The 112,709-nt window shown below is 45.8% G+C and overlaps 5 protein-coding genes and 1 long non-coding RNA gene across 12 annotated transcripts; 4 read left to right on the top strand and 2 right to left on the bottom strand.

The window, feature by feature from the left end:
* Positions 1-1,949: 1,949 nt before the first annotated feature.
* On the bottom strand, positions 1,950-15,502 carry LOC125740475 (NACHT, LRR and PYD domains-containing protein 1b allele 2-like). 4 transcript variants are annotated; one of them, XM_049011682.1, is made up of 12 exons: positions 15,291-15,502; positions 13,925-14,068; positions 12,614-12,683; positions 12,337-12,470; positions 11,999-12,063; positions 11,580-11,797; positions 9,878-9,939; positions 9,713-9,799; positions 6,645-6,770; positions 5,255-5,399; positions 4,788-4,886; positions 1,950-2,577 (listed from the first exon to the last, which is right to left on the bottom strand). In XM_049011682.1, the coding sequence occupies exons 2-12, from the start codon at positions 14,021-14,023 to the stop codon at positions 2,336-2,338; spliced, it is 1,347 nt and encodes a 448-aa protein (XP_048867639.1). In that variant the 5' UTR covers positions 14,024-14,068; positions 15,291-15,502; the 3' UTR covers positions 1,950-2,335. The 4 variants fall into 4 exon arrangements, with proteins under 4 accessions (XP_048867639.1, XP_048867637.1, XP_048867636.1 ...); XM_049011680.1 differs by having other exon boundaries at positions 9,713-9,939; positions 15,220-15,502; XM_049011679.1 differs by having other exon boundaries at positions 9,713-9,939.
* An 8,713-nt stretch (positions 15,503-24,215) lies between these two features.
* Positions 24,216-93,470, top strand: LOC125740429 (NACHT, LRR and PYD domains-containing protein 12-like). Of its 3 annotated transcripts, none has more exons than XM_049011521.1 (15): positions 24,216-24,314; positions 38,480-38,558; positions 39,382-39,658; positions 46,621-46,764; positions 47,870-49,574; positions 51,571-51,744; positions 53,145-53,318; positions 66,024-66,135; positions 66,388-66,452; positions 66,669-66,886; positions 67,727-67,953; positions 68,303-68,428; positions 91,535-91,679; positions 92,028-92,063; positions 92,703-93,470. In XM_049011521.1, exons 2-15 carry the CDS (start codon positions 38,535-38,537, stop codon positions 92,945-92,947), a joined length of 3,672 nt encoding a protein of 1,223 aa, XP_048867478.1. In that variant the 5' UTR covers positions 24,216-24,314; positions 38,480-38,534; the 3' UTR covers positions 92,948-93,470. The 3 variants fall into 3 exon arrangements, 1 of the variants encoding a protein (XP_048867478.1); XR_007397626.1 differs by lacking the exons at positions 91,535-91,679; positions 92,028-92,063 and adding exons at positions 68,816-68,960; positions 69,300-69,335 and having other exon boundaries at positions 24,218-24,314; positions 92,703-92,749; XR_007397625.1 differs by lacking the exons at positions 91,535-91,679; positions 92,028-92,063; positions 92,703-93,470 and adding exons at positions 68,816-68,960; positions 69,300-69,335; positions 69,984-72,172 and having other exon boundaries at positions 24,218-24,314.
* Positions 78,450-91,536, top strand: LOC125740507 (NACHT, LRR and PYD domains-containing protein 1-like). Its single transcript, XM_049011758.1, has 6 exons — positions 78,450-78,684; positions 89,060-89,171; positions 89,456-89,520; positions 89,735-89,952; positions 90,546-90,772; positions 91,018-91,536. The coding sequence occupies exons 2-6, from the start codon at positions 89,067-89,069 to the stop codon at positions 91,198-91,200; spliced, it is 798 nt and encodes a 265-aa protein (XP_048867715.1). The 5' UTR covers positions 78,450-78,684; positions 89,060-89,066; the 3' UTR covers positions 91,201-91,536.
* LOC125740529 (uncharacterized) lies at positions 90,708-93,720 on the bottom strand. The gene is made up of 2 exons (XR_007397647.1): positions 93,526-93,720; positions 90,708-91,696 (listed from the first exon to the last, which is right to left on the bottom strand). It is a non-coding gene; the product is annotated as an uncharacterized LOC125740529 (long non-coding RNA).
* An 8,773-nt stretch (positions 93,721-102,493) lies between these two features.
* LOC125739786 (proteasome subunit beta type-11-like) lies at positions 102,494-103,847 on the top strand. Its single transcript, XM_049010241.1, has 2 exons — positions 102,494-103,051; positions 103,463-103,847. The coding sequence occupies exons 1-2, from the start codon at positions 102,494-102,496 to the stop codon at positions 103,802-103,804; spliced, it is 900 nt and encodes a 299-aa protein (XP_048866198.1). The 3' UTR covers positions 103,805-103,847.
* Positions 103,848-104,277: 430 nt separating this feature from the next.
* On the top strand, positions 104,278-112,318 carry psmb5 (proteasome 20S subunit beta 5). 2 transcript variants are annotated; one of them, XM_049011757.1, is made up of 4 exons: positions 104,278-104,548; positions 107,022-107,328; positions 111,548-111,850; positions 112,171-112,318. In XM_049011757.1, exons 1-3 carry the CDS (start codon positions 104,324-104,326, stop codon positions 111,832-111,834), a joined length of 819 nt encoding a protein of 272 aa, XP_048867714.1. In that variant the 5' UTR covers positions 104,278-104,323; the 3' UTR covers positions 111,835-111,850; positions 112,171-112,318. The 2 variants fall into 2 exon arrangements, with proteins under 2 accessions (XP_048867714.1, XP_048867713.1); XM_049011756.1 differs by having other exon boundaries at positions 111,548-112,318.
* Positions 112,319-112,709: the final 391 nt, after the last annotated feature.

Here is a 112,709-nt window from a genome sequence, read left to right as displayed (position 1 = left end):
ATTACAATTTGATTTTTAGAGTTATTTATAAATGTACAGTCCTCGGCAAAAACAAAAATGGGCGAAAACTACAAAACATTAAGCTTTTAAGCCACTCAACAGCAAATAAGTGGTCAGGACATTAACAAGAATTACATAGATAAAGTAACTTAGCCTTTCACTTTAATTTTCTTACAGTTTAAGTCTTGTGGTAATTCTACCAGTATTCATGGGTCCAAACAGCTGATGACTAATTTCCTGTTTAGTCATGTGAGACCAAATATTCTCTATACGGTTCAAATCTGGACTCTGAGTGTAGAACTAAGCAGCTCTGTGAAGTTACCTACAACTGAAAATGAAAAATAACTATTCTAAAAATTTTAACTAGATTTTAAGAGGGTTGTTTGTAAATGTTGAACTAAATGAGCTCCCTGAAGAACATGATACTAGTTCAAATGAAGCTTAAATGTACTTTTAGACAAAGGTAATAGTTTTACCAACAATGTCTTACGAATGACTTCCTGTTATCCTTTGACAATTGAGAAAAATCTGCTTGGATTTCAAGTATAAGTCAGGGTCACACCTCTCATTTTTTAGCCAGATTGATTTTGACGGGCTTTCAGGCTCATGTGACAGAAACTGTTTTTGGAGGGATCCAAGCGTATCTTTGAAATTCCACAGTGGGGGGGCGGCATGGTGGTGCAGTGGTTAGCACTGTTGCCTCACACCTCTGGACACGGGTTCAAGTCTCCGCCTTGGTCACATGTGTGCGGAGTTTGCATGTTCTCCCCATGTCGTCGTGGGGTTTTCTCCGGGTACTCCGGTTTCCCCCCACAGTCCAAAAACATACTGAGGCTAATTGCCCGTAGGAGTGCATGTGTGAGTGAATGGTGTGTGAGTGTGCCCTGCGATGGGCTGGCCCCCATCCTGGGTTATTCCCTGCCTCATGCCCATTGCTTCTGGGATAGGCTCCGGACCCCACGCAACCCAGTAGGATAAGCGGTTTGGAAAATGGATGGATGGATGTAAGACCCAGTAGGATAAGCGGTTTGGGAAATAGATGGATGGATGGATGGATAGATGGATGTAAGACAGTGGTCTTCATTGGGCAGCCCGTGGACCACTGGCAGCCAGGACTAAATTAAAAAACAAGCAAATTACCCTGACCGTCAGATTTATTATTAAGATTTATTTTTAAAATGATTTTGTATTATGTTTTAAATCTAGATGCAATAGAACTTCCCCAGTAATGTGTGCTGCCTTAATTACCAATCAAGTGAGGCAGCACCAAGATTACTTCCGGCTAGCCAGCTTTTAAAAAGGAAATGGTGCCCCCCATGCCCCGCTGTACACTGGTAAGCGTGGCCCTCATCTAAAATTCAGTGAAGATCACTGCTGTAAGAATTTAAGATATCTGAGATAGAAGAATGAGATGAGCACCAGAAAAGGCTCTAACCAGAATCTGTGTGCAGCAGCTGCTTAGTGGAACAAATTTTGCACATATGGAATCGAGTACAACAAAATGGGGTCTTTGCATGTTCCATCTTGCTTTTTCATAACAGCGTTTGTTCTGAAGACTGACGTCTCTGCTTCATTCTGCCGGGAGGGTGAGCAGATGATTCCACATGCAGGGCAGAGCGTCAGATGCTGGTATATATACGGGAAAACATTCCTTTATGAGGGGGTGTTACGGTAAGACACTGGAGGAGCTGGAAACATGTTTTGATGATGGGTGGGTTTGCATGGGTTTAACAGATTTGGATCAGTTAGGGTTTTGTTTTTGCATCCCGTTAATTCTCATTTTTATGCGGTTTCAGAAAATGGATGAGAACGTGTACTGCAATTGGTTGGCGTCCCGTCCAGGATTGTTAACTGCCTTGCATCTGTAGCCTTCAGGATAGACTCTGCACCCCTCCCCCACCCCCGCGACCCTGAATAGGACAAGCAGTTTCAGAAAATGGATGGATGGATGAGAATGTGTACACGGTTTTATTTTAATTCAGACCATCCTTCCAAAGCAGCCATATACTCAACAATAGTCTGATTAAGATTAAGAATCTCTCATTGTATTGACATTTTGGGTCTTTGTCCTCTTCGAATATTAATGTGATGATGGAGTTCTAGTTAAGATAACATTAATTAAGGAAGCATACAGTAAGCATTGTTACTCTGATGGAAATATATTTTGAAGGATAAAAGGATGTGATGAGACGTCTGTGTGGACTGACAGGGCTTTTAGCAGGTTGAGGTACAATCTGGCAGAATGTATGAACCAGTTTCACAGGGCACTGCCTGAGGAACACCCTGTAAGCTGGGAGAACTGGAATGGGGAATGGAGTTTTGCATACTGGTCCAATTAAGAGCTTTTCAATTCTGAGACAAGATGTGGTTCCTTCTTCTTCAGGGAGGCAAAAAAAAGCATTTTCAGCGTATCGCTGTTCAAGACCTCATACAGCCTCCTCATCCTGTCCTGGCTGGTACTGGCAGCACAGATGTAATTATACTTCTCCTCTGAGATGGGGATTTCATCCAGAATGGGTTTAATCAGTGTCACTTTCTGGATGATGGCTTGCTTGTGTTGGTCTACAAAAGCCGCACCTGGATGACAAGAGGCCATTGGAGAATGAGCAGAAACAAAGCAAAGATACAACAGAGCCAATATTCATTTAAACATGCAAAGTCTGTCCTGCTACAACACGACTAATGTGTTCCTGAAAAACCTTGTGTTGACTAAAATGGCGTACTAAAATACACATGGCCAATTGGAAAAATAGGGTTAGGGGAATATGACTGCAAAACACAGTAGCTTATGCCAAACCAAAGGAAGTAAATAATAAAATCAGTGATGCCAGTGGCCAGTAATTTAATTATATGCATTTAAAATAATAAAGAGTAATACATTAATAAATCATATCATAACATATCCTGTGGGTCTTATGAGTCTCATGAGAATTGCCTGGTAACCACTTCAACCAAACATGCCTTAACTTGTCAGTCAGGAGTAGCGATGACCAAATCGATGCTTCATGAACCATTTGCTGTATTTTCTGACCCCACTAGATGGTGCTCTTGGACTACTTTGGGGCATGTTTGGAGCCCTTTTTTTGAACAGAGAGCACCACCAAGTGGGATCAGAAAATACAGCAAATGAGTAGTGAGCTACAGCAACCATGCTCTCAGGCAAGCGCACAGCACAAACACAACAGATTATGGTATGCAGTGGGGCACTGACGACAACATAGTTACAGACAGTCTATGAAAAGCACATGTAAGTGAATTTTATATGACAATTTGTCAAATATTTTAGATTTTTAGAAGCTAAGTGTGCAATGCTTGGACGGATTTACTGAAAAGTTCAAAAGAACAGGTGGTAACATTTTACTTGATGGGGCGCTAATAATATAGTATTATGCTATTACTTATGTATAAATTACCACAAATAAGTCATAGTTACATACTGATCTCATGTTAATTCATCATTAATCTATCAAGACATGTTTTATCTCAAGCAGTTACTATATTTGCTACTATAGTTGTTAATTCTATAAACTTTTGTTACTGAAGAAACTATTGAAGGAACAAGTCATGAACAAAAGTGAAATACTGATCTCATGTTTGTTCATCATAAATAAATCGTAACACACATTTCAAGCGGCAACTATGTTTGCTCATGATCTGTTCATACTTTGTACTTCAGTAGTAACTGAGTTATTACCAAGTATTTGTGCCGCGTCAAGTAAAGCATTATCACACAATCGATTCACAAATCGGACATCACTATCATTCACTTGGATAGCTGTTTTGTGTGCAGATAGTTTCTTGCTAAGACCATATTGCATTATAGTTCACACAGTGCTTTTGTCTTTGATTGAATATCGCACAAATAAAAATGTGATTCCATGTTGTATTGCACTTGGGAACTAATATGTCATTTGCATTACATTTGCGCTGTGATATCACTTGTTGTGGCAGGACTGACTGTAATCGATTGGTTAATAGACCATGATATTGGTCTACGGATTGGGACAAGTTGCAATTTGGAACTATCATTTTAAAACAAGAACAAATTGCTGGTGATTAAGGTGTGATTATCTTATAATTGGCATTGATAGGGTACCCTTGAAATAAACCAAACATTTCTAAAGTCAAGTGAATCATTTTCCTGAAATAAATTTATTAAAGATAATTAGTATTTATGATGACCCATATAACATTGAGGGCCTGTTAACCAAAATGAAATGTTTCCTCTATTTTCTGTGGATTTCAACAGTAAGGACAATCCATGTGCGGCCTTTGACTGAATTGGAGGAGTTTTATTAAGGAACTAAATACACACAAGCAAAAACAAGGACTGCAAGGGGTCAAAACAAAAGGCCAGGAAAAACAATCAGGAAGGTCCAAGCCTAACCTGACACAGGGACAAGATTCAGGGCAACCGGGTAGAGGGAAGACTAACTAAGAAGGGAGATAGACAAGCAGCACCTACACTAATCTCTACAACACTAAAATAACCAATACCAGCATTTACAATGACTGAACTAAGGGATAAGGCACAGGCAGGAACACACATACACTAATAAAGAGGGCTATATGCGGGACAGATGTGGACCATGACAAAGCATTTTCAGCATATTTAAACACTGGGGGGCGCATGAAAATGGGGAATAGGTGAGGGTAATGAGAAACAAGAAAGGAGGACACAGGATGACCAGCAGAGACCTCTGCTGGCCAAATAGGAACAGGGCAGGACAGATGGAGATAGATCAGGACAGCTGACAATTAACAACTGTTTGAGTTCAAATAATTACCTAGTTTAAGATTTTTGTCTGAGTGCTCATGAAGGAGGTCATGAGCTGGTGGGCAGCAGGCCACTAATGGAGGGTTGGAGACTTGATTGCAGCCGTGACCTGTAGAGGGTGCAGACAATGATGGAGAAACAGCACCATGTAAAGTTTAGGATTTATTTGAGGGCTTTTTAGTTAGTAACTCTGAAATGGCGTCAGGTATTACTCTAGCTGATTGAACGGGTTTGTGTGAATTCCTGTTAAATGGGGCCTTTACTGTTTACCCTGCCCTTCACAGTACAGTGCACTGTGGATGTGAAGCATTTTTCTTAGATAAGTCAGATACACGTGAAGCATTAAGCAGTTAGAATCAGGGGTGCACACTGCCCACACTGGAATCTCTGCCCAGTGGTTAATCATGTCTGCTTCTCCTGATGGTCTCACACAGCCCCTTCTGTTTTTTATTTGGTATAGAAATTGTATGTTATCACCTGTGAGATCGATGAAGCGCCGCCACACGTCTTTACCGCTCCTGTCTTGCAAGACACTCAGATCCACTTCCACCACGTCACGGTTCAGAAATACCTCAAAAGTTGGGTGGATTGTTTGGTCAAAACTGTATTCAAACTCTTCATTCTAGAGGTGAAGAGGAGAAATTGCTGGTGATGTTCTGAGCCCTGTTTAAAAGTGGGAACTGTTCCTCACAAAGAGCGGGGGTGGGATTCACACCCCCAACCCTGGAGGTTTGAGCCACCCTGGGTGCATTAATTGCTACATTTATTTCACAGTGCATTTTGTACTTCTGTATGTGAAATATCTACCAAATGCAGGTTGAACCAATCAAAAGTTTGAGTACACTTGCTGGAAACAAGGTTTTTATCATGTTTTAAATCACATTTTCCTGTAAGCAACAAAATACACTGTAATGCCCAAAACATGGGGCACCAAAGCTCTATCTAAAAAGCTTCCTGAATTCCCCAAAACAGCCACCATTTGTCCTGATAACAGCCCCAAAACCATGAGGCATTTGGTTCAGCAGGAGATCACCTGAGGTCTTCCTAGCCCTTCTGCAGCCGTTTCTAGAGACACAGGGCACTTGTTGGTTGCTTTGAATCTTCTGTCCAGTTTGCCCCATACAATTTTAATGGGATTGATGCTTGTAAACTGGGCAGACCCTGTCATTAGTGTAAGTTTTACTTTTGTTCCTTTTTCCCCAGATAGTTTTTGCACAATTCTGAGGTGAATTTTAGGTTGTTATGTTGCTGTAATCCTGATAGAATAGCGATTTTCTGAAGTAAGGCTCAACCGATACATTAGCTGGCCAATAAAACTTATTTATACTTTCATGAATTCATCAGTGTTGGTGGAAAACCCAGCAATAAAGATCAGATCATGCCTTTTTAAACATTTAGGATGAGAAAATGAGCTCTACTACAGGGGAATATGTAGAGAAACCGCATGTAACATACCAGTCTAAGCCTCTGACTACTGGTTGGTTTGGCAAACGATGTGTCGAATGGGAATCGGAATTTTGTATTATAACACACAAAAATGTTGGTACCGAAAGCAGGTTTTTGTGGGTAAATACAACTAATTCATCACCAACTCAGTCACCAGCGAAGCAACTGACACCCTCATACCTGACAGTGGTAATTACAAATGCACTCATCCCCTTATGTGCTACAAACACATGGTAGTTGGAGCCAATTCTGAATTATTTGGTTATAAAAACCAACCTCCACTGCTGTTAATACACAAGCGTATATAGCTCCAATCACAGAGAACTGTGGTTTCAAGCTGGTATACTCAAACTTTTGACTGGTACTGTATAGCACTTGGATATAACAACACGTGTTCTTTGGTCATGGTTTGGGTCGTCACCTCTGGCTGGATCCTCCGTATTGCCTCGTGGTCACTGGACATCCTGTATAGCTCTTTATGAATGAGCGTGCACATGGAGCTGGTAGGAATGAAGAGGTTTTGTCTCTGCTGCATCTGCTGGTGCACCTACGTTGGGTAACATCGATGACGAGCATCATAACCTGCCAACTGTCTCATCCATCTCCCTCATTTCCTTGAAGTGACCCATGTGGATAACGACAGAGAGCAAGACCATGTTTCTACAAAACAATGTAACTCAGTATTTTATAACCCTTGTAACAGCGCATTATGTAATAACACCGTATTATGTAATAACTAGACAAAAAGGAACAAATTTATAGCCTACATCATAATTTTATACTGAACACTAACCCATCCATTCATTAATTTTCCGTAACCGTTTGTAATATTCAGGGTCACAGGGGTCCTGGAGGCTACGGCTACAACGCAGAGAATAATTCAGAATGGGGCGCCGTTTCCTGTCATGTTTTCTGTGAACACAGCATTAGCCTCAAGTAGCTTAAAGCAGCCCGTAACCCTGCAAGGCAAAGTAGGCAGGTAAAAATCCATCCATCCATTTTCCAAACCGCTTATCCTACTGGGTCGCGGGGGGTCCGGAGCCTATCCCAGAAGCAATGGGCATGAGGCAGGGAACAACCCAGGATGGGGGGGCAGCCCATCGCAGGGCACACTCACACACCATTCACTCACACATACCCACTTAGGGGCAATTTAACAACTCCAATTAGCCTCAGCATGTTTTTGTGGACTGTGGGGGGAAACCGGAGTACCTGGAGGAAACCCCACGACGACATGGGGAGAACATGCAAACTCCACACACATGTGACCCAGGTGGAGACTCGAACCTGGGTCCCAGAGGTATGAGGCAACAGTGCTAACCACAAGGTTGAGCCCAGACACCCTGAGAAGGAAACGCATTCTTGCCACTTGTATCCATGACTTCATTCTTTCAGTCACTACCCAAAGCTTGTGACCATAGGTGAGGGCAGGAATATAGATCCACTGGTAAATCAAAAGCATTGCTGACGCTGCACCAATCCACCTGTCAATCTCCCGCTCCCTTCTTCCATCACTCGTAAACAAGACCCAAAAATACTTAAACTCCTCTGCTTGAGGCAGTAACTCATCCCACTCCAAGAGAGAGCAATCTACCCTTTTCCAGTTTTGAACCATGGCCTCAGAATTGGAGGTGCTGATCCACATCCTGACCACCTCACACACACCGCTGCAGCCCCCCGCAGTGAATACTGCAGGTCATCATCTGCAAAAAGTAGACTCGATCCTGAGGTCACCGATCAGGACCCCCTCAACCCCTTGCCTAGAAATTCTGTCCATAAATGTCATGAACAGAATCAGTGACAAAGGCCAGACCTAGCGGAGTCCAACACCCACTGGAAATGAGCCCAACTTACTACTGGTGATGTGAACCAAACTCCATTTATACAGGGACCTGATGGCCTACAACAGTGGACCCCATACCCCGTACTCCGGAAGAACCCCTCACAGGACCCCCTGAGGGATACGGTCGTATGCCTTTTCCAAGTACACAAAGCACATGTAGACTGGTTGAGCAAACTCCCATGAACACTCCAGAATCCTTGTGTGGGTGAAGAGCTGGTCCAGTTCAAACTTATCAAGAGCTATCTGAGATCAACAATGTCTCAGGAGAGGTTGAAAAACCTTGCTATATTGTCAACTTAAAGCAAGTTGGCTCTATTACTAGACTTCAAGCATGTAATTAGTGATTTTGCCACCAAGAAAGCCTGATGTTTGGCTTTTTGTATTTAAGCCATTGTTACATCAGCTGGGAGAAAGGTTTGAAAGCTAAAAATTTAATCAGTTTAGCTTAACTGATATTTAAAATATCTGTTTAGATAAAATAACATGCCATCAAAGTTAGAATATTGGCAGATTGAATACTGGTAGGTTATACTAAATACTCTTCTTTTATTGTCATAAGGCCATTTCCAGGCAGCATGTTACTGTATGACTAATTTGATTATGTAAAATTCACTGTTGTGTTTACTGATGTACTGCTGTATTTCTCAAATATAAATTTACACAGAACAGGATCCTTATGTGGATTTTCTTGTAGTGCATGTAATCATGTAATCATATATATTTTGTGGTTCAGAATGGCAATGGTTTGCTTCTTACCTAGAAGGTCAGATATATCAAGTGACATGGAGGGGATCCACATCTACTCCACACAGATTCTCCACTGGTGTCCCTCAGGGCTCAGTTCCTGGTCCTCTTCTGTTCTCCCTCTATACTAGATCTCTTGCTGAGATCCTCACGAGTTCTCATATCGCTGCTAAGCAGACAACACTCAACATATCCTCTCCTTTCCTCCTTCTGACACTCAAGTCTCCACTTGGATCTCTGCATGTCTGGCAGATATCTTGTTATGCATGACAGTTCATCAGCTGAAATTCATTCCCAGCAAGCCTGAACTGATGTTCATCCCAGGTGATCCATACCCACACCAGGATTTCACTATCTCCCTGGAAAACTGATTCATCCTTCGGTCACCGCTCGCATCCTAGGGGTAACTATGGACAATCACCATTCCTTTTCCTCTCACATTACCAAACTTTCCTGCTCCTGTTGACTTCTCTTCTTCAACATCAGAAGAGTTTGTCCATTTCTTTCCACACAGGCCACTCAGGTACTTGTTCAATCCCTTGTCATCTCGAGACTGGACTACTGTAACTCCTTCCTAGCTGGTCTGCCTCTGAACACCATTCGTCATTTGCAACTGATCCCGAATGCAGCTGTCCGACTTATTTTCAACCTTCCCAAGTTCTCCCACCCCATGCCATTGGCTTCCTGTAGCTGCCCACATCAGATTCAAAACACTAATGCTCATCTACAAAGCCAAAAGAACATCTCACCACGCTCTCTCCGATCCTATCAGGCTGGTTTTCGGCCATCATTGCGCTTTCAAAAATGATCAGAGTGACTGTGCTGGTTAGACAGTGTGACTGGGTGGGAGACGGTGTGTGTGGTTGAGCATTGGTGAAATAATCAGGCATAGAAATGCTCACCTGGTCAGGAGGCACATTCAGGGGCAGCAAGAATACATTCAAGATTTTATCTCCAGGCCGGAGCAGTAGTAGCACTTGCCCTCGGACCTTGGGAAATATTTTCCTCTTTAGGACACCAAAAATAGAGAGGCTGGTGAGACTGATGACCACATGTGTGTCTGTCACCTCCAGTGGCTGCAGAATCTCCACATTGTCTTCGGTTACATGTGCTACAGCCAGGTTTTCATCTGGAAGAAAAATTGATTGATTCTTATGGGAAGAAGTAAGAAGCCTTCAGTTTGATTCCTAAGTCTCCACTTAATTCATTAAGAAAATGTGATATCCCAGAAGGCTGGAAGGTTCAATTACATTTAGCTTTGGAGCAGGAAATGGCTATTTCTGACATCTCCCCCTCCTGCCCTTCCCAGCAATGTCAAACCACCACCCAGTCACTTTTCTCATGTCCTTTTCAAGACCCCGAAGTGCAGCCCCTAAATACTGACTTTACCAGCTGAGTTTTGACCATTTTTTAAATGACTGATGGTTAATTCTGGGATCTCTCCTTCAAATTTAGCTGGTCCCCATACACCACCAGCATGGCATGCACAGACACTTAAGGCATAACATAACACAGGCAATGTCGTTGAAAGCTCTTGTATTTTTTAGGGGTTTAACCGTTTTTTGTTCTTCATACAAAATATATTTGTTTTAACACTTTGAAAATAAAGTTTTTTGGTACTATACGGACAATTACTGATGCCCACAATATTACTATTCTCATAGTAGTGCACCTAAAATATTAATGATGCACATTATGATGCCCAAAAGTTAGCAATCTGTATAAATTCGGTGTATCTTTATGTGTAATAAACGTGTGGGACGCTGAAAAAAGCACCATCACACCACCGACATCTTTTTACCTTGTTAATCCACAAGATCTCCTCTTTTAAAAGACGTCATGGCTGCTGACCTGTTCCTTTCTTCACCGCCACTTCAGTGCTTATCGCGTCCATGATTTACCAAAACAGTCGCATGTGTTGTTCTCTGCTAATCGGATTTACTAAACATAATGATACGCCAAGTTTATACATATTACTAACTTCTAGGTGTCACAAAACACATCTCATTAATATTTTCTTCACTCCATAGAACATGTTTCCACTGCACAGTTTTTGTGCTGGGGTTAATGCCAGAGTTTGAACTCTGCAGTTATTGAGTCAGGGCGTTGGTGACTTTTACGCGCCTCAGCATTTGCTGACCCCGCTCTGACATTTTACGTGACATAGTCTGCCACTTCATGGTTAAGTTTCCGTTGTTCCTAAATGCTTTCGGTTTGCAATAATGCCACTCACAGTTTGCCCTGGAATATCTAGCAGGGAAGAAATTTCAAGAACTGATTTGTTGAAACCTATGACAGTACCATGCTTGAATTTACTGAGCCCGTCAGAATGACCCAATGTTTCACAAATGCTTGTAAACCTGATGGCACAGCTAAGTACTTGATTGATGCACCTGTGGCAATGAAATACCTGAATTCAATGATTAAGAGGCGTCTCCCAATACTTTTGTCCATATGTTGTACATTAGAACTACACCATTACTAATTTGCCTTTGGCACAAACTCAACACCTTCAACTTCAGTCCAAAACTAGAATAGCAGTACAGCTGCAAACCATTGTATGAGCTATGATTAAACTGAACCCTGCTTTTTCTGATTTTCAGGTTATGTTGAATGATTGTGCTCTTTGGATTTCTTCCTTGAGTTGTGTTTCGCCTTATATACAACTGTATTAAGATTGCAGTCTTACCGTAACATAGAATTTGTATATTATCCTGGGCAAGTGTAGTAAGAAGTATTTCAACTTTCACATTAACCTGTAAAATGTACCTGCAAACGTCATCTCGCAGTGAGGGAGGTGCAGCTCCTTCAGGGTCCCTTGGGGACACTCGATGTCGAAAATGGGCCCAGCTGGACTCCAGCTGCTGGGGGTCTGGGGGGCTTTTTCCCAGGAGCAGAAGCTGTAGGTCACCTCCCCGCCCGATTCCACCACAAACCCCAAGCCTGTGACGCGGCAGAAGAACCTTCCAGGATGTTTCACCTGGAACCTGTATCACAGGACCAAGGTTGGGGGAAAGACTCAGTTAATTAGTCAAGCCAGGATTGTAACATGCTCATCATGTAATCTATACTGGACAGTGTGATTTGTATTTGAAGTGGTTAAAAGTCACTGGAAAAGACAGTTGATGGATGGATGTCTTCATCATCCACTATTAGAAGTTCGGTTATATTAGACACAGCTGGATTACCTGTATTCTGTCTTATTACTTGTTTCCACCACATCTGGTGTAAATAAGTGCTCATTTCCTGACACCTGAGAAAAAAATTGTAATCATGACACAACACTTTGGACTAATCATTAAGAAAGATTGTGCTGTCATCTTCATGATTGATAACATATAACCTGACATAACCTTGATTTAATCCTGTTTGCACAGTGATTTAATCTTGTTTTCAGTGATTCTGAAATTATCACGCTGCAATAGCCCTAAATTCTGCATCTTAAATTTAAATAATTGAGTCCACTTCAGAACTGTGACCTTTTTAGGGGGCTGATTTTTCACCACTTTCATGAAATTATACTCACTAGCTCCAAAACCCAATGCATGTTAATCGTTGCAGATGTGGAGGCTCTGGCTCTGTGATGTTCAGGAGATGAAGGCTTCCCACAGATGTTTCTCGGCTTCCTTTCACTTCTCATGGGTTTTGATGCGTCGTTCACTGCATATTACAAATGATCATTAGAAAAAATGCTTAATCACACGTTCCACACCATAGTAGCCTTTCACTGTAACTCAGCAGCAGGCTGAGTAAGATTTTTGAAACATTTTACTGTATTGCAATCTCATTGCAGGAGAACTCACCAGAAGGTAAAGATTCAGACGCTTTCTTGATAAAAACTTTGGCACTTTGTGTTTCAGAAGAGATTTTTATCTGTTGTATTGAAAAGTAATCAAAATTAGCTTTAGTAACTGCTAAAACGTAGGATTTACATGTAAAGTTGCACTTATAGATAAATTAATGAGCAAAAAAATCTTTAAAAAAAAATCTTTTTAATGAAATTTGTGTTGAAAAGTAAAGCTGCAATTGCAATTGTCCTACATTTGAATACAACACTTCTATGTACATTGTAATGAACTGTAAATGGTTTTATTTGAATTACCCCCACCCCATTTCAATTTCCATCATTGGGGGTTTCCATCCGTCTAAACACTTGTCCAATTCAGGCTCACGGGGTGGGATGGATGGTCTGGAGCCTACCTGAGAGACTACAGGCACAAGGCAGGGAACAACCCAAGGTTGGGTGCCAACCAATCGCAGGGCAAGGAACAACCCCTATAGCAGGGGTCTCTAACTCCGGTCCTGGAGAGCTGCTATCCAGTAGGTTTTCTATCCTACCCAGCTTCTGATGAGCTACATTTGTTCCTGGTATTTGCCTGAGAGCAGCTGCGGCTCATCAGAAGTCGGGTATGATAAAAAACCTACTGGATAGCAGCTCTCCAGGACCGGAGTTGGAGACCCATGGCCTATAGTCTCCCCTACTTTGAGTAATTGCACATTTTATTTCCCCTAACCCTCCTGGGGGGTGCTGCCTGGAGACCTCAATTTATGAAGACGTCCAGCACACCCTGCTACATGTGATGTCGCCGCCACCAGTGACGTCCCTGCATCCAGCTCGCCGTTCTGCCCGTGTCATCTTCCATGTATGACCCCTCTGCCTTACTTCTGGTTGCCTGGCTATTGGAGGGAGTGTCGGCACTGGCTTGTCATCACCTCCCTGCTCTCCAGTTATTTCTCAAATCTCATGACTTGGACAGTGTGACTTGGCACTTAACCATCTCTCCTATTTGACTCTCCCTGCCGGCCCCTGGAGGATGGGCTCCCCCTTTGAGTCTGGTCCCTCCCAAGGTTTCTTCCTTCTAGGGAGTTTTTCCTTGCCATTGTCGCCTATGACTTACTCACTGGGGGCTTTGGGTGGGGATGCTGTAAAGTGCTTTGAGACAATGTAATGTTGTGATAACGCGCTATACAAGAATAAATTTGTTTTTGTTGGTGTTAAACGTGTCATTATTTTCGTTCCTGAACAAATTTAATGAAAACAAGCTATTCATTATCCATAAGCGAATACAGAAAGACATAACTGAATGTACAACCTGATTCTGCGGTATACCTACCCACGTGGGCTGAGCAGGTCTTTGTGTTCCTTCAGTCTTGCCCTCCATTGTCACTGAGGTCTCAGGACTTTCTTGTGTTCCTCCCGTCTTGTCTTCCATTGTCACTGTAGTCTCAGGACTGTCTTGTGTTCCTCCCGTCTTACCCTAAATCGTCATCATGGAAAAAAAACTTTAATCTCCCTCTCCATTGACTCTGTGGACTTACAACATCCTTGTATTCCTCACATTTTTTCCTCTGTTGTCCCCGCAGACCACAGATACATAGAGGCAAAAACTCTTCTAAATAAAACTGCACCCATCTGTTTTATCATGCCCTGTCCCTTTGTCCCTCCTGTTTTTTCCTTGGGCCACACCTGGTGCTTGTTCATCTTACCTCTCGTACCTGCCCTCGTATTAATCACTCCCAGCTGCCTCCTGTTTGTTCATTCGTTAGTCTTGTATTTAAGTGCTTCCCAGTCCTGTGTATTGCAGACCTGTTGTTAATGTTGTTCCTTTGTGTTGCCTGTGCCCTAGCCTTCCATTTGGTCCTCTGAGATCCAGTTTTTTCCCCCAGTTCTGTTCAGTCTGCCAAATTAATCACTTTTTGTTGCTTCACTATGCCTGCTCCCTGAGCCTTTAGTCCCAGTGCATGTGACAGAATAAACGTGAGTAACATGAGGGCAGGAATGAGACGTAACACAAACAAACACGAGATGTGGCTCGTTAGGGTCGCTAGGAAAAAAATAGGACAGTCAGATGGGCAGGCCGTGACATGCTTTTGTCGAATGACAGAATCCAAAAAAATCTGTTTTACAGTCATATTTTTTTATCCCTTATGTCTTTCACGAGGATTACACACAAAAAAATGTGTATCTGTGTATGGAAGTTACCTACAACAGACAAGAAAAAAATTCTCCTAAAAATAACAATTTAATTCTAAAAGAGTTATTTATAAATGTACACTCCTGGGCAAAAAAATGGGTCAAAACCAAAACTACAAAACAAAGACCAAATATTCTCTATAAAGTTCTGGACTCTGACCAGGCAATTTTGGCTTTGGCCCATAATTTTTGGTCAGGAGAAAAGGACTAAGCAGCTCTGTGAAGTTACGTACATCAGATAATGAAAAACAACAATTCTAAAAATTACAGTTTCATTTTAAGAGGTTTCTTTCTAAATGTTATCCAGATGAGCTCCATGATGAGCATAACAATCAAGTATTTCCACAAACAATATGTTTTTAGCATGACACTAGTTCAAATGAAGCTTAAATATACTTTTAGACAAAGGTAATAGTTTTACCAACAATGTCTTACCAACGACTTCCTCTTATCCTTTGACAAATGAGAAAAACCTGCTTGGCCACAAATATATATCAGGGTTATACCTCTCAATTTTTTGTCCAAACTGGTTTTGACAGGCTTTCAGGCTCATGTGTGAGTTCCAGCGACGGGGTTCAATTGTATCTTGGAATATCCACAAAAGTAAGAATTCCACAAAACTAAGAAAGAAATAAAAGAGATAAAGGTGGGAGACAGCCTCACGGAAAGTGTGTTGTAGTTGCTTAATGGAAGTGAAACAGAATAAACTGCCTTTTCTTAAACACAGAGACTACATGCTGTTCCTCTTTTTCTGGGGTTTACAATCTTCCCATTAAATCTGCACTCGTATGCCTCTAGCTGACAGGATGCAGCTTTTTAATGAGTTCCAGCAAAAGGACTCTGTCATATTCATGTGTCATGCAAGAATTGTATCACAAACTGCCCACAATAAGAGTGACACAGGCAATATCTCTGAATGTCCACTACTTTGAAGGAATTCAATATATATAAGGGTTAGAGGAATGAGACAGGCACCAGAAAAGGCTTCTTAGTGGAAGTGAAACACAGAACAAACCAAAACTAATTCATATAGTTTCTCATTGGATAAAATAAAATACTGTAATTGCACAGAATGAGTCATGTACCATAAAGTTCAATCTTAAATGTCCCAATTTGCAATTTGGTCAGCCATTTATTCAGCACCCAGGGAGCAGATTCTGAGATAAAGGACCTAGCTCAAGGACCCAATGTTAATTATTACAGTTATTTTACTGTACGGTTATTCTACACTTCAGAGCTATCCATACTGTATAATAGCCATGTACATGAAATTGAAAATGTGTAATTCTTTAAGACAGTAATTCAACACTATTACCACCAGTGATGGACAGTACCAAGTAAATGTAGTTCATTACTGTACATAAGAAACTTGTTCATGTATCTCTACTTTACTAAAGTTTTGCTATTTGAGGAGACTTTTTGCTTTAACTCCACTACATTTCCAAGTCAAATATCTTACTTATTACTCCACTATATTGTGCAAAATCTGTCATTCCTTTTTCCTTATGAGTGGATAAAACCGCAACAGGTCAAAACTCAAAAGCGTGCAGCAAGCACACCAATTAGGGTGCAGCGTGCACTTTGTTTCGATTTTGTTTTGCCCCTGATGGACGTAGCTACCCAGCACAACGTTCATTGTGCATGTTGTTAAAATAAATCCAACGTTATAAACATTCATAGTGGGGTACCACAGGGTTCAATTTTAGGACCACTACAATTCCTAATTTGCGTAAACTATATTGACACTAATATATAATGTAAATTGGTTAAATTTCCAGATGACACCAAAGTGGGTGGTGTAGCAGATACTGAACTAACAACACAGAGGCTACAATGAGATTTTGATTTAATTAGTGACTGGGTCAAAAACTGGCAGATGAAATTTAATGTAGACAAATGTAAGGTAATCCACGTAGGGAACAGAAATATTAAGTACAGATATTTTATGGATTCCACTGAAATAAAGGTAGCTGATTATGAGGAAGACCTTGGTGTGTATGTTGATGCTTCCATGTCACACTCTCGCCAGTGTGGGGAAGCAATAAAAAAGGCCAATAGGATGTTGTTACATCTCTAGGTGTGCGGAGTTTAAGTCAAGGGAGGTGATGTTACAATTATATACACTGAACAAAAATATAAACGCAACACTCTTGTTTCTGCTCCCATTTTTCATGAGATGGACTTAAAGATCTACAATTCATTCCAGATACACAATATTACCATTTCTCTCAAACATTTCTCACAAATCAGTCTAAATGTGTGATAGTGAGCACTTCTGCTTTGCTGAGATAATCCATCCCACCTCACAGGTGTGCCACATCAAGATGCTGATCTGACATCATGGGTAGTGCACAGGTGTACCTTATACTACCCACAATAAAAGGCCACCCTGGAATGTGCAGTTTTTTGCTTTATTGGGGGTCTGGGGACTCAGAACCGGTCAGTATCTGGTGTGACCACCATTTGCCTCATGCAATGCAACACATCTTCTTCGCATAGAGTTTATCAGATTGTCAATTGTGGCCTGTGGAATGTTGGTCCACTCCTCTTCAATGGCTGTGCGAAGTTGTTGGATATTAGTGGGAACTGGTACACGCTGTCGTATACGCCGGTCAAGCACATCCCAAACATGCTCAACGGGTGACATGTCCGGTGAGTATGCTGGCCATGCAAGAACTGGGACATTTTCAGCTTCCAAGAACTGTGTACAGATCCTTGCAACATGGGGCCGTGCATTATCTTGCTGAAACCTGAGGTGATGTTCATGGATGTATGGCACAACAATGGGCCTCAGGATCTCATCACGGTATCTCTGTGCATTCAAAATGCCATCAATAAAATGCACCCGTGTTCTTCGTCCATAACAGATGCCTGCCCATACCATAACCCCACCACCACCATGGGCCACTCGATCCACAACATTGACATCAGCAAAGCGCTCACCCACACGACGCCACACACGCTGTCTGCCATCTGCCCTGAACAATGCAAACCGAGATTCATCCGTGAAGAGAACACCTCTCCAACGTGCCAGACGCCATCGAATGTGCGCATTTGCCCACTCAAGTCTGTTACGGCGACGAGCTGGAGTCAGGTCAAGACCCCGATGAGGACGACGAGCATGCAGTTGAGCTTCCCTGAGACGGTTTCTGACAGTTTGTGCAGAAAGTGTTTGGTTATGCAAAACAATTGTTTCAGCAGCTGTCTGAGTGGCTGGTCTCAGACGATCTTGGAGGTGAACCTGCTGGATGTGGAGGTCCTGGGCTGGTGTGGTTACACGTGGTCTGCGGTTGTGAGGCCGGTTGGATGTACTGCCATATTCTCTGAAACGCCTTTGGAGACGGCTTATGGTTGAGAAATGAACATTCAATGCACGAGCAACAGATCTGGTTGACATTCCTGCTGTCCGCATGCCAATTGCACGCTCCCTCAATGCTTGTGGCATCTGTGGCATTTTGCTGTGAGACAAAACTGCACATTCCAGGGTGGCCTTTTATTGTGGGCAGTATAAGGTACACCTGTGCACTACCCATGATGTCAGATCAGCATCTTGATGTGGCACACCTGTGAGGTGGGATGGATTATCTCAGCAAAGCAGAAGTGCTCACTATCACACATTTAGACTGATTTGTGAGAAATGTTTGAGAGGAATGGTAATATTGTGTATCTGGAATGCATTTTAGATCTTTAAGTCCATCTCATGAAAAATGGGAGCAAAAACAAAAGTGTTGCGTTTATATTTTTGTTCAGTGTAATTCCTTGGTAAGACCCCACCTAGAATATTGTGTGCAGGTTTGGTCACCATACCTTAAGAAGGACATTGCTGCCTTGGAAAGGGTGCAACAAAGGGCTACGAGAATGATTCCTGGTCTTAGAGGAATGTCTTATGTGGAGAGGTTAACTGAGCTGAATCTGTTCAGCCTCGAGCAAAGGAGACTAAGGGGGGATATAATCTAGGTAGGGGCGGCATGGTGGTGCAGTGGTTAGCACTGTTGCCTCACACCTCTGGGACCCAGGTTCAAGTCTCTGCCTGGGTTACATGTGTGTGGAGTTTGCATGTTCTCCCCATGTCATCATGGGGTTTCCTCCAGTTTCCTCCCACAGTCCAAAAACATGTTGAGGCTAATTGGAGCTACTAAATTACCTGTAGGTGTGCCTGTGTGAGTGAATGGTGTGTGAGTGTGCCTTGCGGTGGGCTGGCTCCCCATCCTGGGTTGTTTCCTGCTTTGTGCCTATTGCTTCTGGGATAGGCTCCGGACCCCCCGCAACCCAGTAGGATAAGTAGTTTGGAAAATGGATGGATGATCCAGGTATATAAGATTGTAACAGGTCTGGATGCTGTTCAGCCAAATGGCTATTTCAATATTAGTTTAAATACTACAACTCATAGCCATAAGTGGAAATTAGCAGGAGAACATTCTAAAATGAATTTGAGGAAGCACTTTTTTACATGGCACGTTGGAGTAAAGAAAATTCATGTGGTCAAACAATCAGCAAGTTATTGCTATAAGCCTCACCCCAATGTTCCAGTGAAAAGTACCTACTTCATCCATCCATCCATCTTCTGTAACTGCTGGATTCCTTTAAATCAGAGCTAAATGAGATTTTAACAACTCTGAGCTATAAGTTAAGTTTGCCCCAAATGAGCTTGATGGCTATGAAGGGCTGCCACCTATCGTGGTACCCAGGAAGCTGGGGGTCAATGGCCTTGCTCAAGAATCTGCAGATATGCTGAAGCTGGGTTCAAACCAACAACATTCTGATCACAGGCACTCAGGCTTAGCCCCCTGAGCCACGTCACACCCCCAAGCCTGGGCCCCCCATGTTCCATTGGTTACAGCAGCTACTCTCTGGCCTTCGTGCGGCGAGAAACGATGTCATTCGAAACATTTGACAGACCACACACACACACACACACACGTTATATATAAAACGCTATTACTTATGTATTAATTAACCACAAACTAAGCCTGCAGGGTAGGAGAGTCAGGTTCGGGAATGGGTCTGGGAAGAGGACGAGGAAAAGGTAAGGTAAATACACAGGGTAAACGGACTTGGTACGGGAAAGCGTGTAGACGAGAGACAAGAGAATGCTTAGTAAGGCTCAAAGACATTGGCTCAATACTTCGCAGCGTCCTCCGGTCTGTCTGCGTCTTTTGACTGCTTGCTACTTAGGATTGCGGTGATGCCTCTCGTGGACTCCGCCCGTGTGGGCGTGACAATTACCATTTGTTTTTTTTTTTTGTAATTTGACAAAACTGCTTCCTTTTTCTACCACAGATGCAAATAACTCAAAAATGTTTACATGGAAAACTAAACTTCCTCCCTGTGTATGCACAAATGTTTTGCCTACGTCATCATGCATACACTATGGGGAAAGTTTATCTTGTATTTACAGAATACAAAATTGATTCAAATTACATAATCATTTTGTTACATAAGTGAAATACAAATTCCGGAATACAATGTTAAATGTTTGTAGCAGAAATACTCCCTATCCCTGTTCACAGTATTATGGATGAATTGTGGATCATTTAGTAGCATTTTGTAGTGGACAGATTTTTACTAATTGCATTAGTACTGAACAAAGTTAAAGGTTCCCCAACTCCCCCTCTTTTGGGCTTCCAGTGAGGGAACCTGAGGTCAATCCAGCTAGGATAAGGAAAGGCAAGGTACGGTACGGTAGAGAAGGGTTAGGTTGGTACGTATTTTATTGTTCTTGGAGGGAAACTATTTTTCAGTAGATAAAACATCTTTGACGTGACAATACATGCAAGGTAAACACATATGACATTGTCCTTTAACATTCCTAAAAGATAAAACAAATGTAAAGGGGCGCCGTTTGTAAAGGTACAGTACTAAACATTTTTGTACTTGCCACTTTTTCATCATTTAGTGCAATTTTCTGACATTTAGCTAGAATTCAATGCTGTTGTGGATCATCAGGTTTTTTTGCTGTGAATATTGTTTATCATATGTAAATATAAATGGCATGCCTATATATAAATGTTAAATATAAATGTTAACATATCTAAATATTAAATGTCAAATATAAATGTTAAATATAAATGTAAAACTTAGATGTTATATATAAATGCTAAATGTTAAATATAAATGTTGAGAATGTATGCGAATTAGCCACGCCCATCTGCGTAAAAATGGGCAGTACTGACGAGAGCGCGCTAAGTGGTTGCAGGTTAGCGCTGATGCGGGACAACATGGCGAATTACTCATTTAGAGGCCATAGAACGTGCAGTTTTGACAGGTGTTTGCTCTGCGTTACATGGTATTGCTACACAGCCGTGTGCAACATCATGTACACCTTCCACTGTGACATCGGGAAGCTATGAATGTATTTTGGGGCGGGAGGGGGATCAGTAGTATCGTATAAATTGGCCTTAAATATTTCCCACCATACTTTCTGTCACGGGCGCTCGCGATCGCTGGGTGAGCGTGCAGACAGGCGAGCGAGCAGGAACAGGCAAGCAGGCAAAGTAAGGGAAAAACAGGGTTTAATTGGGAGACAGGGACCAGGATACATCGGACACTGACTGACATCAATGACGGACAAGGGAAACCGGGGAGACCAGGACTTAAATACACAGGACTAATCAAAGTAACTAGACACAGCTGGGTACAATCAGGAAAAAACACGTGGGTAAGCAGGGGGGCGTGGCACACACGAGGAGTGGACGGGCCAGGCATCACAGAACCCCCCCCCCTCCCCCCAAAGACGCGCTTCACCGGGCGCGCCCAGGAGGAGGCGACGAACGGGACGAGACAGGGGAACCAGGACCTGAAAAACAAAACCCAAAACCATCAACGAGGGACCGGGAACAAGACGGACAGACAGAACAGGCACAAAGACAGGAAATGAGATGGGACCTGACACAGGATGGGGAGCGCGGACAGACAGACCAGGAAAGGGGACACAGAGGGAACAAACGGGCCAGGAGTGAAAGGAGGGAACACAGGAGGAGGAGCCGGGACGGGAAGAACAAAGGGACGAGGAACGGAGAAAGGAGGAAAGACGGGAGGAGGAGCAAACAAAGGAGGGACCAGGGCAGGAGAGCAGGGAGAGAAGGAGGGGGAACAAAGGGGTGCCCGAGGGAGCCCCAGCAGGCGACGGGAGGCGACCGGAGGGGCCGCAGGCGGCCTGGAGACCGGAGCCAGAGGGGACCTCGGAGGGGCCGAGGAGGCAGGGCGAGGGACCCGCGGAGGGGCCAGGGAGGGAGCAGAAGGGAGCACCAGGGAAGGGGACGAGGGAGCTGGAGGGGTCCCCGGTGAGGGCAAGGCGAGGGGGGGAGCCGCCGCAGGCAGCGACATCGTCCGCCGCACCCGAACAGGTGGACCCGCAGGCGACGGAGGGACCGCCGTCGGGGAGCCCGCAGGCAGCCGACCAGACACCGGAGGGGGGAGCGAGGCAGGGCGGCGAGGCACCGGAGGGGGACCCGCAGGCGACAGCTGACCCGGAGGACCAGGACCCGCGGGCACCAACCGAGCCCCAGCGCAGGCGAGGCAGGGCGAGCCAGGGGGTAGGGCGGGCGGGACCCCAGCCCTGCGTCTGTGCCCCCTCCCCTTGCGGGACACAGACATGCCGACCCCTGGTCGGGGTCGACGTCGCCGGGGTGAGGACATAGGAGTCACAAATAAGGTCCCCGAGGGGTCCCATTGAAGCTCCTCCACCTCCGGAGAGGGAGGAGCCAAGATGGAGTCTTCTGGGACCACCTCGGGGACTAGGGCAGAAGGGACTGGAGCTGCTGCAGGTGGAGGGGGCGCTTCGGGAGCTGCTGCAGGCGGAGGGGGCGCCTTGGGAGCTGCTGCAGGCGGAGGGGGCGCCTCGGGAGCTGCTGCAGGCGTGGGAGCTGCAGGCAGTGGCGGCTGCACCTGCGCTGAAGCCGCAAGTTGCGGCGGCTGCTCGAGAGCGGGGTCTGCGGGCAGCGGTGGCGGCTGCACGCGAGCGGGGTCCGCGGGCGGCGGCGGCTGCACGGAAGCGGGGACCGCAGCCCTCTGGAGCTGGAGGAGCTGCCGATAGTCCTCTGCCATTCTCTCCAGATCACCCCGGTCGGAGACGGGAGTAAACGCGGCAAAGTCCCTCTGTAGCCGCGCCGTAAGCTCCTCCACCTCCGGGCTCACTGGAGTGACCAGTCCCTCCAAGATCCTCCAGAACAGCCCCTGGAGGGCGAAGAACTGGGAGATGCAGTCTGCCGTCTTCCCTGGGTGAGGCGCGGAGGGTGCCTCCGGGGTGGCTGCTGCAGGGGGAATGAGCAGTGGGTCCGGGTAGTCAATGGACTCCTCCTCCTCGTCCTCCGGAGGGAGCCATTGTCTGGAGAGCAAGCAGGCTCTGAGACGGATCGTCTCCTGCGGGACTCTCCGTCTCCTCCGCTTTTTTTTCTGTCGGTCCGTCATTCTGTCATGGGCGCTCGCGATCGCTGGGTGAGCGTGCAGACAGGCGAGCGAGCAGGAACAGGCAAGCAGGCAAAGTAAGGGAAAAACGGGGTTTAATTGGGAGACAGGGACCAGGATACATCGGACACTGACTGACATCAATGACGGCCAAGGGAAACCGGGGAGACCAGGACTTAAATACACAGGACTAATCAAAGTAACTAGACACAGCTGGGTACAACTTTCGTTGATGGCGGCAGTTCGTAAGATGCTGCTGCTGAATGTTTTGTTCGGAAATGGCAAGAAATCGCTTGCAAAACGTCAGGTCCAATCGCAGTAACTATTAGGATCATAATCCATTGCGATTATCAGTCCGCAATACAGACACGCGAACGTGCGATTTAACATTTATATTTGACGTTTAAGTTTTACATTTAACATTTAGATATATGAACGTTTAACATTTATATTTAACATTTACATTTAAGTTTTATATGTAACATTTATATTTTCAATGGGGCGGCATGGTGGTGCAGTGGTTAGCACTGTTGCCTCACACCGCTGGGATCCGGGTTCGAGTCTCCGCCTGAGTGGAGTTTGCATGTTCTCCCCATGTCACAGTCCAAAAACATGCTGAGGCTAATTGGACTTGCTAAATTGCCCGTAGGAGTGCATGTGTGAGTGAATGTGAATGTGCCCTGCGATGGGCTGGCCCTATCTTGAACATAATCTACACGGCAAAAAAACTTGATGATCCACAACACCATTGACTTCTAGTTAAATGTCAGAAAATGTTGAAAACGTGGCAAGTACAAAAATGTTTAGTACCTTTACAAATGGCGCCCTATATCTCGGGGCTATTTTATGAATTCGGCCATTTATTTGTCCATTTGCACTGGAATCCTGCTGGTTCAGTTTTGGCTGTATGGAATACCTGGTGAGCATTGAGTGCCGCTCCGTTAAAGGTACGTCTAAACGGGGGATACCCTGTGATCTTATTTTGTGATTAGGCGTTCTAAACTTTCACTATGGGCTAGGGCGCGGTTTGGAGTGTTCTTCGGAAGCATTCAGAGACGGGCTCTGTGTCTGGGACTGGAACGCTGTCGTGAACAGCGACTGTGTGGCCTCGTTGTTATCTGCTGGTATGTTGCCTCCTAATCAATCAGAGATATTTACATTAATTGGGCCCTGCTTGACCTGGTAGTGCCTATTGTAATATGTTATATAGTGATCTTGTTCGGTCATTCCCCGTTTGAGCGGAAGAATTACTTCTTCCGGACTGTGGTACGTGGCTACCTTAACTTTGTTTTTACTTGTAGTTTAACCTCTGAAGTATTTGTGTCTTTTGCACCTTATATTTTCCACAGGTTGTAAGCTGCCTGTTACTGATTTGAACTGCTTCTTGTGCTGCTGTTTTGTTTCGAGCATTTTGACGTTTTGTACGTCGTCGCTTTCGTGCTCACTGGCTCGGGCGGCCCCGTGTTTGCAGGTCATCGGAGTGGGACTAATTTAATTGAAAATGAAGTAAAAGTGTTTTTTAGGTCACCTGCCTTTTTGACATCTCTGTTGGAGTCCGATTCATGTTGCTTGTTTTCGCTGTTTTACGGAGAGGGTGTGCATCACGTGGTGTTAGGCGCACTGAATTGTGATTTTGCCTGAGCACTCGCTAATGGATCTGGAGAGGGGGTGAAAATTGGAGTCACAATTTCTGCTGGCCGCCTATATTGGGTTATGCTCATGATTATCTGTCCAGTGACTTGTTTTTATTGTTTTGTATAATAGCAAATAATGAAATAAGATTTTGACAAGGAAATACGGACTGGCTTTCCTAAAGGATAGCAGACGAGTCAGACAGGCCTCCCTATTTAACCCCTCAGCGATTCCTTATAAAAATCGCTTAAACATTGTCAACAGAAATGAGTTGAATGGATACATACTTGGCAGCCAGCTAGACGACGCTCCATCTGAAATGAAAAGGAAGTCTTAATGGAAGTGGCGAGGATTACGGCCCTCACCACAGCGGATTAAAACAGCGGTATGTGAAATATGTTCACGTAAAATCTTTTGATGTTGCTAAGCTGTTGTTCGAAGCTGTCGCTGCTTTATTTGGAAGTGTTGCTGGTAGTTGGATTTTTGGACTATGTTGACGTTTAAGTTGCTGCCCTTTTTGGAATGCACGGAGATGGAATGTGCTTTGGGCATGCGAACTGTTTTGGATGATGACAATTGAAATGCTTCGTTGCTTTTGAACTGTTTCGCGGAAGCTTGATGTTGTTGCGATAACATTGTGCACATGAATGGCAATATGAATGGATCAAAGGCTGGTTCCATGGCAACTGAATCTGGTATCGATCTCCCAAAACGACCTGGTGCTCTTACTCAAAATGGTTTGGCATTTAAAATTGAAATGATTCAGAGGGAATGCAAACGTAAAGTGAATAAAAGCAAAGGGGTGATCCAGTCTTTAAAAGAGCTAATGAAAAGTGATGATAATGTTTCACAAGTACATTGTTAGCTGGATGGTCTGATACAATTATGGGAAGATACAGTTGCTCTGCATAAATCATTGATGCCCTTATTATCAAATGAGGAAAAGAATAAATAAGATACATGGTTTGCAAGTATCAGTAATTATGATCAAGGGTTTATTGAAGATGTGAAACAATGGCTTTTTGAAGTTGGGAGACCCATAAGAAAGGAAGATGCAAAGGGTATCCCTAATAATGAGCCTCTGGAAAATCTTCCTAATATGGAAATGCATGAGTTATTTTCTCTTCCTCTGCATCAGGAGCAGAATGTAGATTTTTTCCATAACACATGATGATATACAGCCAAATGATAATGCTTCCATTGTTGGTAGCTGTCACGATCATGGGAGAGCGGAGAGGCGATCGTGTGGGTAGGTGGCCACAGACCAGGCGAACAAGGCAAAATCGGGGTAAACTGAGGTTTATTCCGGGAACGGAACACAGGGAAAATCGACACCACACTAAACCACAGTAGATCCACAATGACGGACAAGGGGAACAGGTCAGACCAGGACTTAAATACACAAAGACTAATCAAAGGAAGCGGACAAAGCTGGAGATGATCAGGGAAGAACACGTAGGTAATCAGGGGGCATGGCACACACAAGGAGCGGACGAGCCGGGCATCACAGAACCCCCCCCCCAAAGGCGTGCTTCTCCGGGCGCGCTTAGGAGGGGCGCAGGACGGGACGAGGAAAAAACAGGATCCGAAAAATAACAGGGATTAACGCAGGACTGGGAACAGGACCGAAGAACAAAACACGGCGAGAGACAGGACGTAGGACAAGACTTGTCACAGGACCGGGAAAGTGGAGAGACAGACCAGGAAGGGAGAGACAGGAAGGACATGCGGGACACTAGGAGCGGGAGTGCAAGGAGGGAACATCGGGAAATGAGGAGCAGGAATGGGCGGAACAAGCGTGCGAGGAACAAAAGCAGGCGGGGCAAAGACAGGAGGGACAAAAGCAGAGGTATAGGGCGAGAAGGAGGGGGAGCAAAGGGACGTCCGAGGGAGCCCGTGTGGGTGACAGGAGGCAGCCGGAGGGGCCGCAGGTGGCCGGGAGGCCGGAGGGGACCCTGGAGCGGCCAAGGAGACAGGGCGAGGGACCGACACAGGGGCGGAGGAGGGAGCCGAAGGGGAAACCAGGACAGGGGACGAGGGAGCACTAAGGGAACCAGGCGAAGGCAAGGAGAGGGGGGAGCCGCAGCAGGCGGCGACGTCCTCTGCCGCGCTAGAGCGGGGGGAACCGCAGGCGACGGAGGAGTCGGGACAGGGAGACCCGCAGGCGATCGCCGCGGAGCCGGCGGAGGGAGCGAGACAGGCTGACGAGGTTGAGGAGGGGGACCCTCAGGCGATTGCCGACCCGGAGAGCCAGGACCTGTAGGCGCTGACCGAGCCATGACGCCAGCGAGGGAGGACGAGCCAGGGGGCAGGGTGGGAGGACGAGCCAGGGGGCAGGGTGGGAGGGACCCCAGTCTGCAGTCTGTGTCCCCTCCCTTTATGGGACACAGACATAACTACCCCTGATCGGGGTCGAGTTCGCTGGGGTGATGGTGCGGGAGAACTCAGGCGAGTGCCCAAGGGGTCCCACTCTAGTTCCTCCACCTCCGAAGAGGGAGGAGTTGTGATGGGGTCCCTAGTGATCTCCCTGGGGACAGACAGGGCTGACACAGGACCAGGAGTCTCTAGAAGCGCCTCGGGAGTGGGCACGGGAACTGCAGGTAGGAGGAGCGCCTGGTCGGGAGCCGGGTCCGCAGGCATAGGGAGTGCCTGTCCGGGAGCCGGGTCCTCAGGCAGGGGAAGCGCCTGCTCGGGAGCTGCAGGCGGACGTGACGACTCAACAGCGGGAGCTGCAGGCACTTGCGGTTGCTCGACCGCTGGAGTCGGTGGCTGTGATGGTTGCGCAAGCGCTTTGGACGCAGGTAGGGACGGCTGCACCAACGCTGGAACCGCAGGCAATGGCGACGGCTCAGGCATGGGGGCTGCAGGCAATGGCAGCTGCACCTGTGCTGGTGTCGCAGGCTGAGGAAGCTGCGCAGTTTCTGCGGGCAGTTGAGGGGACTGCTCCGGCTGCGCAGGTTGCAAGGGAGATGGCGCTGCTGGCTGTGCAGGCGGCAGCGGTCGCCTGGAAACGGGGTCCGCTGGCTGAGGCGGTGGTCCTGACGCGGAGTCCGCTGGCAAAGGCGGTTGCTCAGGCGCTGGTTCCGCGGGCAGAGGAGGCTGCTCCGGTGCGGGATCCGCCGGTAAGGGAGGTTGCTCCGGCGACGGCTCCGCAGGTAGAGGCGGATGCTCCGGTGCGGGGTCCACTGTTCTCCGGAGCTGGAGAAGCCTCTGTAGTCCCTCCGCGAGGTCGTGGAGGGCCGATGGCTCAGAGGCGGGGTTAAGCGCCTCAAAGCCCTTTTGAAGCCGGACCAGGAGTTGCTCTGCCTCTGGGTCCTCGGGAGTCGGGTAGCTCTCTAACACCCTCCAATATAGACCCTGGAGGGCGAAGAACTGGGTAGCCAGCCGTTCTCTGTCTTCAGACAGAGGCGAGGGGAGCGCCTTAGGGGTAGCTGCCTCTAAAGGCAAGTCCGACGAGGCAGAGACGGGCATGGCCCCTTTAAAGCGGCGGGGCACACATGGGATCGAGTCTCTTGCCGCTCGCATACCTCCCCAATTCCTTAATCTCTCGGGCCGGTAATGGTACCTCTCGAGAGGCGGTATCTGCTCTGCGGCCATCAGCTCAAGGTCCGGGACTAGGACGAGCCTTTCCTCTTCGTCGTCACTAGCAGTCCAGAGCCTGGCCAGGGAACAGGCTCCTAGACGGAGCGGCTCTGACGAGTTCCTCCTTCTTGTCCTTTGTCGGGAGCCAAGAGCTACAAAGCGAGCAGGTACCGAGGCTGACTGACTCCTTGGGAACTCTCCTCCTCCGTTGCTTCCTCTTCGTCTTTGGGTCCATCATTCTGTCACGATCGTGGGAGAGCGGACAGGCGATCGTGTGGGTAGGTGGCCACAGACCAGGCGAACAAGGCAAAATCGGGGTAAACTGAGGTTTATTCCGGGAACGGAACACAGGGAAAATCGACACCACACTAAACCACAGTAGATCCACAATGACGGACAAGGGGAACAGGTCAGACCAGGACTTAAATACACAAAGACTAATCAAAGGAAGCGGACAAAGCTGGAGACGATCAGGGAAGAACACGTGGGTAATCAGGGTGCGTGGCACACACGAGGAGCGGATGAGCCGGGCATCACAGTAGCAAAGTCCTTGGATCGAGAAGTGGAGCTTTTAGTAGAGCATCAAGTAGTTCCTCTGCGTGGATTCAAGCAGAAGCTGAAATGGCTGCATTACTGGTTCGCAAGCAGTTGTTAAAGGATAAACATGCTCTGGGGGAGAAAGAGGAGGTAATAAGGAAGTAAAAGGAGCAGCTACAACTGGAAGCAGAAATAGCAACAACGGTGGCTAAAGTGAAGGTTACCAAGCATTGTGTCTAATGGCATGGACTCATATTTTAATAAAAGGGATAAAATGGACAGTGTAAGGCCTGTTTATGGAAAGGCCAGCACACTTAATAGGAATGCAGTCCCGTTTGAACCTATACAATATGTAAAACTTGGTAAGTCAACTACAGCAAACATTTCTGACTATGATGGCTAGGGAGTTAAGCCAGAGGAGAGTCGATGTGTTGCACAGGAGCCCATTGCACAAAGCATATGCCAAAACGATTTCAATTCATCAGCTACTTGCGTTAATTATGCTTCCTTGCTGTCCATAATGGAGAAACAAAATGAAATTACATCTGTGCTGGTACAGCAGCAGCATCGTTCGTCTATTCCAAGGAGACATCTTCAAGTGTTTGATGGGGATCTTCTTCAATATCATGCCTTTTTAAGAGCTTTCAAACAAAGCGTTGAAGACGACCCATGTGATCGTTTGCCCCCAAGTGTACTGTTCCAGAAAATGCAATCGAGAGCTTGTAAGGAGTTGTCAACAAATGGCACCAAAGAGAGATTATCTAAAGGCAAAGGGCTTGTTGGAGGAATATTTTGGTGATGGGCAGAAGATAGGTGGAAGCTATTTGCAAAAGGCTCTCATAGCCACCAGTTAAGCCAGATGATGTAAAGGTATTACAGGCTTATAGCCTCTTTTTGAGAGGATGCCGTAATGCTATGGAAGACATTCAGTTTATGTCTGAGTTGGATACACCTGGCAACATGCTGATGGTTATAAAGAAGCTTCCTTATGAATTACGGGATAAATGGAGGACGACTGTATGTGAGATTCAGGAAAAACCATCGGAGAGTAGTGTTTGCTGATATAGTGAATTTTGTCGAAAGACAAGTGAAAATAATTGCTCATCCTATCTTTGGAGACATTCAAGGAGCTGGGTAATATAAGGAAAGAATTAAGCCCAAGCTCCAATGTTATGTTCAGACTAAGAGAAGTAGCTTTGCTGCTGAAGTGGATGTTTTTGATATAAGTATTCAAGAGGAGTTCAAAGGAAGGCAGAAGTCTGTACCAAATAATAAAGCTTGTCTGTATTGTAAGGGTGAACATGCACTGCGGTCATGTTCCCCTTTTGGAAGGAGAACACGTAATGAGAAAATGGAGTTTGTTTTGGTTGTTTGTGCCGAGGGCACATCAGTAAAGTTTGTCAGCGGCGTTTATCTTGTGAAGTGTGTGGTTTAAGCCGCCCAACTGTGCTTCATATCCGGCAGAAGGAAAGGAGTGTGGAAGAACAAGCTGAAGTTGGTGCCAGAACTGTGACTGGGAGTGCCCTAGTAATGGCGCAAATAAGTGGTGTTACTGGGGCCAGAGCCCAGGACTGTAAACTTTTCATTGTTCCTGTAAAGGTGAAATCTAAAAAGGGTCAGTAGATCGTAGAAACTTATGCCTTCCTTGATCAAGGTAGTTCAGCGTCATTCTGTACAGAGAGCCTGATGAGGAAATTAAATCTTACAGGGAGAGGAACACGAATTTTCCACCGTACTATGGTCCAAGAAAATATTATTCAGTGCGGCGTTGTGTCAGATTTGGAAGTGGCTGGTTTGGAAGGAGACCAGCACTATGATCTTCCTGATCTTTTTATGCAAAAGCAGATGCCCGTGAGTAAGTGCAGCATACCACAACAGGAAGATCTTTCAAGATGGCCTCATCTGTATGTTGTCAGGCTACCATATGTTGATGCAGATGTTGAACTACTGATTGGGATGAATATGCCAAGAGGGCTAGAGCCCATAGAGGTAATTCCAAGCATGAATGGAGGTCCGTATGCAGTTAAGACTAGGATGGACAGTGAATGGGCCAATAGGTGACCATGCTGGTAAGGGAGAAATGACACAATTTGAAGTCACTGTCAACAGGATCTCAGTTATGAAGTTAAATGAGTTATGGAAACGACAGTTTGAAATGGACTTTCCTGAGTGTAAACAGGATGAACAATTGGGACTGTCAAGGGAAGATCATGAGTGGTTCAGAAATCTGCAAAGCTATTGAATGGTCATTATTGTATTGACTTGCCCTTAAGGAAAGCTGGAGTGAATAAGCCTTACAACTGTGTGCTAGCGCAGCAACATGCTATTAATTTGAAATGTAGATTTCAGAAGAATGCTTTATTTTATTCTGATTATATTGCCTTTATGAATGACATTATTGATAAGGGTTATACTGAAAGGGTTCCTGTGGAAGACTTACAGGGTGACCGAGGTAGAATATGGCATATTCCACACCATGGAGTTTACCATTCTATAAAGAAAAGGATAAGGGTTGTATTTGACTATGCAGTCTCATTCAATGGAACCTCACTTGCCCAGTTGGGAATGCCCAGTTGTTGCAAGGACCTGACCTCACTAGTTTGCTGGTTGATGTGGTTACTAGATTCAGAAAAGAACCAGTTGTCTTGACAGTGGATGTTGAAGCCATGTTTCATCAGGTACGGGTACCAACTAAAGATTTTGATTTGTTGATATTCTTCTGGTGGCCTAATGGGGAAGATGGTGGCGCAGGAGGTAGTGCTATTGTTCGGCAACTGGAGGGTTGCAGGTTCGAGCCTTGGTTCCTCCTGACCCTATCAAAGTGTCCTTGAGCAAGACATTGAACCCCTAATTGCTCCCGGGCGGCAGGTTGGCACCTTGCATGGCAGACTCCGCCACCAGTGTATGAATGCGTGTATGAATGGGTGAATGTGAAGCATAAAATGTAAAGTGCTTTGAGTGCTATATAAATGCAGTCCATTTACCATTTGACTTCAGGCAGGAAATGGAAGAGTACCGGATGGTCGTCCATCTGTTTGGGGCAACATCATCCCCAAGCTGTTCCAACTTTGCCCTGCGGAAATGCACAGAGGATAATAAACAGTTCTTTAGTAAACAATCAGTGAATACAGTTCTGGATAACTTATATGTGGATGATTGTCTTGTTTCAGTTCCTTCAGAGGCCGAGGCTATAGCTCTTTATGGTGAACTTAGAGCTATTTGTTCTAAAGGGGGCTTTCAGTTAAAGAAGTGGATCAGTAATAGTTACAATGTGCTCATTGCAATACCTGAGGAAGATAGAGCAATGGAGGTTAAAGAACTGAATCTGGATTATGATGCATTGCCTGTTGAAAGGGTATTGGACATTCATTGGTGCATTCAATCAGATGAGTTTAAGTTCAAAGTTACAATCCGGCAACAACCTTTAACTCGTAGAGGGATTTTGTCCACAGTCAATTCTGTTTATGATCCGCTGGGAATTCTAGTTCCAGTTATTTTGAAGGCCAGGACGATCATACAAGAACTGTCGCAATGGCTTAGGTTGGGATGATGTTATACCAGCTTCTGTGGCTGAAGAGTGGATAAAATGGGTGCAAGATCTCTATTTGCTGGAGAATTTTGGAGTTAGAAGATGCTTTAAGGCTGCAAACTTTGGGCAGTTAGCCTTTGCTCAGTTGCACCACTTTGCAGATACTTATCTGATCTTGCGAAACGCCATCTTACAATCAAGTATCGCCTTTATTATGGGAAAGGCTAGGGTTTCCCCATTAAGGCCGACTACCATACTACGAATGGAGCTTACAGCGGTGGTAGTTGCAGCACGTATGGCTAGACTCTGGAGAAAGGAGTTGCAGATGGATCTGGTTGAATCAGTGTTTTGGACCGATAGCACTTCGGTGCTGAAGTATATTAAGAATGAGACTTCTAGGTTTCGAACTTTTGTGGCTGACAGAGTTTGAGAGATTCTTAAAATTTGTAGTCCAGATCAGTGGCGGTATGTCCTCACTTTAAATAATAATGCCGATATTGTTTTATGGGGAATTGGAGTGGATTCTTTTCTAAAAGAGTTTACCTGGATTAGCGAGCCACCATTTCTGATGTATTCCTAGAAGGATTGGCCAGAAGTTCCTAAGAATTGGGAAATAGAAAATGTGTTTTAACCAACGTGACTCATGTGGAACAACATGTGGATACAGTGACACAATTGATAAATCATTCCTCATCTTGGACCCGGTTGATAAGGGTTATAGGTTGGATCCTGAGGTTTAAAGATTTATTGTTGAGGCTCTGTAGAAAAAGAAGAGAGGTTGAAGTCAAATTTTCTTATCCTGCATCAGACAAAGGAGAACAAATGAGGGTCTTTGGAGAGAGAAACGAAGAGGATCAAGAAGTCCCTTCATATCTCACTTTCTCTGGATGAGTTCAGAGAGGCTGAGCTTCAAATGATCATTTTTGTCAGAGGAAAGGTTTCCCTGATGAACTCTCTAGACTTGAGAAGGGAGACAATGTGAAGGAGACAAGCTGTATCTACAAACTTAGTCCAATTCTCGATGAGGGGCTCTTGAGAGTGGGTGGGCGGCTTAATAAATTATTGCTGTGTGATGAAGCGAAACATTCCATCATTTTGCCAAAAGAGTGTCCTGTTGTTAAACTTATTTTATTGGTGGAAGAAATGACATGTTATCCCAATTGCATGAGAAATATTGGATTCTTGGCGCGGGGGTTGCCATAAGAAAGATTATTTCGAAATGTGTTGTCTGCCGACAAATGTATGGAGCACCTGGAAGTCAGCAGATGGCTGATTTTCCATACCACAGAGTAACTCCAGACAATCCTCCTTTCACTGTTGTTGGAGTGGACCGTTTTGTTCCTTTTGAGATAAAGCGAGGGAGAGTGTTAGTGAAAAGGTATGGAGTTATATTTACATGCCTGACAGTGAGAGCGGTACACCTTGAAGTAGCTATATCTCTAGGAACATATTCCTTTATTAATGCTGTACGACGTTTTATATCTAGGCGAGGACAAGTTAAGGAATTATATTCGGATAATGGAACAAATTTTGTTGGTGCTTATCATGAACTGAAAGGGTGTATCGAAATGTGGAATCAGGACCAGATACATGATGAACTCTTGCAGAAAGGCATTAAATGGATGTTCAATCCGCCAGGTGGATCTCATCATGGGGGAACTTGGGAGAGGTTAATCCGTTTTGTGAGGAAAATTCTTAATTCCACGTTCAAGGTACAACACTCCTCATACTAACACTGCTGGACCCCACCCACCAGAGAGAATCCTTCAGGATTCCTTTGGAGTTACACACCTTTAAGTACTTAAGCAGCTTTAAAGGCAAAGAGCCAGGCAGCATACAGCAATGAACTTAGGCAACCTGAAAGATCCTGAAAAATATCTAACAGTCAAATGTGATAGAAACTAATATTCATGGTATATCGTCTATCACTCCCCTAGCTATTCAGCCCAGGTGAATAACAAGGTACTCCCTTCATTATTCAGTACTATATGCACGTACTCCCCATATTATTCAGCACCAATTGCCGATACTCCCCTTGTCATTCAGTTCTACATGCTGGTATTCGCCTTGTTATTTAGTACCATCTGCTAGTACTTTGTTATTCAGCAGAAGGTGTTGGAACCGCCCTTGTTATTCAACGCCATGTTCCTGCATTAAAATGATGTGAGAGAGATATAGAGCTCTCGAAGGAGCCAACAAGACCGCTTAGGTTCACTCAAACACTTTAATACAAAATAACCTCACATTACCATCAGTACCAAGCTATCGTATTGAAAGGAAAGCAAAATAACCTCATACTACAAGGGATATAGAATAGTATTATATATTATATCTAATAGGGGGCGGCATGGTGGTGCGGTGGTTAGCACTGTCGCCTCACACCTCTGGGACCCGGGTTCGAGTCTCCGCCTGGGTCACATGTGTGCGGAGTTTGCATGTTCTCCCCATGTCGTCGTGGGGTTTCCTCCGGGTACTCCGGTTTCCCCCCACGGTCCAAAGACATGCTGAGGCTAATTGGAGTTGCTAAATTGCCCATAGGTGTGCATGTGTGATTGAATGGTGTGTGAGTGTGCCCTGCGATGGGCTGGCCCCCCATCCTGGGTTGTTCCCTGCCTCGTGCCCATTGCTTCCGGGATAGGCTCCGGACCCCCCGCGACCCTATAGGATAAGCGGTTTGGAAAATGGATGGATGGATGGATTATATCTAATAATTAATAACACTGGTCTACAAAAATTAATTTTTTCAGTTGCCACAGTTTTTTGAATGGATTTAAGTTATTTGGAGGGTTACTTTTGCTGAATTGGTTCTAGTTTTTGAGATAATGGACATCCATGAAAATAATTCCCATGCATTCATTCCCCCAATGCGACTTGTGTGTGATAACAAATGCAATAGCTTCTGCTCTGTCTTTTGACTCTTTAACAGTGATGAAATATATGATGAAGCTTTGAAGGAGAGTCTGAAAATAAAATTAGAGTTAAGTTCACATGTGCGTGTTTGCATATTCGTTTATTGCTGTTGTTATTGTGGTGATGAATATTTACCCAGGTCAGGTCTGCCAGGTCCTTCCAAAGGAAGGGCATCATGGGAACACCTGTCTGGTATTTAGCCAGAAATGGTTGACATGCTCGTGATTGGGCCATGAAAAAATGTAGTTTGGCCAGAAGAAGGGGATCCACTCAGGCTTCACAAATGCAGTCAAAAGAAGATGTCCCTGGGTTTTTCACCTTTTCTGACTTCACCAGGTCTACATATTTCACAACAGAGGGCCAGACTTCCAATGCTCGTTCGACAGCTGGCAAATTTCTGAGCCACCGATGGCCACAGGAAGGTAGAGGGAATCTTGAGGATGATGTTGCAGCTGTAAAGTCCTCTGTTTTGGCTGGTGCAGAGTGTAAAAGAAAATGTAGGGTTTTGAGAACTTTCTCCACCATCCACACTTCAAAACCAGTCTTGAATGGGCTGTGAAGGGTATGCAGGCCACAACGTCCTACAATTACCCACTGGGTCCCAACAAATTGCTCACCACAGTGTGAATGTCATCATTGGACGTATAGGAGTGATTGGACGGCTAACCGTTTGCAAAGCCCATAGCACTTCTGCTTTCAGTGTGTCGGTTGAGGAGAATGTACTGAAAGCATTGCTTGTCATGGGATCCGGAGACACTATGAAAGCGGGTGTAGGCCTGTCTGTAGAGGTTGTATCTGCAGGACTGGCAAACCAACTGAATAGGGACAGTTGTTGTCTGACTTTTGACAAAATGCTTGTGCTTCTCTCCCCTGATATGTAAGTCGATGGCTTTAGAGCCTATTGTTCCCAGTTTTTGACTTTTTTTACAAAGGTCAATATATATATATATATATATATATATATATATATATATATATATATATACACATCATGAATACTTTTACCCATTTCGTTGTGTGGAATGTATGAACAGCTAGATCAAACTGAGAACAAAAGTCAGCAACAGTGAGTATGGAAAAAAACTACCAATTTATTAACTATTGGTTGCATAAATGTGAACCTTTTACATAAGAATATATAAAAAAGAATTAAAGAATAAATATTAAGACCCTGAAAAATATCTTAATTAAATTAACAAAAATATATTTTTTAAAGTGCAAAATACTAATTAAAGGTCACTTCAGTTATTTATTTTTTACCATCAGCAAATGGTAGGAACAGCTGAGAGCAGGAACATAAGAAAAAAAATGTGTTAATTGACCAACTGCTAAAGGTTGAGTGTCCAAAGTTTCAATTTCAATTTGTTTGTTTAACTCAGTGGTCTTGTGAAAGTCGTCATGCAGAGTTTTGTGATGCTGCTTCAAATGCGCGATGAGGTTGGACGTATTAAACTTTCCCGGTTCTGTTCCACCACGGGAAACTTGTGCATAACAAGTGTTGCACTGAGCCACACTGTCTTTTATGGACTTTAATGAAAAATACTGCCACACGGCCGACATCGGTCTTTTTCTTTGCTACTTCGCTAGCAAGCAGTGTTGTGATCACGTGGGCTTTGCACGCTGGCTCTGGACTCTGCTGGATAGAATAGCTGTAACGGAGTTTATAGCGGAACGGACTGCTTATATCGGAGATTTTTAACGCAGTCCGATATAATCCGATAGTTTTTTTTGGGCTGATATCGGACCTATTTCCGATATCAATGTCGGATCGGGACATCCCTAGAAGTTACAAATTATTATCACAAGCGGTGATAATTACTCCCAAGAATCAATGAAAGGCATAAGCAGTCCCAAAGCTATTCACACTCGGACGTGCCATCATCACCCACCTTCACACACGGACTGGGGAGCCCTTTTCACTCCTGGAAGGAGATCAACATGTAAGTCCCGAGAAAGTGCCGGCGATGCGCACTCTATCCCACGGCTGAGCTCAGGTCAACACTGGGATCTCCCCCTTCCTTTATGCTAAATTTAGTGCTGCGTGCAGGCAGGGGATGAGCTGGCCAGGCTCACCCCTCCCCTCAGGCAATGTGTCCTCAAATTCCCACTTTTGTCTGAGTAATGTTGCTTGCGAAATGCCTCCCCATCCTCCTGAAGACAAGAAAAGCGTCCCGCATACGATCCTCCCCTTGCCCTGAAACCAATTCATAAGCAATTCATCCTAATAGAGTACCGATACTCCCCGTGTTATTCAGTATTATATGCTGGTATTCCCATTGTTATTCAGCACCAGGTACTGATACTCCCCTTGTTAATTTCTAGGTGTCAGTATACTCTGCATATATTACGAAGTGTCATTACAAAGAGGTGCAGTACTGCGTACTTGTGAGTACTGACCCATTTCAAGTACTGAATGTATCAATAGAATAATGTATAATTTCGGTTCCAAAGTGCCCACTGAATAATGAAGGAACATGTAAGTATAAATAAGGTGAGTAATGAAACCAACAGGTGCAAATAATTCAAAGAATGAGGTCATTTCAAACTCGGACAATAACTAGAGCAAGGCATTCTGGTTAATTTGAGGGCCATTTTGGGGTCAGCGTGTGGATCAGTGGGCTAAGCCTCCGTTGTGATCGGAAGGTTGCTGGTTCCAGCCTGGCCTCAGCACATCTGTCAGGCCCTTAACCCCCAGCTACTGTGCTACTGTGGGTCACTGCTCTTTGCAGCCAGCTTACTCTCACCTACAGAGAGCAAAATAGGGGGAGGTGTAAAGAGAATTTCCCCATGGGGACCAAGAAAGTATTTATTATTTTGGTCTGTTATCCCTGGTCTGTGACAAATACAGCCCTCCAGAGCATACAGTAGGAAATGTGCTTAAAAGCGCTTATGTCAATGGCTGCATGCTTTCTTTTTACTTAATCACACGGTAGAATATGGCCCATAGTTATTAATCCATATGGTCAGTGAACATCTCTATGTGATTATAAACTGCCTGTGTGACTAAAAACTGCCCAGTTTGCTGTGTTTGAAAGATACTACAGCTGGTAAACTGACTTTTGAATAGAAAGCTAATATTATCCTTGGTTTTTATTACAGAGTCAGACTGCGATACACAGGAACTGGTTTCTTTACAGCCATAATCATCTAAGCGATGGCTCATCATTCCCATGGAGAGGTTTGGCTATAACGTTTCAGCATAAGATGCATGTTGTCTGTAAAAACCTGATACTGAAAGGCAAGAGAGCTTAAGATGAGTAACTATTTTCAGCTGAAGGTTGCTGAAAACAGCAGACAAAAAGCTCACTCTCCGCAGTGCTCTTCCTCAGGCTACTTCCTTACCATACCACACTGCACCAAATGTTACAAACCTACTGTAACAGAACAGAATAACTTAGCAGACAAAAAGCTCACTCTCCACAGTGCTCTTCCTCAGGCTACTTCCTTACCATACTGCACTGCACTAAATGGTACAGACATACTGTAACAGAACAGAATAACTTAGCAGACAAAAAGCTCACTCTCCGCACTGCTCTTCCTCAGGCTACTTCCTTACCATACCACACTGCACCAAATGTTACAGACATACTGTAACAGAACAGAATAACTTAGCAGACAATCTCACTCTCTGCAGTGGTCTTCCTCAGGCAACTTCGTTACCTTACTGCACTACACCTAATGTTACAGACGTACTGTAACATTGACCATATTGATTTAATGTTATCTGTTGGGTCTTGCTATCTGTCTTGGACAGGTCTCTTAAATTAAAAAAAATTAAAATTTGTTGGACTAACCTGGTTAAATAAAGGTTTAATAATTTAGAATATAAACACACACATGTGCTTCTTATAGTAATGACAGAATCACAGCAGGTGTCTTTAGAGGCCGCTTAAGCCTGTAAGCATGAAACCTGCCTTCTGTTAACGGAAAGGTCAGTGCATGTGTGGGAGTGACATGTACGGGTTTGTGAGTCTCATGGACTCATCTCCGACATTCTGCAGACCCAGACCTCGCCTGCCGACCTCTTGCTGGATTATCTGGAGGAGCTCAGTGATGAAGAGCTGAAGGAGTTTAAATGGAAACTGAATCACACAAAATATAAAGAGTTAAAGCCCCTTTCCAGGGGTCAGCTGGAGAATTTGGATAGAACAGACCTTACCGACAAGATGATAAGTGTCTACGGTGAAGCTGATGCTCTCAATATCATGCTTGAAATGCTGAGGAATATGAACCTGAATGATCTTGATCAGAGACTGAATGCTTCTGGCCTGCAGAAGGGTAAGCATATTTTTAATCTTTAGTGGTTTTTGTTTAAATTGTAACCGTTTTATGCTCTTCACAGCTTTAAAAAAAAAAAAAATATGAACAGTTAGATACTGATCCTGGAGACAGAAATGAATTTGAAGAGCTGTATGCTGTTCTGTGTTTATACTTTGCCTTTAGCAAGCAAACCCACTCCTACTCCTTCTATACTGTTAGCATGACCTGGGGGGGGGGGGAGGCGCAGCCAGGTGACCTTGGACCCCCAGAGACTTTTTCCTCCCTATGTCACGATCTTCGCGGAACCAGGCGGTGATTGTGCGGGCAGGCGTGCAAAGAACAGGCTGACAGGTGAAGATCAGGGCAAACTAAGGTTTTAATACGGGAACAGGGAACATCTACCACCATAACCACAGCTAACCACGATGACGGACAAGGGAGACAAGCAAGACTAAGACTTAAATAGGACAAGACTGATCAAAGTAATTGGACACAGCTGGAGACGATCAGGGAAGCACATGAGGGTAATCGGGGGCGTGGCACACACGAGGAGCGGACGAGCCGGGCATGACAGAACCCCCCCCCCCCAGAAAGGCACGCTTCACCGGGCGCGCCTAGGAGGAGGCGACAGACGGGACGAGGGAAAAGAACCAAATAATTAACGAGGGACAGGGAACAGGACCGAAGTACAAAACATAGCGAGCGACGGGACATAGGATTGGAGCTGACAGAGGATCGGGAAGGCGGATAGACAGATGAGGAAGGATGAAACGGACGGAACGGGCAGAACAAATGGACTGAGAGTGCGTGGAGGGAACACCGGGGGACATGGAGCAGAGACGGGCAGAACGAAGGGACGAGGAGCAAACGGAGGGACAAAGACAGGAGCATAGGGAGACAAGGAGGGGGAACTAAGGGGAGTCCGAGGGAGCCCCAGCGGGCGACGGGAGGCAGCCGGAGGGGCCGCTGGCAGCCGGGAGGCCGGAGCCGGAGGGGACCTCGGAGGGGCCGAGGAGACAGATGGAGGGGCCAAGGAGGAAGCAGGAGGGAGCACCAGGGAAGGAGACGAGGTAGCTGGAGGGGACCTAGGCAAAGGCAAGGAGAGGGGGGGAGCCGCAGTAGGCGGCGACGTCCTCCGACGTGCAGGAGATGGGGGACCAGCAGGTGACCGAGGAGCTGCCGTTGGGGAACCCGCAGACAACCGACCAGGCACCGGAGTGGGGAGCGAGGCGGGGCGACAAGGCCGTCGAGGGGGACCCGCAGATGACCGCCGACCCAGAGGGCCAGGACCCACAGGTGCAAACCGAGACCCAGCGCAGGTGATGGAGGGCGAGACAAGGGGCAGGGCGGGTGGGACCCCAGCCCTGCATCTGTGACCTCTCCCCTTATGGGACACAAACATTTGGACCCTCAATCGGGGTCGGGTTCACCGGGGTGAGGGCGAAGGAGGCACAAGACGGGTCCCCGAGAGGTCCCATTCAAGCTCCTCCACCTCCGAAGAGGGAGGAGCGACGATGGAGTCCTCTGGGACCTCCTCGGGAACTGGGGCAGAAGGGACTGGAGTGGGGTCAGGAGCAAGAGTTTCAAGGGCCACAGGGCGGAGGGAACGCCTCGGACCTGGGCGTGGGAGCTGCAGTCAGAGGGAGCGCCTCAGACGTGGGCGCGGGAGCTGCAGGCAGAGGGAGCGCCTCGGGCCTGGGCGCGGGAGCTGCAGGCAGAGGGAGCGCCTCGGGCCTGGGCGCGGGAGCTGCAGGCAGAGGGAGCGCCTCAGACGTGGGCGCGGGAGCTGCAGGCAGAGGGAGCGCCTCGGGCCTGGGCGCGGGAGCTGCAGGCAGAGGGAGCGCCTCGGGCCTGGGCGCGGGAGCTGCAGGCAGAGGGAGCGCCTCGGGCCTGGGCGCGGGAGCTGCAGGCAGAGGGAGCGCCTCGGGCCTGGGCGCGGGAGCTGCAGGCAGAGGGAGCGCCTCAGACGTGGGCGCGGGAGCTGCAGGCAGAGGGAGCGCCTCGGGCCTGGGCGCGGGAGCTGCAGTCAGAGGGAGCGCCTCGGGCGCGGGAGCTGCAGTCAGAGGGAGCGCCTCGGGCGCGGGAGCTGCAGTCAGAGGGAGCGCCTCGGGCGCGGGAGCTGTAGTCAGAGGGAGCGCCTCGGCGCGGGAGCTGCAGTCAGAGGGAGCGCCTCGGGCGAGGGAGCTGCAGTCAGAGGGAGCGCCTCGGCGCGGGAGCTGCAGTCAGAGGGAGCGCCTCGGGCGCGGGAGCTGCAGTCAGAGGGAGCGCCTCGGGCGCGGGAGCTGCAGTCAGAGTTTGCGCCTCGGGCGAGGGAGCTGCAGTCAGAGGGAGCGCCTCGGGCGTGGGCGAGGGAGCTGCAGTCAGAGAGAGCGCCTCGGGCGTGGGCGAGGGAGCTGCAGTCAGAGAGAGCGCCTCAGACGTGGGCGCGGGAGCTGCAGGCAGAGGGAGCGCCTCGGGCCTGGGCGCGGGAGCTGCAGGCAGAGGGAGCGCCTCGGGCCTGGGCGCGGGAGCTGCAGGCAGAGGGAGCGCCTCAGACGTGGGCGCGGGAGCTGCAGGCAGAGGGAGCGCCTCGGGCCTGGGCGCGGGAGCTGCAGTCAGAGGGAGCGCCTCGGGCGCGGGAGCTGCAGTCAGAGGGAGCGCCTCGGGCGCGGGAGCTGCAGTCAGAGGGAGCGCCTCGGGCGCGGGAGCTGTAGTCAGAGGGAGCGCCTCGGCGCGGGAGCTGCAGTCAGAGGGAGCGCCTCGGGCGAGGGAGCTGCAGTCAGAGGGAGCGCCTCGGCGCGGGAGCTGCAGTCAGAGGGAGCGCCTCGGGCGCGGGAGCTGCAGTCAGAGGGAGCGCCTCGGGCGCGGGAGCTGCAGTCAGAGTTTGCGCCTCGGGCGAGGGAGCTGCAGTCAGAGGGAGCGCCTCGGGCGTGGGCGAGGGAGCTGCAGTCAGAGAGAGCGCCTCGGGCGTGGGCGAGGGAGCTGCAGTCAGAGAGAGCGCCTCAGACGTGGGCGCGGGAGCTGCAGGCAGAGGGAGCGCCTCGGGCCTGGGCGCGGGAGCTGCAGGCAGAGGGAGCGCCTCAGACGTGGGCGCGGGAGCTGCAGGCAGAGGGAGCGCCTCGGGCCTGGGCGCGGGAGCTGCAGTCAGAGGGAGCGCCTCGGGCGCGGGAGCTGCAGTCAGAGGGAGCGCCTCGGCGCGGGAGCTGCAGTCAGAGGGAGCGCCTCAGGCCTGGGCGCGGGAGCTGCAGTCAGAGGGAGCGCCTCGGGCGCGGGAGCTGCAGTCAGAGGGAGCGCCTCGGCGCGGGAGCTGCAGTCAGAGGGAGCGCCTCAGGCCTGGGCGCGGGAGCTGCAGTCAGAGGGAGCGCCTCGGGCACGGGAGCTACAGTCAGAGTGCACTTGCTGCACAGATACAGAAATAAAAAAGGCTAATAAGATGTTGGGGTATATCTCCAGGTGTGTGGAGTTTAAGTCAAGGGAGGTAATGCTAAGATTATACAATTCCTTGGTGAGACCTCACCTAGAATATTGTGTGCAGGTTTGGTCACCATATCTTAAAAAGGACATTGTGGCCTAAGAAAAGGTGCAGCGTAGGGCCACAAAAATGATTCCTGGTCTTAGAGGAATGCCATACGAGGAACGGTTACTTGAGCTAAATCTGTTCAGTCTCAAGCAAAGGAGACTGAGGGGGGACATGATCCAGGTATATAAGATTCTAACAGGCTTGGATGCTGTTCAGCCAAATAGTTACTTCAGCATTAGTTTAAATACACAAACTCGTGGCCATAGGTGGAAATTAGCGGGAGAACATTTCAAGCTGGATTTAAGGAAGCACTTCTTTACACAGCGTGTAGTCAGAGTATGGAATAGCCTTCCTGATAATGTAGTGCAAGCTGAATCCTTGGGTTCCTTTAAATCAGAGCTAGATAAGATTTTAAAGACTGAGCTATTAGTTTAGTTCTCCCCAAGCGAGCTTGATGGGCCGAATGGCCTCCTCTCGTTTCTATAGTTCTTATGTTCTTATGTTCTTATACAGCAGGCAGCGGAGGTGGCTGTGTGGGATGCGCAGGCGGCAGCGGGCAGGCGCGGTTGCTCCGGCGCGGGGTCTGCCGGCAGAGGCGGTCGTTCGCCTGTGGGAGCCCCCTCTCCAAGGCGCACGTCTCCGGGCGACAAGCAAGACTAACACTTAAATAGGACAAGACTGATCAAAGTAATTGGACACAGCTGGAGACGATCAGGGAAGCACACGCGGGTAATCAGGGGGCATGGCACACACGAGGAGCGGACGAGCCGGGCATGACACCCTACTTGTCATCTGACTTTTTTCTTTCATTTCCTTGTCTTCTCTCTTCTGTATTTTTGAATTATTCTGCATAAATAAGGCAGGAATGTACCCCAACATGCCCATGTAAAACACCTTGGACTCAGTAGTGAAAGGCGCTATATAAAAATATATTGAATTGAATTCTGTATATCGGGGCCTGTGGCATAGGTAGTGTAGGTAAAGCCTAGGGGTACCATCCAGTCAGAAGGGGGCGTCCTAGGGCCCCAAAGGATAGGAAGGGAAGGGGGAAAAATAAATTTTAACTTGTAATATATTTATTTAGTAATACTAATTTAAATTATTTCAAAATAATAAGTGTTTTAAATAAGCAACCCCCCCCCCCCCGTCATGACCTGCTCATCGGCTCCTCATGTGTGCCACGCCCCCTGCTTACCCACGTGTTCTTTCTCGATCGTACCCAGCTGTGTCTGATTATTTTCAATCAGTCCTGTGTATTTCAGTCCGTGTCTTACCTGAGTCCTTTGTCTGTCATTGTTGTTAGCTGTAGTATTGGTGATGGTTTCCTGTCTGTCGCTAGTCCTAGTTTCCCCCAATAAACCCCCGTTTTGCCCCGATACCTGCCTGTTTGCCTGCTTGGTACCAGCTAACCCGCACGATCGCCGTTCCGTCCGGTAGTGGTCGTGACACAATGACAGACCGTAAGAAAAGGAGGAAGCAGAGGAGAAGGAAGCACCTGGAGGAGCCAATCAGTCTGGGCCCCTGCTCCCTCGCCAACCCCTGGCCTCTCTCGGAGGGCGAGAGAGAGGAGCTCGTCCTGGGCTCTGACCCAGAACCGCTCTATCTGGGAGCCTACTCCCTAGCGAGGCTCTGGGCTCCCAGCGACGAGGAGGAGGATGAGCCCTTCACGTTCCCTGTGCTGGAGCCTATCCCCCCGGAGCAGTTACCGCCCTGGACCGGTACAGTTACCGGCCCGAGTGACTGGCAAATTGGGGAGGTTTTAGGGCTGTAAGGGACTCTATCCCCCGAATGCCCCAGGTCCTGAAGAGGATCGCACCCGTCTCCCCCTCCCAGGACTTGCCAGTTCTGCCTGCGCTGTCAGCGCAGCTCCCGCCTCTGCAACCTGTGCAGCCGGAGCAGCCATCACCGCTGTCCGCTACGTCTGCGCAGCTTCCTCCACCTGTGGCTTGCGAGCCCGAGCAGCCGCCGCTGCCTGCGGACCTCGCTCCCGAGCCGCCGCCGCTGCCTGCGGACCTCGCTCCCGAGCCGCCGCCGCTGCCTGCGGACCTCGCTCCCGAGCCGCCGCCGCTGCCTGCGGACCCCGCTCCTGTGCAGCCGCTGCTGCCTGCGGAGACCACGCCCACACCCGAGGCGCCCTCTCTGCCCCCCCTGCAGCAACCTGCAGCTCCCGGGCAGGCGCCCCCCCTGCAGCAACCTGCAGCTTCCGGGCAGGCGCCCCTTCCACTGCCTGCCCTAGTGACTTTGTCCCCAGTGACTCCTCTGTCCTCGCCCCGGCATCCTCGACCCCGATCGAGGGCCGTTTAGTCTGTGTCCCGCAAGGGAAGGGGACACAGACGTCGGACTAGGGTCCCACCCGCCCTGCCCCTGGCTCACCCTCCCTCGCCTGCGCTAGGGCTCAGTTGGCGCCTACGGGTCCTGGCCCTCCGGGTCGGCTGTCGCCTGCGGGTCCCCCTCCGCGGCCTCGTCGCCCTGCTTCGCTCCCACCTCCGGTGCCTGGTCGGTCGCCTGCGGACTCCCCGACGTCAGCTCCGCTGTCGCCTGCGGGTCCACCCACTCCTGCGCGGAGGAAGACGTCGCCGCCTGCCCTCCGGCTCCGGCCTCCCGGTCGGCTGCGGCCCCTCGGCCGTCTCCCATCACCCGCTGGGGCTCCCTCGGGCTTTCCCCTGTTCCCCCGCCTTCTCTCCCTTCTTCCCTGCCTCTGTCCCTCCTTCCTTTCCTCCTCCTTTCTCCGTCCCTCATCCCTTCGCTCCTCCTCCCGCTTTTGTCCCGCTGTCCTCTGTTCCCGATCCCTTTGTTCTGCCCCGCTCTGCTCCTGGTTTCCCGCTGTTCCCTCCCGTCACTCCCGCTCCTTTTGTTCCTCCTGTTCCCGCTATGTCCCCTTTCCTGGTTTGTCTTTCTGCCTTCCCAGTCCTTTGTCAGCTACTGTCTCACGTCCTGTCGCTTGCCCTGTTTTGTGCATCGGTCCTGTTTCCCGTCTCTCGTTGATGGTTCTGTTTTTTTTTGCTCCAGGTCCCGGTTCCCGTGTCCCGTCTGTCGCCTCATCCCTGGCGCGCCCGGTGAAGCGCGCCTTTGGGGGGGGGTTCTGTCATGAACTGCTCGTTGGCTCCTCATGTGTGCCACGCCCCCTGCTTACCCACATGTTCTTTCGCGATCATACCCAGCTGTGTCTGATTATTTTCAATCAGTCCTGTGTATTTCAGTCCGTGTCTTACCTGAGTCCTTTGTCTGTCATTGTTGTTAGCTGTAGTATTGGTGATGGTTTTCTGTCTGTCCCTAGTCGCTAGTCCTAGTTTCCCCCAATAAACCCCCATTTTGCCCCGATACCTGCCTGTTTGCCTGCTTCGTACCAGCTAACCCGCATGATCACCGTTCCGTCCGGTAGTGGTCGTGACACCCCCCCAGTATCACACTAGGCGTCTGTAAGTGACATTGATACGATTGATAAGTATGTGATACGATTAATGGTATCTAATTCAAACAGACCCGACTCCGGATCAAGCGGGAGATGATGGATGGATGTATGGAATTCAAACAGGCACTATCCTGTCAGGTAGACTGAAGTCCTTGGGTTCCTGGGGAACAAAAGGACGAAGAAGAGAGGAGGAAAAATTGGAAAAAGACAGAGGTAATACTCACTAATCAGAGTAATTACCGTGTTACTAACTAACTTTGGATAATTAGGCATTTGCTAATTTAATAAATGGCTAGAATTAACGTCAGTTACTCCCAGCGTAAATTCATAGGGAAAGTCATTAATACTTTTCAGGTGTTTGGGATGGGGAATAACCTACAGCATCATTGTCAGAAATACTCTTTATCTTTAACGTGTCCTGCTGCACCTGCATGAACCGTCCACTGTGTCTGTCTCAGGATAGTAAACTGTAATAGGCAAATAAAATGCTTTTCTGTTCCCATCCCTCTTTTAAACTAATAGTTTAAATCCTCTGCATTTTTATTACTGATTAGTCTTATATGCATACAAACAGCATCATCATGTGAGCGATGTGCTCATTGAATGAGGTTTTGTGCATGAATGCCAGCCAGCTGTCATTTCTCTTGCTGTTTACTTTGTGTTTAGAAAGTTATAATCTGGCTTAGGTGCTGTTATTGGCTGGGTTTAATGCCCCCCCAGTCAGGGCCGGTCAGTCCTATAGGCGACATAGGCGGCCGCCTAGGGCTCCACCTTCTGAGGGGGCGCCGACTTGCCAGCCAATTTCACTTTGCCTCAGGCAGGGGGCGCCGGTGGTGATGCTCTCCTAGGGCACCACCTTCTGAGGGGCGCCGACTTGCCAGCCAATTTCACTTTGCCTCAGGCAGGGGGCGCCGGTGGTGATGATCTCTTAGGGCTCCACATTAGCTTGGACTGGAACTGATATAACAGATATCTGGGGTTTCAGTAAAAAATATGTATAATGTGAAGCTTAATTTTAACACAATGAAATACTAAAAAGTGTTTGTGTGTTTGGGGGAGGGGGTTTATGTATACCAACAAAATTGACCTGTTATTTTTATGGTGGGGGAACTTTTCTCAGGTCCCCACAAATATCTGTGACTGCAATCAAAAACTAAAAAGTCTCATATTTTGTTTTGTTGGGGCTGGGTTAGGGTTAGGTTAGGGTTTGGGTTAGGTTTAAGGTAATCATGTTGGGATTAATGTTGTGTGTTTTAATCCTCCTACCATACTGGTCAGGATCATGTTGAGAATTAGTGCATTTTCCTCTCTTCTTCAGGGAAGCTCATGTCCAGCATGATCAAATGTAACCTGAAGCAGAAATGTGAGTGTGTATTTGAAGGGAAAGCTAAGGGAAGACAGCCAGCACTTCTCAATGAGATTTACACAGAACTCTACATAACTGAAGGTGGGACTGGAGGAGTCAATGATGAACATGAAGTGAGACAGATTGAAACAGCATCCAAGAAAAGGCAAAGAGAAGATACTACAGTCAAGTGCAATGATATATTTAAACCCTTATGTGGGCGTGAGACATCGATCAAAACTGTACTCACTAAAGGGGTGGCAGGTATCGGGAAAACAGTCTCTGTGCAGAAATTTATTCTCGACTGGGCAGAAGGAAAAGCAAACCAGGATGTTCACTTCATATTTGCTCTTCCTTTCCGGGACCTGAATATGATTAAGGGTGAATACAGTCTGATTGAACTGCTTCACCACTTTGTCCCAGAACTGAAATCACTTAAATCCACTGAGCTGCTTAGGTACAAAATCTTGTTCATCTTTGATGGTCTGGATGAGTGTCGCCTTCCTCTAGATTTTCAGAACAATGGGAGCTGGTTTGATGTAACAAAGAAAATGTCACTGGATGTGCTGTTGACTAACCTCATTAAGGGGGATCTGCTTCCATCCGCTGTCCTCTGGATAACCTCCCGGCCAGCAGCAGCCAATCAGATACCTCCTGCGTACATCGACCAGGTGACAGAGATACGAGGGTTCAGTGATGCCCAGAAGGAGGAGTATTTCAGGAGGAGATTTGGTGATGAGAGCCTGGCCAGCAGGATTATCACACATGTGAAATCATCAAGGAGCCTCTTCATCATGTGCCACATACCTGTGTTCTGCTGGATTTCAGCCACTGTGCTTGAGATGCTTTTCAGTGAGACTGACAGGGGAGAAATTCCAGGGACTCTGACTGAAATGTACACACACTTCCTGATCTTTCAGAGCGAATGTAAAACTGACAAGTATATGAACAAATTACAGCTTAAAACACACAGCAAGGAATTCCTTCTAAAACTTGGCAAACTGGCTTTTGACAACCTTGAGAAAGGCAATCTCATATTTTATGAGCAAGATCTGAAAGAGAATGACATTGATGTCGCTGAAGCTTCAGTTTACTCTGGAGTGTGCACAGAAGTCTTTAAAGAGGAATGTGGGTTCTATCAGGAGAAGGTGTACTGCTTTGTGCATCTGAGCATCCAGGAGTATCTCGCTGCTTTATACATGTTTCTGTCAAACTCATCAGCTGATCTGCTGGAGACTGAAGTGGATCAGGCACTGGAGAGCAAGAATGGACACTTGGACCTCTACCTCCGCTTCCTCCTGGGCCTCTCAACAGACTCCAGTAAGACTCTGTTGAAAAGGTTACTGGGACAGACAGGGACCAGCTCACATAACATTGAGAAAACAGCCAAATACATCAAGGAGAAAATACAGGAGAATTTATCTCCAGAAAGGACCATCAACCTGTTCCATTGTCTGACTGAACTGGGTGACAATTCTCTAGTAGAGGAAATGCAAAGATACCTGAATTCAGGAAGCCTTTCAGCAGAAGATCTCTCACCTGCACAGTACTCAGCTCTGGCCTTTGTGATGCTGATGTCAGATGAGGAGCTGGATGTGTTTGATCTGAAGAAATTCATCAGATCAGATAAAGAGCACTGGAGGCTGCTGCCTGTGGTCAAGAACTCCAGGACGGCTCTGTAAGTGACGTGGGGATGGAAATCATGTCTGGTCTGGCAGTAATAAATGGATACTGTCTGATGAATATAATGTATTTTTCCTCATGGATTAATAACTGGATTTTATTTTGATAATCTCGACTACAGCTGTTTCTATAGCAGTAGCTAATCTGCACCACAGACTTTATAATGACTTAAGGTAGTGATGTAGTAACAAATAAAAAAGTGAGATTTCTATTCCCATCCAGTCTGCCTTCTGATTACAGGCACAGCATCCTAACCTGCTATAGAAACAGTGAGGGCTCTTTATCCACAGGGTGTATAAGTGGTATGTGAGTGTTATTGTCAGCAGGTGTGTTCATGTGATGGAGCCCAGAGCTGGGAGCTTCTGTATGACTGCTGTCTCTGGCTGCTCACTGGCGGCCTCTGCTGGCCACAGCTGCTCCTGGCTGAGGAGAGAATAGAACAGAATATCTTTATTGTCACAGTACCTGTACAAAGATACTCTTTGTGCTTTCCCACCAATAACACCTCCACTCGGGCAGTTACATATTAACATTGTTTTAAGTATATAATGAAAATGCAACATTTATTTCCATTGTGGATTAAACACGATGCTCTATATTTTGTTCACCATGACAGTCTGGAAGCCAGATTTTATATCGACTGAAGTTAGTGACGTAGTAAAGTGACAGGTTTTCCATGACCGTCCTTTGTGTAACAAACAGCCAAGAGCCAGAATCTCTTGGGACTCTGTGCCTGTGAGTGGAAGGCCGCTGGTTCAGATCTGCTGGCCGGCAGAGTGATGTCATCACTGGGTCCTTGAGCAGATCCCTTAATGCCAATCACCGCAGGGGTGCTGGATGCTGGCCGTCCCTGTGCTGTGACCCCAAACTTCCTCTCACCTGTGTGTGTCTGTGTGTCTCATGGAGCAGAATGGGAGGTGAAAAGACAATTTCCACACAGGGATGAAGTATCACTGTTGAGAAATATTTCTTTTAAATGAATGTTCCTTTTAAAAGCATATCTGAAAGAAGTTCAGTTCTACAATTAGGGTTTTGGTGATTTTATACATTCCCAGGTAGAGCAACACAGAACAAAAAGGATTTCACTGACAGGATCAGGAATTCAGGTGTCATTTAAAGGACATAAACTCCTCTGGACATTATTCAAATCCCACATAAACACACACACACACATATATATCCCAGGCCTGAACTGAACCCGACACCCTAGATGGTCGGCTGTAGTGCTGATCATTGAGCCACAGCACTGCTCAGAGCTTTATGGAAATACTTATGCAGATATTAAAGTCTCAGGGTAACTGGCCCTTTAAGATCATTAAAAAGCAGGTTGGAGTTGAATCCAGAGTTTCATGGACATTGCAGCAACAAAATATCTGATGTATTTTAATTAACCTTTGACTGAATGGATTTTAGCGCATATTCACACTCATGTCCTCATGCAAACTGGCTCTGGAAGATAATGCAATATAACACATGCAGAACTTTATTGGGAATATCGTCTGTATGACATGAAAATGTACAGTTTGAATAAAACTAAAGGCTTTTAACCTATGATAGACTTACTTACCCACTGTCAATGATTATATGACTGCAAGAAATGGCCAAAATACACAGTAAATTTACAGGAGATCCTGTATTGTGCCAACAGCTGCTCATCTGAGTAGATTGATCCAGTTCCTGAATATTATGCACACAAAACCTTTCAGGATATTTGTGCTTTGAAATGAAAATGTTCACTGTATTCATCATGATAGGGAACATGATGACCATCAGAGGACTGGCCAGCATTAATAATGTGTCATGTTTAATCACTTTTCTAACTGTAGTGATTTAATGTAGTGTTGTGTTTAGCTATTAATTCTCTTTGAAGTGTATTCTGTGCATCTTGTTATGCTGAAAAAAAGTTTGATTGGATATTTTGTACCACTATGATCACCGATGTGTAGGATATATACCGGTCTGTGTGTATAACAACAGGGCTCCTTTTGCAGGCTGAACAGCTGTAATCTCACAGAGAAATGCTGTGAGGCGCTGGCTTCAGCTCTCAGATCAAACTCCTCACCCCTGAGAGAGCTGGACCTGAGTGACAATGACCTGCAGGATTCAGGAGTGAAGCTGCTCTCTGCTGGACTGGGGGATTCACACTGTAAACTGGAGATACTGAGGTCAGTATTACTGTGAATTCCACACTGTATGCTGCAGATACTGAGGTCAGTATTACAGGGTATCCCACACTGTAAACTGGGGATACTGAGGTCAGTATTACTGGGTATCCTACACTGTAAACTGGGGATACTGAGGTCAGTATTACTGGGTATCCCACACTGTAAACTGGGGATACTGAGGTCAGTATTACTGGGTATCCCACACTGTAAACTGGGGATACTGAGGTCAGTATTACTGGGTATCCCACACTGTAAACTGGGGATACTGAGGTCAGTATTACTGGGTATCCCACACTGTAAACTGGGGATACTGAGGTCAGTATTACTGGGTATCCCACACTGTAAACTGGGGATACTGAGGTCAGTATTACTGGGTATCCCACACTATAAACTGGAGACACTGTACTGAGGTCAGTATTAATGGGTATTCCACACTGTAAACTGGAGATACTGAAGACTATTTCATTGGGTATCCAGTCTTCACCAGCATCCAGCATTTTCACACCAGGAACACGGGAGACTCTGTACGCCCCTCTCCTTGAGGTGATCCTTAATAATTCTCCTAAGCAGTCAGATGAGGGTGTTTCCCAGCTCTGATCTCTTCAGGGTTCTGGATGTTAATCCTTCCCAGGCTGGTCTCGTTGCCCTTGACATCCCTACCAGGCCTCATCCTCACTGCCATCAGGGTCTCCTTGGGGCAGGACTGTGAATGAGGGAGGAAGGTGGTGGACAGGAGGAGACTGAGGCTGCTGCCTGACCTCAGATCTGGGGTCACATACCATGACACCATCAGTTTATTTGTACTTTCACTGCAATTTCAGCTTCAAAACACAGTTCTGGTTGTTTCAGAAAGTGGACAGTTGCAGCATGGTGTGAGTTTAAGGACACACAGGCAGCGATAGCTGACTGGACCGAAGCCTTAGTAAGGCAGACTTAGTAAAAAATAAAACTGACAGCGTGACGAGGAAAGTTTGGGGCGGCTGGTGGCAGTCAGCGGCGTCCTTATTCCGAATCGGCGTCTCCTGGCGTAAGAGACAGGAAATGTGAGGGAGACGCCGATGTCTGTTCCCAGCCGAGGTGGGAGGAGAGAAAATGGAACAAAAAGAGCGGAGGGCAGGTAAAGTGGAGCGGCTGGTGTCTGGGGGTCACAGGTGCATCATCGTGATGATGGTTTCATTTGGAAGTGAAATGCTGTTAATTCACAGTCACTTCAGGAGTGTCAGATTAAAAGGTGAGCTTCACTGGGTTAGTGTAGGATCGCTATGTTATATCTGTTCAGACGAGGAGCTGTTAATCCCCTGAGAGCTGAACATTGCTGCTGATCTCTCCCTCACTTTATCCAGCTAATTACATGTAAATAGATGGCTGTAGAAAACAATATTTTGATTTCCTTTCTGCAGGCTGTCAGCCTGTAGAGTCACAGAAGAAGGCTGTTCTTCCCTGGCTTCAGCCCTGAGGTCAAACCCCTCACACCTGAGAGAGCTGGATCTGAGCTACAATCACACAGGAGACTCAGGAGTGAAGCTTCTCTCTGCTGCACTGGAGGATCCCAGCTGTAAACTGCAGATACTGAGGTCAGTATTACTGGGTCAGTACATGTAGAGGGGAAAGGCAGTGATGATAAACACACCATGGCATCCAGCAGGAGATTCAGATCCATCCATCCATCCATTTTCCAAAAAGCTTATCCTGCTGGGTCGCGGGGGGTCTGGAGCCTATCCCGGAAGCAATGGGCATGAGGCAGGGAACAGGGGGGCCAGCCCATCGCAGGGCACACTCACACACCATTCACTCACACACGCACACCTACGGGCAATTTAGCAAGTCCAATTAGCCTCAGCATGTTTTTTGGACTGTGGGGGGAAACCGGAGTACCCGGAGGAAATCCCACGACGACATGGGGAGAACATGCAAACTCCACACACATGTAACCCAGGCGGAGACTCGATCACAGGTCCCAGAATTGTGAGGCAACAGTGCTAACCACTGCACCACCGTGACACCCTAGAGATTCAGATCTCAGCAGGATTATTCTGTGGACTTAAAGTGATAAGGAACCTGAATTCCTCAAACGACACATCACAGGTAGGGGTGTAACGTACCGTTTGCCCATGGTTCGGTATGTATCGCGGTTCGTTATTTTATCGAACTGTTTGGTTGTTCCATCTACTGTTGTATAATGACATTTACATTCTAGCCCTCAAAAGCGACCCCAGTTTTTTTACATAGTTTTTTTCCCCAAAAACAATATATCTTTTATATTCGCACTAGTACATATAAGGAAATGACAGGTATTACCGTGGTATCGTCACCAACAGTTCAATAAAATTGTCTGTATTGTGACACCTCTACCAGGTGAAAAACAACTACCAAACTATACAGTTATTTGGAAAAATAAAACGTTCTTTGTTTAATTAAAGTGGGAAGTGTCTGTATGCACAACCTTACTTTTACCATGGCCCCAAAACCTCGATACATACCAAATAACACCTTTATACCCTTAGTTACAGGTAATGTGTTTGTTTTGTTTTTTTAATACTTTAAAAAACGTCTTAACATTTAATGGCAGTATCAGAATTTCAGACACTGTAATTCCTGTTATGACTGAAAAAAATTTGTTGCAAAGCCACATGATCCTATTAATTTGTTGCTCCATTTGTGACCTTAATTTTTCTTTTATGAATTAATTTTTTGTTTATTTATGTAAAGTGAGGAAACACACAACATGTTGACAGTAAGTGATTCATTTGAAAAGCAAAAGAAAAATGGTAAAGAAGCCGATGGATAGAGGAAGAATCAACTCAGAAATCAACACTAAAACTGCTCAAAAATGACAGAAGTATTAGGTGTGATTATGCCGAATATATGTGAGCACTGTGCTGGTACATACTGTACTGTCCCGTTAACAATGGGCATGCCGTGTGTGTGTGTGTGTGTGTGTGTGTGTGTGTGTGTGCGTGCGTGCGTGCGTGCGTGCGTGCGTGCGTGTGTCCCATTTTGCCTTGGGGAAAGTGAAAGCGATACATTGGGAGGCAAAGATGAAAGTCTAGATCTTTTTTTATTACAAAGTCTGGGCTGAATCAGAAAATTTTTGTAAAAATTTACTACCACCCCCACTGACAGGGTCCATTGCATCCTTAATTAAACACAAGGGCTAACCCTTACCCAGCCTTAACCTTAAGTGACCAAACAAAATATGGTAAATGGACTGCATTTATGTAATGCTTTTCTACTCGTACGAGTACGGAAAACGCTTTACATTTTATGCCTCACATTCACCCATCCACACACCCATTAATACACTGGTGGTGGAGGCTGCGGAGGTGGCGGACTCCACCGGGTCCGTAGATGAGAAGAGATCACCTGGAGGCGTGGATGAGTTGTCCAATAACCTTTTATTCCATTTATTCCAACAGATCTGGGAAGGATACACCGTATCCCAACAGAGTTCGACTTCCTTACTATTCATGTGTGTCTTATACCCTTCTACAAGCAGCCCCGCCCCTGTCCGTACTTTTCCACTTTCTGGAAATTTCGCCTTATCTGGTACACCATGTTGTTTTGTACGTTATCCTAGCAGCTGCTATGTCTAGCAGCTGCCACCACAGCCTGCGTCAATAGATTAACTTTGGTACGAACAGAGCCTCCCTACGTGTCCTTGTTCCCCTGCAGATATTGCTCTCCACAATTCTCCATTTTGATCTCCGCTAGGAGATCACTACTTATTGTGGAAGTCTTCTTCCCTGAGCTCCTCCACCCCTTCTGGAAAGGGGATGAGGGGCATCATGAGTGGCAGACTTGGATCACATTTCTCTATGGTGGATGTGATCAGTCGTACGGACAGAGCTCGGAGGCAGGGGATGCAGCAGTACCCACACATGACCAATATGGCAGCAAATGTAGCCAGCAATAGCAAGAGAGAACTCATTTACCCTTTCCACTGACCGAACATCGAGACCATCCAGATCACATCCCACACTCGCTGAGCCTTGCTCCTCCTCCTGTGAGGAGTCCATGACGTTCCCGTGTACCCTTTCACCCGTCCCCAGTTGTTACACCAGTTTCCCCTAGTCCACCCTCTGGTCAGGCACTCAAAGTTTGCCAGATTGTCATAGCACACATACACGTCATATCCTCTCCATGAACTGTTTTGGCCCCTGCAGTCAATTACGTCGCATAAATCGAAGGTGAATGAGGTGGTGGAGCTCCTGGGATATTTAAGCTCCAGGCCACCATAATAGCCCAGACAGTCTGGCGAGCTAGGTGACCCCGATGTTTGGTCAGTGGAGAATCCTAGAATCATAAACAAAGCAATCATCACATACCATATAACTCCCCGCACAGTCCCCCTTTTTATCTTAGTCGTCTCCATCCTGGTCTCGGTGGCGTGATGTCGGATGGGGCCTTCTGCTTTTTCTGCCGGACAGGGGTAGACTACCCTGCCAGTCCTCTCAGGTCAGGGGATTATTCTGCCCCTTTGTGGAGACCTGAGTTGGGTCTAGTTCCTCCAAACCAGAACTCTGTGCTCTCCCGGCGAGCTCCTCCTGGATCTCAGCTACAGATCTGCCTAGTTCCTGCGTCGCGGCGCACTGGCTCCAGTGGAACCACGTGTCTCCTTTCCCTTTCAGCCGCACTGCATGAGAAGTCCTCTCGGTGACTTGGAAGGGGCCGGTCCACCGGGGCTCTGACCACTTCCTCTTGATGGCTCTCAGAGGGACCCCCTCCGCTATGTGAGGCTTGCCGGTCCCTGCTGGTGACTGCCCCTCTTGGACCTGGCGGGAGAAATCTGAAACGAGAACTTGCCATCCATCATAATATGCTTTGGCATTCCTGCCCCCCTTTTGTTCTGGCCCCCACTTCAGTTCCCTGTGGGGGGCAGGGAATTGCCTCCCTGTCTGGAGCTCAAAGGGGGTGAACCCCCTTCCCCAATTTATGGAGCATCTGATGGACATAAGGGCGAGGGGTAACGCGTCAACCCAATTCATTTTGGTCTGTGCACAGATTTTTGCCAATTTTTGTTTGACTGTTCATTCGCTCCACCTTACCCTGGGATTGTGGATGGTACACCGTATCGAAGGAATATCTAGCGCAGTCTCTACTGTGCGCAAATCCTTATTTTTGAAGTGGGAGCCATTGTCCAATCGCACCCTGTCCGGAAACCCATGTCGTGGGATGTACTGGTTTATCAGGAAATTGATGACTGATTGGCCATCCTCCTCCCGCGTGAGCCACGCTTCTGGCCATCCCGAGACTGCGTCTACACACATTAGTATATCCTGATATCCCTGCGCTGGAGTCACTATGTCTATGTAATCTATCACTATCTCCTGTCCTGGCCGAGAAGAGGCCAGAAACTTTCCCTTGTCTGGTTTCACCGTTGATCTAGGGTTGTGTAGTACACTGGCGGACATAGTCCTGAACCATGTCCTTCAGGAAGGGGTTGCACCACCCCTCCAGATTTTTTAACATCCGTCTCGTACCTACATGACCTATGCCGTGTGCCTCCTCCAGCACACCCTGCCTGATTCCTGGGGTCTTCCGTCCTCGCTCTGCCATAACCCCTGTTCCTCCTGCGCTCCATTCTGCACCCACACCGCCTTCTCCTCTGGTGATGCCTTCTCCTGCTCTTGTCCTACCCTCTCTCTCGTGAGCTCCTGTTCTCGCTTGATTTCCTCCTCTCCACTCACCATTTGCCTCACCGTTTGATAGCCTACAACCCTTTTGGCCTCCTCGTCTGCGGCCTGATTTCCTCTTGCCACCATGGTCCCTGATCCCTCATGGCCTTTGCATTTGACCACCGCCCTCATCTCGGCCTCATGCTTAATGGGCTTGTTTCCTGCAGTTAGGAATCCTGCTCTCACCCACTGGCTCAATTCCACATGCACTGCCCCTACTGCATAGGCTGAATCCGAATAAATGGTCACATCCTCACCTTTCCCTAATTTTAGGGCCTCAATCACAGCTACCACCTCAGCCTGTGGGGCAGATTGTGGTCCTTCTAGTTGCTCCGCCTTCAGGGTCACAAAGTCATCACCCTGCCTTGCCACTACCGCATATCCTGCCTGCAGACCCCCTTGGTCCCACCTCCCCTCAAGGCACAAGGAAGACACACATCTCGGTTCTTCTCTGTCCTGGCACCTAATTGGTGGAATGAACTCCCCCTAGATGTCCGAACAGCTGAATCCTTAAATGTCTTCAAGCGACGACTCAAAACATTCCTTTTTCAGAAATACCTGACGTAGTATTTCTGTATTCTTACTCTTTCTGGCTCTTTTCTGGTGTGTGTGTTTAAAAAAAAAATTTCTGCACTTTCTCAACGGAGTTTTCAGACAGATGGTATTCATAGCTTGGGTCCTTATTGAGCTAGCGTTGGAAATTCATCGCAGAGTCTCAAAGCACTTATGTAAGTCGCTCTGGCTAAGGGCGTCTGCCAAATGCTGTAAATGTAAATGTAATGTAAATGTCTCATGCCTGAAACAGCATCCATCAGTGAACCAGTCCTCCGTTCCCTCTATTTTCTCTGCCTCCAGATCTGGTCTTACTTTCTCTCCTCTGAGTACTTTATATTCGCATTCGTGAGGCTCCCCCGTTCTCCATCGATCCGCCATGTTTATCCCCTTGTGTACAAATGTCAAATGAGGTGCCTCCAATATTTTGCTGAGTCTCTGTTTCCGGAGGGATGTCATGGTGAACATCCGCGAGTTCACATATGCCACCACACTGTGTGACGTCAGGATGTGGAGTGCATGCCCCATCACTATGTGTGCTGTCTTCTGAATGATTTTTGCCACCCCGCTGCGTGCCGTGTGCATGCTGGGTGGCGTTTCTCTGTTACATCTAAGCCTATGCTGACATACATCAGTACCCCCCTTTTTTCTGAAACAGCACGCCGTTCGCCACATTCTCTGTTTCAGAAACATCAAGATAGAAGGGGAGGGAGTAGTCTGGCAGAGCAAGGTCAGCGGCCTGCGCCAGGCGCTGCTTGAGAGACATAAACGTCTCTTCTGTCGCAGTGTCCCAGTTAAGGGGGGCAGTCAGTCGTCTCAGCCCATGTTCCTTCACTAGGGCCCAAAGTGGGGATGTATGTGCGGCTGTACCCTGTGAGCCCCAGGAACGACAGCATGTCCCTGACTGTCACTGGTTTGGGGTGATGCAGGATGGCAGATCGATGGGCAGGGGAAAGCCCTGTCCCTGTCCCAGAGAGCACCCTCCCAAGTAATGAAACAACTGTGCAGGCAACCTGTGGTTTCTCCCTGCTGACCTTGAACCCCTCCTCTGCCAAACAGCACAATACCGCCCGCATGGCCTCCAGAGCCGACTCAGGGGAGGGTGCGGCAATGAGGAGGTCGTCTACGTACTGGACCAACATGACCCCATCTGGTAAGGGGCACCCTTCCAGGGCCTGTTTGAGAACCTGGTTGAAAATCCCCGGAGACAGGGCAAAGCCCTGAGGGAGACGAGTGTACCTCCACTGGCACCCCCTGTAGGTGAATGAGAAGATGTCCCGGCATTGATCAGCCAGAGGCAGGGAAAAGAAAGCATTGGCTAAGTCAATACAAGTGAACCACTTTTGTTCTGGAGCCAGATTGGTGAGAGCCACATAGGGGTTCGGGACTGGCATCCATCGAGTGAGGATGGTAGCTGAGGCCACCCCCTCAGGGCCCACATAGATGTTTTTGGAAGCAACTTGCCATTTATGGCCTTCCAGCTGCTCCGAAAAAAGCTCCTCATACCACTCAGTGCAATCCCTATCATAGAACAGAGTTACATGAAGTGGATCGGGCGGAGGGACGTAGGGCTCGAGGAGTGAATTCCAAGGCCTCCACATCGAGTAGGCCCCGAGGATGCCTGCTTAGCCAGGCTCCAGCAGGCCCCAGTAGATGTCTGCAGCACGAGGTCACACCGGCCGCATGAGCCACTGCCCGCTGCCCTGGGTATTTGTGGCCACCACGTGTCCCCTCTTAACACCTCTTAACCGGGCTGGGGGCCGGGCAATGCTTGGCCTAGTGTTCGAAGATCCCACACCGATAGCAGGCGCCTCCCCATGGCGGTCCTCTCTGCGGTGTGCCCCTTCTCCAACCTCGGCCCCTCGATCCCCGACCCGGACCACCTTGCCCTCTCCCCTAATTGGGTGCCCACCCGCTGTATTGGCAGGGTGGAGCGAGGTACGTTCCTCCCCACTGGCCTGGCATGGGTTGTGGGGGTGGGCCCCCTGTGGTCGCCTCTGCCACCATCTGCTTCCCAGCCACCCTCTTTTTATTCTCGTTGACCTTCTGCTTAGCCTCCCCCACCTGCAACTTCAGCAATTGAGTTTTTGAGTTTGGAGCTCTTTAATGTCACTCTCCTTCCCTGCCTCATCCTTGGCACCTGCAGGTGGTGTATCACATGTCTATCCCACACGTGGGAGTCCGCACCCGGTAAGTTTGGGTTATTCAGGATCGCAGGCCGCACCTCCTCTGGAACCCCCTCCATTACAGCCCGCCGGAACCATTCTCGCTGCACCCCCTCCGGTCCGGGGTGACACCCGGTTCGCCGCGTCCCATCCTCCTTACACTTATCCAGGTATTCCCTGGGGTGCATGGTTTTATCCCATGCCAACTTTGGGATGCCTGCTTCAGTTGGAGGAGGAAACATTTGTCTCATGGCGTTCCCAATGCGTAGTACTACGGCTGTCAAGCTAATGTCATCAGGATGCGTCAGTGTTCCTGCCCTCTCTTTTACCTCCAGCAATGAGTGTTTAGTCAGACATCTGGCTGCCACTGCCCGGAAATCTCCCAGTGCCAACATGGTCCCCTGAGTGAGCTGTTTACAGGTTTCACAAATACCAAAGTGCAGGAAATGCTGAGTCATGTTCCTCAAACACCAGCTGAAAATGAGTTGCTGGTGTTCTGGTTTTCCTTCTCCACCAAATCAGGTGTGAGGAGCCGCATGCGTGTAGATCCTCACATTCAGTCTTTATTGCACCAACAAAGTTACAACCAAGGCTGGACCCCCTGCAGGAGTGTGTCCCATGCTGAATTACCCTGAGTATTATACAGTCTTCATATCTCTTATCAAGATATTCCTCACAGGGAATTCCTAAGCATCATCTTTCTGGGCCAGGTGCCGTCATTGTGCCTCTCCTTCTGGGGCTCAGGTATTCTGCCCCTAAATGTTTTCACTATTATTCCCAGTCTTTTGGGGTCCAATTACTCCTCCACCCCGATATGATAAGGCTGTCACTGATTTCTGCTGGTTGTCAAATCTTCTGGAAACATAACTGAGACAATATTGTTTCTTTGTATAATTATGGCAAGAAGCCCAGGACACTACAGTGGGAAAGTGAAACTTTTCAGGTTTCACTGATAAAATGTAACACGTTTTGGCGGTTTCAGCTGGTCTTGTGATATTCAGTCACAGAATGGAATATTCTGGGCCTTCAAAAGAGTAATAAAATGTGGAGCTATTTAAAGTGCATATTCATACAATCAAGGCTAATATAAGAGAGCCAACATAAAATGCAGATACAGAAATATCTAGTTTAACGTACTTATTCATACCTATTTTTTATTTACGTTGTGCAGCAAAAGTAATTCATCGACATTCCTTAAAGGTTACAAGGTCACACTGTATGATATCTTCTTAATAGCCTCCTAATGAGAACATCCTCTATGGGTTACACAGTACTATATAATATTCCAACTGGGCTCTGTATCTTTAAAGCATTATGACGGCTTAATTGCTAAAACCCATTGCACGACACACACGCACACCTATGGGTACTTTGGTAACTCCAGTTAACCTCACCATGTTTTTTGACTATGATGAAGGGACTAGAGTAGCCAGAGGAAACCAAATGACAAGACAGGGAGAACATGCAAAATGCACATACCATGACGGAGATTCAAACCTTGGTGCTAGAGGTGTGAGACAACGGTGCTAACCACTGCACCATTAATAATGGACACATTAGCTTATATTATTATTTACAGGTTTATAGTGTGTGCTGGTGATTTTTGTGCAAGTATATCACACATTGGAATGGAGTTTCAAAGTGCTGTGTGTCTGCAGTAATGTTTGTAAAGAACTTTTAGGTGAGAGCAAGCTAAACTGTCAGCTAAATTGGGCTCAGTGGTACATACTGTATATGTATTTGTTGTTAGAATATAGGTTTTAATGACCATGACCCCTGATTTCCACTGTAGAACTTTGAATCATTGTGTGGCCACTTGTCCCTAGTCTCCGAAGACTGGACCGGTGCTGCCTGTAGCATTCGGAGGAACGAAACATGCAGTGTATATAGCAGGCAGCTGCAATTTGCACCCAGGTGTCAGTACAGCCAACAGTGCTAAATTATTATTGTTATTATTATTATTATTATTATTAATAATAATAATGTCGTTATTGTTATTAGCGTAATTATACTTTGTATATTTCTCACTTTGGCGCCTTTAGCCATTGAAGTAACATGCGACCATGCAAGCAACACAGTGTTTATGTTTTTTGTTGAGCTGGGGGGTGGGGGCTGAGGAGGCCGGGTGTAAATAGCCAACAAATGGGCAGATATACTGGGTGCAAATAGTCACTCCGTTAATTTCATTCGCAGAACTGGGAAAATGAGAGAATTAATTGCAAATTGCGGGAACAAATGAGCTATTTTTTGCACACAAATTTTAAATCATTCCCTTGATACAGGGCTCTAGAGTGCAACCAATTTGGTCGCACGTGCGACCTAATTTCTCAATGGTGCGACTAAAAAAAATCAAAGGTTGCACCGGTGCGACCAGCCGTTCGAGGGGGAAAAAAAACGAAACTCCGTGACTCTTAAAGTCTCCCTGTTGTTCAACAACAGACACACATTAGGCCCATATCGTGGTCTAAACCAATCAGAGATAGTGAAGGGCGGACCCCGCCCCCCCCTCTGATTGGCCGTGGTCCAGATATTCCTGTACGTGTGTGTACGTTTGAAAATGCATGTGATGCAGTCAGACAGAGAAAGGTGAGTAAACAGTGGATGTAGCCGTGGATTATGAGAGAAGATGAAAAGAACGATTGACAGCTTTTTCGTTAAGAATGTTAAGTTATGGCCTGATCCGTCCGAAAATCATAACCAATGCTCTGACACGGAGCCATCAACCTCCCAAGTTATAGCAAGCCCTGGTCCGGAGACGGCATTAGATAATGAGCCACATACGATCGAGTCCGAGCCCACTGAAATTAAAAGGGGTAAAGTGTATACATTTCGAAAAGAGTGGCTTGACCAGTTTCCCTGGCTAAGATACAGTAAAGCCGATAATATAATGCACTGTATTTACTGTAAAGAGTGTGGGAAGACCATGGCCGGCAGTAGTGCATTTGTGACTGGTTCTAATACATTTAGAATTGAAACGCTGAAAAAGCACAATGCATCTATAAAACACATTACATGCCGCGATAAATGCACTGCTCAAGTGTCCCCTCTCCCCGCTGCCTTTCAGCCGCAGGCAGCAGCAAACAGATCATCAGACGAGGCCGAGATGATAATTAAGTTTAACGTTGCCTACAATATTGCAAAAGAAGAACTTCCCTTCACTAAATTCAAGTCCGAAATAATTCTTATGAAGAAAAATGGCTTGAACGTAAACCCGACGTACAGCAATGATGTCGCGTGCGCCCAATTTATAGTTTCCATACATTGAAAAAAAAGACGTCTGTGCAAATTGCGAACAGTGCGTACATGGCATTCCTGATCGACGGAGACACAGATATCGCCACATAGGAATGCGTCATTGTGTACGGTCGTATCTTGCGGAGAGGAAGACCGGTGAATATACTTATTGGACACATTGATGTCGAGCATGCTCATGCCCGAGGTAAGCCATGTCATGTAATGGAGCCTGTGTCAATAATATGCCTACCGTCTCGTTACTGCATTAACCATAATATTCTTATACTTAAAAACGAAAAAATAAAAACAATAATAAATAAAGTGAACTTGTAAAACTGCGGTGTTAAATGTGATGCGGTTGAAAATTTGGGTGCACCTAACTTTTGTGCTGGTGCACCTAAGAAAAAAAGTTAGGCGCACCAGTGCAAAAAGTTAGTCTAGAGCCCTGCCTTGGTATAATTTTATTTAACAATTATGACTCCCACTAGGCACTATATCTTTCAGTAAATGTACATTTCATTGTTTTTTTATTAGTGCCATACTAAAATATTTTTTTGGTGAATGGTGGAAAAAAATTGTTATCCCTATATTATTTAAAATTTATAAATATCCCTCTTAAAATCAAACTAATTTTTAGAACAATTGTTTTTCATTGTCAGTTGTTAAGTAGCATGCACAGCCTATATTTTTTATTCATAATCCTTTCAAAATACATAAAGGATACAAAACTAGGTTTGTAAAATAAAATTGTCATTCAAGAAAAAAATATTTGATTGCTGTATGACTTAGAAGAGTTTGTTAGTTATTACACTATTACCCTATTGGCTAACAAACGTATTACTGCCTATATGCAACACAACATTACGCTCATAAAGACATGAAACAGCTGTATACCTTTATCCTTTCCATGTTTCTTCTCTCTTTCTTTCCTCTTTTTTCTAAACTGGGCACCTGACGGCCGAGACCTTTCCTTCTCCATTTGTGTTAATTTGGCATTTGAGCATCAATACATCCCCCATCAGCCAACCAAGAGCCAAAACTAAGCAAATTCACCTTGGTGGGGTGCAGACCGGCTTTACATTTACATTCTTAACAATCTTTCACAAACCAGAAAAATAATGCAACAGTATGTCTGTGACACTATACATTTATTTTCAGAGATGGGCAAAAATACATCAAAATGTATTCTGATACAAAATACCCACTTTGAAAGTACATCAAAAGAAACTACAAAATATAGCCATCAAGCAAGTGCCAACTAAACTATTGTATTTTGTATTTTTAAAATATAAATATGCATTTGACATGCTGCTATTCTGCATTTGCCTGTGTCTTTACAAGCACGATGACTGAAATGGCCAAGAATAAGAGCAACACTTTTTCAGGTTTAACGAGATACAAGACATGTGGAAACAAAATACCAAATATTCTGAAGAGTCTTAAGTACGTCCCAGCTCCTCATCAGAACACTGAACACTCAGATAATGCTAACAAACACAGAAAGTTTTTTTTTTTTGGTGGTAATAATAATAATAAATACTTTATTGATCCCCATGGGGAAATTGTCTTTATACCTCCCCCAACTTGCTCTTTGTAGGCAAGAGTAAGCTGGCCACAAAGGGCTGCCATCTGTTGTGGTGCCCAGGAAGCTGGGGGTCAATGGCCTTGCTCAAGGATCTGCAGAGATGCTGAAGCTGGGTTCAAACCAACAACCTTCTGATCACAGGCACACAGGCTTAGCCCCCTGAGCCATGTCACGCCCCCAAATCCAGGCCCCACGAGTTACAGGAGCTGCTCTCCAGCCTTAGTGCAGTGAAAAGCGATGCATTCTAAACATTTGACAGAGCATAAATAATATATGATATTAAGTATTAATTAAATATATATAATCCATCCATCACCGTAACCACTTAATCCCAACTGGGGTCGCGGGGGGGACCGGATCGTACACCAAGGGGTGTAGGCGGGAACCAACCCTGGGCAGGCATGAGAACACACACACACACACATGTAGGGTATACCTATCCTTATAGGGCCCGCTCATTCACATCTACGGAAAAATGCTAACACTAACTATGACAACCTTAACCCCCACCCAGCCCTAACCATAAGTAAGCAAATAAAATACAAGAGTTTTTGCATTTTAGCAGGAAACCGGTCCCCATAAGGGGAAAAAAAAGGATATTTATCACATTATGTCTCCACGAGGATAAATATACCCACTCACACACAGTCACAGGCCAGTTTAGGCTTCCCAATCAACCTGCCCTGCAGAAGGAACCCAGAGCTCCCGGCAGAAACCCACGCAAACACGGGGAGAGCGTGAGAATTCCACACACAAAGGTCTTACACCCAACGCTGGGATCGAACCCAGAACCTTCTTGCGGGGAAGCAGCAGTGCTAACCACCTTGCCACTCCCTTATAATAGATATCAGTCCCTCTAGGGACACTGGAAACTTCTCTGACAGCTTTTTCCAGTGGAGCACCGATGACTGAATCCTTACTCGTTGAGTTCTTCTGCAGTGAGACTGCATTATAGTGTTTCAAATGGCTGCTCTTGAGTTACCGAGAGAGGCTTCTGAGAAGTGAGATGTGTGGGATGTATTTGTACATGTGGTTAAGCGTGTATTAATGATGAATTGTAATACGCAGCAGTAATATGCAAGACACAGCAAAATTCATGAAGAGTGAGAAACCTTCATCTCTGAAACAATGTAGAGCCTCCACGTCTGTCACTGTTGCCTGGAATTGGATTCCGGAGCTGGTGAGTTGTTTGATTTGACTGAAGTAATGAAACAAGTATCTAGCAATCAAGGTCAAACTTATGGAATGAACTGAAATATTTAAATTCAACATGCATAATAAGAGGCTACTGCACAGAACCTGGATACTGTGCAAATGGGATTAAGTCAAGGTTATACGTTAAGATGAATAAAATAAGCCAACCAATCATGAAGATGACAGCACCATAATTTTTAGTCTTGATTCATGAGGGATGATTAGATTTTTTTTTCAGGTATCGCGAAACAAGCACTTATTTATACCTGATGTGGTGGAAACAACTAACGTGACAGAATACAGGTAACTCTGCAGTGTCTTATGTAACTGAACTTCCACATCACTGTGAGGAGCCTGCAAGTGGATAATGAAGACATCCATCAGTCAACTGTCTCATCCAGTGACTTTTAACCACTTCAAATACGAATCACACTGTCCAGTGTAGAGGACACAATCAGTATGATACCATCTTGGATTCACTGCCAGAGTCTCTCCCCCAACCTTGGTTCTGTGATTCAGGTTTCAGGTGAATCATGCTGGAAGGTTCTTCTGCTGTGTCACAGGCTTGGTGTTTGTGATGAAGTCCAGTGGGGGGTTGAGCTACAGCTTCTGCTCCTGGGAAAAAGCCCCCAAGCCCCCCGGCAGCTGGAGTCAAGCGGGGCCCCTTTTTGGCGTCGAGTGTCCCCAAGGGACCCTGAAGAATCTGCACTTCCCTCACTGTGAGATGTCATGTGCAGGTAAATTATGCAGGCTAATGTGAAAGTGCAGATGCTTCTTCCCACACTTGGCCAGGATGGTTTACAAATTCTGTGTTACAGTAAGATTGTGACTTGCTTTGTTTAAAGGGGAAGTTCACCCCAAAACCTAAAAAAGATATGTTTTATTAATGCAGTGGTTCTCAAACTCGGTCCTCAGACCCCACTGCCCTGCTTGTTTTCCAGCTATCCCTGCCCTACACACTGCTGATTACCTGGATCGGGTGTGTCCAGTCAATCAGAAGCTGAAAGACAGCTGGGACTTGTGTGTGGGGCAGGAATAGCAGGAAAACAAGCAGAGCAGTGGGGCCCGAGGACCGAGTTTGAGAACCACTGTATTAGGGATTTAGTGGCACTTATCCATATAGGCTGTTCTGCTGGGAGGTGCCTGGTTTTGCGATATCGGCTGTAGAAATGTCAGGCTTCTGTCAAATGAAGTGGGACTGAAATGGCATTCTTCTGTGGCGTTTAATGCGGCAAAAAAATGCATTCAGAAATTAAATAGTAATGTCTCTTACCAGACATCATGACCATTTTCTTCAAGATAATCTACAGACTTCATAGTGAGTAGTTTAATGTAGGAACTATTTCCGTCTTCCGAACACCGTACGCCAATCGCATAGCGTCACATAAACATTACCTGGGGTGTGGCATGTGCTAACTGCATGTCACGTAATGGAGAAAGGAAAGAAAAGCAAAATGAAAGTGAATCTTCCAGCTTCTCAAATATCACATATTCTTATTGTATTGAGGGAAGAGCTATGAATCAAACTGAAGGCTTCTTACTTTTGTCCATAACGAATCAATCAATTTTGCTTCCAGATGAAGACCTGGCTGTAGCACATGTAACCGAAGACAACATGGAGATTCTGCAGCCACTGGAGGTGACAGACACACATGTGGTCATCAGCATCACCAGCCTCTCTCTTTTTGGTGTCATAAAGAGGAAAATATTCCCCATGGTCCGAGGGCAAGTGCTACTGCTGGTCCGGCCCATAGCAAAAATCTTGAATGTGTTCTTGCTGCCCCTGAATGTGTCTCCTGACCAGGTGAGCATTTCCATGCCTGATTATTTCACCAATGCTCAGCCACACACATCATCTCCCACCCAGTCACACCCTCTGACCAGCACAGACACTCCAATAATATTTGAAATCTCAGAAATTAATACTAATCTGTGGTGTGTGACACGTTATGTAATAACTCCACATTATGGTATGTAAACTTGTTTCATTTTCTTATTACATAATGAGGTGTGATTGCATCATGCGTTCTTATAAGCTTTTTGGTTTTTGTAAAACTAAGGTTTTGCTCTGTCATCATCCACATGGTGGGTGATGAATGTGAATAAGCCAGCGGACAGGTTGCAGTTCTCATTGTCAATGTTACACAACGCAGGTGCACCAGCAGGAGCAACAGAAAGAAAACATTCTCATTCCTACCAGCTCTATGTGCAAACTCATTCATAATGAGCAGTACAGGATTTCCTGTGACCACGAGGCTATAAGGAGGATCCAGCCAGAGGTGACGAACCAAACCACGATCAACAAACACATTAATATATAAATGTCCAGCTGACATGCAGTACCACTCTAAAGTTTGAGTGCACCAGCTTGAATCCATAGTTATCTGTGCTTTACACTGTATAGCCTTGTCTATTAACAGGGGTGCAGGTCTGCTTTTATGGGCATGTGTGTCACAATTGGGTCCAACTTCCATGCATTTTTAAGACATAGAGGGGTGAGTGCATTTGCAGTTACTGTGAATTAAATGTTGCAATTAAAGCCCACAGGGTGGCTCATACCTAAAGGGTTGGGGGTGTGGATCCCACCCCGGCTCTTAGTGAGGAACAGTTCCCACTTTTAACTGGGATTCGGAACATCACCAGCAATTTCCCCTCTTCGCCTCTAGAATGAAGAGTTTGAATACAGTTTTGACCAAACAATCCACCCAACTTTTGAGCTATTTCTGAACCGTGACGTGGTGGAAGTGGATCTGAGTGTCCTGGAAGACAGGAGCGGTAAAGTCGTGTAGCGGCGCTTCATCGATCTCACAGGTGATAACATGCAATTTCTATATGGAAATAAACAGAAAGGGCAGCTGGAGACCATCAGGACGAGCAAACATGATTAACCACTGGGCAGAGATTCCAGTGTGGGCAGTGTGCACCCCTGATTCTAACTGCTTAATGCTTAATCAGAGAATATGCTTCACTGTTCACTGCACTGTGAAAGGCAGCGTTCTGCTGTTTGCTTAATGTCATTTAGAAACAGGAAAGGCCTCATTTAACAGGAATTCACACAAACTTCTGGAATAATACCTGACACCATTTCAGGGTAACTAACCAAAAAGCCCTCAAAGAAATCCTTAACCAAGCTGCTCTCTCTTCCTTCAGGTGCCGTTCCTGCATCACCATCTATGACTGATACAGGTAGGTGGGATTTATTACCATGAGCACTGGGACAAAGAACCCAAACTGGGTCATTGTTTGGACTCTCACAGATGATGCTGATTGGCAGCATCTCTAATACAGGCATTGGTGTCACTTCCTGCTTTGGTACCATTCCGAGGTTCTCCTGCTCAGTCCATTGTACCTTTTTCTGATGTCATAACGACGTTCACACTGCATCCAAATACATTTTCATGAGGTGAAAAGATGGATTTAACCATCCCATAACTCACTGCATGTAGAGAAAATGCTTTACCTAAGTTAACAGTTTTAACCCAAACAGATGATAATAGGAACTATGTCCAGGTTCCTTTCTCAATGGTAGGACTACAGGAGCCTTTCCGTAATGAATAATAATCACCTATTAATCTATTTAGGATGGATGGATTCACTTCAGCAACATTTATTTTATCTATCGTAAGGCATAATGTCAATGCTAATTACATGATAATTGTATCATTTAGAAACAATTTCTTCCTGTTTTCAAATTCACAGTGACAATCCAAACTGCATCCTGTCCCAGTCCTTCGTCTTGGCATATTAACAAACTGATTGCTTTTAAGTGAATAATGGCTTTATTGTATCAACGGTTTATTTCAGCTCATTCTCCAATGACCTCTTGTCATTCAGGTGTGGCGTTTCTAGACCAACACAGGACAGCCATCATCCAGAGAGTGTCAGCGATTGACCCCATACTGGACGACCTACATGGGCACATCGGCGGGGAAAAGTACAACAACATACGTGCTGGCAGTACCAGCCAGGACAGGATGAGGAGGCTGTATGAGGTGTTAAACACTGATAGGCTGAAAGAGCTTTTCTTTGACTCCCTGAAGAAGAACGAGCCACACCTTGTCTCAGACTTGGAAAGATCTTAATTGGACCAGTAGATAAAACCTTATGTCCTGCTTCTCCCAAATCTCCCAGCTGATACTTTCTGTTCTTGACGCTTTTTAAGCCAGTTTGTACCACAACCTTTTTAAAACCCTGTCAGTTCACACTAGGGATGGTAAGATTCACCGATTCACATCCCACAGGTATAAAATTCACAATGGGAGTGCAACAGGTACAAGTTGAAATGAATTTCTGTTTCAAACAACATTGTTTCTAACTTTTTACGTCGGTTAAATCTGATTTATTAACTTAGTGAGTAAAATCATTTTGTTTTTCAATTTCGTATTATTTAGCCCGTTTTCATATTTTCTGGGTTCATCATGCTTCCAGACCACAGCAGGGCTTTTATTACAAACCTGCTTGTGTTTGTAAGCTGCTGCACATGAAAGCAAAATTTCTTTTGCGTCTGTTTCAGAAGCTAAAATATGGCTCCTAGCTCGTCCGACTTTCAGGGGAATATCTAATAACTAATAAATCTGTACATTTATAGGTTGAAGCATGCTTATTAATGAATCTGGTGGAAGTTTATTTGGTTCATTTAAAAGATTTTACATTACGTTTAATATTTCATTTAATAGATTTTATTCGGAGAAGCCTTACTTTCCGTTAAAACGGCTTATTCTCAACTCCCGCTCCGGTAGTCAGACGCTCACTTCCTGACCCGCGAGTAAAGAGACAACATAGAGAGCGGTGTGCGCAGAAGCGCGGTTCGGCTTTGTATGTAAACTTAACTCATGGAAGACCCTGTATCATAACCAACAGTCAATCAATAAAAGGCTATGTGAAATGCTGGAATTTAATCATGTCGTGTCGATGAAGTTTCATAAAGAGTATCTTATTTGATTGCGCAAATTGCAACTAGCTTGGTAGTTAGCATATAGCACATATAGCGAGGCTGTTAACGCAGCGATACGTAGAGTTTGTGTCAGTCACAATTCTCATCCCACTGTGTTTGCTGTTAGGACATAAGAATGAGTAAGAATCTGGTCAAAAAACGGGGTCATATGTGGCATTTATTTGGGAAATATAATAAAGTAAGTTTCCTGTGGAGCTCCACTTTACGTCGTAAAGATTAGCCCCACTTTGCGTTCTTAAAGATCACGTGTTTCCTGTGGAGCTGACATATTTCCTGTGGAGCTCCACTCTACAGTCTTCTGCAGCTGGACCCTTCTCGCTTTGATCGGATCATTTCCTGTGTATAAATGAAAGTGATTCAAGCTGGATTCTCCAGTTTGTTAAGAAAGATGAATAAGTTTCTGGAATAATATAAAGTCATTTTGTATAGCAAGGTAAAGTTATAGTTAATAAATATATTTAGTAATAAAATAAGCATGCACTTACATGTTACAGGTAATATGGGGAGCTATATTATTTGCTTTAACTTAGCCCGTTCTGTATGTAGTGAGTTGAAATGGGGTGCATGTCCCTTTAAAAACGAGCCATTGCACTCGTGCTACACCAGAGGTAATTGTACTTGTCACCGGTATCTATAAAATTTTCCAAGACTAAAACTATCAAAGTTAGATCTATATGTCTATATATATCTATATTGTAATGGTTCTTTGGGAGCTCTCATTGGCTGTTGTGGGAGGTGCATCATGGGAACAGGGATTATGCTGGAGTTTTGCTCATTATGTGTGCATGTTCTGGTGTTTGCAGGTAAAAGAGCAAGCTGCACATGTTCTTTGTGTTGTGTTTGTATGAGCGCGCTGATGATGGATGTCCAGACTCACAATGGATGTAACGGGTATGGCAAATTATAACTCAGTGAGTCTGGCCTCTGTCATCATGCCTTGCCCAAGACTTTATGCTTGTGTGCATACTAACCTCTAGGGGACAAACCGGTAACAGGTTGGCATTTTTAAAGGCTGGTGAAAACAAGCAATAAAACCTGGTCAGTTCTATTACTGGTTCAAAGACCATAATTTGTGTGTGAGTGTGTCATTAGCAGCTCTCTCTCCCAAGAGAACCGCTACACTAGTTTCAGGAGTGGGATGGGTATCTCCATGCTTCAGGAGATTGAGCGGCGGATTGAACAGCTGGAAGGAGACCACAAAAATACCTGGGAAAGCCTCGAGAAGCCGGCGGAAAGCAGCGCCCCCAGACGGTAGCGGCAGGCAAGCGTTGATAAAATGGCGAGCAGCCCCCTGCCCGAAGAAAATGGCGCCTCTGGAGGCTGGTGGGAGCACGACGCCCTCGGAGAACGATGGCGCTCCGCTCCCCATGCGGAGAGTAGCCGGACGGGCATAGATCATGCCCACGGCAGGGAAAACCGCTTAGTGCGGGTAAACCCAGCTGCGCAGCAGAACACCAGCGCGGGGGTCAAGCTTCCATCGTACATAGGCCTCGGACCGCACGACGTGTTTCTCTACCAAGTGTAGCTGGCGGCGGGGCTGAACAGCTGGTGCTCGAGGGAAACGGCGGTCCACGTGGCACTTACGCTGGAAGGCGCAAGCCTCAGCGTATTGGAGGACCTGCGAGGAGAAGAGAACTTCAACTGGAGCGAGATCAAGGCGGCGCTGCTCCGACGTTTCGGCCGGCCGGCATGGGTAGAGGACGCACAGTCAGAGCTAGCAAGCAGACAACGTCGACTGAGCGAGCTGCTGGGGGCATTCGCGAGTGACCTGAAGCAACTGGCGAGGAGAGGGTTCCCTGACTTCCTGGTGGTGGCCCAGGAGGAATTAACCCTCCTTATGCTTGTGCGCATCCTAACCTCTAGGGGACGCACCGGTAACAGATTGGCCTTTTTAAAGGCTGGTAAAACTAGCAATAAAACCTGGTCAGTTCTATTATTGGTTCAAAGAGCATAACTTGTGTGTGAGTGTGTCATTAGCAGCTCTCTCTCCCAAGAGAATCGCTACCCAGCAAACAAGGGACTTCCAGAGGACGTCCTCCGGTCGTCCGCAACACGTCCCTTTTTTGGGGATGTCCTAAGGATGTCCTTAGGACGACCGTGTTACTATGAACAATAAAGAAATCCTTCAAAAGCATGTTGTTGTGACAGCTTCCAGGAATAGCATTTTAAATAAATAATTGTGTCTGAAGTACTTCTTTTTATTAATGGTCCATCAGGATGTCCAGAACTCGTCCTTCGAGGACGATTTCCGAACCAAAAGAGGACATCCTAAGGACGACCGTTTTACTATGAACAATAAAGAAATCATTCAAAAGCGAGTTGTTGTGACAGCTTCCAGGAATAGCTTTTTAAATAAATAATTTGATCTGAATTACTTCTTTTTATTAATGGTCCAGCAGAATGTCCAGAACTCGTCCTTTGAGGACGTCCTAAGGATGACCCAAGGAAGTCCGTATTACTATGAAAAATAGAGTAACAAAAACTTGCTGTCAGATTCAAACTTAGGCCAGCGGCGTTTTTGTACTTGATGTCATGGAGACTCTTTGTGCGGCTCCTACTCCCTCGCTCACCCTCTCGCGCAGTTCAAAGCACTGTCACGGGTAAGACGCAACACTTTTCTTTGTGCATAAAACATTAATAAAATCCTCTAAGTATCATATTAACGGGTATAAAGAGATAAAATACGATGGGTTGAAACACATTTAGGCGTAATCCCACATTATTTTTTTGTGTCATTGGTATTAAACTGATTAAATAAACATTTTAAATTCCTGTCAGAACGAGCTAACGGTATCGCTATGTAATTTCTAGGAAGAGCTGAGGAGTTTATCGTCTGTGCTGGCATTCAGGTATGTTCACTAAAATTGTCAGTTTATCACACAGTATCAAAGTACGTGTTAATTGTTTATATTATTTATGTGTATAGGAAAATATTGCTGTATATTGCTGTCCACCATAATCCATTTATATAACATTTGGTTAAAATGTTCTTTAAAATAGCCTCCTCCCCCCGATCGGCGAATTTTATCAACAGCAGTCCCATGTGGTACATATTCCACCTTGATCGGAAAGTTTTGCTGCTGGCACATCGAAGTCAAAGTAAACTGTATTATCTCAGCTATAAACATGTATACAGTGAGACGAGACGACGTGGGTCCAGTTCATAGTTTACAATAATGAAGGTACTTACAATGGAAGGAAACGTAAATTACTATAAATTGTCATATTATACTGCGATGGGCTGACCCCCCATCCTGGGTTGTTCCCTGCCTTGTGCTCATTGTTTCCAGGATAGGCTCCGGACCCCCCGCGACCCAGTAGGATAAACGGTTTGGAAAATGGATGGATGGATGGATGTCATATTCTAATTTGTTTTGTCATTTGATTTTACTGCTTTCAGTACTTTTATTGTCATTAATTTTGTTGTTTTGTTCTTTGTGAAGCGACCTCGAGTGTTAAAAATAAAATATGTAAAACTTGTATACTTTATTTAAACATGTAAAAGCCTTATTATAATAAGAGAGGCAATTTAGTGTTTCATATATTTAGAAGTTTCCTACTTCAGGAGCCCACCAGAGGCACAATGCGAAGGCCACGGCCTCTGTAATTGAAGATGCTATTGCTGACTTGTTCAAGAAGGGTGATCTCAACTCTGTGTTATAGCGAATAGACCCTAACCTTAATCTTAACCCTACCCCTAACCGGAGCTCCACTGTATGTCCTTAAAGATCATGTATTTCCAGTGGAGCTCCACTCTACAGCCGTCTGCAGCTAGACTTGTTATGGCACACACCACACAGAAAAGGTGGAGATAAACGCAAGGTAAATGTTTAACTGACATTTAATACTCAATGCCATTATCATTGCATGTCAACCTACAGTATTACTATTACTTTTTCAGTGAATTTTCTGTTTGCATACAAATTGTATAATTGTACAAATTTTTAGACTTGTAAAGATAGTCGCCACATAATTATTTAGTTTTAATTAGCAGTAATTAAGTAATCAATGGACTGGGATCAAACATTTCATAAATGTTTTTGTTACAAGGCACAGGTTCTGAAGTAAGGAAGGATTATCTGGCCATCGATACTGATGACTGAGAATGAAATTTTCACAAAAAGACCTTTAAAATGTGATGTCTTAATATTTATGTTGTATTTTTATTAATGACAGTTGTTAAATTAGAAACTTAAAGAAAATTGCTAATGTTCTTACAATAAATTATTACAATATATTTCAACAAATTAATTTTTTTTTTTTTGACATTCAAGGAAGGTCAAAGCTGAAGGGTATTCTGTGGCTGTCCTCTGGACATGCTAATGGAACATTAATAAATAAAGAAATACTTAAGACAAAATTATATCTATTTAAATGTTATTCCAGCAAGTTGTCATAATGAATTGTTTTTGAAGGATTTCATTATTTTTCATGAAAGAATGAATGAAAGTTACATTTATACAGAACTTTTTAAGACACGCAAAGTGCTTTATAAATGCAATTTATAGGCCACTTCAGCCACCTCCACCGTGTAGCACCGACCTGGATGATGTGACATCAACCATTCTGCCCCATTACGCTCACCACACAGTAGCTAAGGTGGTGAAGGGGCAGGAGAGAATTTACCAGTTAGATACTGGGGATGATTAGGAGGACAGATTTGATAAGTCACCTTAGGTCAGATTTGATAAGGCAACAGTGGGCAATTTTAGTCAGCCCTACTCTTTGGAAAGAGAGAGTCAAGACCTCGGTTTTATGTCTATGTGAAGGACGGCAACACTTTACGGTACAGTGTCCCCATCATTGCACTGAGACATTGGGATCCACACAGACCACAGTATGGGGTAAAATATTGGCCACAGCAGCACATCAGTAACATGGTCATCCTAAGAATGTACCCAATAAAGGACATTGAGCTGGCCCTCCAAAGGACATCCTCAGGCTGTCCCTTGTTTATGTCCCTAGCATTACTGGTAAAATGTCAAATATTAATAATTTAGAAAAGGGGATTTACGTGGGTTTAATGCCTATATGTTCACAGAATGTCCTGAAAATGTCCTTAAAAGGTCCATAACTGGTCCTCTAGACGTCCTTAGGACATCCCTAAAAGTCATCCTAAGGACGTAAAAAAAACTTTCCATTAAGATGTCCTAAGGACGTCCTTTGAGGACGAGATCGGGACAAAAAGAGGACATCCTAAGGACGACCTAAGGACATCATGCTGTTTGCTGGGTATAATATCTATGTCCTTTCCTCTTGTTACCCAAAAAGAAAGAAGTTGACTTTAAAACGATTAATGACATTTACCCATGTAAACAATTTTTTAAAATGAGATTTAATTTAGACAGCTTAGAAGGTTTACGTTCTTTCTGTTATAATGAGAGTGAAAACACTTTTTGGTGTACTCTGTTTAGTTGTTTATCTTCACAATATGTAACACCACACTTAGAGTATCTTTAAGTTTGGGGTTTTCATTGAAGAGGATACTGAATTTTTGTTCAACAATATTATTTTAATCGCAATTTTTTATATAAATGTAGACATATGAAGGTCCTCCCCAACTTTGTAGCTTTTAAAAATGACTTAGTTTTATTTATTAATTCTTTAAAGAAGGTTATAACCAAATGTGCCTGTAAACTTTGTACTCTTTTGTTTGGCCTGTTTTGATATACCTGTGCTGCTTGAATATTGTATTTTACTGAAGACGAAATAAAGGAGTTAAAAAAATAATAATTAATTAATTAATGTACTTGTCACGTGACACTCGGTACTTAGTGGTTGGTCTGGGGGCTATTTTATGAATTCGGCTGGTAAGTAGTGAGGTGAGTGGCAAGATTAAGTACAGTAGTCCCTCCTCCCCATCTGCATTGGATTCCCGCTGGTTCCGAGCACTGAGTGCCGCTCCGTTGAAGTTATGTCTAAACGGGGATACCCTGTGATCTTATTTTGTGATTAGGGGCCATACTTTTAGCACATACGCACATTTTGCCCTGCTTTTTGGAGCTACAAACGTTCCTGTTAACTTTAGGGATAACAAAAGAATAATGTCATAAGATTTACTGTAATAAAATCACTTTCAAATAAAACGAAACGGGTCGCCATTTCCATAATGTTACAGCGCCTTTTAAACCAGATATTTCGGAGGTCCGTGGTGCATTGCAAAACTGTTTTTTTTTTTAGATCGTTTATGAGATATTGTTTAAACAGAGACCGTTCGTTCTAAAAAACTCATGTCGCACTCAGGAGCTGTGGCCGTGTAAAAGCTAGACATGATGTGGGGAAGCCCCGACCATGGTCGTTTTGTGTGACTGCGTTTGCACTTCCCGCCTTAAAGTCTTAAACTCGGCCCCATTGTCATTTGTTACGTTGCATTCAGGGGCAATGGGGCGCGGCTGTAAGAGAGTGGTCATTTATAACAGAATAAAAATAACGTTAAACTTTCTATTCAACTTGGATTTATTCGAATATGTATGTCAGGCGAACAGTTGTTACAGACATTAATAATAATGGTTAGTGTTTCATGCTTATAATTCTGCTTGCGTGTTGATTCGATGTTGATGGACTATCCGCCGGCCGGCCGGCTGATGATCGGGAGATGAACTAAAGACGTTTTGAGTTATATGCACGTATGGAGTGCAATCCAGCAGGTCAGGTATCGTGAACTGTTGGAGTTAGACTCCATCGAGTCCGTTGATGAGGAAAAGATGCACTCGTGAGGCGAAGGATGGTTGTAAGTCAGCTCTCTTTATTCTAAGCGCAGATTGCAATCCGGGAGCCACACTCAGATGCACAAACAGTACATACCGAAGGAAGCTCTCCTCTCTATTGTCTGTGTCTGGTTTTTATAACCCGTTTAGGGCATTTGCTGTTCTTGTTGGTATCTTTCCACTTGTGTGACATACAACTATTGTTTTGACAATGCTGTGCCTTAGTACCCACACCCTTTCCCTTTTATCTTATCCTGTTATGTTGCAACTTGGCAGCGTCAGCGACCCCCTCCATTGTTAGGCCCAGCAGGTCAAGCACAAGCACAATGTCACCATGACCCTGATAATGCACTTTCTGCTTTTCTAATTTTACTTACACTATGAGAAGGGCCGAAGCCCCCCTCTTCTTCCTGCCTGTGTTCCAGTTTGTTCCCATTTCTTAGTGTGACAGACAAAGTTTAGCACAAAGCCTGCCCCCCCCCCCCTCAGAACAAAACACTTAATTTTTAAATTTCTCAAGTTGATTCACCCCCCCCCCCCTCCAGCATACGCACACGTACGCAAAATTCGGTCAAATTTTAGACCCCCCCCTCCATGCGTACGTACTAAAAGTATGACCCCTTAGGCATTCTAAGCTTTCACTATGGGCTAGGGCGCAGTTTGGAGTGTTTTACGGAAGCATTCAGAGACGGGCTCTGTGTCTGTGACTGGAACGCTCTCGTGGTGAACAGCGAGTGTTGTGTAGCCTCTTAATCAATCAGTGATATATAATTGAGCCCTGTTTGACCTGGTATTGCCTATTTTAATATCCTATATGGTGATTTTGTTCGGTTATTCCCCGTATGAACAGATGAATTACTTCTTCCAGACTGTGGTACGTGGTTACCTTAACTCTTTTTAACCTTAACCTCTATAGTGTTTGTGTCTTTTGCACCTTATATTTTCCACAGGTTGTAAGCTGCCTGTTACTGATTTGATCTGCTTCCTGGGCACCAGTTGATGCTGTGCTGCTGTTTTGTTTCGAGCATTTTCTCGTTTTGTACGTCGTGGCTTTTGTGCTCACTGGCTCGGGCGGCCCCGTGTGTGCAGGTCATCGGAGCGGGACTAATTTATGTGTTTTTTCGTTTCACCCGTTGGTTCGTCTGTCTTTCTTTTTTTGTGGTTGTTGCTGTATTTTTTTTTTTTGAAATCCACACCGGTGGAAAGTCTGCCGAAATGCACAAACATGTAACTTTTTGGCTTAATATTTGCCGTACTTATTAGTTGAGTGCCTTATGGTGTGTGTGTGTATGTGTAGTGAGGTATTGCTGTGCTTGCTGTGTGAATAGCAGTAATACTACAGTATTAGCTGTGTGAATTTATTGTCATTTGTACTTGCCCGGCCTGAGTTACTGGTCAAACTGTTGTTTGTGTAATATAGTGCTCCCCTAGTGTGGACCCCTCCTGGTAAACCTCACTCTGGTTAATTACTTTAGATTCTCCACCCCTTACGAGTGGGAAACAGTAGGGGGTTTGCATTTGCCATTGAAAATGAAATAAAGGAGCTATTTAGTTATAGTTTCTTGGTCGCCTGTGTTTTTGTCATCTCTGTTGGTGCAGTGTGAAAAATGATATTTGTTTTATAGAATCCTGTCTGTTTCGTTGTGGCAACGAATCTGTGAGCCTCACTTGTGCATATGTAGAATATGGGTGTAGATGGTGCACTTATTAATTAATTCATAGGTGGTAGCCATCCCTTAGGTGGCATGGTCGACAAAAATTCCAATATCTACCCTCGTGCCAAAAAATTCCAATCTTTACCCTCTGGCGTGTGATTGAGGTGCTGCCTGAGCGATGGTGTCTGGACTATTTAACGGCTGTAAAATTAACTCTGTGGGGACGCTGTAGGAGCACTGCTGCTCTGTTGGACCTGTTTATGTTTTAGTTTTATATTTCTTTTGGTTAATTTTTTTTATGTTAAGTGCTTTGTCCGTCTTTATAACACTGCCTGTGTTATTTAATGTTTTTGGTGGTATTGGTTGTCTAAATTTACGTTAAGTCTATTATTGATTTTGTTTGTTTCTCGCCTGAGGGATGCACAAAAATCTTACGGAAGTTTTTTCTTCTTTGCTTATGTGAGTGGGCGGCCCATTTTAGCTTGTGCTTTAGTCTTTTTAGCTCTGGGAACCGGCCGATCAGCGGGGTTGGTATTTCAGTTTTATTTGGCTGAAATACGACGGAAAGCATTCATATTCGATGGAAGGTCAGCAGTTGCACAAAATATTACATGGGAAGTATGCAATTGTAAGTTATATGTCTTGCGTTGTAATTTTTTCGGGTTGATCTTTCCTCCGTATTTCATGCAATTTCCATAAAGCGCGAAACCGCTTCAACATCGTGAAAAATGTCGTTTCAGTGTGTAAGGAACGGACAGACAGAGGAGAAGCTTAGCTGTGATTTTTTTTTATGTAAATTAATTTCTAGTTTACATTAAAATTTTAAGTTGATGTTATAACCATGTACGATCTAATAGTTGGTTATTCTTAAGCAGTTCCTATGCAGGTGCAACAAGTACTTAACTCAGAGGGAGATGGCGGAGAAAGGCAGATAACTGTGTACAGTACATGGAGGAGAAGGCAGTGCGGAGCATCAGTGTCAGATTGAGGAAGAGCAGACACAGCAGGTTGAATCAGAAAAGCATTATGATGATGGAGGGCTGTGGCCAGAAAGACTAACCGACAGGATCGGTATTTTCAAGCCTTGGCAAGTAGACCCGGTTCCTCGGAAACCATAAAAAGAAATCTGCTTAAAGGTGATTATAGTGGTTTTTGTTCCACTGTCACTCCTCAAATAAAAACTATGCATTTTAATCTATTTCTCCTTGTGCGGTATATCCAGTAATTTCAGTAATTTAACTGAATAGATATTTCAGTGGATTCGATACAATGTGTCAGAGTAGCTTTATGTTTATTATCTTTCATCAGCAGTGGTTTATGTGACGTGACTGGGTGAATAGTTTTTGTGTGGGTCTTCAGAGCAAATACAGACCAAATGTAATCATTTAGTACTCTGGACAGAGACTGGTGCAGACTGATGCAGATGTGTAGTAGATGATTCAGAAGCTTTGATTTGTCCAGGTGTTTCTTTGTGTGGGTCTCCCTGGATGGGCAACTAAGGTTCACCTATGGAGGGGTGCTGTAGGTGGAATAAAGTGTATGGAATGACAAACAAGATTCATTAGCCTCCCTCAGTAATGGAAGCTCTGTTTCTTCTCCCAGCTTAGCTCCCTCCCACAAGAGTAATACATCAAGACCTGCTCATACTAACGATACTGGATCCCACCCACCAGAGAGAATCCTTCAGGATTCCTTTGGAGTTACACACTTTTAAGTACTTAAGCAGCTCTAAAGGCAAAGAGCCAGGCAGCATACAGCAATGACCTTAGGCAACCTGAAAGATCCTGAAAAATATCTAATAGTCAAATGTGATAGAAACTATTTATTTTACAGTAAATTACTGGCAGCAGACGCCAGTACAGTACTGTAAATTTTATAGTAGGCCACTGTATATTTATTTTACAGTTCATTACTGCATTTTGTTTTTATTGTAATTTACTGCAATATCTTTAATCACAGTATAATACAGTATACCTAAACTACTGTAAAACTACAGAAACTTCTGTAATGTTTTCATGTACATTTAATTTACGGTTCAATACTGTATTCATTTTAATGTAATTTACTGTAATATCTCAATATAACAATACAGTATATATACAGTATGTGAATTAATGTAATGCTAAAGTTTGCATGCCCTTATGTGCAGTTTATATTTACTATAGTTCTTATGTTAAGGCATATTAATGTAACAATGCATGCATGCCATCTAACCTACAGTATACCTTGTGCCTTCCAGCTTAGTAGACAATGAGTGATTTAAATTACTTGTTATACGCTATAATTAAACTTTTGATACAAACACAGAAAATACACTGAAACCATAATTGTTCTGTATAGGTGTCACGATCACGCCGGAGATAAGCGGCGATCGTGCGGGTAAGGAGCAGGCAGGCAAGCGGGATACGGGAAAACGGGGTTTTAATAAGGATAAGCGGGTCAGGGAACACTGGACGGCAACAGACATCAGGAAACATCAATGACGGACAAGGGAAACCGGGGAGACCAGGACTTAAATACACAGGACTAATCAAAGTAACTAGACAAAGCTGGAGACGATCAGGGAAATACACGTGGGTAATCAGGGGGCGTGGCACACACGAGGAGCGGACGAGCCAGGTATGACAGAACCCCCCCCCAAAGGCGCGCTTCCCCGGGCGCGCCAAGGAAGGGGGCGACAGACGGGACGAGGCAAAACAGGACCTGAAAAACAAAACCAGAAATCAACGAGGGACAGGGAACAAGACAGACAGGCAAAACTGACACAGAGGCAGAAGCCAGGACAAGACATGACACAGGACAGGAAAGGCAGACAGACAAGAAACGGGGACACGGAGGGAACGGGCGGAACAAAAGGGCCAGGAGTGAACAGAGGGAACCCAGAAGGACGAGGAGCAGAGACGGGAGGAACAAAGCAAGGGGGAGCAAAAAACGAAGGGGCAGAGACAGGCGGGACAAAGGCAGGGGCGTAGGGAGACAAGGAGGAGGAAGGAAGGGGAGCCCGAGGGAGCCCCAGCGGGCGACGGGAGGCAGCCGGAGGGGCCGCAGGCGGCCGGGAGGCCGGAGCGGACCTCGGAGGGGCCGAGGAGGCAGGGCGAGGGACCCGCGGAGGGGCCAGGGAGGAAGCAGGAGGGAGCACCGGGGAAGGGGACGAGGGAGCAGGAGGGGCCCACGGCGAAGGCCCGGAGGAGGGGGGAGCCGCAGCAGGCGGCGACGTCCGGCGGAGGGTCGGAGGTAGGGGCCCCGCAGGCAACCGAGGAGGACTCTGGAGAGGGGAGCGAGGCAGGGCGACGAGGCACCGGAGAGGGACCCGCAGGCGACAGCCGACTCGGAGGGCCAGGACCCGCAGGCGCCAACCGAGCCAGAGCGCAGGCGAGGGAGGGCGAGCCAGGGGGCAGGGCGGGCGGGACCCCAGCCCTGCGTCTGTGTCCCCTCCCTTTGCGGGACACAGACAGGCCGACCCTAGTTCGGGGTCGATGTCGCCGGGGCGAGGGACAAGGGGTCGCAGGAGCGGGGCCAGGGACAGGAGCGGGGCCAGGGACTGGAGCTGCTGCAGGCGGAGGGGGCGCCTCTGGAGCTGCTGCAGGCGGAGGGGGCGCCTCTGGAGCTGCTGCAGGCGGAGGGGGCGCCTCGGGAGCTGCTGCAGGCGGAGGGGGCGCCTCGGGAGCTGCTGCAGGCGGAGGGGGCGCCTCGGGAGCTGCTGCAGGCGGAGGGGGCGCCTCGGGAGGAACTGGAGCGCGGTCAGGAACTGGAGCGCGGTCAGGAACTGGAGGCTGCTGCGCCTGCCCGGGAGCTGCAGCAGGCGGCTGCGCCTGCCCGGGAGCTGCAGCAGGCGGCTGCGCCTGCCCGGGAGCTGCAGCAGGCGGCTGCGCCTGCCCGGGAGCTGCAGCAGGCGGCTGCAGAGGGGGCGCCTGCCCGGGAGCTGCAGGTGGCTGCAGTGGGGGCGCCTGCCCGGGAGCTGCAGGTGGCTGCAGTGGGGGCGCCTGCCCTGGAGCTGCAGGTGGCTGCAGTGGGGGCAGCGAAGGCAGCTGCGCAGGCGGCGGCTGCACGGGAGCGGGGTCCGCCGGCAATGGCGGCGACTCGGAAGTCGCAGCCGAGGCTCTCCGGAGTTTGATTAGCCTCCGGAGGTCCTCAGCAATTCTCTCCAGATCTGAGTAAGGGGATTCTGGAGTGAAGGAGGCCAAGTCCTGCCCCAGCTGTGTGGCGAGTCTTTCCCCCTCCAGGGGGGCCTGTGGGGCCGGTTCTCCTATCACCCTCCAATAAAGCCCCTGGAGGGTGAAGTATCGATCAGCGAGGACCGCGGGTGGAATGGACGTGGCCCCTTTAAGAAAGTTGGGGACTCGCGGGATGGCTTCCCGCACCGCTCTGGCCCCCCCATTGGCCAGCCGCTCTGACCGGAAGGAACCTCGCTCCGGGGTTGACGGTAGCTCTCTAACGGCCGGCTCCGGATCCTGGAGTTGGAGGGGTTCCTCCTCCTCGCACTCAGTCAGGAGTCCCAGCTTGGCGAGAGAGCAAGCCCCCAGGCGAATGGTTAGCTCCTCCGGCTGCGCTCTCCTCTTCCTTCGCTTCTTTTTGGGGTCCGTCATTCTGTCACGATCACGCCGGAGATAAGCGGCGATCGTGCGGGTAAGGAGCAGGCAGGCAAGCGGGATACGGGAAAACGGGGTTTTAATAAGGATAAGCGGGTCAGGGAACACTGGACGGCGACAGACATCAGGAAACATCAATGACGGACAAGGGAAACCGGGGAGACCAGGACTTAAATACACAGGACTAATCAAAGTAACTAGACAAAGCTGGAGACGATCAGGGAAATACACGTGGGTAATCAGGGGGCGTGGCACACACGAGGAGCGGACGAGCCGGGTATGACAATAGGTCTTTACTGTAAGTTTTTAGAAAAAAACATATTTCACTTAGTTTACAAAAATATCATTTTTATAGAAAGATGTTAATGGAAAATGTTCAACAATTCTTACATTTACATCATGTCATTTTAAAATCTTTTTAATTGTGATTTTCAAAAATGCAAAACTAACTGTTGAAATAATTAAGGAATAAATAAACTACGATAATGTTCACAGGAGCAATAGTATGTGAAGGGAACAGAAGCATGTTGAAGTCTTAAAAAAAACTTCCTCATATTCCATCATTCCAGGTGGTCACGTGCGGCAGAATCCCTACAAACAGTGAAGTACACAAGCAATAAATAAACCATGCTATCTATCATTACCATTTTAGTTTCACAGGTAAATTTCACATCACTCAGAATAAAGTAGAGGGTAACTACGTCCAGTTGTAAAAGAATACATTTGTAATGTAATATACCATTAAAGAAAATACATATCTTTAAAACTGAAATGCTTACCTCTGTCTGGAATAAGAGGTCCCGTTTTTCTTGTTTAAAATGTCCCATTAGCAATTCAACTACTATACTATATACTTAAAGGTAGTAATGCGGCGATTTAACTGCTGGTATGACAAATTCTTCTCTGAAACTAACCGGCTGATGTATAAAGACACAATGCCCTCAAACAAATCATGCCTTATGCAAGGCGGTAACCCATGGCAGAAATGAAAATGAATGAGATTATTAAAAACTGAATCAAACTTCACACCACAATCTGAATTCACCTGAAATAATTTTGCATTTTCTGCATTTTGCTTATATGCTTATAAGAAATAATGAGGCAAACTGAAACTCTTCGCGTTTTTAGCTGATTGTGTTAAAACAACTGTGAAGACAAAATCTGATGACACAGACTTTACACAAATATCACACGTTCTTTCTCCTGCGGTCACAGCTAGCTTCGCCTAACTAGCAAAACTAGCACACTAGCAAAAAACTAATTAAGCACCAATACCAAGTTAACGTAATACTGATAACAAGTACCAAACAAGACCAAAATATAATAATGTTAATCATATCATCTAACGATAACTATCAAATAACGAATAATGAAGCTCCAATACCTTAAACCTTAAAATATATAATAACCACTACTCAGTTCTTAAAAATAACTGAGTGCTCACCACTTGAACAGACAAAAAAAATAAATAAATCAAGAAACATGGTATTACTCACCTTGACATCCAATTGTGTCGCTTTTCTCTGTGCCAGCAACGGCGAACTAAAGACAGCTCCTTCGCGCCTGTTTTAGTTCAAACAGCACAACACCTTCTAACCGCCAAACTGACCTTACTTGACGATAATGCATCAAATATAGCTGATAACTAAGAAAATATTTGTATTTTAAAATATGTAAAACTGTTAAAACAGTTGAAATATTACATTTGAAATGTCTGTATTTCAAACTAAAATAAGTGATGCAGAATTTAGCAATAATACGTATGTATTTTGAAAAATACAGGTACTTGTCAATTTTTACAGTATAACTCTGCCATGAAAAAAATGTAATTTGGCCAGAAGGGGATCCATTCGGGCTTCACAAATGCAGTCAAAAGATGATGCCGAAATCATCAATATTAAAACAATAAAAGGCTTGAACTACTAAAGTTGTGTGTAATGAATCTAAAATATATGAAAGTCTAATGTTTAACAGTACATTACAGAAAATAATGAACTTTTTCACAATATGCAAATTTTTTGAGAAGGACCTGTATTTCACAATAGAGGGCCAGACTTCCAATGCTCATTCGACAGCTGGCAAATTTCCGCGCCACCGATGGCCACAGAAAGGTAGAGGGAATCTTGAGGATGATGTTGCAGCTGTGAAGTCCTCTCTTCTGGCTGGTGCCGAGTGGAAAAGACAATGTAGAGCTTTGAGAACTTTCTCCACCATCCACACTTCAAAACTTGGTATTTTGATCCTTATAGAGAACACTGAAAAGTTTTATTGAAAAATTCTGATGCAGTCCAAAGTTATGGCCCTTTCTAATTTGGGTGCCACGCCCATTTTTTGCACTCGTGAATTGCACGTATAATTTGTAAGGGTTTTCAGGAGACCATATCTTCACTTCTAAGCATGCTAGAGAGGACTTGAAAATGTCATATTTGACCCTGGGAGTTTATATTGAAGGAGTTGAGTTGAGATACTTATATTTTCTGAATTTATAGTTCAGATATGCTTCTTTCAACTGTATAAGTTTCATTCCCATCACTAACTATCTACACAGTCAACTACGCCCCCGAAGTAGGGGGTCCTGTGGGGGATTTCTCACCTGTGACCATTTTCAGATGGCAATATATCAAAGAATGGTTATTTAGAATGAATTTGCATCTGCTTACAGTATCTTCCTCAAATAACAAAAATATAGAAGAATATTGGATGTAGGTGTGGTGGTGACCCCACAGCTTGGGGTCAAAATCCGAAAAAAGTTAACCAAAAACTGATTTTTGAAGGTCCATAGCTTTGAAGTGCTTCCCCTGAGCTTAATGTTAATGATTCTGAAAGAGCAGAGAAACATAAACCAGGAGAGCAATTTTCAGATTTCTAGCATGCTTAGAAATGAAGATATGGTCTCCTGAAAACCCTTACAAATTATATGTGCTATTCGCAAGTGCCAAAAAGGGGCGTGGCACCCAAATTTGAAAGGGCCATAACTTTGGACTGCATCAGAATTTTTCAATAAAACTTGGGGAATTTTCAGGGTCCTCTATAAGGATCAAAATATCAAGTTTTCATCAAAATCAGGAATGATGCCCATGGAACTTTTCTTAACATTGGTTGATTTGGCACGGACTGACCCGTATAGGAGTGATGTCGGCTAACCATTTGCAAAGCCCATAGCACTTCTGCTTTCAGTGTGTCGGTTAAGGAGAATGTACTGAAGGCATTGAAGGTTGTGGGGGTGTCTGGAGACACTGCCAAAGCGGGTGTAGGCCTGTCTGTAGAGGTTGTACATGCAGGACTGGCAAACCAACTGAATGGGGACAGTTGTTGTCTGACTTGACAAAATGCTTGTGCTTCTCTCCCCTGATATGTGAGTCGATGGCTTTAGAGCCCATTGTTCCCAGTTTGACTTTTTTTGCAAAGGTCAATATATTTATAGATAGAATAGAAGCAATGAAATATAGAAGTTACGAATTATCACAAGCGGTGATAATTACTCCCAAGGATCAATGAAAGGCATAAGCAGTTGCAAAGCTATTCACACTCGGACATGCCATCATCACCCACCTTCACACATGGACTGGGGAGCCCTTTTCAGTCCTGGACAGAGATCAACACATAAGTCCCGAGAAAGGGCCGGGCGATGCGCGCTCTATCCCACGGCTGAGCTCCGGTCAACACTGGGATCTCCCCCTTCCTTTATGCTAAATTTAGCGCTGCATGCAGGCAGGGGACGAGCTGGCCAGGCTCACCCCTCCCCTCAGGCAATGTGTCCTCAAATTCCCACTTTTGTCTGAGTAATGTTGCTTGCGAAATGCCTCCTCATCCTCCTGAAGACAAGATAAGCGTCCCGCATACGATCCTCCCCTTGCCCTGATGAGGAGATAAGCATTCCACATACTGACCTGACCCTCTCTCCTGAAACCAAGATAAGCATTCCACATACCGTCTACGAATTCATCCAAATAGAGTACCGATACTCCCCATGTTATTCAGTATTATGTGCTGGTATTCCCATTGTTATTCAGCACCAGGTACTGGTACTCCCCTTGTTAATTCCTAGGTGTCAGTACACTCTGCATATATTATGAAGTGTCATTACAAAGAGGTGCGGTACTGCGTACCTGAGAGTACTGAGATGTGACCCAGTACTGACCTATTTCATTCATTACTGAATGTATCAGTAGAATAATGTATCATTTAGTTTCCAAAGTGCCCATTAATATATGCTATTGATTATGTATTAATATATATAATCCATCCATCACCATAACCACTTAATCCTAACTGGGGTCACGGGGAGGGACCGTCCCCTATCCTGGGAACAAGGGGTGTAGGCGGGAACCAACCCTGGGCAGGCGCTACAACACACCGCAGGGCGCACACACACACACGTAGGGTATACCTATCCTTATAGGGCCCGCTCATTCACTTCTATGGGAAAAATGCTAACGCTAACTATGACAACCTTAACCCCCACCCAGCCCTAACCATAAGTAACCAAATAAAATACAAGAGTTTTTTTCATTTTAGCACGAAACCGGTCCCCATAATGTGATAAATATCCTTTTTTTCCCCCTTATGTCTCCACGAGGATAGATATACCCACTCGCACACAATTACAGGGCCAGTTTAGGCTTGCCAATCAACCTGCCCTGCAGAAGGAACCCACGCAAACACGGGGAGAGCGTGAGAATTCCACACACAAAGGTCTTACACCCAACGCTGGGATCGAACCCAGAACCTTCTTGCGGGGAAGCAGCAGTGCTAACCACCTTGCCACTCCCTTATAATAGATATCAGTCCCTCCAGAGACACTGGAAACTTCTCTGACAGCTTTTTCCAGTGGAGCACCGATGACTGAATCCTTACTCGTTGAGTTCTTCTGCAGTGAGACTGCATTATAGTGTTTCAAATGGCTGCTCTTGAGTTACAGAGAGAGGCTTTTGAGAAGTGAGATGTGTGGGATGTATTTGTACACGTGGTTAAGCGTGTATTAATTATGAATTTTAATACGCAGCAGTAATATGCAAGACACAGCAAAATTCATGGAGAGTGAGAAGCCTTCATCTCTGAAACATTGTAGAGCTTCCACGTCTGTCACTGTCGCCTGGAATTGGATTCCGGAGCTGGTGAGTTGTTGGATTTGACTGAAGTAATGAAACAAGTATCTAGCAATCAAGGTCAAACCTATGGAGTGAACTGAAATATTTAAATCCAACATGCATGATAGGATGCTATTGCACGGAACCTGGATACTGTAATTTCAGAATCACTGTGCAAATGGGATTAAGTCAAGGTTATACCAGGTTATACGTTAAGATGAATAAAATAAGCCAACCAATCATGAAGATGACAGCACCATCTTTTTAATGATTACTCCAAAGTGTTGAGTCATGATTATGTTTTTACTCAGGGGTCAAACAATGAGCACTTATTTACACCAGATGTGGAGGAAACAACTAACAAGACAGAATACAGGTAACTCTGCTGTGTCTTATGTAACAACTTCCACATCACTGTAAGGAGCCTGCAAGTGGATAATGAAGACATCCATCCATCAACTGTCTCACCCAGTGACTTTTAACCACTTCAAATATGAATCACACTGTCCAGTGTAGAGGACACAATCAGTATGATACCATCTTGGGTTCACTGGCAGAGTCTCTCCCCCAACCTTGGTTCTGTGATTCAGGTTCCAGGCGAAACATCCTGGAAGGTTCTTCTGCTGCGTCACAGGCTTGGTGTTTGTGATGGAGTTCAGCGGGGTGGTGATCTACAGCTTCTGCTCCTGGGAAAAAGCCCCCAAGACCCCCGGCAGCTGGAGTCCAGCAGGGCCCCTTTTTGGCGTCGAGTGTCCCCAAGGGACCCTGAAGGAGCTGCACCTCCCTCACTGTGAGATGTCATGTGCAGGTAAATTATACAGACTAATGTGAAAGTGCAGATGCTTCTTCCCACACTTGGCCAGGATGGTTTACAAATTCTGTGTTACAGTGAGATTGTGACTTGCCTTGTTTAAAAGGGCAGTTCACCCCAAAAAATACAAAAGATATGTTTTATTGGGGATTTAGTGACACCTGGTATTGGTGATATCAGCAGTAGAAATGTCAGGCTTCTGTCAAATAAAATGGGACTGAAATGGCATTCTTCTGTGATGTTTAATGCGGCAAAAAAATGCATTCGAAAATTAAATAGTAATGTCTCTAACCAGAAAGCATAACGTTCCACAGGATAAGCTACAGACTTCGTAGTGAGTAGTTTAATGTAGGAACTATTTCCTTCTTCCGAACACCATACACCAATCGCACAGTGTCACATAAACATTACTTGGGGTGTGGCATGTGCTAACTGCGTGTCACGTAATGGAGAAAGGAAAGAAAAGCAAAATGAAAGTGAATCTTCCAGCTTCTCAAATATCACATTCTTACTGTATTGAGGGAAGAGTTAGGAATCAGACTGAAGGCTTCTTTCTTCCTCCCTTAAGAATCAAACAATTTTGCTTCCAGATGGTAACCTGGCTGTAGCACATGTAACCGAAGACAATGTGGAGATTCTGCAGCCACTGGAGGTGACAGACACACATGTGGTCATCAGTCTCACCAGCCTCTCTCTTTTTGGTGTCATAAAGAGGAAATTATTCCCCAAGGTCCGAGGGCATGTGCTACTACTGCTCCGGCCCATAGATAAAGTCTTGAATGTGTTCTTGCTGCCCCTGAATGTGCCTCCTGACCAGGTGAGCATTTCCATGCCTGATTATTTCACCGGTGCTCAGCCACACACATCATCTCCCACCCGGTCACACCATCTGACCAGCACAGATGCTTCAATAATATTTGAAATCTCAGAAATTAATACTAATCTGTGGTGTGTAACACATGTGTAACACACATTATGGTATGTAAACTTGTTTCATTTTGTTATTACATAATGAGGTGTGATTGCATCATGCGTTTACAAGCATGCGTTTATGCAACGCAGGTGCACAAGCAGGAGCAACAGAGACAAAACATTTTCATTCCTACCAGCTCTAAGTGCAAACTCATTCATAATGAGCGATACAGGATTTCCTGTGACCACGAGGCTATAAGGGGGATCCAGCCAGAGGTGACGACCCAAACCACGACCAACGAACACATATTAATATATCCAATGTCCAGCTGACATACAGTACCACTCTAAAGTTTGAGTGCACCAGCTTGAATCCATAGTTATCTGTGCTTTAAACTGTATAGCCTTGTTTATTAACAGGGATTCAGGTCTGCTTTTATGGGCATGTGTGTCACAATTGGGTCCAACTTCCATGCATTTGTAAGACATAAGAGGGGTGAGTGCATTTGCAGTTACTGTGAATTAAATGTTGCAATTAAAGCCCACAGGGTGGCTCATACCTCCCAGGTTGGGGGTGTGAATCCCACCCCAGCTCTTTGTGAGGAACAGTTCCCACTTTTAACTGGGATTCAGAACATCACCAGCAATTTCCCCTCTTCACCTCTAGAATGAAGAGTTTGAATACAATTTTGACCAAACAATCCACCCAACTTTTGAGGTATTTCTGAACTGTGATGAAGGGGAAGTGGAGCTGAGTGTCTTGAAAAACAGGAGCGGTGAAGTCGTGTGGCAGCGCTTCGTCATTCTCACAGGTGATCACGTGCTTTTTCTATGTGGAAATAAACAGAAGGGGCAGCTGGAGACCATCAGGACGAGGAAACATGATTAACCACTGGGCAGAGATTCCAGTGTGGGCAGTGTGCACCCCTGATTCTAGCTTAATGCTTCAGGTGGATCTAACTTAGAGAAAATGCTTCCCTGTTCACTGCACTGTGAAAGGCATCGTTCTGCTGTTTGCTTAATGTCATTTAGAAACAGGAAAGGCCTCATTTAACAGGAATTCACACAAACATCTGGAATAATACCTAATGCCAATTCAGGGTAACTAACCAAAAAGCCCTCAAAGAAATCCTTAACCAAGCTGGTGTCTCTTCCTTCAGGTGCCGTTCCTGCATCACCATCTATGACTGATACAGGTAGGTGGGATTTATTACCATGAGCACTGGGACAAAGAACCCAAACTGGGTCATTGTTTGGTGTCACACAGGTGATGCTGATTGGCAACATCTCTAATACAGGCATTAGTGTCACTTCCTGCTTTGGTACCATTCCGAGGTTCTCCTGCTCAGCCCGTTATACCTTCTCTGGTGTCATAACATTCACACTGCATCCAAATACATTTTCATGAGGTCAAATGATGGATTTCACCATCCCATAACTCACTGAACGTAGAGAAAATGCTTTACCTAAGTTAAGTTTTAACCCAAACAGATGATAATAGGAACTATGTCCGGGTTCCTTTCTCAATGGTAGGACTACAGGAGCCTTTCCGTAATGAATACTAATCACCTATTAATTTATTTAGGATGGACGGATTCACTTCAGCAGCATTTATTTTATCTATCGTAAGGCATAATGTCAATGCTAATTACATGATAATTGTATCATTTAGAAACAATTTCTTCCTGTTTTCAAATTCACAGTGACAATCCAAACTGCATCTCATCCCAGTCCATCTTGGCATATTAACAAACTGATTGCTTTTAAATGAATAATGGCTTTGTTGTATCAACGGTTTATTTCAGCTCATTCTCCAATGACCTCTTGTCATTCAGGTGTGGCGTTTGTAGACCAACACAGGACAGCCATCATCCAGAGAGTGTCACTGATCGAACCCTTACTGGACGACCTCCATGAGAATATCGGTGCGGAAAAGTACGATGACATACGTGCTTGCAGAAGCAGGCAGGACAAGATGAGGAGGCTGTATGAGGTGTTAAACACTGATAGGCTGAAAAAGCTTTTTTTTGACTCCCTGAAGAAGAACGAATCACACCTTGTCTTAGACTTGCTTGGCTAATAATTAGAACAGTATGCAAAACCCTGCTCCCCACTTCAAATCTCCCAGGTGATACTCTCTCTTCATTCTTTTTGAGCCAGTTTGTACCACAACCTTTTAAAAACCCTGTCAACTCACACCTGGGACGGTAAGATATACCAGTGTACCAATGTGAATCGGTCAAAAAAAAAAAATTCACAATGGGACTGAAGACAAAGGAGGTGAACCAAAAACTCCCAAGTAAGGGGAAAAAAAAAATACCTCTGGGGGTCCAAGGTCAACTGGCTACCCACACCCCAGGGCATACTAACATTACTGAAAACAGAAAAGTGTGGACATGCTAGCTAAAAGGAAGGTATATGCTGTGATTCAGAATAAAGGCAAAGTCCATCAACAAGTCTGTTACCCACACCGGCTGGCAGGCATGCACGTGTGTCTTTAAAAGAATCCTATTGTAAGTTGTTAAAGGAAATGTGTACTTTTGTTAATGACTTATTGTAACATTGTAACATGAAATATACTTTTCACCTTGTTTTTGTACAAAGAGATTGTCCAAGTTAATCTAAGAGAAGAGTAAGGTCATAAAATCAAAATGTTACCTTCACACATTGTCACAGCGGGGCATGGTGCAGGCGGGAAGAAGGTGACTGTGCACCTGCAGGTCTGAGACGAACAAGAGTCTACTGAATAAACAGAAAACACAGGAGAAAAGGCACAAATTAAAGGGACCATGAGGGATCAGAAACTGACAGGGAAAAGAGAGCCAAGTAAAGAAACCATAACATAACAGTAGGGAAGAGCACGACACAGGGAGCAGGACTAAGCAACAATCAGAACTTGTTACAGCAAGGAATGGCACAGGGGTGGGTGACGAGCCATTAACCGCTCCAAGACAAAGGGATTTATTAAACAAAACAGAGCATAAACTAGGGAAATCACAAACTGAGCGGCACCAGGAGTGGGACTAGGAAATGAAACCTACAAATATAGTGGCAAGGCTCAGACTGACATTCACATTGGCAGACTGAGGAGCAGGACAAAGGCAGGCATTTAATTACACAGGTAGTGAGGACTAACAAAAGGCAGGTGTGAATGATCAGGACAATTAACTAATGAGCGCAGTTCAGGGAAACGGGCCACAGGTGGAGAAACGTAACTAACAATTAACATGCACAGAAACTGGGGAACTTTAACAAATAGCAAAACTAGGAATAATGACACACAACTGAGGGCTTAACACCAGGAAGCACGATGGACTTAAATTGGACAAAATATATATCAATATATACAATAAACTGGTGAAATTTGCAGATGACACCAAGGTGGGTGGTGTAGCAGATACTGAATTAGCGGCTCAGCAGCTACAGCGGGATCTTGATTTAATTAGTGACTGGGCTGATACCTGGCAGATGAAATTTAACGTAGACAAATGTAAGGTACTCCATGTAGGGAGCAGAAATATAAAGTACAGGTATTTTATGGGTCCCAAGGAAATAAAGGTAGCTGATCATGAGAAAGACCTTGGTGTGTATGTTGCTTCCATGTCCCATTCTCGCCAGTGTGGGGAAGCAATAAAAAAGGCCAATAGGATGTTGGGGTATATCTCCAGGTGTGTGGAGTATAAGTCAAGGGAGGTAATGCTAAGATTATACAATTCCTTGGTGAGACCTCACCTAGAATATTGTGTGCAGGTTTGGTCACCATATCTTAAAAAGGACATTGTGGCCTTAGAAAAGGTGCGGCGTAGGGCCACAAAAATGATTCCTGGTCTTAGAGGAATGTCATACGAGGAACGGTTACTTGAGCTAAATCTGTTCAGTCTCAAGCAAAGGAGACTGAGGGGGGACATGATCCAGGTATATAAGATTCTAACAGGTTTGGATGCTGTTCAACCAAATAGTTACTTCAGCATTAGTTCAAATACACGAACTCGTGGCCATAGGTGGAAATTAGCGGGAGAACATTTCAAACTGGATTTAAGGAAGCACTTCTTTACACAGCGCGTAGTCAGAGTATGGAATAGTCTTCCTGATAACGTAGTGCAAGCTGAATCCTTGGGTTCCTTTAAATCAGAGCTAGATAAGATTTTAACAACTCTGAGCTATTAGTTAAGTTCTCCCCAAGCGAGCTTGATGGGCCGAATGGCCTCCTCTCGTTTGTATAGTTCTTATGGACATAAATAGGATAAACTAAAAGAAACAAAACTAAAACACTAGAAAGACAGGTGAGGTAGGCCTCAAACACAACACAAGTGAGGTAGGCCTCAAACACAACACAACTGAGGTAGGCCTCAAACTCATGAATGCCGGGTTACAGCCTTGGTGCCATATACTCAACCTACTGAACTATGCAGTGGTCTGGGGAACAAGGAAAACACACTAGGGGCTGGTACTGTATGAAGACAGAGGGAACAAGATGGCCAGCGACACCTGCTGGCCAAACGGGGATTGAACACACAGGACTGGGATGGACAAGCGCTGACTCTGATGGTGCCCCTCACCAAACACGCGAAAACCGTGCACGGGAGGGTACTGCCAGGGCTACAAAGATGAAAGAAAAAAAACAAACACAGGAGCGGACATGAGAACCAGGGTATCAGACAGACAGAACCAGAAACTCAAACGGGGGGGAACAAAGAAAGATGGAGTGAACAAGAGGGACTGGGACACCAGATAAGGGAACATGGCTGGGGGTAGAACTTGGGGACCAAGACATGGGAACTGAGGGACAGGGATAATCATTTTGGGGCCAAGATGCAGGAACAGAGGGACAGAACCAGGAACCTGAGGCAGGGACCAAAATGGGTTAGGGGAACCAAATGGGACGGGCACGAAAGGAGATAGATGCAAACAGCTAGATGGGAAACCGAGGAGGAATAAGGAACTGAGGAGTAGAAGCTGGGGTGTTAGACTGGAGAGGTGACACAGACAGATGGGCTGAGTGGACCGCCGCAGGCTGAGGTGAATGAGAAGCTGGGCTGAGCAGTGGCACATCTGGAGCAGGAGGTGGGTCCAGTGGAATCCTGGGAAGGGCAGGAAGGGAGCTGGAGGTCAATGAGGTTAACCCTGTGCTTCAGTGTTACCCACAATGTTTGGAAAAAAAAGATATTTCACAATATTCTCGTAACTGACAGCAGGTCACATCCAGTTATACACGTAGATTTTTGGAGGGGACCAATATTGAGATGGAGAGGGTAGTTATTTTTTCTTGCAGTTTTAAAGCTCACTTCCTGACCCGTGAATAAAGACACAACTTGGAGAGCGGTTAGCGCAGAAGCGCGGGTCGGCTTTGTATGTAAACTTGACTCATGTAAGACCCTGTATCGTAACCAAAAGTCAATCATTAAAAGACTATGTGAAATGGTGGAATTTAATCATGTCATGTGGGTGAATTTTTTTTACAATGAGTATCTTATTTGATTGCGCAAATTGCAACTAGCTTGGTAGTTAGCATATAGCACAAATAGCAAGGCTGATATACGGCTCTACTACAGAATCGCCTTATAAGGCGACGTGACATCACACTCCTGACCTCGATATAACCGTCCTCCTAAATATTATTAGGAAACCTACAGTTCGCCCCTGCATCCAATATTATCCGTTTTCGCTTTCATGTTATTTATTTGCGTTTATATAACGTTATGTCGCATGACCGTAAGCAGTGTACTGAAAATGATTGATGTAAGAAGACAGATCTACTTTATGGAGGGTTTTTTGTGACAATATTCAATCAATGAATATGCCATTTAAATTGTAATTTAAATGGTCATTTAAATAATTATTTTAAAATAATCATTTAAATGACACATTTTAAATAATTATTTAAATAACAATTTATATTATGGTCATTTAAATGACATATTATTTATTGAATATTGTCGCAAAACACCCTCCATGATGAACGAGTCGCTCCACTCCTTCGGGTCTCTCGTCCTCGTTCTGAAAAAGAAACCCGAAGGAGTGAATAAGTTGGGGAGGGAGTTGGTGAAGAGGGATTCAGATCAGCTACTGAATCAGAGAGCCGTACCTCGATTATGACTGAAATACACCACCTGCTGGTGTAGTATATAGTCTACATGTGCAGTGACTTCCCGGATGCTGCAACTGGATTTTAGAGGTGTAACATTTTCACGATTTAAAATGATTTTAACTAAAGCTGGTTAGCGTTTGAAACTAGTTAACTGACTAAGTGATGAGCTGTTAGGTTTGCGTGTTTAGTTATTCATGTTAAAGTACAATGTTGAGAGACTTAGACTATAATTCAGAAACAAATATTTTTCTCACACGCCTTATTGGTGGTATTTAGCTTCCTCCTTATCATTATTTAGCCTAAATGATAGGCTGTTGTTTGACATTTCGGAACACGGGTGAATGAATCAGAACGAATCTTTTAGGTGAATTGAATCAAACGAACTGTGTACCAAAAAAGAATTATTTCCCCCACTGATAATTCCAACTGATACTCTAATTAACACCATCAGTCTATATAGTGTCATTGTACAACTGAATCCGATTCCACTGACAAAATTATAAGTTCACAAGGATAGTTTTGTATCCCTTCTTTTTCTTTAGGGTTATGTATAAAAGTAAAAGCTGCATATCGAAATTTACTACAACCAAGGAAAAATATATATCTTTAAAATTGCAATTATTTATGAATGGATGGATTGAAGCAATTCCATGAAAAATGCAACAATGTAACCTTTCCATCTTGACAGTACATTTAGCATAGCAGTAGTTCAAATAAGGTCTAACTGTATATTTTAAGAAAGATAATAGTCTTAGTTGCTAAATTGCCCGTAGGTGTGCCTGTGTGAGTGAATGGTGTGTGAATGTACCCTGCGATGGGCTGGCCCCCCATCCTGGGTTGTTCCCTGCCTCATGCCCATTGCTTCCGGGATAGGCTCCGGACCCCCGCGACCCAGTAGGATAAGCAGTTTGGAAAATTGATGGATGGATGGATGGATGGATGGATGGATGGATGGATAATAGTCTTACCGATGACGTCTTATCAATGACATTTTGCTGCCCTTTGTCAAATGAGAAAAACCTGCTTAGCATTCAAATATCAAACTTTTTAAATTGTCACCATTACTTTTTAAACTGATTTTCAGGCTTAGATGAAAGTACCTTTTTCTGCGTGTTCCAGTGAAGAGACCCAGTCATATTCATACAGGAATTGTACCACATACAATCACACCAGAAAGGTGGTGACACGTGCGTTATGTCTGCATTTCCACAACAATGACAGAATTACAAATAAAATACACGGGGATGAGGAAAGAGACGAGCACCGCAAAATGCATGGAATAACCTGCAGTGATATACAGTGAATCCCAGCCCCTCTCTCCCCTCATTTACAATATGCCACGCACACATGTAGGACCTCAGGCGGGGGTGTATGCCGTGCATACTGCGGTGGGGAGGGCCATTTACGTGGCCTTACTCACTGTACTGCGCGGCCTTCTACTTCCCCCTGTTTTAATTGCACTTTATCACATACCAGTATACACACGGGGCCTTGGGGGGCGGGGGCACTACTCAGAGGCTGGTGGTATCACTCGCCTCTGTGCCGCTGCCGCCCCCCAATTTTACTTACACCATATACATTGAGGGTCTTGATGGGGGGGTGATGTGGAGGAGAGCTGTTCACAAGCCGCACTCCTCTACGCTTCCCCCGTCAATTTTAAATTCATCTTAGTTTCTCAACAGCCATACTCATCCCCTACACTACATACAGTCTCATACATCTCCACACGCATCCAATACTCTACCTCTCACACAGGTACATGGGGGAGGAGAGTGGGCGGGTCTTCCTACACCCCTGCTCTCCGCCGGGGGTGGGGGGGGCGCTTGGGTCGTAGCTCGGCTGGCGGCGCCCTGGGGTGGCGGCTGGCGCTGGGGGTTGCATTCGTTCTCCCGCACGTCGGAGGGCAGTCCAGAGTGGATGGGCCTATGTCTCTGTGTCTCTGTGTGTGGGTGTCTGTGTATGTTGTGGGGATGTGTGTATGGTGTATGTGCATGGATGAGAGATGTATTTGCAGAGTGTCTGTGTGGATGGTGGGGGCCTGGGTCCGGGGCTTGCTGCTCCGTCCTGGGTGCGGTTGGTCTCCTGGGCATGGTTGCTGGCCCCTTCCTTCGAGGTGGTGGCCCGGGGGGGGGGGGGGGCTCGGGCCTCCCCGGCGTGGATGGGGCTCTCTACCGGAGGCTGGTCGCACCCGGCTGCCTGGGGTCCCAGGGGCCCTGGCCTTGGCTCGTACGGGAGCGGCCGCACCCTCGCGGGGTTGGCTACCTGTTGCCTCTGGTTCTCTGGGGCTCATGCACTTTTGGCTGCGGTGGCTGTGTCTGGGACCTCCCTCCTCCCCCGGCTGGGGCGGGGGCGCGGCTATCATTAGGACGTGGGGCCCTGGCTCTTCCGTGCTCTTTGGGGGCTGTGGACGTCCTGGGCCTCCTGGGTCTCTCTCCGCTGACCTCTGGCTCTTGTGGTGGTTGCGGCCTCCCACCTTTGCTATTTAGTACATTCCATGTTGTAAACACACGCACACAACACACACACATAGCACACGCACACTAGCCTGCATCTCGCCTACACAATTGAGCACACATGTACATAAACTGTATTTGCATGCACCCATCCAAGCACACTCTAAGATTTTATATGCTTGTATAGTTGTGTTACTGTCTGCACGCTTTAATTTAGTTTACTCCTTTCTGAATCTATGCACTCCTTTTTTTCTTTGTTTTTTTTTTCCTTTCCCTTCTTTTTCCTTCTTCTTTCCCCCTCCCAATATGTCCCCCTTCTACGGCCAGCTCACCCACTGCAATGTTTTTACATGTGTGAAACATTAAATTAATTTTAAAATAAAAAGAAATCGATTAACATGAGGGGCCTATACAGAGCTTATAGAGCCTCATGGAAAAGCAAACATTTTTGGCACAGCAGTGCATTCAGACCATGATTCTGCTTACTAAAGCTGCCGGACAGGACAAAGGGAAAAAACTGTAAGTGATACACGTAACAGATTTTTAAAGTAATTGATATACACTCACCGGCCACTATATTAGGCACACCTGTCCAACTGCTCGTTGACGCAAATTACTGATCAGCCAATCACATGGTGGCAACTCAATGCATTTAGGCATGTTGACATAGTCAAGACGAACCGCTGCAGTTCAAACCGAGCTTCAGAATGGGGAAGAAAGGTGATTTAAGTGACTTTGAACGTGGCATGGTTGTTGGTGCCAGACGGGCTGGTCTGCGTATTGCAGAAACTGCTGATCTTCTGGGATTGTCACGCACAACCATCTCTAGGGTTTACAGAGAATGGTCCAAAAAAGGGAAAACATCCAATGAGCGGCAGTTCTGTTAGCGCCACACCGGGTGCCACTCCTGTTAGCAAAGAACAGGAAACTGAGGCTACAATTTACACAGGCTCACCGAAATTGGACAATAGAAGATTGGAAAAATGTTGCCTGGTCTGATGAGTCTCGATTTCTGCTGCGACATTCGAATGGTAGGGTCAGAATTTGGCGTTAACAACATGAAAGCATGGGTCCATCCTGCCTTGTATCAATGGTTCAGGCTGGTGGTGGTGGTGTAATGGTGTGGGGGACATTTTCTTGGCACACTTTGGGCCCCTTAGTACTAATTGATCATCGTTAGAACACAGCCTACCTGAGTATTGTTGCTGACCATGTCCATCCCTTTATGACCACAGTGTACCCATCTTCTGATGGCTACTTCCAGCAGGATAATGCACCATGTCATAAAGCTCGAATCATCTCAGACTGGTTTCTTGAACATGACACTGAGTTCACTGTATTCAAATGGCCTCCACAGTCACCAGATCTAAATCCAATAGAGCACCTTTGGGATGTGGTGGAACGGGAGATTCGCATCATAGATGTGCAGCCGACAAATCTGCAGCAACTGCGTGATGCTATCATGTCAATATGGACCAATATCTCTGAGGAATGTTTCCAGTACCTTGTTGAATCTATGCCACGGAGAATTAAGGCAGTTCTGAAGGCAAAAGGGGGTCCAACCCGGTACTAGCAAGGTGTACCTAATAAAGTGGCCGGTGAGTGTAGTTTCCCATTTGATAGAATAGAATGTCTTAATTGTACAGATGGATTAAAATATAAAGACATTTTTCAATGTCCCATCTTGCTCTCCTATTAGACCCAGGCACATAAAGGCGAGTCTCTAACCTCAGGCTGTCTGTATACTAAATAAGGCCTCCTATACCAAACATGCCACTTTGCTATATGCATACTAAATAAGGCCTCCCATACCAAACATGCCACTTTGCTATACGCATACTAAATTAGGCCTCCCATACCAAACATACCACTTTGCTATACGCATACTAAATAAGGCCTCCTATACCAAACATGCCACTTTGCTATATGCATACTAAATAAGGCCTCCCATACCAAACATGCCACTTTGCTATATGCATACTAAATAAGGCCTCCTATACCAAACATGCCACTTTGCTATATGCATACTAAATAAGGCCTCCTATACCAAACATGCCACTTTTTAGTTACTGATTTCATTGCTATTCATTTTATTGTCTTAACTGTTTATCTTATTATTTGAATATCATTTATCATCAACTGTCTCATATTATTTTTTCTTTGCTTTATTTGTTTCCTTTCTCACAGGTGAGAAAAGTGTTGCACTACACTGGTGTAAAGTGTATACTGGTGTATGTGACAAATAAAGCAGTTTTGGTGGTAAGGGCTTTGCTCCAGGGTCCACTGGTGATATGCTTATTCTGGTAGTCATGGGATTTGAACCAGCAATCTTCCAGTTACGGCGTCTGAACCTGCAGAGCTTCACCGCACGTCTGCATGTAGTGTGGGGCGCGCACACGAAGAGGTTTTGAACCCAATATACGCAATCGACAGCTGTGCTGTGTGTTTCGTCTGAGGCCAAATTTCAAACAAAAATCTCGATGTCTGACTTACGCACCAGTAAATCGATGTGACCTTTCATTTGATAGCATCATGATAGCGAAGCATCGCGAAAGTGAATCCGCTTCCCCTTGGAAGAGTGGCGTGTCCGATGCGCTTCATTCTGCCGTGAGCAGATGACTTCACGTGCAGGGCATGGCAGGACAGAGCATCGGAGGCGGGTATATATACAGGGAAACACTCCTTTATGTGGGAGTTTTATGGACAGAGGCTGGAGGAGCTGGAAGTGTGTTTATTTATGGGTGTATATAAACAACAGATGCACACTAGTTACCTGGAATGGCACTGTGAGTGAGTTTGGATAGATTAGGGTGAGACTCTGCGCTGGTTTTATTAATTAGCATTGGAGTGTTATTGCATCCCATTCATTCTCTATTGTTTTCAGGGTAAATTGCACTATTGTTGAAATCTGTAGACTGACTTTGATCAGGGAACCATTTAATGAGAGCTCGTACTCCGAATGAGTAGAGCGATAAGGTGAAGACTTAAAGTATTAGCTTCTTAACATCTTAATACTTGTATTTAATTATTTACCAAAATTTATAAGATTTCCAGTAGATTTACAGGATTTATAGGATCGATAACGATGGCCTTGCAAGACGTGTGCGGCATTCGAAAGACCCCCGCATACCACAGATGGAATTCTCCAGCCTTGTTCTCCATGCCCGTGGGAGATACCATGCCGCACTTTGATGAGGTGGGAGGGGGTCACCTTTTGCAGGAAGGCAGCAGCCCACTGCACCTGTGTGTTCCCTCCATCAATGGCAAAGACTTCCTATCCTCCTCGTACTTGTCGTCGGTCCGGCCGCCATTCTCGCTGTGTCATGGTACCACCACCCTGGGGTTTGTGTTCCAGGATGGCGTCATTGCAGCAGCGGACAGTCGCGCAAGCTGCTCGGGCCTGGTCGCCTGCCCGGCCGTACAGAAGATCATGCCGGTGCACTCCCACCTGGTGGTCACCACCTCGGGCAGCGGAGCCGACTGCATGCTCTGGCAGCGCATCCTGGCCCGCGAGTGTCGCCTCTACCACCTCCGCAACCACCGGCGTCTGTCAATAGGGGGCACTGCCAAACTGCTCGCCTACATGCTGCATCCGTTCAAAGGCACCGACGTGTGTGTGGCGCTCACACTGTGTGGCTGGGATGGGGGGCGCGGGGGAGCGTCCCCACCTCTGGAAGACATGTGGGTAATGGAGGAGAAAGTGGCAGGCTGGGGAGGAGAAGAAGGATGTGGATCTAAGGGGAGGAAGGAGACCAGGGAGTGTGCGGCACAAGCCTGTGAGAGAGAGGGAGAGGAGGAGGCTGCAGGAGAAGGGAGGATGGAAGGAGATGAAGAGCAAACCGCACCGGGACAAGGAGCCAGTGAAGTAGAGGAGGAGCTGGGTGCAAAGGCAGAGCAAATGGAGAGTGACAGAGAGGAAGATGTAACACACAGCAGATGTGTAGAAGATGTCGGCCTCAGCCGAACCTCAGCGACACAGAGCAGCAGGAGCAAACAGGAGTGGAGAAGAAGCGGAGTCACTGCAGCAGAGCAGGAAGTCAGACAGGAGCCATGGGCTGGTGGGCCAAGGCTGTACTATGTGTGCAGTGATGGGACCTGCCTGCAGGGGGAGCTGTTCTCGGTGGGCTCCGGTTCCCCGTACGCCTACTCCGTGCTGGACTGCGGGCTGCAGTGGGGGCTCAGCTTGTCCGAGGCCGTCTCACTTGCCCGGGAGGCAGTGTACAGGGCCACCCACAGGGATGCATACTCCGGGAACTGCGTGGACGTCTTCTACATCAACTCCCAAGGATGGAGGTGCAGAGAGAGGGAAGACCTCAGGGAAGAGTACTACAGGGAGAGGGAGAAGAGGAAGATGAGGCAGGGAGAACAGGAAAAGTGCGGACTGAGAGACAAGTGAGGCAGGAAGGCTGGAGACAGGGTTATCGCTGTGTAAATATAAATTATTCAAGCTGAGAGCGTGTATCTGATAACGTGTTGTGCATAAATTGTCATTCCTCCATTCCTTTGTTATTTAAAGGTTTGCCATTTAACCATCACTGCAAAACTTATACTGGGCTTTATAATTGAGCAGCAGAAAATCACAAATGATTGCAGTGTTATATTTATTTATTTATGAGAAATGGAATTGCATTGTACCAAAACTGTAATTCTATACAAAATTGGCTTGATGGTTATATTTTTTATTTGCAATTATCAAGGAATTTTTCACAGCCTCCATGACAGATCAGAGGTTATTTAAATTTTTAAACATATTTGCCGATGGATGGACATTGTTGCAGCTTTACTGCTTGAAAGTCATCCGAATCAGTAGATGGCGCTCCAGCGAAATTTAGTGCAGTTATGATTCGTTTTGTTGCGACAGACTTATCTATAAAAAAACCGGAAGTACGTTAATTGTCAACTAATCGTTACAAAGATGGCGCTTTCAAGTGTTTTACGCGGTGAGTGTGCAGATTTCTCCGGTCGCTCTGACCGGCCCTTTGCGTTCGGATGCGGCTTGGATCGGACCGAGCTGGGATTTGCGTCAGAACCGGGAGACGGGCCCAGCTTCGCTGTTAAATCTGCCCTTTACCCTGATACCGAGGAGGGCCCCGAGAGGAAGATTGAGTTTCTCCATGGAACCACTACGTTGGCTTTCAAAGTAAGTCCACGTTGTTGAACAACTATTATCAGTCTACTAATTAATTATATCTGCAGTTGCAAATCGTGACAATCACCGTGGGTGTCGTTGGCAACTTCGTGCTATGGTAATATGAGGTATCCTGCACTTCGCGCATCGGACATCGGGGACTTCTAAATTTCTTCTAACGTGTAATTGTGTAAATATACAGTTATTTAAACTGATGTTATCCGCTATGCCGTGATTGACGTTACATGCACGTGTCACATTACCTCAGGCGGTCATGATAGTCGCAGAAATTCATGTGAAAGTTTGGTATCCTATCGAAGTCCCCGCTAAAGGTATCTAAAACAGCTTGAAATAAAGGCGCATGAAACGTGTTATAACTTTAAAATGTACGTATCTTAGTGGCTAAAACACATATAATTGATCATTTAATTTCTTTAAACGAAATATGAATTGCGATAATACTTTTTGTACATTTGCTAGAGAAAAGCTCAAACAGGCCAGAGTCTGACATAATGAATGGCAGCAGTCTGCGACAAATAACTTTAAAGGCCGCCGTTTCACAAGAAGTTTGTTAGTCTATCAGAAGCAGTTTACGTTTTCATAATTAAAATGTTGCCCTGAAGTAATCCTGCGTACAAGGTGGCCATGTTCAAAATTTGAAGATGCTGTGCTCCGCTTCTTCTCTCTGGCTTGCAAGTTGTTTTTTTAAATTGTTAGTTTGCAAAGATTGTTTTTTTGTGTGTCGCTAGAGATTTACGAAGTGAATTTAATATTCCATGTACCCCAGAACTCTAATTTGATTTGAAGTCTGTTCATACAGCAATCCATCCATCGTCTATCACAGGGGTGAGAAACACTGGTACCAGTTGGGATGACCTTCCAATCAGCCAGTAATAAAGCAGTGGTTCTCAGCTTCAGTTCTGGGGACCCGCTGTTATTGGCTGATTGAGAGGCCATCCCAAAAACCTGCGCCCACACCCGCCCTCCATGGAAGAGGTAACCCACCCCAATCTAGCAACTTATCCCGGTCCAGGTGGCTAAGGGAGCTGGAGCCTGTCTCAATCCATGACTTGCATTTAAGTTAATCTCTAGAGCTGTATCAAAGCTCAGTTAATCGATACATCACTATCCAGTTTGTCGTGTTTTTTTTTCCATCGATTTTTTTCGAACCTTCGCCTAGATTTATTCATATATTGCACTACCGTTTAACATCGGCAGATGGCACTGGCGACCTTTTTTCAGCATTCGCTGTTTATGTAGCCTATTCTAAGTTCACCGAAGTGTGAAAATGTCTACATCTGAAATATTGAAATATACGTCAAATGTATTTTTTTTCCCACATTTAACATTTTAAAAACATTGCGTTTTATGTGTGCACAAACAAATGTATAGTTTATACAGTGGGGGTTGAAGTGTGCAACAACTTTATTGAAGATACTGACTCATCCTTGGTAGTTATAGGCTGTTAATGCCTGTCAATCAATTTTGACCCGTTAGAAATTTTATTTGTTCAATTATTTCAATATTGGAGTGGAATACAATGGAAATATCATGATGCGCTGAATGGTGACCCTGGTATTGGATGAGTATTGTATCAGGGGCTAGCTGGCAATACCCAGCCCTATTCATCAGACACTCACACATTCTGTCAAACATTACAGCCAATTTATAGAAGCCAATTTATGGACTGTGGGAGCAAACCGTGCTATCTATAGAGGGTGTGCATGATGTCACTTTTTGCTGGAACAGCATTTTTGATATTTTGTGTATGTTATCCCCCCCCCCCCCCCCCATTTAGCACCTCATGGCACTCAGACTGCACTATCACTTTCTGGCCACTTTGCATTATAAATTTCCTGTATTTTTTTTATATTATTTTTATTATTATTTCTGTTTGTTGTAGTTCTGCTACTTTTCATTCCATTGGTTTAACTTGGTATATCTCAGTTTCTTTGTACTCTGCACTTTACTCCTTTACTTTGCATGGTGTGTTGATGTATAGGAATGACAATGAAACCTTTAAAACTTACATGTACCTGATTTTGATGTTGGGGAAATACAGTAAGCAGAGCCTGAAGGCATACAAAAGCCTTGGTCCTTGATCATACTTCAAGGCGGATTTTTTGGTGAAATTAGTGTCACAGACACCAGTGTATGTTCTGCTTGTACATATGTGGACAGGTTTGTAAAAATATTTAAATTTTATTACAACTTTTATTTGGCCAGAAACGGCAACCATCAATCCATGCTTTGGAGCCTGGATTCCAGTTGTTTCTGTGGGTCACTGGTTTTAACCACAGCAACTTCCACCTACTTGTGACATCGTGTGAATACCCTGTGTAGGAAACCTGCAGAGCATGAGGTTTTGATGGCCTTGTTATCCCAAATAGACCGTCGGGGATCCCACGCTGCAGATGTTCTTAGCTTGAGCCTGTCTCGCCAACAGTGGTACAAGGTTGCACGTAGCTAAATGTTCCATTTTCAGTTCCAGCACGGCGTCATCGTGGCAGTGGACTCGCGGGCCACGGCCGGCTCCTACATCGCTTCACAAACGGTGAAGAAGGTGATCGAGATCAACCCGTACCTGCTGGGCACCATGGCGGGCGGCGCGGCGGACTGCAGCTTCTGGGAGCGGCTGCTGGCGCGGCAGTGCCGCGTGTATGAGCTGCGCAACAAGGAGCGCATCTCGGTGGCGGCCGCGTCCAAGCTGCTGGCCAACATGGTGTACCAGTACAAGGGCATGGGGCTCAGCATGGGCACCATGGTGTGCGGCTGGGACAAGAGGGGCCCAGGTAAGCCTTTGACCTGCGTGGGGGCGGGGCCTCAAGAATTCTGACGAATAGAAAGGAGAATCCACAAGTGAGGACGAGTTCTAACTGGTGGAAATCTGAGAGGCATTTTGCTTAAATCCAAACCTCAGAGCCTAGCATGTGTAGTAGTCGTGTAAGCTTACACAGTGACTTTCCACCTCTGTCCATTGCGGGAGGATGGTAACTCAAACGGGCAGCCATTTCTTTTTCTCTGTGTGTCTGAAAGAGGTCTAGCCGTGCTGTCTCAGGGTGAGGTCTGGAGACCCCAGTGGCACCAGAACCAAATGCTCTCCTCCATAATTCTATAACAGGGATCAAATTTTATTTTCAGTGAATATCTGTTTCCCCATAAAATGAGCTTTCAGCCTTCAGTATTTCACTACACACATACAGCTACTGATTGCTTAAGTGCAATTAGCCTGTGTAATTAATGTATGATTAGCATCTGTTAGACTTGCATTAGTAAACACTTTTACATATGGATAATATGACTGCAAATAGAACTGTTAACGGCTTGTAAAATGTTCTTTTTTGGCTTTAAAAATGAGGAGGATAATTGTAACCTGGCTACCTGTTAAGTAAATGAAATGGATGATACTTTAGACCAGGGCTCTCAAACTCCACTCCTGGGGGGGCGGAGCCTTGCACATTTTTGGGTTTACCCCCATTTAACACATCTGATTCAATTCCTTATGCCAATTACCACACAGCTCTTGAGGTGAATCATTTGTGATGGAACAGGGAAAGAACTAAGATACACAGGGCTCTGCCCCCCCAGGACTGGAGTTCGAGACCCGTGCCTTAGACCATCCCTTCTGCTTGATTTGCTTTAGCTATTTGAATTGAACAGCAAAGGAGCATAGGCATTGGCTGATCTTCGCCACTAGGGGGAGGTGGCATACAATGCTTTATGAGGCAGAGAGGCAGCTATACATCACACGCTGTGTGTTTAAGGACTAGCGCACAATGACACAGTAATGGAAAATCGATAGCGGCGGCTGCTTGGCAAGGGGAGGAGGCAGTGTGATTGAGGAAGGCTTCAGGACAAGTAGGTCAGCTGGATACACAATCGATGGGGTATTTATGATTTCAGCAGAACATGTGGTGTGCTTTCTGTCACTGGAGGTGGTGGCCAGATGTGTGATGATGTCCTGCAGCGCGTAGAGGCCGGAGCAGTGAAAAAGGCCTTTAAATTTACTCACTCGGTCAGCGCAAGCGCTCGTATTAAACCACTGGAATGAGTCACACGGGCTGAATCAATCACTGTTGCCCAACTAGCTGATTCGATTTGAAGTCAAGTCAAGTTATTCTTGTGTCTAAGCATCTAAAGAATAAATTTAATCATGTTTAATTAAGGGGGAAAAGTATTTATAATATTAACAGATTACTGTCGCACTGATGGGTGAGGGAACTCGATGCTGTTTTCTGGCCAGTATGTGCCTGTAGCTGTTAGCACTAAAAGCAGCAGCATTTTTCTGATCTCCTTTAACGGCGTTTCACACCTTTTGTTTTTGCTAATGGGCCACTTCGTTAGCACACTGTTCATCCACCAAGAGACCAATGGGATAGTCAGCAATGTCACTATCACCCCAAAAAGGCCATAAAACCCATAATAATAAAGTGGTGTTTGTCGTATGTTTTTTTTGCTCATTGATTTCACTGTTGGTTTCCATAGATTAATCTTGGGAAATTAATCTCAATCCAACAGTGGCAATAAAATAAAAGCCTCGCTTCAACATAAATACCAAAAGAAGCGATGGCTTTAATCGCTATTACAGTTGGGTATGGGCACGTGGTCTCTTATTTCGAAAAGATCTAAAAAGTGACATAAGTAATGTTTTCTCATTCATTCTATGTTTGTCAGAGTAACAACACAGAAGGAATGACAAGCCGCTTCAGCCAAAAAACTGCATTTTACGGTTCGTTTCAAATAAAACGCAGGGTTGCCAACTTGGGTCTGGTGGCCGGAGTGAGATTTTCAGTTCGAGACGAGTCTCTACACGCATACACATGCATCTACGTGTATGATGGTTGTACTACCTTGGTTTGCCAACTACAACATTTTTGATGCAGCTAATTTTAGGTTTTTAATTAAATTTTATATATATATATTTATATATATATATATATATATATATAAAATATATGGCGTAAGATTTCTTGCCTTGACGTGAGAGTCTGAAAGCATATCCTTGCTGAGGCTTGAGAGTTGGGAACCCTAAAGTACATTTTTGTATTGTTTTCATCTGAGTCGATTTGTGTAAAATAAAAAAGCGTCTCTTTATCCAACATTTGATAAAAGACGTACTGCGTTAGAAAACTTATCAGCTATATGATTTCTGGACAGAGCAGCTGCTCTCTTAGGAACATTGCAGCTTTTTGGTTGAGGGTGTTGGATTTGCTGCTATTATTAACACTAATGGCATATTGGCGCAAACAAAAGGGCTGCATACGCCGAGTATGTCTTGCTTGGTGGTTAAAGGAGCTTGACTTTCATTGGTGTGGGAAACTGTGATTCTTGTGTGAGGGGTGGGCTTTAAGCTTGTATTTTTGCTTCCTTGTTGGGTTATGGTTCTGTCTATCACCTGGATCACAAGCACCGAATGGTCCTAAAGTCATCAGCAACCACGGGTGTGTTGTATTTCGTAGGGTATCTTAACTCCGGCATGGTCGGAACAGAGGGCTAAGTCTTTGCCGAGGAGGGGGTGGGGTCTCATCTTAAAACAAAGAGGCTCTGCTGGGGCGGATGCTTGTTAAATAATTTTCTAGTCGTCAGAAGCCTCACAAGCACTGAAATGTCAACTGGATCCCCGCTGCGTTTATAAGCGAGGGGCCTAATTGACAGGAAGGCTGTCATTTAGCTGTTTGATAGCGATTGTGAGCTATCAGAGGGCTTTTTAGCGCCAGCCGCTCGCTAATAAAACAACGCGCTGGTTTATTTTCGCGAGCCCCGGGCCGGACTCCCACGCAGTCTGGCTGCCGAGACGCTAACGGCATCGAAGCACTCATTGATTTTCCGTCGCACCACAATGGCCGCCGCTTAAGCACAGATGAGTGTCCGTCACCCTGATTTTGCGGTAATCGCCGGCCCGGTGGGTAATCAAAGGGAACAGATGAGTAATGCCCCCCCCCCCCCCACACACACACAGACACAAACCCTGGAGCCCGGAAACTCGCCAAGCAGCAGAGAATGGCTACAAAGACCAAAAAAGGCGTTTGAAACGGTGCATGTCTCCAGTGGGACGAGATAATTGCCGTCTAGCCGACCCACGCTCAGGCTTTGTCTCAGCCATGCTCGGATTCCTGGGCATCCATTGAGGACTTTGGGCTGAGCACCAACAGACCTCGGTGCCGCCACGTTAGCCAAAATGCGGTGACCCTGTTCTTACCTCAGGGCCGCACACCCAGCCGAAAGGCAGTTTTGGATAGAATCTGCTTGGCGACTAGGAGGCCTCTCTGTCGGATTGGTGGGGGAGGGCTCTGGCATCCACCTTTTCCTTATGACCCCCCCCTTCTTAACTTAAATCACGTATCATTTAGATAAGGGATGAGCCTGCGTTTGGCCTGGAATCTGCCAGTTGACCCGTGAGGTTGGATGGCTGCAGTGCACAGGTGGACTGTGGGTGGGGGTTAAGTTCTGCTTCACCAAAGGTCACAGGATGATGTAGTTTCACTAGTGTCCTCTAGGAGTCTGAATTACACTGAGAATCTAGTTTGTGCATGACTCACAGCCTCTGCCTGCACTGGATTCATAACTCATCACAAAATCGTCTTGCTCTCTGTCCTTCTCATAAACAAGCTTATGAGACCCTTCTGATTCTGGTAAATTTGTCAACTTGTTTCCTTCTCCTCCGCCCAAGGCTCCAAGGCCGACCGTAAAAGCACCAAAGGTTACCCAGTTTAATTTCTGTATTATTTACAGTGAATTTTTAAGCAGGCTGGCAAATATTATCTCCACGTTTTTGTAGCCTTTCGAACACGTAGCATAAATTGCTGAAGATGAGTAAATGAAGTGAGGAGAGAATGCAAATGTCATCGGAAGGTTTTGGAAAGACAGTGCTTATAATTACGATAAACCAAGAGCTGTGGATTTGCTTTGTGTGTCCTGTGGGACCCCTAACTCTCCCTAGCTGATAGCCCTTGTGCCTCTCCTCCCTCTCCTTAGCTGATAGCCCTTGTGCCTCTCTTCCCTCTCCCTCAGGACTGTACTATGTGGATTCGGAGGGGAACCGCGTGTGCGGGGATCTGTTCGCCGTGGGATCTGGTTCTATGTACGCCTACGGTGTGGTGGACAGCGGCCTGCGGCACGACCTGAGCGTGGAGGAGGCCTGCGATCTGGGCCGACGTGCCATCTACCAGGCCACCTACCGAGACGCCTACAGCGGTGGCGTGGTCAACTTGTACCGTGTGCACAGTCAGGGCTGGGAGCGTGTGTCCCAGGACGATGTGCTGAAGCTCCACCTGCAGTACCGGGAAGATCGGGCCTAGGAGAGGGTGTGGTTTGGTGAGGGGGAGGGGCCTTTGATGGGGGAGTGGTCTTGATTAAGACGGACTGTGTCCTGCAGAGTCTGAAACAGCATTTTCTGTGAAGGCACTGTTCTGCATCATGGGGCATCTGTATTAGAATGGCACAAATCACAGCGTTAAGGTAGATGCCTGAAGTTGTAAGAATAGATAGGAGGTAGTTTACTGGGTGGAAGGGAGTGAGTTTTACTTGTCATGCAGGTTGTATGAGCGCACATTAAAGTTAAAGGTTTTCTTTAATATTTCCGTTATATTCATCTGTTTGTTTTCCTGTTACCTGTTTGTCATTATCCCATGCAGTACCCCAGCAGACCTGTCGAGGCTGGGGCCGCTGTCTCCTCTGTGAACGTGTCACCTCGAAGAACCTTTTGGCAGCCTCTCTTCCAGAGAGTTCACATTTTACTGGGAAAGACTTCTTCTCAATAAAGCTGGAAAATCTCTCCTTTGACTCGCTGGTTGCTATTCTGCGGTTAATGCCTCTGCTTGTGTATTTGTTTTCTCTCCATTGATCCATAAATCTCTCTCTGAGCTGCCTTTCTGGTTTTGAAAAATCGCTTTGAGTTGTCCGATTTCTTTGTGTTTATTTGACTCCATTCTTTGCTTTCTCTCCCCGGTCCCCAAGCTGAAATGCTTCAGACCCTGAAAGAGTCATTATCCTCTTTGTACTTTGCTTCTGTGCTGTATATTTTCATGCAGAATGTCCTTCAAAATTGAGACTAAACTAATTTCTGTTCTTCGGCCAAGTGAGAAACTAAATTTTAGGAGAAATGGATGCATATTAATTGGTCATTAAAACTAACATACTGCAGGTCAAAACAATGATTTAGAATTCAAATGCC

The sequence above is a fragment of the Brienomyrus brachyistius genome, chromosome 4, assembly GCF_023856365.1.
Source record: "Brienomyrus brachyistius isolate T26 chromosome 4, BBRACH_0.4, whole genome shotgun sequence".
NCBI lineage: Eukaryota > Metazoa > Chordata > Actinopteri > Osteoglossiformes > Mormyridae > Brienomyrus > Brienomyrus brachyistius.
Note: the sequence above shows the minus strand (reverse complement) of the source record. Positions and strands in the feature narration are given on the sequence as shown.

Excerpts from the sequence above, each read along its gene's own strand:
- LOC125740475 (XM_049011680.1), bottom strand. The coding sequence starts at position 14,023 with ATGGAAGACAAGACGGGAGGAACACAAGAAAGTCCTGAGACCTCAGTG. Across the intron at positions 9,940-11,579 it reads CTGCGAGATGACGTTTGCAG|ATGAAAACCTGGCTGTAGCA; the intron begins GTACATTTTACA and ends TTTTTCTTCCAG. Across the intron at positions 2,578-4,787 it reads AGACAAAAATCTTAAACTAG|GTGCGGCTTTTGTAGACCAA; the intron begins GTAATTATTTGA and ends CTTGTCATCCAG.
- LOC125740429 (XM_049011521.1), top strand. The coding sequence starts at position 38,535 with ATGGCTCATCATTCCCATGGAGAG. Across the intron at positions 46,765-47,869 it reads AAAATTGGAAAAAGACAGAG|GGAAGCTCATGTCCAGCATG; the intron begins GTAATACTCACT and ends TCTCTTCTTCAG. Across the intron at positions 51,745-53,144 it reads TGTAAACTGGAGATACTGAG|GCTGTCAGCCTGTAGAGTCA; the intron begins GTCAGTATTACT and ends TCCTTTCTGCAG.
- LOC125740507 (XM_049011758.1), top strand. The coding sequence starts at position 89,067 with ATGCAAGACACAGCAAAATTCATGGAGAGTGAGAAGCCTTCATCTCTG. Across the intron at positions 89,172-89,455 it reads GGAATTGGATTCCGGAGCTG|GGGTCAAACAATGAGCACTT; the intron begins GTGAGTTGTTGG and ends GTTTTTACTCAG. Across the intron at positions 89,953-90,545 it reads CTGTGAGATGTCATGTGCAG|ATGGTAACCTGGCTGTAGCA; the intron begins GTAAATTATACA and ends TTTTGCTTCCAG.
- LOC125739786 (XM_049010241.1), top strand. The coding sequence starts at position 102,494 with ATGGCCTTGCAAGACGTGTGCGGCATTCGAAAGACCCCCGCATACCAC. Across the intron at positions 103,052-103,462 it reads TCACACTGTGTGGCTGGGAT|GCTGGTGGGCCAAGGCTGTA; the intron begins GGGGGGCGCGGG and ends CAGGAGCCATGG.
- psmb5 (XM_049011757.1), top strand. The coding sequence starts at position 104,324 with ATGGCGCTTTCAAGTGTTTTACGCGGTGAGTGTGCAGATTTCTCCGGT. Across the intron at positions 104,549-107,021 it reads CCACTACGTTGGCTTTCAAA|TTCCAGCACGGCGTCATCGT; the intron begins GTAAGTCCACGT and ends TTCCATTTTCAG. Across the intron at positions 107,329-111,547 it reads CTGGGACAAGAGGGGCCCAG|GACTGTACTATGTGGATTCG; the intron begins GTAAGCCTTTGA and ends CCTCTCCCTCAG.